This window comes from Squalius cephalus (genome assembly GCF_949319135.1).
Source record: "Squalius cephalus genome assembly, chromosome: 10".
Lineage (NCBI taxonomy): Eukaryota > Metazoa > Chordata > Actinopteri > Cypriniformes > Leuciscidae > Squalius > Squalius cephalus.
In genome coordinates, this window is record NC_137131.1 from 9298401 (window position 1) to 9411133 (window position 112733).

The window sequence follows — 112733 nt, forward strand, 5'->3', positions numbered from 1 at the left end:
TTTTCTCAAAATTCACTAAATGAACAAATTTGAAGATTAAAAGAAACTAAAATTGTTATCCATTCACAAGTGTCTCCGTAGATTTTGGAACTGACACAAGGGGGAGGTACACTTCAGTTCATCAGCAAAGTTGACCCAGTTACACTTAGCCATGTATTGGTTGGTTAAACTAGCCTACCTCTAGCGTAAAAAAAAAAAAAAACTGCATGCATTATGCGGAAGATCATTGTTTTGGTTGTGCTTCGGCTCTGCGTGACTATGCGGATGAATATGGTTACCCTACTACTCATAAAACATTCACTACTAGGCTTAAGATATACCAGTTTAGTTGGAAATGATCTCAAGCTGACAAGCTGAAGATGTTACTGTAGCTATAACGATTAATAGACACGTAAGTTACGGTACTTCCTTGAAAATAAATTCCAGCACAACGCTAAAACAACCATAATTAGTATAACCCTTCACAATAGATGCACTCTAAAAAATGCTGGGTTGTTTTAACCCAATTTTGGGTCAAATATGGACTAACCCAAACGTTGGGTTAAAAATGTAATTTAAAAATGTAACCCAACGGCTGGGTTTGTCCATTTTTAACCCAACGTTTGGGTTAGTCCATATTGTAAAGCAATATGGACTAATTGCTTTACAATATGGACTAATTGCTTTACAATATGGACTAATTGCTTTACAATAAACTCTGTTAGAGAGCTACATATCGCAATTTATCTATAAAAATAAATAAAATAATAATTAGTGTTGAGTAGCCTAATGCAATCTCCGCGTCGCTTTTAAAACATTTCAAATCCCAGTTCTCACCGTCACCGAAAAGCCAAGCCGATGTTGATTCTCGCTTCATTACAAGCTCTGTCACATTCTCTTTTTGCCTGCAGACTTTCCTTTGTTCAGCGTTTTTTTTTTTTAAATGGGAGATTTACCGTCTGTGCTCCATGTAAACATTTCTCGCTACTTGTGACAAATAACCTCTGCCACACACACACACGTCAAAGTAACCGGAGCAACTTTTCTCTACATTTGACAAGACACGCACGGGCGAGTGACGCATGTAAGCTACATCATTTCCAGCGAAACTATCCCGACAGGTCTAAAGTATAAACAAGCTTACCATAATGAATCAGGATAAGACTAAAACAAGCATTGGAAGAAGGATTGATGATGTATTGAATTTTGTTAAGAATTTTGAACAAAAAACAAAACAAAAATAGGCCTAGTGTATAGCCTACCTTCACGCAAAATAGGCTATCTCAAGTATTTACATTAGCCATAATTTATGTAAATGTACAGTATGCAGTATGCAAAGAACAAAAGACATCTCGAACTGAAAAAAATGCTTTTGTGATCATTTTTCTCCAGTTAAACAAGATAAATGTACAAAATTGCATAATTATTAAGACTTCTAAATTGACATTTTCAAATCATTGTTTTAAGCATAAATCTGATGTAATGTTTAGAGATTTTACTGAAAAATGAGAAAAAAATTATTGAGTTACTGCATTTGAGTAAGAATTTAATGATAGCATAAAACTTAATGAAAGATAATGATAGCAACATATGTGATGAACAGCTTAAAAAAAAGTTCAAAATTATTTTGCCTCTTCGATTCTTATTTGATGATTTGGAGCATTTGTTACTGTTTACCCTTATAAGAACCTACTTTTAGTGCGTGACTATCTCGAGAACAAATTAAATATTTTAATGCACAAGCTCAACAAAAGCCTCTGTTTACACACGCTAATCCCTTTTACACTTTTAAACTGAGAACAAACTAATCTCTAACATCAATTAATATGACTCTCCAATAAATTACAAATAATTAAGACTTGCTTCTATTTTGGCGGTTTGACCTTTCGGGTACAAACACTCATCAAACATAATTAGGAAAGAGGAAATGAGATATTTACTGTTTGTCAAGGCTGCCTGTCATTACACAAAACTCTGACAGGTCATAATGCGAGAAGTGTCATTCATTTAGTTGTGTTTGCCTAATGAGATGAGATGGCAGTTATAGAGCGAGACTCATGGATGAATTATGAACATTACTGCAGGAAGCTTACACTATGCTAAAATATATTTTCAGATCTAACCTTTACCTAAGCGCATTTTCATAAAATTTTTTATCTGACTGTCTGTCTGTCTGTCTATCAAATTGGAGGGAGAAATGCATCCCATCTTTGTTTGCTCACGACTGCTGTTATGTTACTATAGCAACAATACACCGGAAATACACAGAAACACAATTCAGCATTCCTTTCATTCTTTGCAAAAGAGCATTTTAATATACAAAAGAAAGGCAACATCAGTTTCCAGTTGTAAAGAGGGAAGCCTATTCTCTATTCTTCTTCAAAGCCCAGGGCTATTATTCCTGCAGTCATCCTGCACAATTCCTTTCAGGTGAAATAATTCTCTCCAAACAAAAGTCTTACAGTCTCATGTCTATCGTGTTGGTTTACAATATGTCCTTTCAGTGAGACTTTTTCCAAATTTGGCAGACATTACAAAACGAAGCTTAAAGAAAGTCTTAGCAAGGGTGTTGTTTCGCGTGGCTTTAATTGCTGTTATCATATGCCCCATTTACAATGATTAATAGTGATTTGAGACAGTCTGCCAGTTTTTTTTGCACTGTAAAGGCTGACAGCAGCAAATTGTAGATGGATGACATGAAAGATACAGCACATGAAAGAGGAACATGATGATAATCAAAAAACATGGCTCCTTTTTATTAAAATACATGGCCTATAAGTGTTGAGGAAAGATCAAATGTCTTATATACTCTACAAAGAAACCAGATACCTGTTCCATTCCAGCAAATATGTGATTACTCATGTTAGATACAGTACTGTGCAAAAGTCTTAGGCATGTTAATATTTTCAGTTTTTTCTGTTTCTTCATGTAATCACAGACCTCATCAATGATGGTGAGATCAGATCATCCTGGCTGTTGTCAGATTCCTTGTGCATACAGAAATCTCACTGCATTATTACAATTAATGGCAAAAATAATGTTTGGAAACCTAAACTGGTATTTCCTACTGACACACTACAGCAAAAGATATAAATAACTGACTTAAAACCATTTTTTTGGGGGGGGGGGGGGGGGGGGTATATTAACATGCCATAATTAACATAAGACTTTTGCACAGTACTGTATAAAAATGTGCATTTTCAAAAAATACACTTCATATGCTCTTCATAGGCCAATTTGACCGAATGCATAAGACATTAACCTAATGCATGAGTGGCAACCAATGCATTAATTTATACGGCAGCGAAGACATGCTCCCTCCAAAATTAGCAAGCCATCTCGGGGTTATACTACGTTTTTCATCTAAACCGGAGAGGATGTAGAGCGTATGCTTTCCCTTAGGCCAAGGTGGACCCACAATGCGTCTCAAAGTGCAACCTGACACCAAACTTTACATAAACAATCGACTGACTGGATGTTAAATGCATTTGAGAGTCCATTAAGAAAACGTACAAACAGATCCTGCAGGGATAAGGAAGTACTAAAGCACAGTAAAGGAAAGGAATCAAGCGCTATTAAGATATAAGATGACCAAAATAGCAGATTATCTCCTACCAAGAAAAGCTCATAATTAAAGTGTCCTTGTGTGTCTAGATCACTTACATGGGAAACTCCGTCCTAGAATAGTCTGAATGTTTAGCCCTCAGGCTGTCCAGTATTTTATAAATATATAAGCAAGTGAGGTTACAAAGCCTAATGACGGTAAACATGGTGGTCTTTGAATCCTCTCTATAGGGGCCTTTCTCTGCTGTCATCTAAAATGGAGGGTAATGGTTACTGTACACCACTCTAATGGCATGCATAAGGGTCTGCATTCTTATGCTAAAATTGCATGCTGGCCTTTCAACCTCAGGAGAGAAGCTGAGATGCTATAATAGGCTTTTAACAGCCTCTCACTATGACAACAATTAAGAAAAGAAGAAATATGAGATGATAGAACATGCATGTACTTTAAGTAAACAGGCTTTAACTTTAGATCTCACAGCAGTATGTCGCAATTGGCAATTTATTCATTTAATTATGCATGACACCATGGACACCTTGCATTGCATGTCAGCCTCCAATTTTCTTGTGTGAAACGGTAGTCTGCATTTTATGTTATGCTTGCTTTACAGAATTTAAAACACTGTGATATGTTTTTAATTGCCTTTTGTTTCCAAACCTGAAACCTATATATTACAGTAAACCTTACAAGATATTTAATCTGTTTATAGCAGCTATCTAATGCACTTTTCCCACCACAAAACAAAATTTAAGGGACTGGGAGGCTGTACTGGAGTCGATGTCAGTGCACATAAAAAAAGTTGACCTTTGAACCTTTAATCTCCATGAAAAATACAGCTTAGAGATCAAATCCGCTAATAATAATAATAATATTTTTTGCAGAACATTTTTTGGTGAAAGTACTGTACTTAAATATTTTTAATTTGAGGGTTTTTATAAAATAAACCATCATGGCAAGGAATTTTGAAGATACGGAAAACAGAAAAGTAATATATTATATGATAACATGCATGGGTTTAAAGCACTTTGAGGCTATATTTTTATAATTTACCAAAAAAAATAAAAATAATAATGCATTGAATAGTGTACAATAAAGCAAAATTGTTAACTCTCAAATCCAGGAGAGCCCTCAGGTTTTTACTCATGACCCATTTTGAAAGCAAACCTATTAATGGTGATTGTTTGCTATTCATTGCTAGAAAAAGGAAGGTTCTCTCAAAACAAAGTAGTCTGAGGAAGGAAGAGAATGTTCCAGCTTGAGGCGTTCTGTACGAAAGGTTAGAATAACTATATCATGTTCACACCAGCAGAAAAATATTCAGTGTGGTGTAATAAAACAGAATGATCCTATTATCGAAGCTAAAATGGTTCTCTTTCTCTGCCAAGAAAAATGAAAAAATGAACAAACACAGAAAAATATCTTTATTAAACCTCTACATCTTTAATGTTGAAACATTTCAATTCGACTTGTTCTTCCTTTTTAAATCTATCTATCTATCTATCTATCTATCTATCTATCTGTCTATCTATCTGTCTATCTATCTATCTATCTATCTATCTATCTATCTATCTGTCTATCTATCTGTGTACTTAAAAAACTTAATGGCTAAAACCCTAAAATTACTGTAAACCCCACGAAAACAATGTTACAGCTCATATAATACATATATTGTAACAGAAGAATGAATGCAAGCGCTTTTATAAAATTATAAGCTTCACTTTTCTACTTTTAAAACCTGGGGGAAAAAAATGGAAATTAATTTTTGTGGTAATCAACATTATTCCATAAATGCTGTCAATTGAGCCTACATTGTATTAAACTCTGAATATTCCAACAGATATTCCTGATACTTATGTAGCACATTTCCTTTAAAGCTGACCACTAGGGACTGAATGTTTTACCAGTCTATGTTCCAGCAGTGGTCTGGTTTCTGATATGTTAAGTTTAGGCAATGGTCTGAATCTAATTACGGGACGTTGCTTTAGTTTAGCGGGCGAGTGTTGTAAGCCCTTTTCAACACTACCTTGATTCGCTGCTCATTTAGGGGCCCGGTGTGGTTAGGTATTACCTTTAAATGCAACGGTGGGCCCCCCCCCCCAAGTCCCAGCCATCATTCAGTCTCACATACACACACTCGCGTGTGTGCACACACTGATGGGCCTTTGCCATTAGTCAGTCGTCACACCGCAGAATTGCAAAACGATTGAGCAGCTGTTTGGGGCTGTGGAAGAAATGCTACCATCTGGGCTTAACCTCCAGGGCATTACCACCTCTTTCCTCCCACAGAGTCCAGAATATACAAACCAATACATGTAAGCTAACATGCATGGGACAGCTTCCATCTAACAGCTAGATGTTGTTACATTTCCTGAAAAACTAAGTGGTGCTTGCCCATGCAAAACTTGCCGTTGTGAAGGCGTGAAGCCAGGGCTTTTGCTATCCAACTGCTAAGGTATTCTGATTGTTTTTGTTGTTTTTTTACTTGTTGCTATGTGGTTGCTAGGAGCAAGTTGAATTGTTCAGGTCAATGCCAACATGGAAAGGTTGCTTTACATGCCTTCATCCTTAAAAACCTAGAATAAATCTATGCAACATTAAAGAAGATACGACCCAGAATGCATTCCACGCTTAATTTGCAACAAGGAAAAATATGGTTTACGCAGACCATGTTTCATGCAATTAATTACTGTCAGCTAAAAATATGAAACCATCAATTTTCCCAAGACTATAAAGAATTCATTATAAATAAATAACTGAAATAAGAGGAGATTGAGAGAAAAGGGGCAAATGGACAAAATAAGAATTAAATGTCCAAGGGATTGAGCAACAACCTTTCATTTCCCCAATATATCTCTGTAGGCCAGCGGGACAGACATCTCTACCCCCAGTAAATGACACAATGACAGATTACTGAGAGCAAACAGATTGAGGGGGGGGAGAACAAAAGAGCATAAAATCCATACATCTATCATAATGTTTTTGCAGAGCCCTTTCACCCAAACTCATCCCAGGATGGCATGATGACAGACTGCAGACCTTCATTCTCTCCTTTCCTCCCCTTCATTTTTGCCTCTCACTCCTCCCTGATGGTGCTAGTAAAAACTAGAGAGATGGTGCCATTAATCTCCTGTCAGAGAAGATTATACTTGATTCCAAAAGGCTAAACAAGGTTAAAGACATGCTTCACTTGCTGAAAGGCCGATGTTAACAGCCAAGGCGCACAAAGAAAGTTACTTTGGTTTGTTAGCATTTATCAGTCTTGAACTGTGGGACGACACTATACTTGCTGATGAGATAAATGTGGATACTGACACTGGCTGTCTTTATGACAAAGAACCTCAGAATGAATGTGGAAATAAAGATAGTGTGCGGTTGGGAAAAGGACAGACGTGTCTGTCAACAGTAAAAATGATTTGCTCTTCACGGCATCGTATAACAAACAAATTACTGAACCATCACTGCCTATCGTTTGCACCTTGTCTGACAGTGACGTATGGAGTCAAAGTGTTTCATTAATAAACTCAGAAATGAGATGTATACATCTGAGGCAAAAAAGTAACAGAATATTCCCAATAAGAGGTTCTACATTACATGGCAAATGCAAACTGCTGTATTATTTACACCTAAATGAAGCTGACAGTTAAAGAAAATGGACCGCAAGATCAAAGCTAGGGCAATAACTGCAAATATTCTGATTTATGAGGGAGTCAGAAACTATTGCAAAGTCCTCATGGTGACTGCAATAAAACCAGCTGATGACAACTGGAAAAAGACAATAAATACGTTCAAAAGAAATAAGCTATAAGTTAGCAGAGCAGAACGCTGCTTGCCAATTGGCCAAAGACTTGATTCATTTCTTAATCACGGTTTTTGAAGCTTTTTCCAACTGTACAAGCAAATGGTTTCATGAAAGGATTTGAATTACAAGCCCCCTTTAAATCAAAGGGCAGAAGAAAAAAAAGATGTGAAATTTCAGATATGAGCACTGAAACGCATCGCTTTAATTTAGGACCAACCAAACGATAAGCCATCCTATTTTAATTTCATACGATATTTTATTTACAGATTCACATACAAATGGATATCTGAATATGAATAGCAGCATGGAGCAAAAGGTCCTCATGTATTACAAACACTTCAGCTAAAGGTTTGTTGTTATTGTTTTTTTTGTAATATCCAAGTTTTAATACTTGTTTAAAACAATCACTTCAGGAAGTTTGAAACATATTCTGTTTTGATAAATAAAATAATTTGATTTACTTTTGTTAAAAAAAATAGTCATTAAAATATGGTCATTTAAAAAAATAATGAAAATTAAAAAAAAAAAAAAGAAACATTCTGAAAACGTATTACACTGCTTAAAGGAGATCCCATTATATTTTAAAAGTACACTTTGTAACTTTTGGCCCTCGCATTTTGCGGATGAACATTGTTTTGGTTGTGTTTCGGCTCTGCGTGACTTTGCGGATGAATTCCCACTACTCATAAAACATTTGCTACTAGGCTTAAGAGATATAAGATGGAAATGATCTTTAGCTGAATAGCTTTATACCCATTAAACGACTTAAAAAATAATTCCAGCACAGCACTACAACAACCAATAATGAAATCACCCTTCACAATAGATAATGCTTTACAATAAATTATGTTAGAGAGCTCAATTTAAATATTCCATAAAATACCTTACTCACCTGTTGAGTAGCCTAATAAAGACGCCACCTCCAGGTCGCTTTCAACATTTCAAATCCATCAGTTCTGCCATCTCCAAAAAGCGAGCCAATCATGATTCTCATTTAATTACGAGCTCTGACTGTAAAAAAACAAAATAGGGCTCTGTCACATTCTCTTTTTGCAAGCAGAAGCTCCTCTGTTCAGACTTTTTTTAAAACAGGTGATTCCCCAGAGGTTAATTTAAGCTTAAATTTAAGCTAATTTAAGGTTAAATTTAAGCATGATCCATGTCAACCTCTCTAGCTCCTGCAGCTATCAGAGTAGCCGGAGCAATTTTCTCTATTTACAGATATGACAAGACACACAGCTTGTCTGAGTTCAAGATGAAATGTAGGACAAAAATAATGTTTTCGGAAATGAAGGCATCTTTTGTTTTGGTGTAAATTAATCACTTAACACTAAACTGCCAATTAGTTGTAAGCTGCTGGGAGTCCACCGACGGTTTTCATTCATTATTAATATAAAAAGCCGGTTAATATAAGATTTTAAATACAAAGGATTTTTCGAAATGTAAGTTTTAATAGTATTTTCATGCCGTGACCGTTGGGGCGGGAACAAATAACAAGCGTCAGAAGGACTGAATTGTTTCCTGCCTGGAAACAAATGCTGTGACGCCAAACCCCATGGAAGAGGAACGGCGTCATGTTTACAACAATGACGGCTTTTCAGGATCAACTAAACGTTGGAATTGTATGTATGTAAAGTTCAAGTAAAGAGTTTTACACACCGGACATTTTGTAGGGACATCGACGTTACATTTTCACACCCCTAAACATGACATGAACTGTGATTGGTTGGTTTACATGCCAGACGGCATCTGGGTGGTCCTTGGCCAATTAAAGCTGCAATGCTATGCTAACTATACACCTGCATACCTAACGTACTTCATCACTGATCAGAAGGTCGAATTCAAATTAAGTACACATAAAAGAACAGGATTGCAAATGCAGTTCTGATATTCCCATGTATTTCAAACGAGCATACTTGGATACTTAGACTAGAGTTTGTTTTTGGTAATTTTACACTATTTCTTCAGATGGAAAATTATTGCAAGTAGTTTTAACATTAAAGGTTCTAGTGATTCAATGTAGTTAGATCGTGCTGATATAATTATGATTACACATTGTGGTGGGATCATTTTCAGCTAAATAAACTTGCGGTCAACCCCTGGAACTCACAAGTGAATGTAAACATTTGCACAGTAGGCTACTTATTAAATTGAGATTTCTGTGGGTTTTTCTTTGAGTTTCCTTTAGTGTTTGAGCTGACGGATGAGGAACGGAAGAAATGAATCTGGCGCCTATCTGATGGGGAATTGACATTTTTATACTTATATATAGAAATTAAATGTAATAAACAGATCAGTTTGCACATCAAGATGGTCTATGGCAGTAATTTGAGAAAAAAATGTGCCATAATAAAAATTGAAAAAAGAACCTCCAAACACACACATCCCAAACCAACCACATTATTTAGAAATTAAGTCCTAATTCTAAACAGAATGAATTACGGCTTTAATTAAAATGCTAAAATAATTGCTTCCTCTTGTTTTGTTGGTTCAGCCCTGCACTCTGACTGTGTTGTTTATTTTCTGAGGGCCATCTCAAGGCTGGCCAGAGACCCCATGCAGCTCCCGCTCTATGTACAAGAAGAAGCTTTGGCTGGAGATAATGAGGCTCCCCGCACGCTTTCCACAGTCAGTCCTGCTGCCTCTGAGGACTCGAGCCGCACGTGCAGTGGGTACAAAACCCCAGACCCCCACATTCATCTTCACCGGCCCCTCTGTATCTCCACTCTAATGGTCTGGACTCATCTGAAGGCCAAAGGTAATTTGATGCGCTCTGCAGTAATGAGGATGGTGTTGCTGACATCTGGCCCACTAAGGTGCAAGACGACAAGCGAGGATACAATGATGGATTACAAAAATACTGAGGACTGCAAAGAGAATCTTTTCTTGTACATGCAGAAAATCTGGTAGGACTGGAACTCCCTTAAGCCATCGCAGACCTTTGGCAAATAAAAGAGGAAAGAAGGTCAAACCGTGAAGCCAACACTATGCATTGTTGTTTGACTTTGCTGACAGATGCTCAACCAAATATTTGGAACGTTTTTGTTTGACAATCAGCAGGGTTCTAATGTCAGACATGGAAAAAAGCATTCCAGGTGGAAAACTAGAAACAAACGTTTAGAAATTACTTTTTGTAATTTAAAATGTCTATTATAAAAACCGCTACGTATTTTTATGTATACAGACACTTTAATATTGTCAAAAAATGAATATCACAAAGGCCACATATATATTATCTCATACACAATTGAATGCAAATTGAAAATAGTAAGTATCTTTATATCTAAATAATATTAATATTACATTAACTTTGGCAGCCCTATATATATAAACCAATATGTTTAAGCACATTTCAATCTTATTTCACACTGTGAACTAAAGGATAATCTTAAAACTCTCACCCAGGGACACGTTTTCTAGACTTCTTTAAACCATAGACACAGAAACAGGCCAAGAAGTATGTATGGGAACAAACTCTGAGAAGATTCAATACGACAAAAGTTCTCCCCTTCAAAAGAAGCTGGCTGAAACGAACATTTGCGAGCTCTCCTTTAAAGAATGACTAATTAAAAAGCAATTTCAGATGACAACAACCATGAGGAGGAAGGAAAGCAAGCTGACCTCTGACATTTCTCTACATTATACCATGACTACAGGCAAGAGCCATTTACACATCAAAGCAGAGTCTGATAAAAAACAGAGTACTAAAATTTGCTCTGTGGAGATCTAGACGCTGTGTCCATATGTTATCCTAACACAAGTATTATCAGCTTTTATCTGTGACTGAAAAGGGAGGTGGAAGTGTAAAAGAAACCTTTTTGGGGTGCATTACTCTTTTTCCTTTTTTTATGGTCCTACGCCTGATCAATCATTCAAGCATGATTGACCAAAACAAACAGTCCACATTCCTCTCTTTCAACAAGCTCAAACTCAATGGATAGAGACTATTTGTCCACCAAGAAAAGGATCAAACACTCATTGAATGTCAGGGTAAGGGATCTTTTCATTGCAGGTTCTGCTGATGTATTTCTTGCTGCTGACTTCTGTAATACCTTTAAACATGTGCTTCAAAAGTTCATGTTGTGCACATAAATGTATTTAAATGTAAATAAGCAAGGAAATGACAAAATCCTGTTCCCGCAGAGTTCAGATGTAACCATGATCAAACACACGTATCTGTGATTATCAAGTTCTCCAAAAGATCTCAATACCTGGATCAGTTTTGTTTGATCCGGGTTGGAGCTGAACTTCGCAGGAGGTTAGATCTTCAGGAACAGGATCGGGCAGCCCTGAGTTAGATGCTTAAAACATGAAGAATCATGTTGCATAGAGGTTATTGGCTCTAATAAACTGCATGATTCAACATTTTATAACAAAGCACTAAAAGGCTTTAGAACTTTGACATTTAATCTCTGCCTTTGCATGCAATGAACTTAAGCACTGTTACTGTCAATGCATCACTTTCAAGTTTAACTCGAGGCATTCTTCTACAAAGATGAAATTCAAGACTGCATGTGTAGATTCATTCTTTCAGCATTAGACATTTCTGAGGTGCGGCTTAATGTGAAAATGAAACAGCAATGTTGACAATAGTTATGTACTGCCACCTGGAGGAGGGTGTAGGAAAAAAGGCTCTATCCTCTTTTAGTGATTCCTGACCCTTGAGACATCCACAAGGGCTAAAAAGGAGATGTATCGGTTTGTCAAAACACATAAAAACAAATCAGTATATAAAGACAACAGACTAACTGTATATTTTCAGTCACATTGAGGCAGTTTATTGACCCAAGGACAAACTACAGTAATTTTTAAGCTCTTTAATTCAAATATGTCATTTTACAAATGAAATACTAATTAAATTTACTACATAAAAAAGGGGAAAAAACATGGTACAACATCAAATTAGGAAATATTTTTTAAAAAGCCCTGAAGAATAGAGCTACAAAAATAATGATTAAACATAAGAGTACATTTGGCTGCAAGGAAATAATAATTTCATTTTACACAGGCACACATCACCATATTCACAAAATGAGGGGTCAGTCACAATAAGCTTCTCCGGGAATTTTGTATCAGTTCAGAGAGTAAAGCCTGGAATGAGCTGCCAACAGACCACACAACACTGTGTGTGTGTATATATATATATATTCACAAATTCTTTTGTGTTCATTCATTTCACTGTCAGTCTAGCTCATTGAAACGTGCAAACATGGCCTTCCGAACCGCCTGCTTGTATGTGGCATGATTCCAGACGACGGGTTCCTTTTTCTTCCGCTTTGGTAAGAAACAAGAGGGAGAGAGCAGATGAAATCAATGACCCTCTCAACTGCCATAGCTCAAAACATCCTGTAGCTGAATAGACACTCACCTCAGCGGTTTCTAAACCCAAGCCTGGTCTCTCGCTGCCTTTATGACTGTCCCTGTAACAACAACACAATGTGCCACATGTCAATATTCAGGTATGAGGGTCCATATCAATGCCAAGTTTAAATGAAATGTATTAGGATTATGAAAAATCACAAACCTTGAGGTGCCGGCCCATGTGTTTTGCGGCTTTCTTCTTTTTGCTTCAGGTGAACCGTTCGACTCTTTAATTTTCATCTGAAAGACAGGGGTTAAAAATTAGACTACTGTGAGAAAACAATGAAAAATATACTTTTTATTTTATAAGTCAATGCTGACCTGAAATTATGAAAAATCTACTAGAAACAACTAAAATGATTCAGATGTACATAACTGACAAAGGGAAAAATGATACCTCTTTTTCCTGGTTTTCTAGAGCCTCAAGTTCTCTCTTTGACCTTTTGATTTTTAGGTGAATCTCCATATTTTGCTAAAATACAGACAAAAACAATGAAGAGGTCAAAACCTCACCCACAAGTTTTTAAAACTAATATATATTTCTTCTCTATAAAATTTTAATTATCGCATTACGTCAACAGTCCTCAAAGACCATACAAGTTTTAGTCAGAGATTTGGTACCTTATGCAGGTCTGAGAGCTGCTGATGGCGGAGCAGAGCGTCTTTATTAGGGAACTGCCTCCTGCACAGAAGGCACGCCATCTTCTTCCAGTCTGTCAACCTGTCCTCCTTCTCGTCCGCCTGCGGCTGGCTCTTTGTGGGCCGTGCAGCTTCTTGCTTCTCATGTTTCTCTTCTTCCTCTTCGTCGCTGCCTGCCCCGTAGTCGGCCGCCAACATGCCGAGAGAGCCCATGGGCCTCTGCCAACACACAGAGGGAGAGGGGGGAGTTTTGCTTTGATCTACAATGACACTCACTGTAAATCTGCTTTAGTGTGGGTTATCAAATAACCTTCATCAATCAGGGTCAAGGCGATGTGTGTGCCCTTTTAGCTGTCTGGGAAAACTGAGTCTGAATCCATGAAGTTTGTTAGTGTGCATGTTAATGTGTGTTGTTGTTACTAAGACTTTGAACTCTCACCTTCGATGATTTTTCATCTTTTTGTTTTGGAGGAGCAAGAGGCTTCTTGAATAATTCATCTGCGCCAGAGACCTATATGAATAAGGGAACAGTATGGAAAAATAACAGACAAAATGTTTAAAATAAAGATTTAAACTTAGCTAAAGTTTATAAGGCGGTTATAGACCTATGACTGATGGGTAGAATCAGACACTGTTGACTGACAATTTTATTGAATTTTAAAAACACATATCTGACCTATTGCATTTCCATTCTTTATCAACGAGGATGCTAAAACATGCAGGTGAAAACAGATGAGCAAGGATTGAAGGATTAAAATGCAGTCCATTTAAATCATTTATGGGACACTGCAACACTCCAAAAGACTAAAAATACCATGTTACAATATTTTGCTGACAGATAAAAAAATAAACATGGCACATACAACCCAATCGGTTTAAGTGAAAGGCAATGATTATTTTTTCACAAGCTCTGGAAAGAGTAATGAGATGGTTTGTAGCATGTTTCTATGTGGTTGTTAGCAGGGGGCAAATTACACAATGGCCATCAGTCACTCTGCACATGCATTCTAAACACTTACTTTATGTTTCTGCTCCATCTATGTAATAAATGGACAGCCTTTAATGAATGAGGTTTTATAGCGTATTTAATTCAACTACTTAGGTAATGTCAATGGTATGACCCATTTCAGGGGTAGCCAAAATTTACAATTTAAAACCGGACAGAGCTAGACATCGAAATCACAAACAGTCTGTGCCAAAGTTATTTTATTAAAGGTTTGAGGTTTGTTTAAATTCTTAACTCCGATTGAGCCATAGCAATAGGAATATTGCCTGAGTCACCATACCTTATTTACACCATATTTTTATGGACAGGAGAAAAAAGAAAAGAAAAAAAGGGTTCTCTGACCTTCCTTTCAAAGATGGCGAAGGCAGCATCAGCAGCCTTTGAAGGCCTTTGGTCATCTCCAGACTTGAAGAGAGGTGAAGGAGCTCGTACGGTTTCTTTCTGCCTGTTCTGGATTTTCGCCCATCGCTCCATGTCTTTCATTATCTGATGATCAGATCGAAAATTACCACACAGATCTAACACAGTGTTTTTTTTCCCCATTTCTTGTAAGGGACAGAACATGTGATGCTATATAAGTGATGTTAATACCTTAAAAGCTGCTAAACTTCTGGGCTTTTCCTCCTTTTCCTTCTCTTTTTTTTCTGCACGTGGGGCAGATTCCTCATCCGCCCGCACCTCTGTCCCGGGCTCTGAAGCCACCTCTGGAACCACCTTCACCTCCTCCTCAGTGATGGGCGTGGCTATAACCTCAGCAACAGCTGCCACGGGAATACCAACTTCAGGAGGTGGCTCGTGAACATCAGTGGAAGAGCTCTGGACTGGGACGTAGGTTTTTGTGGCACTATCCCAGTACAGGTACTGCTGATTCTGAGCATTGTAGAAATACTACACAAGCAAAAATAAACATTACGTCATTGTACACTGTATTTTATTCATATTACACATTTAGGAGAATTAAAGGGCTATTTCCTGTACTTACCCTCGAGTTGGGATCATAGTACAGGGTAGTCAAGGGGTCATAGTAGAAGCCTGATGTAGCATCATAAAGGAAGGCTGACAAATCCGGAGCCTCAGATCCTGCAATAACAGGAGCACGATTATAAGATCAGATCAAAAAGGATCTTCAACTAGGGCAAGTGAATACTGTAAATATACATCTATGCACAATCTGTGTCTGTCAAGACAGATGTTTTAATAGCATTTTAAGTAGCATACATGTTCCATGCATTTGGTTTCAAACTGCCTGCTTTATTAAATAAATTCAAAACTCTAATTCAACTATGCATTTGAATAATTGCTAAAAAAAACTAAAAAATAAAAAAAAAACTGACCCAACTGGCATTATGTATTCAAATTTTTTGGAACAATATGTTTAAGAATATTGACAAGATAAAACTATAAATTAATAAAGTGTTAATAATAAATTAATAATAATAATGATAAAATATTGCATATTACAATGTAATGCTTTATTGGTACATATATAAAGAAAACTGCATATTATTTGGCTTAGAGGGTTAGTTCACCCAAGAATGAAAATTCTGTCATTAATTTCTCTCCCTCATGTTCCAAATCCATAAGAGTTTTGTTTATCGTCGGAAGACAAATGAAGATATCCATTGACAAAATTCTGCTGTCCCTCCATTGACAGCTACGCAACTACCACTTTGACGCTTCAAAAAGTTCATAAAGAGATTGTAGAACTATGAATCGAGAGGTTTAGTCCAAATTTTCTGAAGAGACACAATCGCATTATATGAACAGATTGAATTTAGGCTTTTATTCACATTCATCAACTCACACATCAGTTATTATAAACGGAAGCTCAAGCATGTTCGCTTGTCGTGCGAGAACCAATGAGGTTCATTCTCGTGTGTTACGCAGCACGCTTGAGCTTCAGCAAAAGTCAATGAGGTTTATTATCTTGTGTTACACAGCACGTTTGAGCTTACGGTTTGTTCTCGCACGTCAAGCAGGTTCAGTTAAGCTTCTGTTTATATTCACTGATCAAAGTTTATATGTGAATAAAAGCCTAAATTCAATCTGTTCATTATATAAAGTGATTGTGTCTCTTCAGAAAATTTTGACTAAACCACTTATTTCATATAGGTTAGTTTTACGATCACTTTATGAACTTTTTGAAGCTTCAAAATGGTAGTTGCCTAGCTGTCAATGGAGAGTAAAGAAATGGCACAGGTTTTATAAAGAATATCTTTATTTGTGTTCCGAAGATGAACAAAAGTCTTACGGGTTTGGAACAACATGAGGGCGAGTAATGTAGGGTGAGTAATGACAGAATTTAATTTTTTTGGTGAACTAACCCTTTAAGCCAAATAATATACTTATAGCATTATACAATTACTGTAAAAAGGCTGAATAGAAATAACATAAGATAGCTAGCCCTACCCCCAAATGTTTTAGCGCAATAAACATTATACTAAACAAAAGAGTACCAAAAAGTACCATCAAATTAATGCCATTGGAAAACAAAGCGTTTCCAAACGCTCCACAAACAGTGAACAGTGCCATACCGTAGCTGTAGCCGTCAATGTTCTCCGCAGCTCCAGGGAGAGCAGCGTCAGATAAAGCTGCAGTCTGGTGCTCAGCTGTCTGGACTGACTGCGCCATTGCTGTTGTCTCAGAATACATCACACCCTGTGCAAGCCTGAGAGTCAGTTACAGTCCAAAAACCAATCTTTCCTGGCTTAAATTGGCCACCCTGTCTCAAATATGTGTCTTTGTGCTAGTATAACAAGAAAATCACCTGTGTAAAGCTTGAACTCTGCATTGCAGCTGATGACAATGTGACATCCGCTCCCATTGGGTCACCTGCAGAAAGTCCCACAGAACACATCTAAATATACTATGCTACAATCTATCAATTTCAAAAACATAATAATGAAAAAGTAAAGACCATATACCTTGTACAGCAGGTGCAACACCCACAGTCATATGAGAAGGTGGAGGATAAAATTGCTGCTGTGACGGCTGATATTGATGATGTTGCTAGAAAAAGAAAAATTATATATGAAAACTTTAATACAAGATATTCGATGAGAAGATGGACTGTTCACACAATGTTAAAACACACTAAATGGAAGTGAACTCCGACCATCTGATATATTTAGCTGTTTTTCAGCATCTCACGCAATGGGTGCAACGTTTTTAAAATGTTGTATCAATTTAAAAAACAGTTTAGCTGTCTGTTCATTAACAACTAATGTTATGCATAAAAATGACCTACCATCATAACATCTGGAGGGAATCCCAGGAGAGAAGTGTTTGACTTATCATTGTCCCTCCTATAGCTGCAGTGAAAAGACGAGAAACCTTAAAAGGCTTCAAAGCTCAAAAAACAACAATTCATATCGAAATTCGCTTATGATTTATGAAATGTTTCCTCTAAGAACTAAAACCAGAATATCCATAAAATATTCTTTCATTACTTTCATATATTACAGCAAATATGAGACTTACTTCTGATTTTTTAAAGGCTTGGCGACCTCAGCATAAACTCTGACTCCATCAATCATGATAGGGCGGGGTTTGGTGAGCAGCTCCACCAATCGTGTCACATGCTGTATATAAAAATGAGTGGTATAGTTTCTAATGGTCCAAGCAACACCATTGAGCTTTTAAAGATATTATATTATAGTTAGCATCATAATATTGTATGAAGGAATAATATACCTCATGCGAATCCATATCAACAAAGCAGAAGCATTTGGATCCAGGTGACTTCCCTTTAACCAGACGTACATTGCGCTCATCCAGGTACGCAAATGGATCGAGTGCTTGCAAAATTGTCTCCACGGTGGTGGTGGGCAAAATGTTCTTAATAATCATTGCTATAAATAAACATAAAAACTTTAGAACAATCTGCCACCTTTTCTTATTTTTTTTCTTTTAGAAAATGTCATTCACAGTTGGCCACTTACTCTTACTCTCCTTGAAGATTGGATCTGAGTGTTGCAAGTTTTGTCGTGATGCTCTCTGATTGGTCCATTCCTCGGTCTGTTGCTCCACCTCCTGCTGTTGTAGCTGTTGGTCCACTTGCTGTTGCCATGCTTCCGGAGTCAAGTTGGAGCTTCTCTGCCACACACCTTGAGAGGCAGGATCCTGCACAGGTTCGGCATTGGTTTCCTCCTTTATATTCAGTGGCAAGACTGGATTTGGTAACAAACCGTCATCGCTGGCTGGAGCAGCTTTAGTTGGTGGTTCATGATACTGCAATCCAAATGACATTATATTTAAGGATTTCAATGGATGAGTTGCATCATAGTTAAAATCAATCCAAATCTCTACAATATAAAAACAAACCTATCACATAAAGGAAACTCACCTGTTCTTTCACATTTTTGTCAGGCTGGATATATTTGAGCAGAGCAGTCTTGTCACCAACCTTAACAGATCCCTAGAAAACAGGAATAAAGTATTTTAATGCTAATTTATTGACATCCTCCCAAAAAAACAACCCAACTTAAAAAAAGAAAGGTATTTCCAAAAATGCCCAGCAAACCCATTTGAGGCCATAAAAACAGGCAGGTCTGATCTGGGCTTTGCTTATGCCCAAGTTTGGACTAAAATTAGCTTTTATCTGCCTATTTAATACAGACACTACAATCTGAAAATTTTGAAGTATAGTAAAATCGTTTTGTGGTTATATATGGTTTGTGTACTATCACCTTAATGTGAATGCTAACTATATAGTAATGTCAAACGATATACTAGAAGCAGATCCACTGTACATTAGTCATCCGTAAACAGGACTAATAAAGAGAAAAGTGCACTTCTTGCAAGTGTGCAGACAGATAGCAGAGGAGAAACTTGCAAAAGTTGACCACTAGTACACAATTCACTTTAATAATAGGTTGGATGGCCACAGAATTTAACTTTTAAGAGAGGGTGAAAATGGCTAAAAACAGCAGTGACATTCTATATATACTAGGCCATCAACCTTGCTGTTTATAAATAGGGTTTCAAAAGACAGCCCATAAAATGGCTGGCCCATCAGGAAAAGTCCCGGTACTCCCTACTGTCGCCAGTTCATGCCTGACCAAAGAAAAATACTGTTTATGGACAATTGTTAAAAATAAAAATAAAGATATTTAAAAGGCTCTTCTGCTTTTAGGTTGAAAGATAATTCTAGGTAAGTGACTTCGGTGTTATGTGATCAGCGTTTTATCATCTTACCCACCGTCTTTGCTGGACCACTGTCCCAGTGATTCGTTGTAGTTTTTTTTTTTTTTTTTTAAGTGCATCAAGTACATAAACAAAAGTTTTTTTTTTTTTTTTTTTTAAGTTATCCTGCTAGCTGGCCAGCAGAGAAATAGTTTGTAGTTTCAGGAGAAACAAGAACCCTGAGCAACATTTTTTTTCTCAAAGGTACTTTGGCAGACAAAAACGGGGGAAATTATACGCTGATACAACCAGAGCAACTCACAGGGAATTCAAGTTTCAGCACAACTGCCAAAAAGCTTTCAACACAAACCCAAGCAAACTTTAGTTTTTGCACTCGCCTTATATTTATAGTAAGTTTCATTAGAAATGCGGAAATACTACTACACACAAGTCTAGATTTTCCAAGTCTAAAATGTCCAAACAAACATCAGCATGGATCTCTACACATCCAGATACACAACAACCATGAAGCCAGGCAAGCTGGAGTAAGCAGGAATGGAAAGAACAAGTTTGTTGTGCTGGATGAGATAAGACGCCCAAACTCAAGATGATGAAATCACAATCCAGGCAAAGAGGAATAAAATACTTTGGGCTAAAAGCAGAACCAAAGAGCACAGTTCTGGAACTCCATAACTCCGTAAGGATGAAAGATAAGTGTTGACACAGCACAAGTATAATACTGACTCTGCTGCTGTGAGCATAACAGCATAAAGTTTCACCTACAATCGTAGAACAACCTATTAATCAAAAATGTAAAATGGTGAAAACAGCAACTACCACTTTCCCTTTAAGTCAGCAAAATATGACAATCTACAAAAGGAAACTACATAGAGCATTTCAGTCAACACAGAAATCTTGAAAATCCAACGTTGAATCATTGTAATGTAAGAAAATACAGGAGGCCAAAGAGGAATGCATAATTTTGCTTCATTACCACTTCAGAATGTACCAGTGGGAGCAAGTAAAAAGTGATCATAAGACAAGTTGGACAAATGAGGGAAAAAAATATTATACGGTTGAAAACGTTGAAAGGAATATCAAGAGTTGAAGAAATGGTTGCCGCACAACTTGTTGCACATATGGAAATCCAATTCCAAACTTAGTATGCAGTGTAACTATTCATTAAACTACCTATTTCTGTGTAAAAAGTTGAAAGCAATTATTCAGCTAATACGCCTATAGCAATCATCAAAGAACATTGGATTCCTTAACACTACGCTCACTTGCTACGTCTGAAAACTAATGTTGTAAACTAAGTGGCGTGTTTTAATTGGTCATGATTAATGAGTGGGAAAGGTCTTTTCTTGAAGGTCTCCCATCTACCCCATTCCCACCCAGAGCCCAGCCACCTCCCCCTCCCCAGGCCCAAGCCTTCTTCCTGTTAGCAGACAGAGCCGTTGGATGAGGACGAGGATGGGCCACCTTGTTGGATTCCATGAAGTGGACAGCATCCTCGAGGTTTAAAAACTCCACATAGGCCGTATCGTAGCTGTAACCTGGGAACAGCATTTGAAATACAGATGGGTTTGCGTTAGTTAATGCAGGTAAATAGGAGAATTTTCAAGAGAAAATAAGCAGTGGTTCGTTTCACGAAACATGTCATAAAGCGAATTCATACAGGATGTCTTTTGCCTGTTTTGGCACATTTTATTTCATTAGAAACTTTGCTTATAATTCTTTGAAGTCAGTGACAAAGAATCAGAGCAGCCTCAACTCAGAGACACTTCAGAGCCCAAGATATACATTTATAAAATAAATAAATCAAAATAGTAGTATAATAGAAAAAAAGAGAACCAACGTGTAAAAGAGAGCTTAATCTAACACTACAGTGACTAAAACTGTAGTTGCTAGTAAATGTCTAATCACATTACACCTAAAACACATCGTAAAAGACCCACATGCAACAGCAACAAACTTGCAACAGTTTGAACAATTACAAAATTAAGTTTAATAAAGCAAAGAAGTGTATGGGATCACATGGAATATATAGGATCTTTAAAAACCTGAACTGATTTATTAGATTATGAATAAAATGATGGTGAAAAGAAACACTATTCACTAATAATTGATGTTTTAGGGATGCCATGGCTACACAATGTCATGTTAAAATCACTGCAAGTTAAAAAAAAATAAGAAAGATAATTATGTAATTAAATGCAGTAATTAAAAAACAATTCCATGACTTTTGCAGTCATTTCTGATGTCTGTATAAGAATTATTAAATAGCATTTTACAGAAATGGAAGATTCTTCTAGTTAAAAAATAATTTATAACTGTGCTAAGTTGTAAAAGTATAATGACTACAGAATTTTTTTTAATGATTTTATTATAATTATTTTATTAATTTCCAAAAATGTGTATTCTCAGCCTTATATTTTTAGGTTTTGCAGGGAACACGGAACAGCATATTGTTATATTGGATAGTCTTTTGTGGAGAAAGGAAACTATTCTGGCATATTGAAAAACCACTGAAACCCTTGGCAAACGAACCCAGAGAAGAGCATTTTGCAGCAACACTTCGTAGGGCTGGTTGGTATCATCACAAAGTAGGGATGGTTGGTATTTGCGTTTCGACAGTTATTGACTTGTTTATAAAGAGATCCGTGTTTAAGAAATTCCAAATTCCCTCCAAACGCATACCACCTTAAAGATGGAAGCTGCTCAGAGAAAATTCAACCTCCCGCACAAGAACATGTGGAAAGGGGACAACAAGAGATCCTGTAGCATGTTCGGAATTCTGATGAGCATTTCTTTAGAAAGCAAAAGCGACTCAAATGCAGAAAGTACAATCGATGTAAAAGAGACAGTGAGCGTAAGATTCGGAGAGCGAATAGCGAAATGTGGTTGCGAATCGGTCAACAATGTTTACAATGAACAAAATCTCACCTGGCACGACGTCCTTTATTTTCATGCCCTGCATTGGCACACCATCACGAACCGCGAAAGCATCCAAAATCTATTAAATAAAAATAAATAATTAGAGTAAATACAAAGAATGCTACAGTCAGATTCAAAGACAAAAAAACTTCTTTTGACAATCATTCAAGTAATTTGTCATGTTTTTTAAAAATCTATTAAGAACTATTTTTCTAAAAATAGTATTAAAATGATCACAGTCTGAATGATAAAATCTTGCTCACCTGCTGCATTGTGGCAGTTTTAGGAATTCCAGAGATGGAAATGGTTTTTGAGACTTTTTCCTGGACACCTGCACTCCTGTAATCCTGGTCCTTTGTTTTAAAATTCACAGCAGTTTAAATATTCAGATGATTCACAAGTCAATTTCTAATACTAGCGCGTCTAAATGTACATTACGTTTTAAATAATCATTTACGTAAGATGTGAAAATAATTGTTATATTATCCATTATATGTCATATGAATTACCATATGCCACAAGAATTACCCACCATGGGGGATGAAAAAAAAATAAGGCATTTTAAAGCAAAAAGAAAATCAATTACCGGTAATTTAATTTACATAGTATTTTTTTTTTTTTAAATAAAGTAAGAAAAAAATTGTAGTTGGAATAGAAAAAGATTTTCTAGCTTTCCATTAAACAAAAACAAAATCCAACCTGAGAACCAGAGTCATCTGGTCTTTGAGCTGGACCCAGTTTGGATTCCTTGACATCTTTCTCAGGTGCTTGAAGATCCCCAAGATTGTAGTCGTATTTGCGCCCTGAGCCAGTGCGGTAATCAATGTCCCTATAATCCTGATCCTGTCGCTCACCTCGATTACCCTGGTTTTCCTTTGGCCCTGACACCAAGCATTCTCTCGGTGGTCCCTGATCTGAAGCAATGTCACTGGATCCCTTAAAGGGCACATGATCACTTGCGAAATGATGCTCTTGTTTTGGCAGGTTCTTGTCTTGGAAATATGGAGGTCTACTTCCTGCTGGTGCAGTTCTGTCAGGCTTTTCGTCCCGGTCACTTGGCCAGGGTTTATCACCTTCTCTAATTGGGGCATTTAGAGGGGGATCAATTGGAAGAAGAGCTGGCTTTGGAGTTGTATCTCTGCCTGGGAAATCACTAGGAATATTTTTGTCCCAGTTTTGGAGTTTGGAGTCTCTTTCTGAACGATTAAAGCCTGTGCCGTCTTTTCCCAGAAACCCAGACTGCCTGTCTCGATCTCTGTCCTTGAACTGAGACCGCTCTCCAAGATCTACATCTTTTCCACGGGGAGAGAAAAACTTCTCTGGCATCTCTCTCGGGAAAAGTGGCGGCGTTCTGCCCATCATCGGTGGAAGAGTGTCTCGGTCTCTTATGCCGTGGCTGCGCCATTCGTCTGAGAGTGAATCACTTTCTCTTCCTCTGAAGCTCATGGGGCTGTCAATCGGCTCTGGGAATTCTCTATCCCTGAGGGTCAACTCGTCGGCTCTGATCATGGATTCTGGGCCACCACGACCCAAAGGCAAATCAGGTCTTCCTCTGATATCCATGGGAACACCATCATTGTCTCGAAACATCGGAGCAGGCTGGTCCCTAAAATCATTGGAGGATCCCATGCGATTTCTCAGATCCATATCAGATTCAAACCTTCCTCTTGGATTAAGTGGAGGAGTCACACCACGTCTTTCAAAATCCATCATTGGTCTGTCTCTGGAGGGCATGTCCATGCTGAATCCATCAATGCCACCCATTCGTGACCTCTCCCTATCTCTCATGTCCCCAATATCTCCATTTCCTCCCATAGCCACCATAGCAAGTCTCCTCCTAATGTCAATGGGGGGAAGCCCAGGCATATCCATTTGGAATCTCTCCCTCTCCCTCATATTCATGAATCCATCCTCCGGCCCCCTCATATTACCACCTTGCATGTCTCTGCCGCCCATATCCATTGGTGGCCTGGATTGACCCATAAAGCCTGGAGAATTCTGAAGGTTGTTTCTCTGATCCATTTCAAAGCGCCTTCGAAAATTCATGTCCATTTCATCTCCAGGCCTGAAAAATTCTCGGGAAGGCTCTCTACCTCGGTCATGAAGACCCATATCTCTTCCTCTCATATGGGGTGGGCAGTCGAACCGCCTCATGTCCATGGGTGACCTGTCCATATTCATGCCATCTCTACCTCTGAAGTCCGGTATTGGGCCATCTCTACCTTCAAACATGCCTCCACGAGGTTCCCCACTGCAATAAAATCAGACACATTAGTACAACCTTGCAATCTTTTACTTTTTCTATGTAAATGTAATTCATCACATTAACAATGTACATTTTCCAAAACCAGAAACTGTCCAAATAATTTGTCAGAGAGTATATCTTTATGTAGATATAGGTAGGTATACAACAGTACCTAGAGTTTTCCAATAAAACCTAATAGATGTCTTTGTGTAAGATGTTTTGCTTGAAAAATGTGCTTGAGATATAGGCCTACAATACTGTGCAAAAGTCTCAGGCCCCCATTAGACGTTGTTTTAGCAATGGTATAATGACCATATATAATTATTTCTCAGTCTCTTTATTTGAATATGACCAGAAAATACAGGAAACATGTATGCAGTATTAAAAAACTGGAAAAAATGGTTTCTATAGGTTAAAGTGGCAAGTATTTAGTGATCTCCCCTTACACTTGAGCAATAGCAGGAACCCGGCTCTCTTAAACCTAAATGGAACGGAAAAGGACAGGAAGGCCAAGAAAACGTTCAAACTATGAGTCAGAAAAGAAATCAGAGTTTCTACTTTGAGAAACTGGAAGTAGTCCAGGAGGTCACACTAAATACTTAAAGAAGCCATTTTGTTCTGAATTTTTTTTTTACATATTTCCTGTATTTTCACTTTGTATCTTAATAAAGAGACCAAAAAATAAATATGGATGTTCATTAAAACTTTGCTAAAACAACAAAGCTAGTGGTGGCCTAAGACTTTTGCACAGTTCTGTATTTCTTGAAAATAAAGGCTATTTTGGTTTGATACTTTGTCTGCTAGTTCAACACAGGGTATCTGTAGGGTTTAAGGCTTTTTAAGATTTGCACAAATAAAATGAATATTATATGATTACCACCTTAACAGTAAAAGGACTGTAAAATGATGATGTGAAAAACAACAACAGTTCAAAAACCTAAGCATTATAAAATAATAAACCTCACATTTCAGCCTTTAAATCATTTTTTTAAGAAAAGGAATTGTATATTCCTGCTTTTCTGTCCTCTCGAAATTATAATTGAGACTTTTTAATACCATTTAAGATGAGCCGTTTACGACCTAAATTTAGGGCCCACATTAATTGTGTTCTTAATGTTCAAATATGTTTTGGGTTTTTTCATAAAATGTCTCTTCCATCACATGACAAAATCTGCAAGTTTGGATTTTTTGTGTGTGTGCAATGCCCACTGACAGCAATTCATTTCAGGTACACTAAAGTTGAGCAATTTCTAACAGAAATTTTAGGTTGCATGTCCCACAGTATAACTGCACTACAATAAAGAACCAATAGGAACACAACAACTGATATAGGCTACTTTTTAATTGTTGAAACAATTGACATACTCTTGTTTGTGAGAGCATCCGATGAAGTGTAGTTGATTTAAGATCTCTTACCGAAAGGGCATTCCTCCTCGCGGTCCAGGTCTTGAACCGTTCCACATTGTGTTCCTCCTCTCCTTGAAACGTTCCCTTCAGCACGAGTTTCGCGTGCAGAACGTCGTTTCACTTGGGAAATAAATAATAGAACTGATTATTAAAGATCAATTAATTTGTCATTTAATCTATTGTCACATAACGTCCGGCCTTTAAAGCCTCATTCGAATAAATATACTTCACGGAACAAGGAAAATAAAGATATTCTGTCATAGAAGACATAACGCATTTCATTAACTATTAATCGTTCTAGAATGCTAATGGAAATGTGATATTTGCATAGCAACACGACGAGGTCTTATGAAAACCGTTTTAATGTTATTTTTCAGGATTGGGAATTTGGGATTGAGTTTCAGACTGAAAAGCAAGTAACGTTACGTTGTCAAACCCTCATGCTAACACAATAAGTCTGACTAGTGTGAGTAACGTTATCTAAAAGCGCTGAGGTCAAACTAGATGTTTGACATCGTTGTGTGAGTAAATACACACGAGCATCATGTCAAAATACTAGTTTGAGAACTCAAATATTTATTAATAAGAAGGCAGGTTATTTCTTTATTCATCTCACAAACCCGCCCTCATAAAAGAAGGCTAACGTGCTAACTTTAGCTCTCAATCAAGACATTTTCCTCATAGCACGTAGATATGGACGATTTAAACAACGTTTTTTTAATCCATCTTTATTTTACAAAAAGCTACAACTAAAAATTGAAAATGTATTCTTAAACGTCGGTAAAACCATTTTAAGACGTCTCACCTAGCTTGTTGTGTTCTTTCCGCGGGGTCCTTGGGTTTACCGACAAAAAGAGGCGGAAGAGTACATACTCCGTTTCCGGTGAATGAGGGCTTATGGGAGTTGTAGTTTAAAAAACAAAAAGAAAGATGAGTTACCCTACGAAAGGACTATGAAAGTAGTTCATTGCAAATGTAATAGATATCTGTCTGTCTGTCAAACAGTGCATTATAATTATATTATAAATATAAAATATTATACATGTAATATGGATTTTTACTACTGCCATAATACACATTCACATAATATAGCAATTGCTATCAGGTAAGGTTTTATTTGCAAAATGTTGTTTAAACTTAGCACTAGACCAGAAAGAAGAAGCACCATAGATACTTACACTGTCCAAAAACATTTATTCTGCATATCGAGTAACAAAATACAGAAGCCACAAATAAACAGTGACAAATACTTTAGGCTGAGCTGATACATGAAAATGCGAATCACATTCACACATATTTAACTGAGTTTACGATCACTTATTTTTCTGCTCTGTCTTCTATTACGAAAACTTTTCTCAGAAAATATATTTCAATGTTCACAGAGCCTGCAGTCAGTGCATCCTAAAGAGGAAAACATAAACAGGAAAAAAAATTATCTGAGGTCAAACTATTGCACATAGAGGTCAAACAAAATGTACGTCCTTACATTACCTTTTACATTACGGAGATAATACTAACAGATACAACTCAGTGAAGCTATATACAATGAGGAGTATATTTAGCAAATGCTTAAAAATAAACATGTGATTGTGATCACCATGATGTCATGCTAAAGACAGTTAAGTAAAACTAACAACATTAAACAAATAAATAGGCCAAAATGGACAGTAGCTACAGTGGGATGTGCAGTTTAAAGAATTTTTTTTTTCATCTCTCTCCACATGGACAGTAAAAATAAAGTCTGGGTTTGGCAGAATACATTAACTGGACATAATATACACAGCTATAAGATCATGTCGAGAACACAAATGACCATCAAGAGCAAATTGCTTGGCTACCTGTATGAAATATGGCAGGAACATCTTATCACCTGTATAGCAGTTTCACAGTATTACAGCAATATTCATATTGCTTCATTTGTACTGCACATTTACAGAACGTTCTGAAAACCCATAGTCCTCAATGTATAAGACTTGATGACACCAGTTGCATTCTATATAAAATGCAGTGCTCTTCAGAATACAGATATAAGGGCAGATTGAATAAAAAGAGCTACATAATTACTTATAGGATTGTACAGCGAAAGAAAAAGAAACATGATACAGCAGTACAAAAACACCAAATAATATTATATTGATATGATGATAGTACTGATAATAACATTATGATTTGTACATTGATGAAGTACAGCAGCAGTTTTAATTGCTAGTTAGCCAATCTTATGACGCAAAATATTGATATGAATTGTAATTCAGCAGCTGTGCTCTTCTGCATCAAACAGACATTTGGAGAAGGTTGATGAAGACATCAAAGTCCAACCTTTTTATATTTCATAAATATACATAAAGCATAATATACATTTTGTTTGTGTTTGAGGGCATTTTCTTCTATAATGGCTTTAAGATTAATCTCATTAGGTTGTATTTATAAAAAATAAAAAAGGAAAAACAAAAATCTAGAACATATCTTCCACTTGCAAGTTTCAAGTATGTAACAAAAAAAGCTGAAAAAATAACCACATAAACAGAACTTAACACATAAACTTAAAACTAAGAACCAAACAAATAAACTGTAATGGCAGCAAAGGTTTGGAGGAGGAATTTTTGAATTGGTTTGAATTAACAATGGCAAGTTTTGGAAATTAAATCAGTGTGTATTATTAGAGAAGTAACAAACAATATTTCTTTGATAAATCTATTTAAGAAAATACAGGCAGACTACCATGGGTCTGGGATTTACTTCGTAGATTACAGCATTTTGCACAAATGAAAATGTAAAATGGCGATCAAGCTTCTAAGCACAATTGAACTTTGCTCCACCAATAGATTTCAATATGGTGCTGCTCTATTTCTCACTATATTTCTCTTAATGAATCCAGCATTATATTCCTCCCTAGTCTCCCCACTAACGCTGCTGGGATGTCAACATCTCTCCATTGCACCGTGTTGGAGCTGATGCCTCCTGCCCCTGGGCCTCGGGGTGATCTTGGCCGACCAGGGTGCTGTGGGGAGGCACTGGTGTGGCAGCCAGGGGAACAGGGGTGGTGCTGGGGGTAACAGGTCCTCCTGAGGCTCCCAGTGCAGGACTAGAGGCTCCAGAGTCACTCTGATCTGGAGCCCTGAGTCTCTTCATCATGGTGGTCACACGAACAGCTTTCTGTATAACAATAATAATAATGATGTTTTAATATATGTTTTAACTAATAATAATAATAATATCAATTATTAATAAATTAAAATGTCTTTTTAATAAGTAAACCCATATAATTTTTCGTATATACTAGTCGTATACTACTGTTTGTAACATTATAAATGCCTTTACTGTCTCTTATATTCAATTTAATGTTTGCTGAATAAAAGCATTAATTTATTGAAAAAAATGTTTTACTGACCCCAAACTTTTGAATGGTAGTGTATCTCAACGCAACGACTAGACACAACTAGATCATCTTACCTTCCATTTAGCTTTAGCAAAGTTTTTCTCGATCTGAGCACAAACGCCATCTTTGATGTTCTTGTCTGAGGCAGCATTTCCAGATATCCTAAACAACAAACACACACAGAAATGCACAGCAGTTATTTTTTTAAACAATGCTGCAAATATTAATTATAAAAGGGTAACACTTTAAAATAAGGTTCATTAGTTAACATGAACTAAGAATGAACAATACGTCTACAGCATTTATTAATCTTAGTTTATATTAATTTCAAAATTTAATAATAAATTATTAAAATCAAAGGTTGTATTTGTTAACATTAGTTAATGCACTGTGAACTAACATGAACAAACAGCTGAATTTGTATTAACAAAGATTAATAAAAACTGTTACAAATGTATTTCTCATTGTTAGTTAATACATTAACTCAGTGGTTCCCAATCCTGGTCCTGGGGACCCACAGCTCTGCACAGTTTGTATGTCTCCCTAATTTAACACACCTGACTCAGATCATCATCTCGTTAGGAAAGAGCTCTATTAACTGAACTGGGTGTGTCAGAAAAAGGAGACATATAAAATGTGCAGAGCTGTGGGTCCCCAGGACCAGGATTGGGAACCACTGCATTAACTAATGTTAATGAATGAAGCTTATTGTAAAGTGTTACCTATAAAAGACACTGGAAAAGGCTCCTTACCACTCATGGTTGATGGCTTCCTGTGCAGTCAGTCTTTGGTCCTGGTCCACATCCATTAAACATGCAACTAGGCTTTTTGCTGCAATTCAGATGGCTAAGTTGAATTTGTGTTTTGATCACAACCCTATAGATTCATTCCAAACATACTCTACAGTGATTTGACTATTGTACCTGAATCTGAGATGTCATCCCAATAAGGCGAATCAAACTCGTATTCTCCAGACAGAATTTTCCGGAACAAGTTCTTATCGTGATTATCATATTCATCATCATCTGTCTCTTCATAAAAAGGTGGGTTTCCTGACAGTCTGTTGAAAATGATAAAATGACCAGAGTGTTAAAATTTCCTAGGGCAAGAAGATAATTAGGACTGTAGCATTACATGAGCAATTGATTGTTTAGGAGAGATTAGGGAGAGAATTAGACACAGGAAATGCAGTGCACTTACAGAGTGGCAATGGATCATCTAACACGCAATGTGACTACAGGAAATGGAATGTACATGCTGACGAACTCATGAATGACTCCAAGGACGTGTCAGGCAAGTGACTCCAAAACAGATATCTATGGGGTCTACTAATAAATAAAGATCTCATTGAAGAGCACAATGAAATTAACATGTTTGACAGTCTTACACAATGAATCAAATATAGATGATGACGCATGGACTCACAGGATGTACATGATCACCCCGATGGCCCAGCAGTCCACTGGTCTGCCATATCTCTGTCTGCCAACCACCTCTGGAGCTATAAATGATGAAAAGGTGAACTTTATTTAAAAATATAGTTTAAAGCGCATATTCTTGGACATGCAATGTAAAAAAAGTGGTGTAACCATCCAGTAAAAGTATTTAAAGGTCCCATAGTGTACACCTTTCTGGAGTTTTATTTGAGGTTTTAGGTGTCTGTAAACAAACTCATTAACCATAAGTCATTATATAGGGTGCAGTTACACATAAAAATTCTGACACTTTTCCTTACCAAGGTACTCTGGTGTGCCACATGGCTCTTTGAGGAGACCATTTTCCAGTTTGGCCAGGTGAAAGTCACTGATTACAATCTTGGAGTTCTTCAGACGGTTGTAGTAGACCAGATTTTCCAGCTGGCGAGGTGAGATATAGTAGTAAAAGCAATAAATTGTATTAAACCTCAAGAACCTCACATTGCAAAACCTTTTATAGGAATTATTAGGATTGTATTCAAAAACAAGAGATGAAAGTCATGTCAATGATAATAGAATTTTCCTTTTTGCGTAAATTAACTCTTTACGGTGTCTAGTCTGAGATTGTATTCTGGTGCAATACTATGTGGTGACCATTAGATGGAAGTGAAGCCCCAAGTCACCTTTAGGTTTCTGTGAACGATGTGGAGAGAGTGTAGGTAAGCCACAGCCTCAAGCACTTGTCGAATCACATTGCTGGTGTCACGTTCTGAGTAGTAGCCCTGGTCTAAGATCCAGTCAAACACCTCCCTTCCTGTGGCCCTGAAGTAAAGCCAAACCAAATATCCACATGTGATAGTCAAATTTGTGTTTGCAATGTATAGGATGATTACACAAAGATGTTCACTCTTTGGTTTATAGATAAAAATGATCAAGTTACAAAAAAAGCAAATGCATCTTTACTTAAAGAAACAGCTCACCTAAAAGAAAAATTGTCAGGGGATATATATATAGTGTGTGTGTGTGTGTGTGTGTGTGTGTGTGTGTGTGTGTGTGTGTGTGTGTGTGTGTGTGTGTGTGTGTGTGTGTGTGTGTGTGTGTGTGTGTGTGTGTGTGTGTGTGTGTGTGTGTGTGTGTGTGTGTGTGTGTGTGTGTGTGTGTGTGTGTGTGTGTGTGTGTGTCTTCCACAGAAGAGAGAAAGTGACAAGGGTTTGGAACAAGTATTTCTTTAAAATCTAATCACAATGGAAGCAAATTCATTCACATTCTTGTATGTTCTTTTCCCCTCTCACACACAAAAATCTCAAAGCACTTACAGCTCCAGAAAGAGGAAGTACTCTTTTCTCGTCTCAAAGACATCTACCAGCTGGAGGATGTTATGATGCTTCACCCTGCGGGGAGAGACAGAGAGAAACTGTGACACTGTGAAAGGAAGCAGGCTAGGAACTGAAAAGAAATCATGACTATCTGCAAAAATAAAATCATTTGCATGGTAAAGAGTCGACTGCATTCTGCTATTCTTTTTAAACAAATTTCAGCACTGAGCACCATCTGCAAGCACCTTTCTTCACTAAAATGTGTAACATCTAAATAACCTGCGCGGAAAACGTACATTTTCAAGATGAGGATCTCGTTTTTGGCTGCTTTCCGTACTTTTCTCCCATCTTTCTTCAGGAACTTTTTACAGGTGTACATTTTCAGTGTGTTCTTGTCCTTCGCCCTGAAGATTTCACAAAACTCCTCCCTGGTGACAATAAACAGTGCTATTGAGTCAGTCAACATTGAAAATCTGCGATTTAATCTAATTTAAACCTGGAAATAATTTGTAGTGAAGAGTGCTTGTATTTAGAAAAGCATTTTCTCAAGCATACATTTTGCACAGAAAGATTACTATAAACAGGAATAAAATAAGAGGTAGATAGATTTGTACTCACGATTTCACTACCTGTCCCAGGTCATACTTATCCGTGACCTCTGAAGGACTGTTGTAGTCCTTCTTCTCTCCCAGAGTCAAACAGCCAAATGGCATGGCTGCTCCTGCCCTGAAAAGCAAACGCAAAATCATGTTTTTTCAAAAGAATCGGATGTACATGTAGGCCTACTACTGGCATGAATGATCACAAACCATGCGGTTTATTGAGGCAATGTGGGTTATTACTTTTCAAAGCAATTTCAATTGAGCTTATTTTAGTTTGGTGCGTAATAAATTTACAGCACATTGAAGGAGCGATGCATATCTAGGGGCCAGAATGAGATTTGTGCCAGTAATAAAACACCCATAACACTCTAGCATCGTAGTGACGAGTTTTGAATGGGCAAACAACACATATATTGAATTATATTTACTATAAGATGATATTGCAATTATATAACAGCACTGAATAAGCAGCACTATGCTTTGGTGCTTTTTAAATCATACCATGATAATATAATACAATACAGTTCAAACGTGTGGTCAGAAATATTTTTTTCTTTTTTTGAAAGAAATCAATACTTTCATTCAGCAAGGACGCAATAAAAATTGTGACAGTAAAGACTTTTACAATGTTACTAAAATGTTCCATTTCAAATAAATATTGTTCTTTTGAACTTCCTATTCATCAAAGAATCCTGAAAAAAAGTCACAGTTCTCAAACATATTAAGCTGCACTTTTGAAGGATCGAAGGAATAAATTACATTTTAAAATATACTTTAAATTGTAATAATATTTCACAATATTACTGTTTTACTGTATTTTTGATCAAATAAATGCAGCCTCGGTGAGCATGAGAGACTTCTGAACGACCACAAACTTTTGAACAGTGTTGTATATACGCAACAATACAAGCAAAAACCTGAAAAGAGCCACTGTCCCAGCAATAATAATGTAGAGGTACAAATCAACACTGCTGCATCAGTCTAATCCTCCTTTATCTTACATCTTCAACATTGCCAAGAAAATTATCATCCTCTCAATGCACAATGACGTTGATGATTAGAGAATTTTTTGTCTTCTATCCACCCTTTGAGTGCACATTTTAATTGTGCATGTTTTGAAAAGCAGTTGATGTGTTGATGATGGTGTGAATTTAATAAATTATGAAGAGATGTTTTTGCTGTGAAGCCTTGCGATGCCGCTCCGCATTCATTCATTGACAATTAAAATGCACACAGTTGTTTCTTTTTTTCCTTCCATTGAGCTGCAAGTGAGCTCCGCGACCCTTTGCATTTCTCTCCGTCTGAGCCAGAACTCAAAGAGGAATAAATTCTCATTTATCTGAGAGCGAGAGAAAAGTCAGTGAGAAAGAGGGGGAGAGAGAGAGATTTGGCAGACAGCACACTCATAACCAGTAATGAGTAATGCCTACAATTTATTCCAAAAGTGACAATTTCCACTTGTGGCAGGAAGTAGCTCTGAAAAATTCTGATTCTTTGAACATGCAGTATTCATGCTTATTTATGACAGATCTGAGAGCAAGCAATAGGAAAAGACCGAAGCGGCATCAGACAGATAAAAATGACTTTAACTTAACAGTCTTAATTTAGTTGCATTTGGATACTAAATGATGAGTGATATTGGGTCCCATCAAAATAAAACATATAAATTAGGGCTGTCAAACGATTAATCGCGATTAATCGCATCCAAAATAAAAGTTTGTGTTTACATAATATATATGTGTGTATGGAGTATAATTATTTTCTATATATAAATACACACACATGCATATATATTTAAGAAAAATGTGTTATTTATATATAAAATATTTATATATAATATAAATTATTTATAATATAAATATATATACACAGTATATACATGCAAATATTTCTTAAATATATATATGCATGTGTGTGTATTTATATATAGAAAATAATTATACACCGTACACACACATATATTATGTAAAAACAAACTTTTATTTTGGATGCGATTAATCGCGATTAATCGTTTGACAGCCCTAATATAAATTGATAGAACTAAAAATTAAAATTATGTCATCATTTACTAACCCTGAAACGTGAAGGAGGGTATGTCTGCTGTCGAACACAAGAGAAGATTTTTTTTGTACATTTTTCAAAATGTCTTCTTCTGTGTTCAACATGGAAAAAAGGAAGTAATACAGGTTTGGTACAATGTGAGGGTGAATGATCATTTTTGGGTAAACAATGCCTTTAAAGGTATTCACTGCTGCAATAGCTTTTAATAAAACCTGGCAGTTTCACCTGGCAGTGAAACTTTTGAGCAAGTTATATTTTGAAGAAAAATAGCAAAGATATTTTTTCTTTCTTTTTCTGAAAAAGATGGTTGTTCTTTCTGTTGCAATTGATCTTAGAATAAAAAATGTAATTTGGCCATGACAAACATGGCTTCATTTTTTTGTGTATCACTAGAAAGCATGATAGCTTAGCATTTTCTCTTTGTGTTAGTACTTGCTTCAATGTGCACTTTTTAAAAGGTTTCCTGGGGCTTTATTCCTGCGGAAATAAACACAACAGCGTTTTACATTAAAATTAACTAGTGAACTGGTGAAACGACCAAAGAAGCTCAAATCTAAATGCATCACACGCAGAGCCCAAAAGTCCCCAACCAGTGTTAAATTCCCCTTATGCAGCACATAATGTGATACTCCGTTAGTTTAATCTTCTCTGAAGAGCCTGAATAGACTCTCAAAACTCTATGAATCTTCTAAAAATGTCACCTAACTGTTTTGAGAGCTGGGAGGACAGCTATTATCTAATGCAGTATAACATACTGAAAGAAACGACAAAAAGGCCTCACACAAACAAGCAATTACACATCAGGCTGACAGTACAATTGCACCGCTGCTCGGGTCTGACCCAACAATTTGCCAAACACCATGACAGTCCTCAATCACACTGAAGCTCCACCGGATAATGTGACAGGATTTTGTCTCTAAAGCCTTCAGGCTTTTAACATTAACAAAGAACCAAGACAAAAACCAGCACAATAGTTCGCATGCACTGCCCGCCTCTGAACTCTGCTGGGCTTGAACTTACTCTGAAACTCGCTGTTTGATGTTACAGCACAAAAACATCCTATTTTCTCTCCTCCACTCTCCCAGAATAGTCCAGAAAAGGCAGGAGAGCAGACTGAAGCGCCATTACCACCCAGCAACTGAGTATCAACCAAAAAAAGAAAAGAAAAAAAGCCATTCCTGATATCCACAGTAAAGGGGGCATTACATAAATTACAGGCTGAGAGAGAGGCTGTTTGCTTTGCCCGTCAGAGGAGCACTAAGGTCTCTAATTAATCTCCCCTTGGCCCCAATGATTGCAGGAGACACTAGTTTTGCAAGGCCAATATATGCATGGTAATGAGGGGAGAGAGGTGCTTTAAAGACAGTTCAGAAGAGATGTTTAAAAACCTAACTGGGACCGATGTATTTAGTAATGTTAACGTTTTGCATAAGCACTTAAAGTGCGAGTATCAAATATTTACATTTAAATTAATCATTTAGCAGACGCTTTTGTCCAAAGCGACCTACGAATGAAGAGAGCAATAGAAGCAGTCAAATCAACAATAGAGCAACAATATGCAAATGTTGTTACCAGTCTCAGCTAGACCAGAGCAGCACACGTTGCAAGTATTTTTTTATATAATAGATATAGAATAGTAAGTGTTAGTATTATTAAGTTAAATGTTGGCCAAAGAGATGCGTCTTTAGTACGTTCAAGGTATCGGTCCATGGAAGTGATTTTGTGCCTCTTTGGGATGGTACCACAAGGCGCCGTTCACTTGCAGAACGCAGGTTTTTGAATGAGTTAAGATATAGGGGTGCAGAGCCAGAGGTTGTTCTGTAGGCTAACATCAGTGCCTTGAATTTGATGCGAGCGGCAATTGGCAACCACTGCGATTTTATGAGAGGTGTGATGTGCGCTTTTCGGCTCATTAAAGACCAATTTGCAGCATTCTGGATCAGTTGCAGAGGTTTGACAGTTGATGCTGGAAGACCTGCTAAGAGAGCATGACAATAGTCCAGTCTGGATATAACAAGAGCTTGGACAAGGAGTTGTGTAGCATACATTAGCGTCCTAATGTTGTATAAGGGAAATCTGCAGGACTGGGCAGTTCTAGCAATGTGGTCTGTGAAGTTTAACTGATCGTCAATCACAACTCCAAGGTTCCTGGATGGAGTTATTCTGTAGAGTTGTGTGTAATCAGCATAGCAGTAACAGGAAAAATGAGAACCATGTTTCTGAATGACAGATCCTAGTGATGACATGTACAGTAGATGGAGAAGAAAAGTGGTCTAAGCACCGAGCCTTGAGGCACCCCAGTAGTTAGACGTTGCGACGTAGACACCTCACCCCTCCATAACACCCTGAAGGGCCTACCTAGGTAAGACTTCAACCATTGGAGTGCTGTTCCTGAGATGCCTTTCATCTTGAGGGTTGACAGGAGGATCTGGTGGTTAATTGTGTCAAAAGCAGCAGACAAATCCAGCAAGATGAGTACTGAGGATTTGGAAGCTGCTTTTGCCAGTCTAAGAGCCTCAATAACCGAGAGCAGGGTAGTCTCATTTGAGTGTCCACTTTTGAAACCAGACTGGTAGTTGTCCAGGAGGTTGTTCTGTGCAAGAAAGGTAGAGACTTGGTTGAACACGAGTCGTTTTCAGTCGTTTTGGTTGAGATCAAGTGTTTTAGCAATGAATGGAAGAAGGGATACCGGTCTGTCATTTTCTAGAAGTGTAGAGTGGGTTTCTTAAGCAGTGGGGTTATCCAAGTCATCTTCTCAAATATGATGCATCATACATTTAATCCTTAAAGGCATGAACGTTTCACTAATCATTATTACATATTCAGGTCTTTAGCGACCCAGATTTATATCTAACATTGTGGATGGATTTCTAAGTGCCGCACAAAACTCTCCTGATACTTTAATAACAATTGGAACTTGGAAGGTTTCAATTCAAGCAGATGCCTTTTGCAATTATCACTGTCATTGTCAGTTCATTTCCCCAGTACTTTCAGCATCTGGCTCATATTCGCAATCTCAACCATATTCTCAAAACTATCGTTTTCAACGTCTTCAAAATAAAAATTTTGATTGCTGACAGCTTCTTCACCAGATCCACCATCAAGTAACAGTAATATTTGATTGTGTACAGTACTTGCTCGGCAGTAAATCGTTGAGGCATTCAAGTTTTGCCGATGATACTTGTGTATTCTTTTGTTTTATGTCTGCAATAATTATGAGTGAAACATCATTGTGTATCATACATTGCCACCTTGAGGCATAAAGGTGAATTGCACTCATTAAGTTCAATTGTTATTGTGTAGAAAAAAATTCCCATTCACATTCCTTGGGTCGCTAGCAAAAATTTGCTTAAAATGAGAAAACAGACATTCTTTTAAAAAATGTTCTTGTTATATTGTTTGTGATGAATAGATTGATGAATGAAGGCTGATGTCTAACTTTTAAAAAATTAGGGGTAGGGTTGTGAATGACGACCAGGATCAACAAAGACCAGAGGAATCTCTCAATCATCATTGTATTGCATTGCAAGTTTTGCCCCCACTATAAAAACTACAGAGCTTTGATCATACAACTAAGCATATAACATCTTACTAAGATATATTAGTGGGAGATATAGAGTGACATCTGATATTTACATGGATGTGTACAGGTTGTCTGTTATACTGCTATAACAATCTCGTGGATTTACATTATAAGTTATCAGAATTTCACCTTATTTTTTGGCCATATAAATATCAGCAACTGCACCAAACTGCATATTTTTGCTCACTTTGGGCTTATGAATAAAAACTGAGGTGTTTTTTCCCTCCTCCAGTATGAGCTCCATATTCTCACTATATCATACAGAGCCAAAAAAGCCTCATATATGATACTTAACAAAAATACATATGCAAACTTTTCTTTATTCTATATTTTGACTCAAAAGTGTTTTACAGGGTTAAATATTACCTTTATCTAAACTGTCTTAGGCAAAACAAAAAGAGAAACAAACTGTTAATGTGTATTTAAAAATACACTGAGAAAAAAGAAAAATTGTGGGTCATCTGTGCCTCTTGTATTTTTGCATTAGGAAATAATAGACACAATATAACCCTTTAACCTTGTTTCTGATAAATTATGCAATCAAGCTTCAGTATTTGTGTGTGTGCATGTCTCTTCGACGGAAAAGCTGTCTGTGCTCTGTAAAGCTGAACATTCAGTTTGAAGCCTTGAGCATTGTTTGTCTCTCTCTCTGCAGAGCTGCCAGCCGTGTCTACATTTGCTGTCACTCAGCCTTTTTATAAGACATGCTGCAAAGCTATATAGTGTTTTAAACTGCCTATTGAGCTTAACATCAAATAAGATTTTGGAATTGTTTCAGGACCAGCATTGTTCAAAGAAATAATGATGTTTGGATTCATTTGTGTGCTGGGAGATTACCTGGACTGTTCAACTGTACTGTTTTACCAGTAAGCAGAAAGATAAAAAAACAGATGAGATCTGCCCTAGACAGCAAAGAGATTAAATGGAAAGCAAATTGAGACTTTTGTCTTCTGTGTCTCAGATATTTCTCTTGAGAAAAAAGAACGTCTCACATGCATCTACTCTAGAGATTCAAAAGAGATCTCAGCAAAGTTTTAACTGAGCTCAGATTTGCCAAGACATCAAAAGGCAGAGATTTCGCTAACACTTTACAATAAGGTTTCATTTGTTAACAATAGTTAACTACATTAGTTAATATGAACTATATGAAAAAATATTCTAAAGCATCACCGTGAGTCTTAAAGGAGAACTCCGGTCATTTTTTTGTAAATTTGGAGTGCTGTCAGTACAGAGAACAACGACAAAAATCGGTGTTTCCTACACCGTGTTATCCTCTTTTTAAAATTTGCACCCTGTTGACTTCAATAGGGCAATATTTAAACCTGCTTTTAGCCTCTTAACATCCTTGATGTGTCATTACAAGTGCACAGCCATGTGAGTGATTCCTTCAGAGTGAACGCGGGTGAATCTGACTGCAGTAGATGTGAAAGATATGAATAAAAATGATGTTATTTCAGCCAGCGCACATACCTGTATATTTACATTCTGTTTTCGGTCGAAGCCCACAGTAATCGATTGTCGAGTTCACGCGCATAGGTTTAGTACGTACGATCATGCGCCCCAACTCGACAATCGACTACTGTGGACTTCAACCGAAAACAGGATGTAAATACAGGTATGTGCGCTGGCTGAAATAACATCATTTTTATTCATATCTTTCACATCTACTGCAGTCAGATTCACCGCGTGTTGACTCTGAAGGAATCACTCACATGACCTGTGCACTTGTAATGACACATCAAGGATGTTAAGAGGCTAAAAGCAGGTTTAAAACTTGCCCCATTGAAGTCAACAGGGTGCAAATTTTAAAAAGAGGATAACACGGTGTAGGCAATACCGATTTTTGTCGTTGTTCTCTGTATTGACAGCACTCCAAATGTACAAAAAAATGAGCTCAATGTTAAAATTGACCGGAGTTCTCCTTTAAGGCCCAGATATACTAACGGCAAAGTTCTTTTTCGTTCTTCGTTTTGGGATAAAATAGACTGCGATAAACTGTTATCGAACATCTGATGCCACTCACACTGATGAGAGAGACGTTTAGATGAAAATGTAAATATGGGCTGCACGCTTTCCTCTCAATAAACAAATAAACAAACAACAAAATTGAGAAAACAGCAAGCATTTTTTAAAATAAAGCATAAGAAAAAACACCTGGTCATAGCAATGTGGATATGTTTGCACGAGCTCTGCAATTCGGCACTCAAATAAAGTCACTTCACGTTTATTTATATAGCACTTTATACAATAGATTGCTTAAAATCAAGCAGCTTTACCGTATTAAACATACGAAACAGTGTCAGTGTCTCATTTCATCAGAAGTACAACTTCATTTTCTATGAAGCAACTCTCCAGTGTGTTCATGTTTTCACTTACAGGTTAAGTCTGAGTTCAACGGACTCGTGAGGAGAAATGAACTGGAAAATCTTTCCACTGGGACCTCCACGCACAACTACCTATTACATACTCACCACAGACCAATGGTAGTATAAAGGTGTTTATCAGCCTGCAAAGTTTTGGAAAGTTCGATTTCGCAAGCTGTTTCGAACTCCCAAAACGAACTCCAAACAAAGTTAGTTTTGGCCTGATTTAGTTCGAAATGACGTCACATCAGTTCATTCTACGATTTCGCTTGAAGTATATCGGGGCCTTTAAGCTATTAAAGTGCAACATTTTAGAAATTAAAATTTCTTCTGAGCAGTTTAAATAAAAAATAGTTAACATGCACAAAATGACAAGGAACAGCAAAATACATTTAAAAACATGCAGATTTACATACTTTTTGTATAGAGAAACACGTAAATGTCTTACAAAAACCCAGTTACAATTTGTCCAGTAATTCCATTTCGTGTGTGTGTGTCTATGTTCAATTAGCAAAATGCCATTTCAGCATTTAATACTCTAAATTGGCCATCAAGCCTCCATCGGCCATAACAAGTGTGTTTTATTCTCCTCTTAGCTAAAAAACATGCTCTCTAGCAGCAATCAAACAAATGAAGAGACATAACATCAATTAGCTGTGAGTCAACAAATGGAGACAGACATTATTTATCAAAACACATTCATATGGATGAGTTTATTCTTAGAAATGGGTACTTAGTAATCTAATTGATGGTGCATCATGTTGTTTTGTCTCTCATTTGGCACAATCATAGCATTAAGCTGTGTGTTATAAATGTACTCTGGCCATGAAAGCTGAGGCTTGATTAAAAACAAGGGAACTGTCCCAAATCATATGACAAAGGGTGACTGTGCGTAATCATGGACATTATAAACACAATAATTGACTTTTCTTAGTGGAAGCTTAAAGATAATATACAGTTAAATCATAAAAAAATTAACTCAAGTCAATATTGGCAAGTAATAAGCTGGGATAATGTACAGTCATTTACATGCATGACACATTTCTATTCCCACTTGCCATATAACGCACAAAACTGTCGGGAGACTAAAAATGTATTAAAGCCTGAGACATCCAGTTTCCTTTGTTGTCATTGTTCCTGGTTCTTGATCTCTGCCCGTGTCCTGGTTTTCCCGTTCCTGCCTCACCCTCTGGATTTGTCTGTTTGTTTGGATTGCCTGCCTGTGTATGACCTTTGCCTGGATTCTGATTACGATTTTGATTTACTTTAATAGAGCAGTTCGTAACAATTACACTTCAATGACCTACAAAACTATTTCCTAAACATAAATATGTCTAGGATGTTTTACAGTTTTAAATAGCTTTAGAAATATTTTATTAAAAAAAAGTCAGACATGGGCTTTCTAATGCTTTTCTTGTGCTTTCTAAAGTCAAATTGTGAAACTGACCCTCCCACAGAGTTATGAACAAATGATGGACATTAGAAGACCTGAGGCTTACAATCTTTACGGTAATCTTTATTACCAACTGTTGTAATACAATAGATAAAGACCTCACTAATTTAAAGCAGGAGGAATGAAATTTGCATAAACCCTATATGACCTATTTCAACAGAAAAAACACTTATAAATAACATTGTGTTATTTACCACATTATAGTGTTATTCACCACATTATCTAGTGTTATTACCACTTTATACTATTTACAACAATATTCTTCACAATTATATTGTGAAATAAAATATATCCAGATTCATGATGTGCAGTAAAAACAAATGTGAGCTATTCATAATGACTCAAATGAAAAAGAATACAACTGGCATTTGCATCTGCATATATTATACATATACGTATATTAGGGCTGGACGATTGTTTTGCCACGATTTTATTCTTTTTAAATCGAGAAATTGTGGTTTTGAATAAAAATGTTTACAAGCATTACAATTACACATGTTGACAATTCAGACCACATGATGGCGCGCCTGATTAACCGCTCTTGTGTGACACTCTATGAATGTAGAAGACATCACTAATCTTAAACCTGTTCACTGAGAAATGTGTAATTGCAGTGGGCAGTGGGATGGGAAAAGTTATTAGACGTGAGTTGAACTTTTTTTTTTAACTTGAGTGCCACGTTTTTAGAATGCCGTTTCATGGGTGAGACGCTGAAAAAGATGTGAGACACGAGATTTGAGACACTGTTTAAGATTTTAAGTTTGAACAATATTTGCCTTCATATTTCATGCATATTTTGTGCAGAGATACTTAACAATTCATTTGTTTTAAATTTACACCATGTTGATCACTTCATGCACTTGGAATTTAACTTTTTTTAACCAGTAAATAAAGAGAATGTTACATATTGTAAAATTAAAAGCATCAAAATCGAAATTGGAATTTTTTGCCATATCGCCCAGCCCCAACATATATATCATTAATATAATTGTTGTTCCACAATAGATAAAAAGTATCATGAGACCTGAAGGTGGGTAAATTATGCTTAAAGTCCCCCTGTGGTGAAAATCAAGCTTTTAATGTTTATATGTCTACAGTATGTGGTGTTTTTAATATGCTTTAAGACAAACCATATGCAAATTCATGTCAACACCATTGCTGAGTATTTTATCCTTAAAACTGCAGTGAACCAAAGACAGTCTCAAAATCGCAGTTTGAAATCACTGGTGTTTCTAATGTCACAAACTACCTTGTAACCAATCACGTCAACGTGTGATCGTCAACGAGATCTCTGAGCTGGGGTGAGTGAGTGGAGGCGGGGCTAACTCATAGAACCGCGTATACTAAACGAGAGTTCCATTCAAGCTATTTTAAAGCATGAAGAAATTTTTTTCAAGGAAACATTTTTTTAAATATGTAATTTTGGTGATCAAAGATGAGTTTTAATGGATTCAATTATTGACTACAGGGGGACTTGATCTGAGGAAGGTGCGACTTTGAACTGACCAAATTTAGAAGTGTAAATCCATGTTTTCTGCCAAGTACAGTTACCTACACTAACAAGCAAAAAAAAAAAAAAATCTTAGAAGATACATTTAAAATCAATCTTCTCAGAACTGAATTCCTCCTATTTGGTCAAAAACACATCATATCTTACACATGACTCTTAAATAACGCAACACCAGATTTCTGGTGATTCTATAGATGGACACCACAGGCCTAGCGGACAGCAGGATCCTTAGGCCTCTTCAAAGGGTGAATCTTATCAAGCTGTGGTGAAACAGTAGGTGCCAGATGGCTTAGTACAGCACCAAGACACACACGCACACGAAAAAAAAAAAAAAATCTCCCTCTGATGTTACAACAAGGAGAATTCTGACACAAATAAAGGAACTCACTACACATTAACTACACATTTTATTCATATTAAAACGTACAACTGTACTTTTTGTAGTGTAAACGGTCATGGAGTGTGAGTCAAAACATTCCTGAGACTTAACAGACAACATCAAAGAGCACAATACAACCTTCAAAGAGGGCAGTGCATCTTATCTTACCTGTCTAATGCCTCCACAACGCCACAAGCTGCTGCAGTCAGAACCTTCCCTTCCCAAAAACACCCGCGAGGTCTCTCTGAGCAATGGCTAATTGGAGGGATTCTGTGCGTATTAAGAACCCTGGATTCGCTTCACACCCAGTCGGCTAATCTGTCCATTCTGTTCCTTATGTTGTTTGTTGCCTTGGTTACAGTCATACATAAATGCAGTGGTACAGTACAGTGCGGCTGCTTTAGAGTAAAGTCAGCAGCAGTTGGGCTAGTGGATTCAAGAGGGGAGCTGGTCATTTGCGCAGCACTGCACAACACAATTCTACATTTACGGACTCACGAAAATCTCTCCCTAAGGTATGCTTGGAATATGACCAAAAAGTTTAGATTTTTGTCCTTGACCAGTGGGAGATGACTTTTGAGAGTGTTCGATAAATCCCACTGTACTATTCTGCCGTGCAAATGTAATCGGTCCAACTCGACCTGCTTCGAGCATGCACAGCTCTTACTGGCCTACGTCCGTTATGTACTAAATGTTTTGTTACAACAGTTATGACCAAAATCAAGTTTCTTTGATTATGATCTGTCCTGTGACAGATGGGTTTGGATCAGCTGTGTAAATGTAAAGTCGATGTCCCCCCAATAACAGACCGGTGTGCAATAAATTCAAAAACATCATGCAAGTTTAACGCAGCAATGGTATAACAATGGTGCTGTGAACACCAACACATATTTTTCAAAATCCATAGTTTAGTTGATCTTAATAAGTGCTCATTGTCAGTTGTAAACACAATGGCTTTTTTCTTCCATAAGGAGGTTTGGTGTCACAACGGCTTTGTTTCCAGGCATACCTTTAAAGAACGCGACACACGTTTCCCGGAAATTCTGGAGAATTCAACCAATCAGATTACTACTTTGAAACTCCCAAACTGTTTCCCATTTTGTGTGCCATATACATCAGATGTTCAGGCAACAATCCGAGGGTGTGACGTCTGAGACTAAAGATAATGAAGCTATTAGTTGAAGAAATTAAATGAAGCAATGAGCAATGCAACACTTCCTCTAAATAAATCTGTAAGTGTCAGGGCAAATACTAACTAATAGTAACCAACTATAAATAAATAAAATGAAATGGTTATTCATCAAGAATCGAAAGGATCAAGAAAAATTATATATATAACTGGCAGCTGGAGTGGTTGGAAAATAAAAGGGTTTTGTTTTGTGACGTCAGTAGGAAGACAATGATGCTATTCGATTATTTTTTAACCCATAACTTCCAGAAAATATTTTTCACAGACTGCAGAAAAATGTGTTATGCCACTGCACTGAACAAAGAGTGCTGCTCAGTTAACTTCATTTCCTGCCTGTTCTGGGCATGCTTCCACCGAAAAACATTGAGGGTGGATCACTTAACAACAAGCACCCGCCTCATGATAACACCGTTTCCCAGGCAACAAAAAAGGAGGGAAAAGCAATAGCTTCTGGATTCCAACAGAATATAAAAGCAAAGATGTTGCTCTATTTTATTCTATGGCTGCTTTTCAAGTATTAGCTTGCAGTGAGAGAACCACAGCACTTCTCAAGAGAAGTCTCAAATTCTCAAGCTTTACCTTGGAAGTCTTGCATCAGACTGCTCTCTTGCGGAGTTGGAAATAGTTCTGGGAAGCAGTGATGGGTGTGTTAGCAGCAAACAATATTTCCTGAATGCTGGTAATCTAATAAAACATATCCCTCCGAGCTTTCCACATTACACCACTGGGCTTCCATATTCTCACTGCTAACCCAAACCATTGTTTTCAAAAAACTGTAACAGCTAAACCTACAGCTAACCTTAAAAAGAGTTGAATTAAAAATCAATATCAGACCCAGTTTACAAAGACAAAAACCCTCAATCTTCTCAAAAGAATGAAGACCAACACTCAATTTAAAAAAAATGAAAGATATTGTGATGAATGAAATCCTACTGAACATTTAATTAAATTGGACTTGAGCTAATGTTAAAAGTAAAATAAATAGGCTAGACTTTCCAAGAGAACCATTATCTACTGTTGCTGGAAATATTACGCAGCTGTGGTGCTTTAATATCCCATGAACTTGTGAGAAACTAATGACTCCAACAAATCCATTAACCATGTCCATAAGTCCAGATCCATTAGACCTGCATGCACTAATGCATCCCCAGATGGTAATGGAAATGTTGACTATGTGAAATGAGGGGGTGGGTGAAATATTAATTAACATCTCCATTTTAAATTCCCATTTATATTTGAGTTTGGACAGACAGTCACATCACAGTCACTCTCTGAAGCTAGCAGAGTAATTAACCAGAGAAGTGAAAGTTGTTGTATTTTATATGTAGTTTTCACATAAAATAACATGTAAATGTAAAATTGACAGACACAGTTGATTGCATCGCATATTCATGGTAAATAAAGTTATCAGTTTTGAAATCAGTGTCTTTTCTGTCAGGAGACAGGACAGATTGAGATACTCTTGGGGGCATTAATCTAGGTCATGAGGGCATGTGTCATGTGTGATGCTGATTTTTATGGGCCCCAATAAAACTCAGAAACTGTAGATTCAGTCCTATTATTTTTCCTCTGTCATTTTTTACTCCAATCTCTCTTCTCTCATTCACACACAGACACACTGATACTCATCCTCTTATTTTATACCCGTAGAAGCTGCTCCAGGGAATTTGGTGTCAACTGGAGGTTTCTATTTAGACAGAAATAAAACAGATGAGATCTCGCGATCTCAAATTTCTCGGCTATGGCAATAGTGACACTGTTTTGAGCACTGATTTTATAGATATAGTCATGTGTTGAGTAGGTGATTAAGACTAAATCAGGTTATAACAGTTCTGCTGCTTAAAGGCCCACTGAAGTGCCTTGAAACGCGCAGCTTTACGATGCGTTGACGTAATTTCCACTGAAACAGGAAGCTAAGGCGGGACATATTGAATGGCTCCTCCACCTTTTCAAACAGTCAATAGCGTTTAGTTTACCTCACAGACTGCAGTCATACTTGACAGCACCATGGAGACGAATCCGAGCGCTGATACGTTGGATTCAATAGTAACGTTAGAGGTGTGAATAAATTCTAGCCACGAGGAATAAAACTCGAGCGTTTGAGCAACCGAACACACATCTCCAACCCATATTGCTCCGTGACGTGACAACAGTAGTGATGTCCGGTTCGTGAACCGGTTCTTTTTTTGTGAACCGGTCGAACCAGTTCACCAAATCGAACTGAATCGTTCAAAAAAAGAGTCATGATCCAGTTTTCTAAAGTTACTTGTTTTCAGACATGCCTGACAATCACTCCGACTCGAAATAAACAACATCCCGGAGTATATGTAACTCCAGTAACTCTGACAGTTAACTGATGGAACTGATGAGCACGAGCAGCTGACACTGAGTATGCGTTTACTGCCGAAAGTACAGTCAGGTACAGCCACGGTCGCTTTGGCCATTGGTATTTATAGCATAGGGGGAGAGCATCTAGAGAGCATTTGATTGGACAGAAGATGTGATGAGAAGCTGAAGTCCGCGGTGACGTCATAAAAATCTGTGATCCATTTTAGCGGAAGTGAGAGACTAAGTTTTGAATGCTTTTATCTCCTAAATGCGAATTTTGTCAATGTTTTGGAACACATCAGCTTATTTATAACATTAAGGCTAACATATTCATCCTAAGAGCCAAAAAACTTAAATTTTGATTTCAGGAGACCTTTAAAGACACAGGTTTAGACACATCTGACCATCATTCACAATTAAAAATGTATTTCTATTGCATTTTCTACATATTTATTACTTTCAATGCAAGCATGCTGTAGCCAGCAGATATAGTATTTTATATGTTGTAAAATAACAGTATAAATAACAAAATTGACTGATGCATTCTGGAAAGGTATTTGGCACTATTCATATATATTTTAAATACAACCTATGCTTTTACATAAAGCCTTATGAAAAAACACTAATGTCTAAAAATGAAATAAATTGAATTAGATTAGATTTAGATTTCAACAATTATAAAGACTGCACTTGCGAAAAGTTTTAGTCAATTACATATTTTAGAGCTTAGGGTTATTAGAATAAAATTTTTATAATTCTTAATTTTGTTCATTTCAATGACTTTTCCATGCCTGGAAATCAAAATTAAAATACCGTGATACTTCCAAGTATTCCATGATTATTGGAACCTTGTAAAAAGAATCAAAAGTGCTGTATGTAATGTTTTTCGACCACTAAAGCATAAAAAAAAAACATAATATGTTTGCAGATACTTAGGAAACATTCTAAGTTCACATACTTCTTTCTAAGAAACACAATGCTACAGCCAGTTATTCTATTTTGAAATGTGTGTTCTGTTCCGTGTCAGAATGTCTGTTTTTGTTTTGGTCTGTGTGATCCCGCCCACTGCCAATTTACTCCATAGTATTTCGACACCCCGGGATGCCAGTTGGAGGAAAACACAGATTATTGTAGCCATGGAAGCTAGCAAATGAACTGGGTCTGAGATCTGGGTCTAAAGCCTCACCATCCATCTAAAAAGCTCTATGACCAGAGGCATATTAAATTGTGGATAAATCAACTCATTAACTTAACCGTGCAATGTTCAGCGTCTTCCATTGTCAACTGCGCTCGTTCCTGTTGCGTGTCCTCAAACTGGCAACCCACCTAAGCATCAAGTCTGAGGCGGAGGGGACGGAGGAAACAGCTCTCTCCAATATTTCTAATTTTGACAGCAGGACCCATTTCAACCACTAAATGTCATTATTACATAATGCACCTGTAAACAATTGCTGCATCCAAAAACACCACTAAAAAAGTATGTTCTATATAGTATTAACGTGTGTTGTAGGAATGTAATCTGGACATATTACATTCGGCATGTGGTCCTGACCTACCAGTGTCGCTTCACTGCCATTCACAAGTGTCTCCCATGGCCTCATGGGATAGTAAAGTGTAATTATGCACACTTCAGAATCTCGCCGGAAGTAGAAAGTCATCTGGGTACTTTCGACTACTCTTTTATGAGTACTGTGAATTCGGACATACTTCTTTTGTCACATACTGTTTTTCGCCCTATACTACTGTATATAGTAGGGAAGTATGCAATTTCAGATGCAGCCAATGGTTTTCTGTTTTCCACAAAATTACAAACAACATTCAAAAGTTTGGGGTTTGTAAGATTTTTTATATTTTTGAAAGAAGACTTATGCTCACCAAGGTTACATTTATTTGATTCAAAACACAGCAAAAAACAGTAATATAATATTGTGAAAAATGATTACAATTTAAAATAACTGTGTATATATTTTATATTCAATTTATGTTTCATTGTTTTATATATCAATGTATAATGTAATTTATTATTGTAATGGAAAAGCTGAATTTTCAGCAGCAAATATGCTGATTTGGTGCTCAAGAAACATTCTCATTATTAACAATTTTGAAAACATTTTTTTTAGGATGAAAAAAGTTCAAAAGAATGCCAGGTATTTGAAATTGAAATATTTAGTAACATTTTAAATGTCGTTTCAGTCACAATTTTACACACACTTGATGAATAAAAATATTTATTTATATATATACCCCAAATTTTTTGAATGGTAGTTTATGAAACGTTATGTAAAAAAAAAACAGTCAGTCAGAAATAGCCAAAACTCTGAGCACTAATATTTCTGCAACAGGAAATATATTTTGAAAAGACCTATCACATTGAAAAGACCTAATCACTGGATTATATTTAGTTTGGTTATATTTTTTGGCAACCTCCGTCTGAGACACTGATCAACAGGTTGTTGAGAAAAGATAGAAAGTTCTGGCTAAACTACTGTGGCCAGTGGTCCGCCATTATAAAAGTGTTTTGTTTTTATTCAGTTTTAGGAAAAGTGTAGTGGGGAGGGGGAGGGTGTGCTCTTGTTCATCACCTTTGGTGCAGTGCGGGTGTTGGCTGGGGGTGGAGGTGGGCCAGGTGTTATGTTATATAAAGGGATGACGGGCCCTGCTAAGAGCTCTGGAGAACAGGATGGTGTTTTGATCAGAGGTGGTGGGTGTTTTAGCCCGTGGGTTGCATTCACACACACATACTGTACAGACACAAACACGGTGTCCGGGCTGCTTTGTGCTCGTCTTCTATGTGAGCCACAGAGAGCAAGGTCAGTTATGCTATTCTAGCTATTGATGCCATAACATCCATCAAATCTAGCAGATGGACTCCTTTGAGCAGATGGATACAGATAAAATTGTCAGAAAACAACAGTGACAAAAAAACAAGAGGTGGACACACAATACAAACTTAACGAATTTCACAACAAAAACAAGATTCATACTATTTATCTCCTCTTTCATGAGTAAAAAAAAGCCAGAATGCAACAACTAAACAACTAGTGCAACAATCATTGACTGTTACATAAGAAATAATTGCCTCTCAAGCAATACTGTGACCACTAAATTACAGGTTGAGAGTGTTTAAAAGAAATATCCTAGGTTAAATACAAGTTAAGCTCCATTACCACAGGGAAAAAAAACCCTGATAAACATAAAATGTTGACAATTATGGACTCACAATTGAAGTCTATGGGGAGAAGTGCACAACAGTCCATTGTTGCACACACACACACACACACACACACACACACACACACACACACACACACACACACACACACACACACATACATATATACCAATTAGAAATGAGCTACAAAGATGAAATCATATATACATGGCCACCAAAATATAAAGGATTATATAATTTAACGTTCTTGAAGGTAGGGAAATCAAATTAAATGCCTGGTTTATTGTAATCATATTAGTGGATTTTAAATGACAGAACTAGTATCATTTGAATAAGCAAGTTAATTTAACATATGACATCTACAAAAGCTATGCATCTGCAGATTTAAAGGGTTGAAAGTTGGAACACCTTCCATTGTTTGGACAGTGGACACGCAAGCATTTTTTTTTTTACTCCAAGACAACACAAGACAAGACAAAGTAGCGTCACACACACACACACACACACACACACACACACTGTCTGTCATTAAAGTTACTAGGTTATTTATATGGTTTGCATTATAAAATGTCTCCTTTTTGTTCACATTTATGAATTAAATAAATGGGTAACACTTTAAAATAAGGTTCATCAGTTAACATTAGTTGACTACAATAGTTAACATGAACTAAGAATGAACAATACTTCTTCAGCATTTATTAATCTTAGTTCATATAAATTTCAACATTTACCAATTTGTTAATAAAATCAATATTTGCTAACATTCGTTAATGCACTGTGAACTAACATGCACAAACAATGAACAGCTGTATTTTTATTAACTAATATTAACAAAGATGAATTAATAGTGTATCAAATGTATTGCACATTTTTAGTTCATTTTAGTTAATACATTAATGAACCTTATTGTAAAGTGTTACCAATGCCATGATGATCTTATGTCTATAATGCATGAAGTAAATTTGATCACCACAATAAAGTAAAAAGTCATGTAGAGTAGTGTGCTAGGTTGTAACAGCAGTACTCTCTGTTCTTTACACTAATTTACACAATTTAAGTATATACATTTATTACCCACTTTAATCAGAGCATAAATATGGGACTTACGTTTGAGATATATAGAACAAAAACACAGATGTTGTTACAGACGCTGAAACAAAACCCTCAAAATGTCATTATGTGCAGCATTTGGCAACGTTGTGTCATGGACTGCAAAAATTTTAAAAAAGAAAAATTTCAAATCTATTAACCGCAAGAGTGTAAGCAGCATCCATACAAAATGTATATTACCTGTAAGTATTTACTTGGTTTAACAAATTACATATCACATTGTTGGCCAATACCACACAGAATTCTAAACATTCCAAAATTGCACTTTTGTCATCTAGTAAAAAGGTTCAAACTCACTTAGAGTCTAGGCTACTGCATGGTGGTGGGATCAACTTCTAATTAACATGCATTAAAGAAATCAACTGAGGATGAACTGATGAATTACAGAACTTTTTCTGTCAAGAAATAACGAACTAAAGAAAGAAACAGCAGTGTCCACTTGCGCACAACATACGCAGTGATGATTTAGGTTTGATGTAAGCATACTTTTGTGTGCGCGGAACCTCTTAAAGTTGTTGAAAGAGTTTGTGCAGTCCTCTAGTTTTAGTTACAGGTGGTGTCACAGGTGAATTTGCTTCAGAAAAGAAAAATAGTGACCCGGTTTTTTAAACGTAACTGACACAATCTACTACGAAAGCGTTGGGTAAAATCAGTAAGGGGAAACAAATATACGCATTCAGCGAGAACCACATAGGTTGAATTGATGTAACCACGAAGACTTACCGGATAATATGAGCGATTCAGAGAAATAGGTGTATGAAGGGTGGCGTTCTTGATCGCTTCCCCCAGAGAGTCTCCTGATGTTTGAGTTCCCGGTAATTAAATTTTTGGCCAATATTCCGCGTGCCACGCTCTATTCGCGCGCTCTGCTGCCAACCCAGAAACCTGCACTTAGAGCGCGCGCTCGACTGCTCTCTCTCTCTCTCTCTCTCTCTCTCTCTCTCTCTCTCTCTCTCTCTCTCAGGTAGAGGTGCAGTATAGGTTTTAGTGCTGCAGCTGAAACTGCTCTTTGCTGGTTTAACACAACTATATCTGAGGATTCAATCTTTTTATATCAAAACGTAAAGTTTTAACGTTCATTAACATACAGGCATTGATTTGTTATGAGAACACAAAACGGTAAAATAGTCGAAAACAGTTGCAGGTTAAAGGATAAGACTAAAAAGCTCCCATTAATTGGGTAATTCCTGTTATGCAGTACATTTTCATGTCCTTGTCATGTATGTCTTAATATACTGGATGAAATATTACACTTTCAAAGATTAAATTTTTTTTGTCAAAATATCTCATTTTGACCTGGTTTCACAAACAGGGCTTAGATTAAGTCAGGATTAGGCTTTAGTTAAATTAGGACATTTATATAGCTTCTATAATGCCTTAGAAAAACACATTACTGGTGTGCATCTTGAGACAGAACAAAGGCACTGAAATATTTTAAGATATAGTGCACGTTGCTTTCAGTAAAGACAGCTCAAACATGCATTTTTAGGCTGGGACAAGCTTAAGCCTCGTCTGTGAAACCGGGAGAGTTTTTTTTTTTAAAGGGCACAAATTTTATATTATTTTACTACTTTGGTTAGTCATTTATAAATAAATCTAAACTGTTTAAATCCAATCTGGGACCTACTTACCTCTTTCTCACACACATACTGTTACAGTCCTGTAAAATAAAGGCAAAACAACTTGTAAAAAAGCATTTTTCTATCCACTTCACTTACTTTCTATAGTGTAGATAAATCAAGCTATACCTATAAAGTTTAAGGGGCCTGAGTTTGACCAGAGCATCTTTCTGAAAGTATAGAAAAGCTTTCTTTAATTCAAGACAAGAATAATCATATTTAAAAAGTCAGAGTTCCAAAGGTACAGCATAACAAGAACGACCCAAGTCCAAAAAGAAACAGCTGCAAAATAGGCCTACTCTTTTTTTTTTTTTTTTCTTTTTTTTTTAACAATGCCTGTTTATTTACAGTTCAATTACAGTTATTTCTGCAAAAGGGCATGTGCTGTAGGCCTATATCTAAAATTAAGCTTTGTAACTGCATGGGTGTAATTGTGGAGTGTGTGGCATCTGTTTCTGTTCTTTTGGCTTATATGATTGTAGCTCTTCTCACACATAACTTATAAATAGTGTGTTAATCTTGCTCGGCTTTCTTATAGTTCTTAGATGTTACACCATTAAAAACAGCAAACCTTCAATCATACATGTGTTAGATGGCAAAATAATCACTAGTACCATTGTCTTTTTTTCCCCCCATAAATTTAGTGATTGGGGTATGCCGATGCTTTCATAAGTTTTAATAATGTTTAAGTAATACCAGCTCCCACAGAGTTTGTGATTAATGTCTGCATATCTCTGCTGTTTTTTCCAATTAATGTAACTGTGACATTGTCTTTAAAGTCGAATATGTAGATTTAAATGTTGTACTTTAAATCAATACTTAAATTTTATATTTTCATATTCATATTCAGACATTTTGTTTGTAAATTGCTTGTAAATATATCACTCCAGGCGTCAAAAATTGTGGATAGTGAAAATGCTTTTATTTTATATTTTTGACATCTTTGAAAGAAGTCTCTTGCGCTCACCAATACTGCGTTTATTTGATCAAAATTACAGTAAAACAGTAATAATTGTGGAAACTGTGATACATTGTTTTCAGGATTCTTTGAGAAAAATTTCAAAAGAACAGCATTTATTTGAATGTTTGAAGTTTTTAACACTGTAGAAGTCTTTACTGTCACTTTTGTGTTTAATGCTTCCTTGCTAAACAGAAGTATTTATTTATTTTAAAAAACTTTTATTAATTAAACTAATAATTTTATTCAGCAAGGATGGATTAAACTGATCACAGTTTTTACCTCATGACAATTGCTGGAAGTTTGTGACAGGTGAATGCTCAGTGTGGTAACTTATATTTATAATATTTAAAATATTTATAATGCTTTATATCTGGGTATAATTGATTATGCCAGACACAGAGCCAGTGAGAGAGTGTTTGTGAGTCAGCTGGTTCGTATAGCCTGTTGGAGGCTGGACACCTGTGCTATATTCCAACAACGTGGGTGGACTCTGATGTGGCGCACCAAAGTTGTTTCATTAGTGACGCCATCCTCACAGACGGCCTTGCGTCGGTATGTGTGTGTGGATAAGGGAGATAGAAAGACATACAGGAACATTCTTAAACTCACAAACAAAAAAATTAAATAGCTGTGTTTAATATTTAAAGATTCCAACCCACTCTTTTTAAAAAGCTTATTCTAATAAAAATAATGACTTTTAATTGCCTGTTATTTCTTCTTTTTTTTTTTTTTTTGACCTGATGTTCTGTCATTCTTTCTCTCTCGCTCTCTCGACCCAATTTGCTAATTATGACATTGGTTTAATTCAATCATCTGGACTGTCACTTAGCACAGCGCAATGGCCTAAAAAAGTGAATGTCAGCCTGGATAAATTGTAAACTTTGAATGGAAGGAAGTTCCTTAAAATGTTATAGTTTGAGGGTTTTTAGGTTATAAGCTTTGTGATTGAATAGTCAATGCAGTAAGTTTTAATCTCATTCTTACATCGCACTTCCTGTTCATGATCATATTAATACTGATTTTTCCCCCAAAACCCAATGTTATGTATGTAGTTTATCCATCCATCCATCTATCTGTCTGTCTGTCTATTTCAAAAGGTACAGTTAGTTTTTCTCAGTCGCTTTGATACATTTCTTGAATCGTCCTTAAGATTTGTAAACCAGTTGTGCATTTCTCATAAATCCTTAGTTTATCTCTCAAAACTATGTTTTTACGTTAATGAACATATCAGTGCCATCAGAATGACAAGTCCTTGTGTCATCCTCATCGTTCACAAACAAGATGCTTAGTCATGTTGTCAATATAACAGTCTCTGTCAGTATTTTCAGGTGTAAACTATGGCTATGATTTTGATGACAATGATTGAAAATGCAAAAGACTGCACTTGATCTGTATGGCATATATAAATTTCAACATTTCAAGAGACTGGACAGGATTCACAGTTACACTTTTACACTTTTACTGTTGGTCTGTCAACAAATTACAGTAAAATGTCATTGCGATTATTATTCAACCCCCGTTCAACCCAAATCAGGTTTATTTGCAAAATGTACAGACTTTCAGCTGTTTGCAATGAACAAATCAAACAAAAGTAATTGAAATAGATCAACGCAACAAATGTTTCACAAGCAAGGAAAAGGACACAGAAAGATAGCAAAGGAGTTAAATGTTCCTAGAGACACAGTTGGAAGCATATAGTTCGCAAGTTCAAAGTTAAAGGAACAGTGGGTACACTTCCTGGACGGGGCAGAAAAATACAACTGCAACCAGATTTCTGAGAAGGCAGGTTCAGAAAAACCCTCGAGTGACTGCAAAAGACCTGCAGCAAGACTTGGTGGCAACAGGCACTGAGATTTCAGCTTTCACAGTAAAGTGTGTACCAAACGCATGCGGTTTCCATGCCAGAACTCAAAGACCTACACCACTACTGACCCAAAAGCACAAGAAAAGTCAGCTCCAACTTGCTAAAAATCATATAAATAAGCCACAGAAGTTTTGGGATTCTGTTCTGTGTTGTAATGAAACAAAATGGGAACTTTTTGGCCCTATGGATGGTATGTCTGGAGGAAGAAGAATGAAGCATGTGCTGAAAAGAACCTCTGTCTACAGTTGAGCATGGTGGTGCTCGTGATGCTCTGCGGCTGCTTTGCATCCTCTGGCACTGGAAACATGCAGCATGTGGAAGGCATGATGGATTCATTGAAGTGTCAGGAAATCCTAGGAGAAAACGTCATGCCGTCAGTGAGGAAGCTGAAGCTTGGGCATCATTGGACCTTCCAACAGGACAATGATCCCAAGCATACCTCAAATTCCACCAAGGCTTGGTTGCAGAAGAAGCCCTGGAAGATTCTACAGTGGCCATCACAGTCACCTGACTTGAACCCCATCGAAAGTCTCTGGTGGGATTTGAAGAAGGCGGTTGCAGCACGCAAACCCAAGAATATTACTGAACTGGAGGCCATTGCTCATGAGGAATGGACAAAGATTCCTCAGAAACGCTGCTGTCTTGTTATACATCTCGTTTGCAGCAGGTCATAACAGCAAAAGGTGTTCTACTAAGTATTAAGATTTTATTAATTTTGAGACTGCAGAAGTCATTAAAAGTTGCATATTCAGTTGAATTTGGGGAAACCACTTGAAACATTTGTTGTGTTAAGCCATTTCAATTACTTTAGTTGATTTGTTCATTGCAAACAGCAGATAGTCTGTAAATTTTGCCTGATTTGCAATGGGGGTCGAATAATTTCAATTACAACTCTACATGTCTGTTTGTGTGTTACATTATGTCTCTATAAAGAATATTTACTGTATAATGCCAAATGCAAGTGGACTACTCTAATACAGAATTACAGAAAGTATACTGTATTACTGTATAATGAATATTGTATGATTACCTGTTCTGTCTACGAAATGCTTGAATGATTGAGGAATTCTCCCAACATTCGGCTGTACATGCCTCAGCCATTGTAAGTAGTGGTCGACCGATATATCGCCGAGGCCGATATATCGGCCGATATTTGGAATTTTTTAGATATCGGCATCGGCCGATAAATCTTTCCGTTTGGCCGATATATTTCAAAACAGTTTGTGACTGTGCATTAGCGCTTTTTTCCACTGACGCGAACAGAGCGAGCGTGAATGAACTGAATACACTCGCTCTGCTCCGCCCAGCACCGTAAAACAAGCCACTCAGAAGTGAAGCAGACATCTGACAAACACAGTAAATGACCATTCGCATTCGCTTTCTAACCTGACGCTACATTGTGTTACACACAAAAACACTCCGGCGTGCAGCAGAGTCTATTCAAACAGTACCGTGATATGTCAGATCCGCACAGATGTGATCACAGATGTGATATAAACGAATTCAAACAAAACTGAAAACATTTTACCTCACAAACAGTCAAAAATCCTGTGACTGGCTGTTCCTCAGATACGCGCGTTGTTCTCGGGTTACATTTAAACTAGACGCTGTTTTCCAACGGACTCGCGTGCACGGAAAAGCTGGGTCGCGTGCATTACAGATCAGTTGGTCGCGTGAGGTGGATGAGAGGAGAACACTATGTAATAATATTACGTTTGAAAATAAATCCTTGAAAATGTTATTCACTATCTACTGTATTTATTTATCCATGATTGGCGTAATATCGTGTGTAGTATACATTTTCATATGTTCATGTATGTCATGCAAATACATGTGACGGCTTGCAACGTTTTATAGAAACAAACAAGCAAAACTAAACACATAAATCATTATTATTTAAATATACTTGAAGTAAAACAACCTTAAAAAAAAGGTTGAACTATTTAAACTATTTTAAAGTAAATAGTGTAAATAAACTATGTGAGATTTATATTTTGTATTGTACATAAAATGTATGTAATTTCACATACTATTTTGTCATTAATTTATGAATATTGTTTAGATGGGTTCATTAATGATAAATGTTATTTGTAACCTGCAGTAAGCAGCAGTAATTAATGTGACTGAAAAAATGACTGTAAATATTAAAGCAGACAAGAAGTTGCACTAAAACTTTATTTATTGAAGTGTTACCTTACCTTTTTGTTTACATTTTAATTTCTTAGTAAATATTTTTTATTGCAAAAAGAATTTTGCATAAATAGTATGTACAATAAATGTTCATTTAGTTTCACCAATATTCCATTTAGTTTCACCAATATTCTTTGTCTCTCATTTACTGTATTCACATGTATTGTATCGGCCTCATATCGGCCAATCGGCCAGATTGCTTTCTCAATATCGGCATCGGCATCGGCCATTAAAAATCCCATATCGGTCGACCACTAATTGTAAGGTCATGATTGAGAACGTGGTCCACAATAGTGGCCCTTATTTCACCAGAAACATCTCTACAGTCTTGGCCTCTTCTATACCTCTTACACTGTTTTGACTCTGTAACCCTTCCTTCCACCATGCATCCTTATTCCTAGCTCTTCTTCTTGCCGGCTGTTGACCCTGTTTGTTTCCTTGTTGTTCTTCCATTGTCAGAATTTGTAACTCTGTGTTGTGCTCTGTTTATATGCTTGCCAAATGAAGCTTCATGAGATGCAAAAGATACAAAAAAGAAAACATAGAAATGTATAGAAAATATGCTTTTATATTACAGTTTAAGTCAACCAGTTCAACCACTTTGCATTTAATGACTAAATAACTAATGTCTAGATGTTTTGACTATTCAACAGGGAACCCGTATAATATTTTTATCAACATGACATTAGCAATTACACACACAGCAGAAAATTGCACATAATCAATTGCATGAATGTACCAAAGCATTTGCAATTTGCTCAAAAGAATTAGAAATTGATTAACTTAATTATGTACGGTTTAAAAATCAGATTTTAGATTATGTTTCAGGATCCTGAACATTTAATTCATACCAAACCAATATTTTTGTGACCTCTTTAAACAGTGCGTTCAGATTCAGAAAGAGGTGCAACAAGTTTTTTCTTCCATAAATATTTTTAGAAAAGGGTCTTGGCTAACTCTGACATCATTGAACCTATAGTTTACAAATTATTTTTGCATTATGAGTTCTTTAAAGATGATTGGTTACCTTGACAACGATCGTCTAGTCTCGTTTTCTACAAGCGTCATGACAGAGCGCAGAGGAGAGAGTGAAACGTATCAACTAACAAGCCTTGGCTTGCTGGGAACAAACAGTCTCTATCACAGTTTTGTGAATAAAAATCTTTTGGGAGGGAGATGCATTTGCAATGAAGTGGTAAAGAATTGGAGGCCTGACAGAGAGTATTTCTAGCAGAATGAGAATAGTAGAAAAGAATAAACTGATATTTCATGCTGCCACCATGCAATATTTTGCATATCTGAGTATACATCAGGAAAAAAAGTTGACTTTTTACCTAAAAATACACAGTCAAGTAGTTATTTAGCAGACAGATTAATCCAAAGTGACACTTATTTTAGCGACAGTCTTCTTGAAAAGGGCCTTCTGAAGTGCGCGTGATGAGATTCGAACTTGCAACCTTTCCAAGTAACAGATCGTAAGAATCAGATGCTTTTACGCGTGGCTTAAACCAGAACTGTAGTATGTTGCATGTGCACATATGTGTGTGTTTGTGTGGGTGGGTGTGTGTGGTACAGACGCAGAATCATGAGCTCAATCCCCTCAGAGCTTTGCCACTGTAGATGACAAACTCTCACGTTGTCATGGTTACCACAACACAGATGCCCCAGTTACGTCCAGTGCCATGAAGAGTGGCACATTCTCCATCACAGATGAAGACACGTCTTTCATAGACAATGTTCACATTAACGTTGCATAAATGTATTGTTACGTATCTGACTAGAATGGTATGTGAACAGCTTCAGATGGTCAGATATAAAATCAGACATGTTTTTCTGATAATATAACTTTATAGATGCATTTTAAGGCATGGCTCTTTGAAAGCCAATCAGAAAGGCCCGCTGAATCGCGTCCTCTTAAGTGCACATCGAGGGGAAGGAATGAATGGAGGACTTGCTCGCTGAATGAGTGAAAGCAACATATGACGGACATTGAGAGATTTTTTCGGTTTCAAGTGTGTCCTGTCTGTGAAACGCAGCTATCTCTCTGCAGACTGTAAATGTTTAATAATGTTGTTTCTTACAGAGCAATCTAGCACAAGCCTTCACACCAGACTCTCAAACCTGATCTAAAGGCCACTAAAGAGCACCATTTCATTTCTTATGAATACTAACACAACATATTTTACTTTAAATGTGTTTGAATGTAGTATCGCATATTTTGGTTTGTCTATAAGACGGTTACCTTGTGATTTGTCAGTTCCAGTTATAGTGTTGAGAGTTGGCTGGCATTATGATTCCCAGTGGTGACGGTTCACTTCTCCTCAGCACAAACTCACAATGGAGCAAATATATGTTTTCTGCACAAATTTGAAATCAATTGATACAGCAACGTGATTTTCTAAAGAATTCTGTTGGCCATCCAACATATTCAGCGTCAAAGCTAGGTTGCCATGGTGATAAGCACAGAAACCAAATCAGGGTCCTTGGAAGATGAGTGTTGTGTGTGTGTGTGTGTGTGTGTGTGTGTGTGTGTGTGTGTGTGTGTGTGTGTGTGTGTGTGTGTGTGTGTAAGCGCAGTCATGGAATATAAGTAATGGAATTAACCATTTGCTCTGCCCTGATCATCCATCAGTACTGTAGGTTTTCCAGGTTAAACTATGACTCAGGCTGCAAACTTCACATGTACTTGCGGTACAAAAAGTGTACTAGATATTGTTCATGGCGCAAATAGATAAGTGGCATTAGTAATCTGTCTTTTAATGTTCTCCTTGCACAATAAATTACAAAATCCCATTATCTGTGATTGATGATGACTTTAAGAAATGAAAGTCCTCTATTAAACAATAGGTTTTAATACATTGTGCAAGAACTAATTTGTTTCAAAGTGTTTTATTTTTGACAAGAGGCCCCATTATTAGTTTATATAACTTGAAACATTCTAAATTGTATACAGTACAGACTGTACAAGTCGTGTTTGTGCTCAATGGAAATCTCAGCTATGGGTTTAAAAGGAGTCAAGGCCGATGAACAACAAAGACAGACACCAGTGAGCAGCATGTTCTCATCAACCTTTAAAGAGATTCCAAACCTCTATGACTTCCTTTCTCTGTGGGACTCAAAAGATAATATTTGGAAGAATGTTTCGGTGACCACTGACTTCCAGTGCATGGAAAAAACATTTCTCAAAATATCTTGTTTCCATTCCTCAGAAAAAATTCATTAATAATGGTTTGGATGACACGAGGGCGAGAAAACGATGACAGAATTTTCATTTTTGGAAAAATCCTTTTTTATATACAGTAGTGAACATTTGAAGTGGATCAAAAAAGTTAATCAAAGTTGCCCTAAGACAAGAATGGGTATTGTATTCATGCATATAAATATGAGTATATTATATATATATATATATATATATATATATATATATATATATATATATATATATATATATATATATATATACACACTCACCTAAAGGATTATTAGGAACACCTGTTCAATTTCTCATTAATGCAATTATCTAATCAACCAATCACATGGCAGTTGCTTCAATGCATTTAGGGGTGTGGTCCTGGTCAAGACAATCTCCTGAACTCCAAACTGAATGTCAGAATGGGAAAGAAAGGTGATTTAAGCAATTTTGAGCGTGGCATGGTTGTTGGTGCCAGACGGGCCGGTCTGAGTATTTCACAATCTGCTCAGTTACTGGGATTTTCACGCACAACCATTTCTAGGGTTTACAAAGAATGGTGTGAAAAGGGAAAAACATCCAGTATGCGGCAGTCCTGTGGGTGAAAATGCCTTGTTGATGCTAGAGGTCAGAGGAGAATGGGCCAACTGATTCAAGCTGATAGAAGAGCAACTTTGACTGACTGACCACTCGTTACAACCGAGGTATGCAGCAAAGCATTTGTGAAGCCACAACATGCACCTTGAGGCGGATGGGCTACAACAGCAGAGGACCCCACCAGGTACCACTCATCTCCACTACAAATAGGAAAAAGAGGCTACAATTTGCACGAGCTCACCAAAATTGGGCAGTTGAAGACTGGATAAATGTTGCCTGGTCTGATGAGTCTCGATTTCTGTTGAGACATTCAGATGGTAGAGTCAGAATTTGGCGTAAACAGAATGACAACATGGATCCATCATGCCTTGTTACCACTGTGCAGGCTGGTGGTGGCGGTGTAATGGTGTGGGGGATGTTTTCTTGGCACACTTTAGGCCCCTTAGTGCCAATTGGGCATCGTTTAAATGCCACGGCCTACCTGAGCATTGTTTCTGACCATGTCCATCCCTTTATGACCACCATGTACCCATCCTCTGATGGCTACTTCCAGCAGGATAATGCACCATGTCACAAAGCTCGAATCATTTCAAATTGGTTTCTTGAACACGACAATGAGTTCACTGTACTAAAATGGCCCCCACAGTCACCAGATCTCAACCCAATAGAGCATCTTTGGGATGTGGTGGAACGGGAGCTTCGTGCCCTGGATGTGCATCCCACAAATCTCCATCAACTGCAAGATGCTATCCTATCAATATGGGCCAACATTTCTAAAGAATGCTTTCAGCACCTTGTTGAATCAATGCCACGTAGAATTAAGGCAGTTCTGAAGGCGAAAGGGGGTCAAACACAGTATTAGTATGGTGTTCCTAATAATCCTTTAGGTGAGTGTATATATATATATATATCAACCTGATCAAGATCTGATCAACCTTTTGCACTCAAATCTGTTATATCTTTAATAGTCTAAATAGTCGATAGTCTTTTCTTCACAATTGTGAAGTATATCAGAGTGAAACGACTTCTCAAAACAAGAAAAATGGAGGGTGGGACTTGATTGGATGGTTGGATCGTTGTGGTTTGCTATTGGTCAATCTCATGTGTATGACAGGTTGTCCCGCCCCTTCGCCATGAACACGTCATCAGAGAAAAGATATTGCGGCAAAAGGGAGGGGGAAGTTATTTTGATGAAACTTTAGAGGGTACCAGAATGAATAAATAAAATAAAAAGATAAATCTTTTATAATACATATACACCCCAATATTCCATAAAAAAAAAAAATTTACATTTTGATTTCATGGTGACTTTAAGCTTGATTAGTTGATTAGTCACTTCGTTGATTTTAGTGTTACTCTCAGGCACATTGGTTTTTGTTATATTTTATGATATATTCATATTAATAAAAATATACTAAAAATAAATATTATATGATGATGTTTAATGTTAAAATCTGCAAACATACTAGAGCTGTCAATCAGTTAGCCTGGTTAAAACCAGACCATTCTCAGTAGTAACGCCATAAAAGTATGTACTCTTTTTGTGAAGAAAAGGTATTTACTTTTGAATGTGTAGCAAAAAAGTAGGCAAGCTTTGGGACATACTACTTCGTCATCTTTATCGGACGGATCTGTCGAGTGCATCCTGTCACTTAAACTGCCCTGTCAATCATCGTGTCACAGTTAAAATCCTCTATTAAATCTAATTTAATTTCCTACCGTTTCGGAGAGAAATGTAATAGCACGTTCATCTGCCAGTGGGTCTTTTATGGAGACTGTCCTCATGTGTTTGCAATTTGAATATAATAATGCATTTAAAAGTTGAACGGACGTCGCTCAAATGCCTCTGGGCGCAATTGGATAGACCTAAAACCAATCAGAGCGATCGTCATTGTGTAAAGCCCGCCTCAACGTTTCTGATTGGTGCCGCGATTTCTAGGCCATGGAAATGGGCTTGAATGAGCTCTTTGCCAGACTACCTGCAGAGCAAATCTGAATTTGCCGGAAGTTGTCTGGGTTTTCCCAGGCTATCAATCAGTTTAAAATTGTAGTAGAATTAAATGCAAAATATTCTAATTGTTTAATAACATTAATTTTGCATTAATATTTGCTGAGAAAAAAACAACAAAAACATTACATTATAGACTGGCAAACTTAGCATTCTAGCTCTGTTAACTGTAACCGGGCAAACAGATTTCCCAGCAACAGTTCATGTACTTAGACAGATATCTATTATTTTAGATATGCACAGTAGCAAGAACTACAAATTGATTATTTAGAACATGCTGGGCCTTGCAATCTATTATTTGCTTTATGCTGCGTGTTTCATTTGATTGCTTGTCTCAGCATGCAGTTTATAACATCAGATATAAAAAAGACAGACAGCACAAAACAAGAAATAAAAAGATCCAATTTCAGTAAGCACAATGTTTTCATGAAATTGCTCAAAATGTAAACTGAAAGACTTTTTAAAGCACTTTCTTTACTTTTAAAAGGCAAGCATTCGGTTATTTAAACTAATAATATTTTCTTATTGAAATATTTAGAGGCAAATTGACCTTTTGTAAGATAAAATATTTTTGCATAATTGTAATTTTAGGTTTAGGATTGACCTTTGCCTTCATCTTTGCACAGCGCTCGGAAAGATCATACTGTATATCACCGCCTGCTTTTTCTCTCCCTCTTTGTCACACAAAAGAATGACTGCATGGATTCACTAAAAATAGCACTCTATATTATTTTCATCCGAAATGCACATTGGAAGCCTCCACTAAAATAATAGATGCATGTATATTATGACACACAAATCCAACCTCAAATATAATCCAAATTTATAGCCAACAGAGCATAATAAAGTGGTGCAGAAAGAGCTTAGCACAATCAAGCTGATTCTTGGGCGAATAAACAAACTAAGCACCAACAACAACATATGAAAGCATAAAAGTGACATTAAGTCATCACACACACCCTAAACAAAAGAATGAATGCACTTTTGTGGGCTGAATCAGGGGTGAAAAACACAGAGCATCTACAATGATACTGGATCCTTTGGTCTGTTATTAGGAGTTACAGATGGTAAATCAAGTTGCATTAATAATGATGATTCACATAGAGTTTTCTCAGCTGCTAGAAGCAGCCTTCCGAAGTAAGAGTAAAGGGTTTCTATGACTACCTCTGTCAAGAAGAAATAGAAAAGCACAGCTGTCTCCTAGGCTTAACTCAGGTGTATTGCATAGAACTCTGCAATATACCAGCTTTGAGCAAAAAAAAAAAAGAGCCCGGGGCACAAAAACTCTGCTGAAGAGATTTTATAGACACAGAGCAAATGGAGACAGCCAAAGACAGAAGATCTCAGAGAGATACACTGTCAAAGTCACTTTTGTCTTAGTATTTAATTCTTTTGTAAGAGCTGCAGCAATATTGAGAAGAAGGAAAAGAAAAAGGGAGGCTTCAAGGAGATTCTGTAGCATACATTTTTCTTTGTGCATCCAGGCAATAGCATTTTTGTCTATTGAAGGCCATTCAAAGGCAGCATTATAAGTTGTAAGCAACATATACATACATATACATACAGTGAGGAAAATAAGTATTTGAACACCCTGCTATTTTGAAAGTTTTCCTACTTGGAAATCATGGAGGGGTCTGAAATTGTCATCGTAGGTGCATGTCCACTGTGAGAGACATAATCTAAAAAAAAAATCCAGAAATCACAATGTATGATTTTTTAACTATTTATTTGTATGATACAGCTGCAAATAAGTATTTGAACACCTGTCTATCAGCTAGAATTCTGACCCTCAAAGACCTGTTAGTCTGCCTTTAAAATGTCCACCTCCACTCAATTTATTATCCTAAATTAGATTCACCTGTTTGAGGTCGTTAGCTGCATAAAGACACCTGTCCACCCCATACAATCAGTAAGAATCCAACTACTAACATGGCCAAGACCAAAGAGCTGTCCAAAGACACTAGAGACAAAATTGTACACCTCCACAAGGCTGGAAAGGGCTACGGGGAAATTGCCAAGCAGCTTGGTGAAAAAAGGTCCACTGTTGGAGCAATCATTAGAAAATGGAAGAAGCTAAACATGACTGTCAATCTCCCTCGGACTGGGGCTCCATGCAAGATCTCACCTCGTGGGGTCTTAATGATCCTAAGAAAGGTGAGAAATCAGCCCAGAACTACACGGGAGGAGCTGGTCAATGACCTGAAAAGAGCTGGGACCACCGTTTCCAAGGTTACTGTCGGTAATACACTAAGACGTCATGGTTTGAAATCATGCATGGCACGGAAGGTTCCCCTGCTTAAACCAGCACATGTCAAGGCCCGTCTTAAGTTTGACAATGACCATTTGGATGATCCAGAGGAGTCATGGGAGAAAGTCATGTGGTCAGATGAGACCAAAATAGAACTTTTTGGTCATAATTCCACTAAACGTGTTTGGAGGAAGAAGAATGATGAGTACCATCACAAGAACACCATCCCTACTGTGAAGCATGGGGGTGGTAGCATCATGCTTTGGGGGGGTTTTTCTGCACATGGGACAGGGCGACTGCACTGTATTAAGGAGAGGATGACCGGGGCCATGTATTGCGAGATTTTGGGGAACAACCTCCTTCCCTCAGTTAGAGCATTGAAGATGGGTCGAGGCTGGGTCTTCCAACATGACAATGACCCGAAGCACACAGCCAGGATAACCAAGGAGTGGCTCTGTAAGAAGCATATCAAGGTTCTGGCGTGGCCTAGCCAGTCTCTAGACCTAAACCCAATAGAGAATCTTTGGAAGGAGCTCAAACTCCGTGTTTCTCAGCGACAGCCCAGAAACCTGACTGATCTAGAGAAGATCTGTGTGGAGGAGTGGGCCAAAATCCCTCCTGCAGTGTGTGCAAACCTGGTGAAAAACTACAGGAAACGTTTAACCTCTGTAATTGCAAACAAAGGCTACTGTACCAAATATTAACATTGATTTTCTCAGGTGTTCAAATACTTATTTGCAGCTGTATCATACAAATAAATAGTTAAAAAAAAATACATTGTGATTTCTGGATTATTTTTTTTAGATTATGTCTCTCACAGTGGACATGCACCTACGATGACAATTTCAGACCCCTCCATGATTTCTAAGTGAGAGAACTTGCAAAATAGCAGGGTGTTCAAATACTTATTTTCCTCACTGTGTATATATATATATATATATATATATATATATATATATTATGTATTCCTTTTTTATTTAAGTCAGTAAGATTTCAAATTAAACTCAAAAGTGACAGTAAAGATATTTATAGTTTTACAAAAAAAAGTGTATTTCAAATCAATGCTGTTTTTATCATGATTCTGTGACACTGAAGTTGAGTAATGGATGCAAAAATGTCAACTTTGCCATCACAGGAATAAATTCAAATACATTGAAATAGAAAACAGTTATTTTACATTGTAAAAATATTGCACAGTATTACTGTTTTTACAGTATTTCCAATCAAATTCAGCTTTGGTGAGGATTATAGACTTCAAATTTTTTTTAAATTGTTGGGGTTTGTAATGTATATATCCATATATTAATAAAGATGGATATATACAAATGGTGACTTACCAGAGAATTAAATATAAATCAAAGGAAAAAGGTCAGAATAGAGTGCTTGACTAGAGGGTTACAGTTTCATTCATTAATAAAACCTTTTTTTTTTCTTCTTTTTTTTAAATCCAACTTACCCTGCATAACTGTGGACAATAAATGTTACAAAAAACAATGCTAAAACATCTATGGAGATGACAAGGCAAGCTGTCACACTTATGACTCCAGTTAATATTTCTCAGTGTAGCTTTATTTCTAAATAAACTTAATTTCTGTATAAAATAGGCTCCTCAAGTCTTGACTACAAAAACGCTTTTGAATATTTACAGCGTTATTGTTTAGCAAAAATACAGTTCACGTAACACATTTTACTAATACCGGGGCATGTTATCACATGGGTTAAATAAAGTATTGCATTGTCTGCCATTAAATAGCCTATAGATAGCAAAATGTAAACAAAATGAAACAATAAAACCATAGGCTACTGTTTTCTGCTTTTCCCTCTGTGACAACATCATTATTATATACATCATTATATACACAGGGAACATCACTGTTGCATAATCGATTTGTCAAAAACATTCACCTCATCAAAGCCTTTGGTGCACATTTTCGTCAGTTTCATTGGCGTATGGTTTGTTGTGTAGGTCAGCAACCTCGTAGTACATACGCTGAAAAGTGCTGAAAAAAAAAGTACATGGCTGCAGATAACAGAGTAATGTGAATATGTGCTTTTATGTATTATAGATGAAGCGAGTTGATGCATTTTTCATACCCAGGCATGTTAATTGAGCTGCACAAGCAATACGAGGAAAGTGCTGGTCGTGTCGTAACTCATTAAACTCAAAGGTCAGCATAATGTCAGTATGAATTTTCAAATAAAGTTTTAAAGGGGTCATCTCATAGCAAAGTCATAGGGCCCTATCTTGCACCCAGCGCAATTGACTTTGTACACCGACGCATGTTTCATTCCTATTTTGCACCCGCGCAAATTGGGTGTGTTTCTCCATCCCCAATGTCACTTCTCTCTCTTTTACGGCCGTGACGAGAGCGTTGCTCTCCTCGGCTGTGAACCGCTACTGGCGCGCGCCTGGCTAATCCGCCGTTATAATAGCAATACGCCAAGGAAAAAGCGCGGCTGCTCTTAAAGGGAATGTGAGATGATGCTCTGATTGGTTTATTTCACGTTACGCCCAAACCACACCTATGAATAATGAAGCTACTTCAGACCAACCCCTTTTAGATTTGCGCCGGGCGCAAGAGTCATTTATCCCGCCGGGAAAATAGCAACAGCGCGAGACCCGCCCACAAAGTTACTTGCGCTTTGCGCTTTGACACTTGCGTTTCAGATCGTTAAAGGGTAAGTTCGGTATTTTACACTTAAAGCCCTGTTTACAGATCGTTTCTGATGAAATAGAACGGTTAAGATTAAAATTTGGACACATGCTGCTGTCCCGAGAATTTTAGGTTTCTTTCGCTTTCCCCAAAACCTCTAGAATGGGTGTATAGGTGCACTGGAACAATACTTCATAAAACGCATTAAACTTTCGTTTACAAAGACCTGAAACTCACCGAGTGGTCAGGGGTGTTCACTGATGTGCTCACACAAAAATCGCTGCAAAAGATGCTTTCCAACAGGTGTTTTACCATTCGTTGTAAAACTGTGGATCTATTTTTCCAAACGTCTCACACCCGTAGATTCTTCCGTTGAGAGCTTGAATAATAAACACTCCAGCCCAGTTGGTGGCGATAATGCACCTTTGCCAATTGCAAGCAAACTGCTGGCATTTCATTGAATACACAGAAGAAGCAGAAGAAGAAGCGGCGGAGTAATACCGTACCTCACACAGCACATTCAATACAAGTCAATGGAGTTGGACAAAAACTATACGATAAAACCTGTTGGAAAGCATCTTTTGCAGCGATTTTTGTGTGAGCATATCAGTGAACACCCCTGACCACTCGGTGAGTTTCACGTCTTTGTAAACGAAAGTTTAATGCGTTTTATGAAGGATTGTTCCAGTGCACCTATACACCCATTCTGGAGGTCTTGGGGAAAGCGAAATAAACCTAAAATTCTCGGGACAGCAGCATGTGTCCAAATTTTAATCTTAACCGTTCTATTTCATCAGAAACGATCTGTAAACAGGGCTTTAAGTGTAAAATACCGAACTTGTCCTTTAAAATAGGGCCCATAGTTTTTCATGACCATTTCCCATAAAATTCAAATTAAAAGTTCATTCACCAGCAGCCATCTTGGTAAGCTATTTTCTATGTAAGTAAAAAGTATACAGGTACATCTATGTGAATAAAAATAATAATAAAAAAATTATCACAAAAAATGTTTGTCAAGCTTTGATAACATCAATAAACTCATTTTGCTCCATTAGCTCAAGATTTGAAAACAGACTTTAGAAACTTCGTGTTTTTTTATAGCACTTCAAGCTCTTTTATCTCAAAGGATCAATGGAAATTTGATTTCACATGATATGAGCCCATTAGAACAATTTGGCGTAATAAGACCTGAAGTAGTCTATATCAAATAGCTGGAGGAAATTGGTAGATAATGGCCTGAAATTGTTGGTGAAATATTTATTTAGCCCAAACAATTTTTTCCCCTAATAATACCACTAAACAAATACCCACTATGGAGAGTTTACTTAATAAAAGCAGCAAAATAACATGTTCATTTTAAACTTCCGTTAATGCATACTTCATCATCCTTAGTGTTTTCAAGTAAAAAATGCCACCAAACCACATATAAGTATGAAATATAAGCAGAAAATCATATAGATGATTAAACAAGATTATGTTCATATTCATGTCAATTCTGTATTTCCAAATATCCAGGTTTAAATTATTTCTTTTCCAAAGACATGACAGTTAATTAAGAATACATGTCCTAAAACATACATGAGCTCTCTTTGTAACATCTTCCTCTGGTGTTACTCTCAGATGTTTAAGCTCCAACAACAAAACAAACTGCCAGATATCCAGCTTTACCTATATGGCATTTAAAACAAAATAGCAAACTTATATAATTTACAACCATTTGCAAGAAATATTTCTTTGCGAATATGCTAAAGTAAAATAATTTTCTTATTTTGTTTTGATAGTAAGTGGTGAAACATTAACAAAAGACCTCGCACTTTCTTTCATAGCAGAACATTCTGTCACTCTCAATGTGATCTGCAAAGATCAAAATGGCTTACCTTAGCATTCACTCCAATGCCGCATAGCCTTGGGTCTGCAAAATGCTTTTCATGCCATGGAAACCATTTTTTCAATTAATTCCCATCCACAGACATATTCAACCCAACAGCATTCATGTGAATACCAATCTGTACCTTTATGACCTCAGTGAGACTTTACATAATATCTCTAGATGTTTTGCGACAATGCAGAGAAGCAGTGGCAGAAAGATGGAAGAATGCAGTGCAGTTCTGTTTGCTGGAAACACACAGACTCAAGGCTAACATTCAAACTGAATACAGAAAATAAGATGTCAGGTAAAGAAGCATGAATGCACAAAATCGTGTCTTTTGAGTTAATGGTAGAGCTTGGATATAGTCAAGATACATACTGAAACAGAAAGGCATTAAAATCAACAACAAAATATAATAAAATAGAAATATAACCAATATACAGTATAACATACAGTGGTGGTCAAAATTGATGACACCCCTGATAAATATGATAAAAAAATGGCTGTAAAGAATAAATCTGCATTGTTTATCCTTTTGATCTTTCCTTCAAAAAATTCGCAAAAATCTAACCTTTCATTGACGTAAAAAAATTGAAATTGGGGGGTAAATCACATTATGAAATAAATGTTATTCTCCAAAACACGCTGGCCATAATTGTTGGCACCCCTAGAATTTTTTATGAGAAAAATATCTCTGAAGTATATTCCATTAATATTTACATTTTTAAGCACACCAGGGTGACTAGGAACATGAAATTGTCCAGCTATGACTTCTTGATTCACAGGAGTTTAAATATGAGGAAACACAAAGGCCAAATTCCCTTAATCATCCATCACAATGAGTAAAACCACAGAATATAGTTCTGATGTGCAGCAAAAGATTATTGAGCTTCACAAAATAGAAAGTGGCTGTAAGAAAATAGCTAAAGAATTGAAAATCCCCATTTTGACCATCAGGGCAATAATTAAGAAGTTATAATCAACTAAAGATGTTACGAATCTGCCTGGAAGAGGACGTGTGTCTATATTGTCTTAATGCACGGTGAGGAGGAAAGTTTGAGTGGCCAAAGACTCTTCAAGGATCACAGATGGAGAATTGTAGAGATTAGTTGAGTCTTGGGGGTCAGAAAGCCTAAAAAATTTTTTTTATCAAACAACCCTTACATCCCCACATGTTGTTTGGGAGGGTTTCAAGAAAAATCCTCCTCGCTCCTCCAAAAATAAACTCCAGCATATTCAGTTGTCAGACACGACTGGATCTTCAAAAGGGACCGGATTCTGTGGTCAGATGAAACAAACAAAAAAAGGGCTTTTTGGCAGCAAACCTAGCAGATGTATTTGGTGCAAACAGGGATGAAGAGTACCCCATGCCTACGGTTAAATATACTGCTGAATCTTATATGTTGTGGGCCTATTTATTTGCTGGAGGTCCTGGACATCTTGTTCAGATACATGGTATTATGGATTCTAGCAAATACAAACAGATAAAAAATCAAAACCTGACTGTCTCTGCTAGAAATCTTATAATGGGCTGTGGTTGGATCTTCCATCAGGACAACGGTCCAAAACAAACATCAAAATCAACACAAAAATGTGTTAGGGAGCACAAAATGAAGCTTCTGCCATGAGCGTCCCAGTTCCCTGACCTGATGAGTGGGGTGAACTGAAGAGAAGAAGCACCAACATGGATCTGGGAATCTGAAGGATCTGGAGAGATTCTGTATGGAGGAATGGTCACTGATCTCTTGTCAGGTGTTCTCCAAACTCATCAGGCAATATAGAAGAAAACTCAGATCTGTTATCTTGGCAAAAGGAGGTTGCAAAAAGCATTTAATAACAGGGTGCCAACAATTATGGCCAGCATGTTTTGGAGAAAAACATTTATTTTATAATGTGATTTACCCCCACTTTCAATTCTTTTACTTCAAATAAAGGTTAGATTTTTGTGAATTTTTTGAATGAAAGATCAAAAGGATAAACAATGCAGATTTATTTTTTACAGCCATTTTTTATCATATTTATCAGGGGTGCCATCAATTTTGACCACCACTGTATATATCGCACAAACTTTTTTTTAAATTTTGTCTCTTATGCTCAGCAAGCTTGTATTTATTTGATACACATATACATACACTACCCAGCTTTAAAAGAAATTCGCTATTTGGATTTAAATAGGCAAATGTTTAAGAATCTATGGTTGAATCATTATTGCAGTGATTATTATGTGTCTAGCATGTTATATGTTTGGCAACAGTTCTTCTAACCGGAAGACACATCATAGCCATATTCCAGGATGACAATGTCAAGATTCATCAGACTCAAATTGTGAAAGAATGGTTGGAGGGAGCATGAAGAATCATTTTCACACATGAGTTGGCACCTCTGAGTCCAGACCTTAAACTCATTGAAAGTGTTTGGGATGTGCTGGAGGAGGCTTTACAGAGTGCTGGACTCTTGCATTCTCAGATCTTGACCAAAAATGGATGCAAATAATGATGGAAATAAATATTGTGATGTTATTTCCATCAAGAGGTTCATCAATTTTATTGACAATGCAAGCGTTAGAAGAACTGTTGTCAAACATATAACATGCTAGAAACATAATAATCACTGCAATAATGATCAATCATAGACTCTTAAGCATTTGCCTATTTAAATCCAAACAGTGACTTTTTTATTTATTTTGTCCGGGCAGTGTATAACAGAAAACTATTCTTTAATAAAGATATTTTTTACAGTGGCTCTGTTGTCCCTTTTTTCGAATTTATGTGTGTAGCACATTTTGGCAAAGTACAAACACACACATACATGTACAGATAAGCTTCAAAGCTGCTGAGGAAGAACACAGTGTTCAATAGAAGACAGGTTCCTGCTGTGGCTCTGACATCTGAAACATCCTCACCATCCTGAGATTCCTAAAGACTCCAGCACTCCTCTGACAAAACACAAACAATACTCTGATCTCCAGGAGGATTGAAAACGAGACACAAATAAAGCACACCTGTAGAAAGACCGTTTAAACAGCTCACTGGTAAGGTTTTATGTATATTTTCATGGAATGTTCTACAAGATTGTGACTGATAACCTAATAAGTCAGTGTAGCACTCTCAAGGTGTACATGTGGTGTTCCTATTCATCCTACCTCAGATTTTTTCAGGTTTTGGACACAGGGTTTGAAAGACCAACAACACTTGAACAATCAATGGAGGAATCATGAACAGACAAGACAAGAGACACTAAACTTCAAAATAAAAGCACACCAATTAAGGAGACATGAAACCAGACTAAGAAAACATTTTTAACCCTTTTTTTTATTAGGTCTGATTGCTTAGAATAGCAGCAATAGCACACTTCTCTTAATAGGTATCATTCATGTTGCACAAACACTATGAGACACACCAATTTTTGGGTAGAAAAATTGGTAGTGCTTTTGCAAATATTGTTCATCTCAAATCACCCATACAAATCATTGCCAGACCCTCTCATCCCTCGCTTTCAGAGAAGACAAACCACATAAACTGGATTAATGCTTAAAGAAATGTCTACGTCTGAGGGATTCTGGAGAGCCTGAAGTTCATGTAGTTCTGTCATGTGTGACTGTTCCAGAATCCCTCCACTAACAAGCTTATTGAACAGAAGCAACCCAAATCATTCAGTTCCAGCCCTTCTCGCTCTCTCTCTCCCACACTTACTTTGCTCTGCTCAAACTCTGCTCGGTCTCTAACAAAGGCTGAGTGATGGAAACAATGAGAGTTAAATACACAGTGTGTCTTTAAAGTGAGTTGAGATGAAGGACAGTTGCTGGTAGCTATGCAATCAAATTGTTTCTGGGAAGTTACAGAGGTATATAGAGTTCTAGATGTAGCCTATGTTTCAGTACCTGCATCATGTAATTTTCCTGTTGAGGAATCTGAACTGTGCTTGAAATAATGTGTTTCAGTTTGTTGGAGCATGGAATGGCATTTGCAACCCATTTTACTTTGCAACATGATGACTTGATCTTATCCATAAGAGGTTGTTGGATCTTGAGAAATAGATGTTTCATAACAGAATTGAGCCAGACATGTAAGGAGGCTGAAAGTCAAGTTTACACTGTATCTAAATGGTAATGCATATTTTAATCTATTTTTATTCGCACCTATTGTTGCTATTATTTCATCTCAAAATTTCAGCTCTAAATTACATTAATTGCGAGACTTTTGAAAGCATTACTATAACAGCAGAAGCGTAACAAAATCACTGTATGGATTGCACCAGTCACTTATTATTTCATGTTGACATTAATTCTCACTTGTGAATATAGCTTTCCAATATATGATTTAAATGGATTTTAAAGAGATCAAGGCAAGACAGAAATGACTCAGCATTTCATGACACTGGCATTTAAGTGTTGCGTTTCTTCCCAATGTGGCAACTACATGACTCACTGCAGTACACTAGAGGACAAACCTCAACACAACATGATGCTAGCGATACTAAAGTTATGTGGAAAATAACCTACAGAAGGTCTATACTGACCTCCAGTGACGAGGAAGGTGAATCCCTCCAAGTATGTTCAAAATCCTAGAATAATATATTGTCAGAACATTGTCACAGCTATTGTAGGTCATTGAGCTATTACTTTACTAAAAGCAATGTAGCTTATTAGCATCATGGTTCATATTTTTCAATAGCATGCACAACCCCAGTGCAACCATTGTCGTTAAAGAGTAAAGTGCTAAACAATTTTCTTTATTTAAATTGAGTAATCAAGTTTTCCACCATTTTAATCGCTTACAGCTATACCCAGCTAACAAAAATATGATCTAAGAACATTTTGAAAATGTTTGCATTAAATTATGTAAACATTTCATGTCTGAATGCTCTCTTAACGTTCAAAACGTAGTTTAAAAAAAAAAATGTTTTAACATTTTTGTTGGTTTTGTGAATGTTAAGGGAACATTAAATTTGATCATTCTTCAAACATTATGGGATTTTTACTTTTGAATTTTGAACGGTGTATAAAAAATGCTTGTGTGCTAACGTTTTGAGATCATTATTAATGACCAGATAACTTAGAATAAACATTCTATTAACGTTACTGGAAAAAAATTGTTTATAGCTTTGAGAGATCCTTGTCAGAACATTAGCCAAAGTTCTGAGAACGTTTTTAGCTGGATATATTCTCGAGGAATGACAAAAGAATTTTGTACAACTTTTGTAAGATTATTAAAATCTGCATTTGCAATAACTATGCAAGAACCTTAAAATGTTGTTTAAAAAAAGTAGTAGAATGAAAAAAGTAGTAGAATGAAACTGACGGAATCATATTTCAAGTAATATCATTGCTCTTATAATTTTTACAGGCAGTGTGAACATAAAATGGCTTGTTGCTAGAATCTTCCGGATAGAACCGTGTTGCACTGTAAAGTATGAGCAATAACAGATGATTCAGTTGTTATCAGGGTAATAAACAATTTCATGTGCTTTAAAAAAAGTATAAAAATACTGACAATCAACATTTTGTAACACAACAAAAGACTTGCATTCATTTAAAAAGTGCACTTGCCCAGAAATAGTTAAAATCCCAAAGACAAGACACCAATTCGGCTGTGAAACTAGTTCACAGAAGCATGACCATTACAGAGGCACACAAAGAATGTGCATTGTTTTTGCCTGGACACACATTGGGATTCTCCAAATACAGCAGATCATCTTCAGTGCATGCTCTTTGGTTCTCAAACTTCACAGGACTATATGAGCCGTTGAATCCACAGGATGAAGGCAGCTCAGACTTCATTTGGGACTAGGGTCAGGTGGAAGAAGAGTGGTCCGAGTGCACGGGTGGGGCCGGGGAGAATGAGGAGTAGGGCCGGGGCTGGTCTAGATTCACATAGGTGATCTGGAGGTTGATGTAATGGTCCCCCTCTAGGTCGGAGTGGATCTCTTGAATAGCTTGTACGAGCGTAGGGAAACCTGGTCTCTTCTCAGGCTCAGGATGCCAGCACTGCATCAGGATGGACCACCTATAATACAAAAGTAAAATACACAATTATATATATATATATAGTACATAGTATATAGCAGAGCTTTCCAGTCCTATGTGCGCTTTTTTGGAATTGCACTCTCATGCTAATTTGCCCTGTTTAGTAAATCTGGCACATAGTATATAATCAATGAGAAGTCAGTTTTGATTCCACATGAAATTCCCCCTTTAAGATGAGCAGCAGGTAAATACACGTAAAATCATACATGGAATCAAAGCAGTATTGTGGCTGTGGCAGTCGACGGCCTTGCATCAGATATGATGTAATGTCATAAGGGTCCACATCAGGATATGGACTGGCCCCTCTTGTCATCATCTCCCACATCAACACTCCATAAGACCACTAGAGGGAATAAAATGCATACATTTGTATGTATGTTATATAAAGAATGTAGCGTCATACCTGCTGAAATTGAAATCCCTCTATTTGACACATTTACATAAACATTATTATTTTTTTACCTCTATTAATCATGCGGTTTAATCTTTGGTATAAAGATTTTTCATGTTTAAACTTACCACATCTGATTTAGTGGTGAATTTCTGTGTCTGCAGACTTTCTAAAGCCATCCATTTGACTGGCAGCTTTGCTTTCTTGCTGTCCTGGATGCTGTAGTATTCCTTATCATAGACATCTCGTGCCATGCCAAAGTCAGCCACCTTCACTGTAAAGGACTCATCCAGCCTAGGAAAAGCAGTTCCATTATATTCCATAGAAATGTATTTGTCCATACTCATTGTACTTTGGTAAGACAACAAAAAAAGGCTGTTGATTACAGTTTGGAATATACATAATCTACTATACACATTATGATAATTAAGGTTGCCTGTTACTTACATGCAGTTGCGTGCAGCAAGGTCTCTGTGCACAAATTTCTTGTTTGCAAGATACTCCATTCCTTTGGCAACTTGAAGACCGAAGCCAACCAGGTCCTTCACTGTGGGATTCTGAACATGAAAGATATGTTTTTATGAGGCATTATTCAGTGTAACATTTTAGTAAGATGACCTGATTTAAAAAATATTAAAATGTTTCTGGATAAACATCCTTGTTGGTTCTGGAGCAACATTGCTATCGACAAATCATATTTTAGGGTTAAAGTTAGGCTTAAGATGGGGTTAGGGATGAGCTGGGTTTGAGTCATCAACCTATCAATTATGATGATTAAAGTAAGGGCTAAGATACAGTATGTTGTTTTTTGACACTGATTTGTAGTATAAAATTAATGTGCTTACCCTCTGTGTAGAGCGGATGAAATGCCGGAGGTCTCCATGTTTCATGTATGGCAGGACCACCAGGGGAAGTCCATCACTGGGAAGCACAATGCCCAGGAGAGACAGGACATGGGGGTGGTGGAAGGCCTTCATAAAGATTCCTTCTCTTAAAAACTGCTCCACCTCCTCCAGATCGGTGATCCCTTTAAAGAAAGAATAAGACGATATTTACGATTGTACGATTCATAATAGCTAGACATGTTAATGTTGTAATGTAAACTGTAATGTAAAATACTATAATATCACTGTTTGTCTTTTGAAAAATTAATATATGTCTTTTCATAAGCTTTAAACCTAGGCATGCATAATTTATTTGTTCAACACTGGTTATCAGTGTCACGATCACTACAATTCCCATCATCCTCCCTGGCCCTCACCTGCATGCTCTTCCTCTGTTCATTGTCAACTGTATCTTGTTAGTTTCCATGGTCACTGTCATTGAGTTAATATGCCCCAGCTGTATCTTGTTTCCCTGATCTGTTATTTGTGTATTTGAGCCCTCTATTTCTCCCTGTTCCTTCTCTTGTATCTTTTACTTTAAGCTGATGTGTGGTTATGTTTCCTGGTATCATTTCTGAATTAAAGTCTACTATTCGTTGTGCGTTTGATCTCAACCACCTCACCCGTGACAATCAGCTGATATTAAAGATTTTTGAATTTATTGATATTGGTCAATGTGAGCTATATAATGGTTGATAATGATAACTAACACTCACTTAAAGTTACTCTTTATTAAAATAAATACTCTTTATTTAAACTAATGTTTTGATAACAATGTTAAATGTAATCTTTAGAAGAAAAAAAATCTGTATATTATAATGTTGTGATGCCTGAATTCACTTTTAAAATTATAGATTATTTTTTACATTTTTTAGATTATTCAGTAGTTGGCCTTAACATTAAAAATAACTCGAATTATTTTTTTCAGCCACAATTTTAATATTGGTGCACCTTTATTTAAAAGTGTTAATTTACTTACTATTGAGTGACTTGACCGCACAGTGAATCTCTTTGTCATCACTGTCAATAAGATATCCATGATACACCGTTCCAAAATGACCTGAGAAAGATTTGGGATGAGAATGTACTATTAAATGAAGGAAAAATGGAAAATAATGTACCAAAATCAGATGGATTGCTATTGCCCTGAGAAATGTACCTTTGCCAATAATTTGGTCATACTGGATTTTGACCTTCTTGGGTGGGATCAAAACGTTCTTCACCTCCTCCAACAGATCTGGCCGCAGAGAAGACATAGAGATCATCTGAGATGGCATCAAAGGAGCTGCTGCAGAGTCCATCGTAAGACTGGATAACGTTGTGCTCAAGGCTTGGAATGGAGAAACTCCCAGACCTACAGGACACAATTTATTTTCACTGAAGAATGGATGCTATTTATAAATGTCGTCTCATTGTTTTCACAGGTTGTCTCACCTCTTCTGTAGTCACCATCAGGTGATCTGTCATAATTCTCCACCGCCGCACGAGATGAAAGCATGGATAGTCGAACATGACCAAGTGCAGCTGCCAACCAAACAGTTTTATTTTTTACATTCATATTCACCAAATTTGACATTTATTTTTCATACAGTAAAGGGCCCCTCATCCTGTTCTTGGTACCAAAAAGTTATTGAGGGCACTTACCTTTCTTTCTCTTGCGTTTCTGTGCCATGACTACGTAGGCCAGAGCTGCCCCCACAGCAACTGCAGCTATGATGCCCAGAACCATGCCCAAAATAAAATTATTCTTTGTAGTAACTACCATACCAATGTCATATTCTTTTCCATTCACAAACAACTGAGAAAAACAAAGTGGAAGAGAAGAGCATCATGAATAAAAAACAGAGCCAGCTTAAACATATCAAAGCTGAATTCAATATGTCACAGACTCTGACCTTGACTGGCGCCCCCTGGCTAGGGATTTCCATATTTTTGGGAATCCAGCAGGTGATCTCATTGTCCAGAACTGTGGCCTTGCAATCCACTCCATTAATTGTCATGATGATTTCCATGCAACCGGACACCAGTGTCAGTTTTTTGTGCTGGAATGAAAACAAGCATTTGATTAGATTATAATACATAAAAATGTAAAGAATAATAGTTCAGTTGATATTACAAATGCAAATTATGACTTAAAACCAGCATTCATTTTTACAGTTTTTAGCCATAATTTTAATTTAATAAATCATTTATTGTGTTGATTTACATGTCATGTCAGTCAATTTGAGTTATTTTGGCCAAAAAAAATATGAAGAGAATTTTTAAATATTACAAAATACATTTTAAAATACACTAAAATAGAAAACAGTTATTTTAAATGGGAATAATATTTCACAATATTACAGTTTTTACTGTATTTCTGAACAAATAAATGAAGATCTGGTTCAAAAACTAAAAAAATATATTATTATTAATAAAAAAAAAGATAAAATGTGTATAAATTACTTTATATTTAAATATAAAAAAATATATATTTTTAATATCAACATTTAACAAAAACGTGAAAACTTGGCCTGGTCAGATCCTATACTTTATAGTTAAAGGTCTGGCTATGTGAGACTATATAACCCCATATTTAATACATGCAACCATCTAGACGCACATGCAATGAGACTTTTTCCTGCCCTGGCATGAGCTTAAGCACATCTTTTTCAAACGGGATGGGTTCCCCATTAGCATGGCAGGTAAAAGTCTGAGACAGGAGTTCCTTGGCTCCATCAAAATCTACAGACAGAATTCCTGATGACTCCTCACATTCTGGGATTGTACATTCCATCTGGGTGGAATTGCTTTGACCAACACACACCTAAGGAGATACATTATCCAATAAGTAGCAACATATTCACTATTATCAAACATGGCTCTTCAAATTACAAATGAGTCCTACAGTTTGCACTGGTCTTGTGTTGTTGACTCTGTAGTTAATGACGGCCTGGGAAACAGAGTCCAGATTCTGCCCAGTGATGGTTATTTTGGATCCTCTTCATTGTAGCAACACCCCAAAAAATACATGACAAACAATTTAATGGCCTTTCACATCATTTACTGTTAAAGACCCCATTAAATGGTTAACAAAAGAAAAATGGAATGTTTTGACTCACCTTCTAAAACCACAGTTGGGCTTCACACCCGTCACCACAGGATTCTCCATGTACCTAAATGTTTTTGAGGCTGAAATAGTTGTTTCATCAATTACAACCTTCACATCTACTTCTGAAGTCTCCTCAACACTTTCAGACCTGCAAATGATAGACGTTCCATTGCTGGAGATGCTGTGGAGAAATAACAGGAGGAAAATCCTCAGAAAGCAGTAGTTAAAAATGTAGTACTCACATCCCTATTGTATTTCTAAACCATGACTTATAACTGTTAAACAGTGAATTTCATAACCTGGCACAATAACCTTTCAACAGGGCAAATTCTGTCTCCAAGGCTGACCATTCTGCTTCCACCAGCATCCAGATGTTTTCCTGACAGGGTGACCAGGGTTCCTCCAATCTTAGGTCCAAAGTTTGGATTGATATCTGTGATTTCTGGGGTCTGATGGAAGATATTAGGTATGACAGAGTTTTATCAATCTAAAACAGCAAAATCATACATAATTACTTAACATAATCAAGTGGAATAATTAAAGATTGAGAATGTTTTGGTCATTACCACAAAACGGAAGTCTTGTATGCTAGCCTTCCCAAAGATGAAGTATCCACTTTCCACTCTTTTTTCATTCACTTCCATTGTTATATCAACACTTTGCTCCAGGCCTGACACTTCACCATCAAGCCTACACACCAGCCTGAGAGATGAATGAAAAATAACATTCATCAATAGATTTCACTATCTGAAATGAAGCTGAAATAAAATAACATAAATAATAGATGAAAAAAAAACTACTAACTGAATAAAAATGTTTAAGTTGAGGTACTAAAATTAAAACTGAAATAAAAGTAAAGATAAATATGTTGTAAAACAAACTAATAAAAATGACACGTATCACAAAATATCTAAAACGTAAACCAGAAATAAATTTAAATTAAATTAATTAATTAATTGAAAACTGAAAATATAACCATAAAAGCTATTATATAAATTATATTAAATATTATAATGGTAAATAAAGCTAAAATACAATTGATAAAACACATATGTATGTATGTGTGTTAAAAAAAAAAAAATATATATATATATGTAGTCCATGTTTAATAGTGTCGGGGTCATCAATATGAGTAACATCAAAGGTTATCTGTATCCAAGAAAAGGTTGTCTGTACTGCACTGATTTTTGTTCTGTGTATCAATTTCCCTGAATTTCACTGCTTCTGTATGTGATCTGTAACATTTGTGCATTTTATGAAATGCTCACCGGTATCTGGTCTGTAATAAGTTGTAATTGATACTTATTTAAAGCTTGTGCTTGCAAAGTACTCCTGCCCAGCGCCCACAAAAGAACCCGGTTGAGCAGTAAATGTTTTATCTGTTCCTAAATGTTATACACACGTTAGTTTGACCTGAGTATTGGCTATTAAAAAAAAAAAAAAAAAGGATATGCTTTGATACACCCCTGCCACAGCTTCATGTTTCAGTAGAAAGAAAAAAAAAACTGTATTTGTCAAACCTTTTTGTGGGGAAACTAAAATATGTGTGTTACTTACTGGGAGCTACTGCTTTTCTCTGGTATAACAGTGCAGTTGTTATTTCCCACTTTAACCTGGTGAGAGGATTGAGTGATAGCAGGTCGGGAAGCTGATTGGAAGTTCCAGCCGCAGAGAGTAAGGTCACTCTTACCATTTATGGGCACTGTACTGGGGAAAAACTGAAAAGCAACAGTGCACAAAAATCAAGTTTTAGGGTTGTGCATAAAGCTCATTATAGTCACTATGTGACAATAGTACAAAAGGACTGAAATATGTTATTTGGATCAGCCCCGAACTTAATGTAAAACATGACTGTACAACATGTCTACTTAGTTTTTAATCATAAAAAAAACAATATCAGTCAAAAGTCTGGACACAGACTGAATTTGCCTTTCATGAATTTATTCTCACCAAGGCAGCATTTATTTGATTAAAAATACAGTAAAAACGGTAACATTGTGACATTTTGTAACAATTTAAAATAATGTACTCTACTTCCTGTGATGGCAAAGCTTAATTTTCAGAAGTCATTACCCCAGTCTTCAATGTCAAATGATCCTTCAGAAATCTGATTTGTCAATGTTGTAAATGGTTGTGCTGCTTAACATTTTTGTGAAAACTGTGAATAATTTTTTTTTGGATTCTTTGATGAATAGAACATTCAAAAGTAGAAATGAAATTCAACCTTGTACAGAACAGTTAAAAAAATTTTTTTTTTTAATTCGTTTTCATTTCAATTCTTTGGAGAGCAAAGGAGCAGCCTACAAATGCCCAGCATACATATTAGCAATTTACTGTACAAGATAGATTTTTTTTTTTTTTTTTACATTTTACATTATTGTATAATTTTCATACTTCCATTTGTGTTATTTCAGGTTTGATGACTTTACTATTCTAAAATGTTGTATATAGTACAAAACTAAGGTTCCTTTTCACTCGAATGACTACACAACTAAAGCTGGCATTCCATCCGGTGTGAGACAAGGGTGAGAGTCCAACAAGAACTGTGGTTGTTAACACACCCCTGCCCTGATATGACTACAATGATATTATCAGTGCACACTCACTTTATATGATGACGAATGCAAACTTAAAAGACAGTTTATTGTGAGTTTACATTTACTGGCAAATTATTGTCATTCTCCACTGGCAATGTGTTACCTGGGTGATAACAGGAGGGCAGGAAATGCTGCTCCACTGATCTTCACACTTTTGGGAACAGACTCCACCACACCAGCTACATCTCATAAACTTGGGCGCCGCTAAACAGACTGAACAGTTGAGGAAATGGGCACAGCCTGGACCTCTGGGAGACACATCTATCAGCTGTACATAGGGTGAAGAGAGACAGATTTGACATTGGATGGATGTAAACAGAAAAATGCAGATGAAAACTATGAGTCACTTTCAGTGCACTGGTATATTTTAAACATTAAACCTTCGGTTCTCTGCTGACGGCTGTTAAGCTTTTGAACTGTACAGAATAAACATGCATACCTTGTTTCCAACAACAAAGAGCAGAGACTCGGAAGAACGAATGGCAGCCATTCGTGAAACTCTCTGCATGTCTTCCACAAGAGAGTAGTTGGCAAATACTACAGGGACTGATCTGCTCAGAATGACCTGAAAAGTAAACTATTTTTTAATGTTTTTTATATGTACACATTTAACAGAATGATACTTAGTCACAGCTACACAAATATGAAACATGCATAACATTTGTCCATATAAGGGAAAAATTCATTCATAGTAACCATCCAGTATATGGAGCCAACAAAAGCCTGGCCTATGATCAGATTGGCCACTGATTAGAGGGAAAGATATGAACTTTAAACTTTTTAACAACTGTTAAGGAGAGGATTCAGAGGGGGGCAGAGCTTGTTGCAAATATTTATGGTGGCTGAGATGAAAGATTAGAGTTTGAAACCCACCTACAAAGGCTTTAAAACACATATGTTAGCTCCATATTAAAATTTAAGTAAATTTCGGTAAGATGCAAAACATTTTTCACAGTATTCGAAAAGGAATCTGTTTCTACCAAAAAATTTGTGATGCACTATTAACCTGCAAGAGCCTTCCATGATCCGTGCCGATGTGTGCCACAGTCTTGGTCTCAATGGTGGTGACCAGAATAGAAGTGAAGAGAACATTGTTCATCTTTCCATTGAAGAAGTCCACTCTGTAGAAAGGCTTTGCCACCATGGTGGGGAGAGCTTTGCAAGTCAAATCGTCTGTATTCTAGACAAAATAGAACAAAATGAATAAATATATTTTGTGACTGATTTTTTTTTTTCATGTAACATTGCTTAGCAAAAAAATCAGTAAAAAAAAAATAGAGAGTACACAGAAAATGTCAATTTAACTAAATTAAAACTGCAAAATCTACAATTACAAGAACATACACTCCATCCCCCAGGTTCAAAGATAAGGCTTAAGCCTAGTCCCAGACTAAAATGCATGTTTGAGCTGTTTTAACTGAAAGCAACGTGCACTGAGATATCTTAATATCTCATTGTGCTTGCATTGTGCTTGAGATATCTTGTTTCAAGACGCACACGTGTAATGTTTTTTTTTCTAAGGCACGTTTATGAAAGCTACTTACAGGTCCAAATTGAACTAAGGCCAAATCCTGGCTTAATCTAAGCCCTGTCTGTGAAATCAGGCCTATATGTGAAGCTCAATGTATTGTTAGAATAAACAGCTATATTTTAATTTCATTGACACTTCCATCAAATCAACATTTTTACTTATTTTCCATTTCCTGTGCCATTTTTATTATGATTTGCTTTACTGACTTCAAAAAGGGGGGCATTGTGACAGCAAAAAATGCATCCACAGCAACAGCAACCAGTGAAAAGGAAGCAGAAGCACTTGTAAACGGAAGGCTCCAGATGCCATCTGGCAGTAATAAATGATTTCCTGCCCATAAAGCTTGAACCCTTGTACCAAATTAGGATTTTGTGGAATATGTGCAGTCTGTCAATAGTAACACTCTGTCCAGTCAGGATTTAATTTGCATTGCTGAAGAAATGAACGAATTTAGGTACAGATGTTGTCATTTATACATTGCTGGGTAGTAACTACATGTAATCTGGATTAAGTAATTCGATTTTATAAATGTAGTACTTGTAATTAGATTATATTACATTTTAAAACTCATAATCATCATATTACAGTTACTTTTTTATGGATTAGGCTACATGATTACATATCATTCACATTAATCATTATCTTTTCATCAACTCATATATATTTACAGACTTTCTTGCTCCCATGGAACATAAAAGGAGGAATATTTTCCATGCTTTAAAAAAGGATGTAAAAACTTCTTGGTATCATTAAAGAGGTCCATTCAACACATGCAAGATATTACAATTCTTCTGAAGTAATATACAATTCTTCTGAAGTAATATGATAGCTGAGAGATTTTCTTTGAGAAGGTGTATAAATAAATGATCATTATCATAATTCATAATAACTTAGTATGTATGTAATGAACGTATCTAATAAATCATTTGTTACATCCACTATAACTAATGAATGGATTTAAATCTTCTGTAAAATATCATTGAATTGCATGAAATGAAAAACAAAAACAATGTATGTGAGATGTACAGGATGGAATATCCAGAAATTACTTACAATGGATGGGCACAAAATGCGCAATTTTAGAAAAACTATAACTACAGGACAGCATTATAAATATTGTTTTATTTCAGGCAATCCCCTTGTTATCTGTGTTTCTGTTGGTTAAAAACAAAATGTTGACGTCACTACTGAATGTCCTACCAGCCCACTACATACTTTCTTTGATTTATCAGCTCTGGCTCAACGCCTCGTTTGAGATCCTGAGGGAAATTCAGCACAAAACATTTGCCACAGAAAGTTCAATCCACTAGTAACGTATTGAGTAACGTATTAGTTCATGTATGAGCATGTTGCGGCTGGTATTTACAAAACAGAAAGTGACTTCATTGATTCAACAGACTTTTAATCCACACGCGATGAGAGTGTCTGATAAAGTCTGATTGTCACTGAGATCCCTGAGCAAGTGCAGCTCCACATCTGAGTTTAAACTACAATCAAATATTTGTGTGAGTCATTTCCTGAAAGTGGCCTTACTAACCATCAAATATGTTATGGTCCTCTCCTTTTAAGGTACAGGTTGTGTAATATAAACTAGACCAATTACATAAACCCTTTGACTAAACACAAGATGGGGACAAGTCTTGAGGTACAGGTAAAGCATAAAATGGCAGTAGACAAATTAAAATGACTCATTCATCTTTTTTTAGAAAGGCAAAGTAAACATTCATAATTATTGACAAATTAATGGTATGGTGATCCGAACGGTTGCTAAGGCATTACTAGATGGTTGCTAGGGTGTTATGAAGGTTGCTAGGGCATTGTGAGGCAATTGCTATGATGTTTTGGGCCTTGCCAGCCGGTTACATTGCTAAGCGAATACTAGAGTGTTCGGGAGGTTGCAAGGGCATTGCTAAGGTAATCTGGGTGGTTGCTATTGCATTGCTAGGTGGTTGTTAGGGTGTTCTGGGGATTTTTGTAGCATCGTTAGGATGTTTTGCGTGGTTGATATTGTGTTTCTGTATGGTTGCTAGGGCATACCTAAGTGGTGATCTGGGTGGTTGCTTGGGTGATGCTAAATTATTGTAAAGCAATTGCTAGTGGTTGCTAGGGCATCGAAGCAATTCTAGGGCATCGAAGCAACCTGGGGTTGCCAGGGCACTGCTAAGGTAATCTGGGTGGTTGCTATGGCATTGATATGGTGTTCTGAGGGTTGCTAGGCCATTGCAGGATGGTTGCTTGGGCATTGCAAGGCAATTGGTGTGGAGTTTGGGGGGTTGTTGGTGCAAGGGCATTGATGGGCAGTTTCTAGGGTGATCTGGGTGGTCGCTAGAGTATTGCTAGGGTGTTGTAAGGCATCTGCTAAGTAGTTCTGGGTAGTTGCAAGGACCATTGACATCCATAGTAGGAAAAAAATACCATGTAAGTCAATGGCTACCGTCAACTGTCTGGTTACCAACATTCTTCAAAATACCTTCTTTTGTAGCTTAATGTGAATTGTCAAGAAGCTGCACTGAGAATACAAACTTACCTCATGTGGGCACATTTCACAGGACTGTAAATGGCACAATCCCCGTGAGAGTTGCTCCGTCCCATTTGAACAGCAGGACTCTTCTCCCATTTCTATGGCTCTGTTCACGTCGTCTATTGGAAATGCACACAAGGCAGACTGGCTGATAGGATTCCCCTTTTGATCTGATACAGCAAACACCCCATACAGAATTGGGCTTTCCATCTTCACCCCTATGTCATCAGCCAGCTCCTTGCCTGCTGTACTGAAGTGAGCAGCTTGAACAGAGTTGTACACAACATCCCTAAAGCTCCTTCTCCGGCGCTTGGGCTCAAAGCGGCATTCCAGAATGATCTCCCTGTACATCCAAACCTCGCTGTCCCTGATCGGCAGCCGACCAAGATGGGTCTGCAACTTGGCGTTTGATTTCATTGGGCTCTCCCATTGTACAGATAGGAAATAAACATATTCTTCCGTGGAGAACGTATAGATGTAGTCAATGGTAAATGTATCCTGGAATTTGGGAAGAACCGTTAGACCCTTCACTTCGCTGTCAAAACCAGTTTCTGTGTTAAGTAGGCGGCGAATGGAAAGAGAGCGCTTGCCAAAAGTCCCGGCAACGGTGGTATTGATGGTAGCTGCTGTAAAGAAGTAAGATGAAAAACCATCTGTGACTGCACTGACCTTTGTTCCCAGAGGACTAGCAACACAGTCAGGACAATCCGAGCGCGAGTTGGCTTTTTTATCGAAAAAACATGTAAGGTTAGAAGGTTTTTGGCCTGCAGTAAGATCAATGATGTTACAGACTCCATACTGGGTGCTCCCACAGATGTACAGGATTTCAAGATAGTCCTGAGGCTCTAAAACAAGAACTTGGTTATCTGTGTCCAGTGAAGTTCCTGGTTCACTCTCAACATCACAGTGACAGGTCTGACAGTCTGGACTGCCAACTGGGCCAGTTCTTAATTCCCATAGTTTAGTGAGATTTTTGTCCAAGGCTTCAACAACATTTTGAGAGGCTACATAAACTTCATCAAAATATTCCTTAACAACTATGTTCTGTATGGATTTTGTAGTTTGGAAAAAAGAGACAGGGTAGGCAACAGAGAAGTTTGTGTTCATTTGCGGGATCGCAGGACATGTTTTTAGGGCACAGGTCAAATGTATCTGCAACCAGACACACTTTAACAAGGTCCTGGGGCTGATGAACATCTCCACAGTCCTATGTAGCCTGAGGTGAAGGGATGTCACTGCTGTTACTAACACATGATGAAGACAACCAGGACCTTTGAATTCAAAAATGACAAAAATAGATGGAAGTGAGATTAACAATCACTGTAAAATGTTTTCTCCCCATTATGTCAGAACAACATCTATTCCATCCATTTACATTATTTTGACAGTAACTTAAGACTGCTGAATGCAGCTCTCACGAAACTGATCAACATATTCAGTTGATCTGCATTTTGATTATATTGTATTGTATTGCAAAGTTCTCCTTTACTCTATTATGCATGTATGTATTAGTGCTTATTACGCTAATCTTGCTTGTTTCATTGTACATTTAATAAATAAACTTTGATTTGAGGTCTTGAAATTAAAGTGAGATGAATTTGACCACATTTTACTTTTAAAATGAATTAATCCTGTGCCTTGAATGAATAACTTGAATTCATAATTCATTAAATGAATTAAAAACAATTATTATTAGTTAATTTTTCTTTTCTTTTCTTTTTTTTCTACATTTACATGTATGCATTAGGCAGCAAAAATCCAAATGCTTGTTGCATTCAAGGTTAACATTTTATCGGTTGCACACCATCTTTCCATAGTTAAATTGTGGTCACGTGGTATAAGGAACCAGCGTTGTCAATAAATAAATAATACAGCTTGAAGGCGTTCTCATATTTGGTATTTTGGCGGAAACTGTTACTATGGTAATATTGCAAGTGAACTTGCCTATGAAGTAGACGAAAAATGGCTGTATAATTACGCAATATATAGCTTTAAGAGAAAGATTTTCTCTGTAATGTAGGCTATTGGAACGTGCGTGAACTCCCTGTAACCGAATTTCTTGCCGAGTAAAAATAATGAATATGCAACTTTACGCGCACTTTTAACAGTAGATAAACAAACATGTCAAAGCGTAACCAGCTTTGATTTTCGTTTTTAGTCACTGAGCTGTCTAAATATTTAGGCTGAGGAATATTAACTAAAATGTGGCGTGTGGCGCGGGAATGTTACAAAAAGTCTAAGCGCTGACAAAATATGATACAAATGTAGCCTATTATTGATTGTAAAAAAGTGTGTGAATTTACCTGAAGCTCACCTGTGGCCTTTTACCTCTTTCTCTGAAGTCCAATGAAGAGTGAACGTGCGCTCTCAAACGTCAAACTCCATAACAAAAACTCCACAGAATATGACAACAGTGATTGTACTTGATAAGTTGAACCTACCTGAAGAAGAAGAAAAAAACTCACAAGATTAACTGCTCTTCGACGGGACAGTTTCGACTTAGACAGAGAATACGGTCAGTCCCACAGAACACGCCTGAACACCTCATAAGGAAGTGATGTTGCGCAATTCCTCCTCAACCTAAATATCTCCCCAGGGATTGAAATCAAAATTAAGACTTGCACACCCCTTTCCTTGTCTAAACAGCATTTAAGCGAATTTAACATCTAGATGACGACTATAAGATCTGGATTTCCTTGGCTAGTAAGAGCAATAACATTTTTGAAGGAATGCAGGGAATTTAGTTCCCATGCAGGCTATAGGCTATTCTGGGGTGAGGGGGGAAACTGGTACGTCAGCATTCATTCAAATTAATGTAATGGAAATTTAAGCCAGCAATACAGTGGTTCACTTTACGTAGATGTTGTGGTGATATGATACAGGTGTTCCACACATTTAAGAAACTGTTGTGTGGGCTCGGGAGGGTGGGAGAAATTAGTAATTGTGTTTTGGGTGTATCATTTTCCGATGTTGTCACATGAGTAGCATGTAGACGGACGTAACAGATGATGTAATTATGGATTTCACATAGCCTATATTAATTACAGATGTTCTATTTACTCTTTATGTTCTTGTCTGCTAATTCTGCTGTCTAGATAAGATTACAATATATTTGAATAATTAGGCCTACTTTATTATACGAATTTATTTGTCATTATTTGTCTAAATATACAAATATTTTGTAAATCATTATTATTTTCTTATTATCGTTTATTTATTACATTATTTTAGTAGCCTAGTCAATGTTAAAAATCAGGCATGATTTCATATGATGGCATTCAATATGAATACAGAGACCAAATAAAAAAATGTGTTGAAATTATATTCTCACATTCGCATCTTGATGAGTTACATCTTGTAGTCCTCATATTTTTAAGTCCTTAGTTCGGATATATATATATATATATATATATATATATATATATATATATATATATATATATATATATATATATATATATATATATATATATATATATAAAATTTCAATTTAATTTCAATTTCTAAGTATATCCACATGGTGGCGCCAACAACCTGTATATATAAACTGTAACAACGTTTCATAAATTCAGAATGCTTTGTAAAATATCCAGATCTATTAGAACACCATTGCTTACAGTTTGACAATGAAGGCCTTAAACCAATATTCTATGAAATATGGATAAAGTCACACTCTAAATTGTTTACTCTAATATGTCAGTATTTTTTGGCACTGCAATATGTGCACACTGCAAAACTAGATGCTACTGTTAATAATTATAATTGCACGTGGTATGAGTTACATGGACATAGCAATGAAAGAGAAATTTATAATGTTAAAAAGAAATGCTGTTCTTTACAACATTTGAGAACAGCTCAGCCTGTTATTAAACAGCCCATTTTGGACAGCCAGTTAAGACACAAAGGTCATCCAGACTTCCTTTTGTCAGCTCAAACTCTTTTCAGACCGCTTTAGTGTGTGTCTGTTTGCCAGAACGGGTGGAAGTAGAGTTGTTGTTAAACGGAGTACCCAGAAAACTACATGCGTCATAGCTATTCACACTGGAGTGATTGCTATTCTCTCTGTCTGTCTCTGAATGTCCAAAGGTGCCGCTCAGGCCTCTGCTGAGGAAGAGAGTGATACAGAAAGTCTTTCCAAAACACGGGAAAGAGAAAAACGGGTTGCTAAAGAGCCCATGAAATCAAAATTAGAGTTTCGTGGCTTTTAGTTCATGCCATTGAGTTCATTTAGTCGAGTAAAAAAGTTAAGAAACATTTATTTTTGTCATTTTAGCATCCACTGTTGTCTCTCTCTATCCAATTTTATTCTAAATTTTGTAATTTCAATGCATTTAGTATATTTTTAAAATATATTAACCTTTTATGGTTTAAATTGTAATAAAAGCCATAAGAAAAGGGTACTTTTTAGCTTTTTAATGTCCCTTGTCTCTATTCAACAAGTTGTATGCAGTTTATATTTGCAAGTTTTTTTTTAATATATATACAATTTCTCAATACTTATGTAACTTTTTCAAAACTTTTCATACAGTTCACCTAACCAATTTTCAACTTGGCACAGCAGTTAATTTCACATTCAAAATGCACTAAAACTACCAAAGCACTCACATTAAGTCATTTTTCAAAAAAAAAAACACTAACAACAATTAGCATTATACAATGTTTTCTTTTGTGAAAATTCTTTACAAAACATGAAAGACACTGCAGTGTTACATGGTTCAGGTGCAAAATTATGTTTCCCCTTTTGTATAGATGGTAATGAAATTGAAAGACTAACACCTGTGTAGTTGTTCAGCTATCTAATTGTTTTGATACATTTAAATTTTTTTAGATTCAGCATATTTCAATATGGTATTATTGTAGAAATGTAGCAAATTGCATCCTTATTCATTTTTGTTGGCCTGCATGCAGGTACATAGAGTTGTGCAAAAAACTGTTTTTGGTAAAAAATGACACCCCATCAATACAGCCAGCTGGGAGCAGCCTATTTTTGCTCTTGCATGCATCATGCCATTTATTACTTTCTCTGACATTGTCAACTTTATAAAAGGCATTTCTGATGCATTTCCAGTTCCACAGACAAGCCACTAATTCAATGTGTTAACTCATCAGCTGTGAAGCATGGTGCTCTATCCGCATTTGGTCGCTTTGATTCAGTGATTTATTTCGCTGTGCTCCACTGGTGTGCAGGACAAGTTTGACGTTTTACTTCTGGCTTGCATAACTGTGGAACAGTCGCAGAAACACACAATGTTCCTCTCTCACTCTTTGAATATCAGATTTAGTGCAATTTCTTTGCATGACAAATAGTGCTGCGATTGCATTGCCAAAGCAGCTGCTGGTTAGGTGCAAACAATGCAAAATACATAAAAATAACTACAATTGTATGATAATAACATAACAATAATTATAATAATGATAAAAAGAAGAAGAACAGAATTGAAAGCACACAGCAATTAATAGGTAGAAGAATGTGATTGTTATGCAAACTGACAAATTTGGAATTATATACACTTCGTTTTATTGAATATTTGTATTTTATGCATTGAGTATTTTGTTATGCCTGCAAATTTTGTCTGCATTTATGCCCACATTTTTCTGTCTTACTTGCTTTTCATTCTCTCTCTCTCTCTCTCTCTCTCTCTCTCTCTCTCTCTCTCTCTCTCTCTCTCTCTCTCTCTCCTTACTCCCCCTCTCTTGATGTACTTGGCTGGGTCCATGAGCCTGGCAGTCACTACTAAGAAATAAATGCATGGAAGGGAGGAAGGAAGGAAGGCAGACTAATGCCAAACAGCAGAAAAATGATTGGTAAAACAATAAAATATGTAAATAATTAGGCCTACTATCATACCATTACTATTTAAACAGGCTATAATTTGCAGTACCTTTAATAATTCTATGTAAATGTATTAATTGCATAAGAAATGAGAAACAAAGCTTATACTCACAGATTTTAGGTATGCTGTTGATTCCACTGGCAAATGGCACTGTCCCATCCTTCATTAAGAACTTATTTGAAAAACCATACATCGTGACCAATTGCACAAAGCAATTCAGTGTGAAATATACCGCATTAACAGTTTGCTGTTTTTTTTAATGAACCAAAAGACCCATACTTCTTCATTTCTTAATCCTCAGTTCATTATATGACAAATTGAAATAGTATTATATATATTTTTCAAGGTATGATGCTTAAAATAATATCAGCAATTACTGTAATTGGAATTATATCTGCAGACTATTATTATACCTAGAGAGATGTTAGCAAGGAAAAATAATTCACGCCACTCTTTGAATACATGTCCATGTGTATGGCTTGAAACATTTGCAGAGACGTGTCTGATGATGGTAAGCAGCAACATGAGGTAAACCACCAGGCCAACATCACCATTTCCCTTTTTCACTTCCGTGAGTTCTTAAAGACGTCTGATACCTGAAACCCGTTTGAACTATAATAATGATGCAGTCACGTGATATGTAAGGGATAATGTATAGAGAGGCGGTTGTTATAGCGAATAACAATACATTATTCCGCTTATTACATGGCTACCTACCAAATAAATCAATAAATTGACACAAAATATTGATTTAAAAAGGAGTTTATTGATTTAAAAACGATTGTATTGCTTCCGCTAAAGAAAATAGTCCGTTCCGAGCTACGGTTGCGTCCATAGCAACGCTCTGTTTTTCATGGCAACGGTCTGTTATACTTCGCAGCGGTCTGTTATCAAGAAATAACAGACCGCATTCTACATTGGAATTCAGCCAAGCCATGTAATAAATATATGCTGTATATATATATATATATATATAAAGCAAACTTGCCCTAACCTGACATGCATAGAAAAATAACCTTGTCCTGACAACAAAGTCTCCTATTCAAAATATGCCTGTGTGGTTTTATTACAATTTTTTTTTCACAGTGTGGTTTTATTATGTTTAACGTTACCCAAGAGCTACAAAACATGACATGGAAATTTGACTTTTTAGAGAACAGTAGAGAACAGAATTCAAAAAGAATTATTATAATTTAAGAGAATTTGTGCTAGGTGTTTGAAACTAATACAAAAGAACTGTTGTATTTTGACTCTTTTGAAACCTTGTACTTTTGAAACCTTTTAGATGATAGTCCTTGCGACAACTTTCCTGTGTGACAATCAGGCCGGATTTCCTCTGTTCCTTTGCAATTGGTTTTCCTTTTCTTTAGATTAATGGAAATTTGGGTGCTTTGTCATTCTAATCGCCTTTAAATAGCCAAACCTGGTTGTCATCATCATAGAGCAAATAGACAGCAAAAAGATCAATAGTCAAATGCCCAGTATAAACCGGACCAGTTCCATATTACATTTTTTTGGGGCGTTTTTCACCCAAATGTGTAGGAAGACAAGTCAAGGGTTTGAGAACAGAATGTGAATGATCCTCCATTGTTTGATGAGCAAAAGGCTCATTGTCTTGGAGAGAGACGAAGTGAAAAATAAACTACCCACACACACACAGACTCTGTGGAATGCTTAACATCATAATTATTGGATATTCTTGTGAGATACGCTCTTGCATGACTTTACATTAGCCTGCGTCATCGCTCTTTATAAAAAACACCAAGGAACTTGCTTGTAGGGGCACATCACAGTTTGATTTGTACTGTAGGTCATGTGCTCCACACGTCTGTTCATCTGTTTGGGGAGTCAGCCACTTTTACGCAACTCATTATCTGATCATAACACAGATGTTTATCTTAAGCAGGCAATTTAATGCCCAATATGCTGTGTTTACTTTGACTTGACCCTAATGGCATGTTGCTCAAATTTTAATGTCAAATCCATTCACTCACTGGCACTTTAATTGGGAAATAATAGTCATGTTGAATTAATGGCTCTGTTTCACTATCCCCAAAATTGACTGGGTGAGATATTTATATAGGAGTGGTTGCTGATGATTCACGGTGACGCTCACCTGGGTGTTCATAAGCCTAATTTCAAATGTGCATGGGAGCCCAGGTGGAGCTTGAGGCATTTGTGGAGACTTTTCATGCCTGTAAACTGAAAGCAGAGGCATGGACATTTGGGGTTTTAGTCCACCATTGCCATATTAAAATGCAAAGCTATAGTCATTTTTTTAAACAAATCAACTGCTGCAAGGTTAATCAAAATCAAATCAAATCTCCAAACTGCTTGACCTGTGGGGATGCTGGAGTCTATCCCACCGTCTCAGCCAGAAGACTGGGGAAACACCCTTGACAGCACAAAATAAAAAAATAAAAAAATAAAAAAATTAAAGATTGAGGAAAGACAGTTAGACTAAATAAAAGATAAGAATGGTTGGCTGTTATAGGAAATATGTGTTCTTTGTATGGTATAGTTCTGTTTCCTGTGTTTTCAGTTGGTTACCTTGATTATTCATTGTTTGATTATAAGTTACACCTGTTGTTTATTTCGTTGATAAGTTTGTTCTGTGTATTTAAGCCTTATGTTTCTTTCTGTTCTTTGTCAGTTCTCCTCATGATATTACGGTTGTTCTGTTCCTGAGTTTGAGTTTTGCTTAATAAATATATTGACATTGCTGCAAATAGATTATTTCCCTCACATTTCAACCGATTGTGGTATTGGTACAATGGTATTATTCAAAGTGTCATTTTTAAATATGTCATTGTGATTATCAAAGATGAGTTTTAAGGAATAAAATTATTGACTGCAGTTCGTTATTTTAAAATCAAAAAGTTTTTGCTAATTGATGTTTATTATTATTTAGGTCTGTAATAGTTTATTTGCATACTTTAAAAATGTGAGGCTACAAAGAAGCGTGTGTGATGAACAGTTACAACCCTTTAGGAGGGTCACAGGCATCAATAGACCCCGTGCTGTCTGCTGTTCCTGGAATCAGTAATACTTAATAGCCATCACCCCCTAACCACTTACACAAACCCGCACCCGCTACCGTCTCACACACTACTCTATGCATAAGCTGTTCAGAGATTTCTTCGAAAGATAAGCCGAATGGGTAGAATGCATGCTTATGGAATGTGAAGGACCTTGTTTTGAGTGTGATCCAGACATTAACAACCTTTCAGCTGCAGGAGAAAGAGTTTGCTGAAGAAATAAAAGCCTTTCATTCAACATTCTCACTTAACAGATCTACGAAACCACTCACGCCCAATGTCCTTCCATTATCCAGATGTGTCTCGCAGAACATCTGGTTTTGTCTTTCTGTCTGGTATGTGTCTCACCCGGAACATTGTGAACACGTGCGGCGGTGTGAATGTGTGTTTGTAAAGTAGCGTTATGTAAGTCTACTCCTCCTCCCCATACTATGTCTGAAACTGCTACTGTGGCTGCTTCAGAGATCTCCATGTGATGCACACTGATTCATGGATTTCTGCAGGTGAACTGACAGGAACAAAGCGGTCGGCTCCCAGAGATGGCAAATCATCAGACCTGTAATTAATTTGGCAGATAAGCTCAATGCGGCCATTATGAAGCTAATTGTAGAGTCTTGATATGCACTCCATTTGCATCAATGCAGCCTAGATTTAAATTTGACAGATTTTGATACGCTTATTGTTCTTTTCTGAAAAGTAGGTAGTTCAATACAATTAGCATCAGGGTAATTGCAGCACTTTCACTCAGGCTTTTATCTGTTGTTTCAAAAAGAATTTGCTCCGACTGTCAAAGTCGGGCTGAGAATAAACTACACATGTTTGGTTGATTGTCTTTATGTCTCTTATTCTTTCAAAATGGCTTAAGATCAGTTTAGTCTAGTTTGAACTGGTTAAAGGTATTGGTTTATTTAAAAAATGAAACAACTGTCATCATAACGCTCTCTTATGTTTCAAAAATCTGTATTATTTTTTCTTTTAACAAGACACAAAAAAGATGTTAGGCCGAATGGTCATGTTGCTTTTTTCATACAAGATAAGTAAATGGTGACCACAAACCCAAGCTGCAAAAAATGACCAAAGCACCTTAAAAAAAAGTAATCCATGTGCACAATATTACTTCTGATAGCATAAGATAGGTCTGTGTGAGAAACAGACCAAATTTAGGACATTATTTAATGAAAAAGTACCGCTCTGATGTAGATTTGTGTGAATATGTGCATATTTCAATGAGATTTGAGCACTGCAGCCATTTACAAATAGTGTCACATTCTAGTAAACTTTTCCTTTTGTGTTCCATGCAAGAAAAAATTCAATACACGTTTAGAACAACATGAGGGTGAGTAAATGATTACATAATTTTCATTTTTGGTTAAACTATACCCTTTAATTTCCTTTTTCAATGGAAAGTTTTGTACATAATGTGGGCAGCTGTCTCGGCAAAAGTTCTGTAGACTGAGCATCCCCAAAATCCTAATCTTATCTTTTCTCTTTCATGTGTTCGGAATGACTAACCCAGTGCTTGATACCTAATTAGGAATCGCTTAGTCTGCTTTAAATGATTACAGTTTTTCTCAGTCGCTTTGGTGCATTTCTCACATCACTATTTACATTTGCACAACAGTTAGTTCAACCTCCACAACATTTAGTCATTTGTGCACATCATAGTAGCAGTTTCTCATTCCTTCCAACAAATTGCAAATGCTTTTGGACATGCATCAATTGCTTTCATACAACTCTCTGCTGTTTTATAACATTATCATTTGCTTATGTCATGTCAGTCAAAATTAACTATACTTGTAAATGATGAATAGTCATTCCATATAAAACTAATAGTCCTCATTTCATTGCTTGAGTCATTACATACAAAAATGTTGAACTAGTTGTCAAAATCTGTCATTTAAAAAATAAAACAACAACAAAAAATGCTGAAAAAGTCTCCTAAATTGAACAATTTGCAATTGAGCAAGAGATGATATTCGCTGGGATGTAGATTAAATTATGTGACCAGACAGAGAGGAACGTCTGGATGTGCATGAATGATTACAGTCCTATGTATGTTGAATGTTCAGTTCCAATACAGTATATAGGCCTACTGCAATATTGTTTACAGTTGTGCACAGCTCTACCCATAGGGGGTTTATTTTTGTTGTAAATAATGGTGTATTTTTTCTTTTGCACAATGCTGTGAACAAATTAGAATTGCAAAGAGCATATGCAGTAAAAATGTGAAACATACATATTCAGTGTCTTGTACTCAGTTACCTCATACATACAGTAATGTGTAACTTTACTGTATTTTTCAAATGGCTGTGCAAATAGTATTTAGTGCTGTATTGAGCATTTTCAGGTAGTCACTGTGTCACCAAGATCTGACTTTTATCATTGGAAAACATTTACAGAGTAAACTGTCATAATGAAAACATGACAAAGCCATTTGACTGTCTTGTTCATAAACGATGGTGTCAGGACTTTTCATTTTGATGACACTGACACATTCATTGACATAAATACTTGCTTTTGAGGAATGAGCTATCCATTTTGAGCAAGTGACACGCTTTTGCAGGTTATCAACTAGGTTTTGCAGTTTGTACTAATTGTTTTGAGAACTGCATTAACTGTTGTGCAAATGTAAATAGTGTTATGAGAAATGCACCAAAGCGACTGAGAAAAACTGTAATATGATTTGAATCATCTCCTTATATTTACATAATGTCAAAGTATTATTGACAAACCACAAGTACACTAAAGTAAGCAAAGATGTGTACTTGTTGCCTACCTACTATTTTAAAAAAAAGTGAGACAATACACATTATTACAGTATGGTAGTGACTAAATTCATAGAATTTACATTCAAAACTGAATGCAAAAAAAAATTAAGACAGACAGACAGATATAGGCTAGACAGATATACAGATAGATAGATAGATAGATAGATAGATAGATAGATAGATAGATAGATAGATAGATAGATAGATAGATAGATAGATAGATAGATAGATAGATAGATAGATAGATAGATAGATAGATAGATAGATAGATAGATAGATAGATAGATAGATAGATAGATAGATAGATAGATCATACAAACAAATGATCTGATAGTTTGTCTGTCGTGTGTGAGAACTTGCTGACTGTTGGCTCTTTATATCTATTTAACCAGTTAGTATACAGTTCTTCACTACAAAAGGGTTTTGTGGGTGTGTATAATCATGTCAGTGCATGTGTAAGTGTGTGTGCTCATTTTCCCTGTTTGTGTTGGCGGGTTAGTGTTACTGGGTTCCACTTTCAAAGAATGACCTTGTCTTTGGCCTCCTAACATGTATAATTCAGAGCTAACTGGGCCGGTGCTATTGAACCAGGTTTTATGCACTATACTAGCCAAACTGCTATTGATTAAAAGTGTTGTGTGTTGACAAAGTCATTATGCTATTTTCAAGTCAACCCACTTTGACTAACCTTTCACATAGAAAGCTCTAGTCAGTGTGTTTTACAGTTGTGATCTTATTGCCATTATTAACTATTCCTTAGGCTTAGGGATTTGAACAAACTCGTAACCTTAAGTATTAAAGGGTTAGTTCACACAAAAATGAAAATTCTGTCATTAGTTACTCACCCTCATGCCGTTCCAAACCCGTAAGACCTTTGTTCATGTTCGGAACACAAATTAAGATATTTCTGATGAAATCCGAGAGCTTTCTAACCCCATCCATAGACATCAACGCAATGACCACTTTCAAGGCCCAGAAAGGTAGTAAAGACATCGTTGAAATAGTCCATGTGACTACAGTGGTTTAACCTTTATTTTACGAAGCGACAAGAATACTTTTTGTGTGCAAAAAACAAAACAAAAATAACTATTTCGTGAGCTTAGAATTATAAGGTTCTATCTCCACTTTTGGTCGAAATTGAGTTTTTGACATAATCTGATCCATTAGGTGTTTATTAATGCCTGTGTTATTTTTGTAAAAAAATATTTTGTACTACATATATTGTACTACATTTATACTACATAACAGTTTTGTCAGCTGGGATGTAAAAACTTTGATGCTCAATATCTCAGAACTACCCTAAACGTAGATAGAACCTTATAATTCTGAGCTCACGATTTACCAATTTCTTCTCTTCCATGTCAGTCTCAGACGCCGTTCGAGTGAGCATTACGACACATGCGTGTGATGCTGGCGCAGGAGCCGGCCAATACTGAGCCGGCGTTCTGACGTAGAACACAGAAGTGATGCGCTGTGTTTACAACGTGAACAGCATCAGAGACTGACACGGAAGAGAAGAAATTGTTGAATAAAGTCGTTATTTTTGTTGATGTTTTTTTGCGTACAAAAAGTATTCTCGTCGCCTCATAAAATTAAGGTTGAGTCACATGGACTGTTTTAATGATGTCTTTACTATCTTTCTGGGCCTTGAAAGTGGAGATTACTTTGCAGTCTAGATGGGGTCATCAAAAATTGTGTTCCGAAGATGAACATCATGAGGGTGAGTAATTAATGACAAAATTTTAATTTTTGGGTAAACTAACCCTTTAAACTTTCAAATATTGAATTAAATTATATTTCTTTGAAATATTTTTTTCTTCATTAGAAGTGCATGAACCAAACATGAGATTAACATTGGGGATGCACAAAAATGATAATTCTGGCTAATATCGATAAGCTCGTTATTATTTTCATGTTATAGCCGATAATCAATACATTGCAGATATTTATTTTGTACACTTTTGTCTAAATAAATTTGAAATAAAACACTAAAAATCTGTTATTTTAATTGCTACAAGTGCATTTAGACATCATAACATTGTAAAAAATTTCCTCCAAACTCAACTTTTTTAAAGATTGGCTATACAAGTTTCAACAAAAATCTTGTGTAGTTAAATGTATACAATGAGTAAATTAACCATGTATAACTTTAAAAAAGTTGTTTAACGTTAACGTTAATGTGCAGTTAAAAAATTGGATTACTAAGATTACATTTAATTTATTCAATTATTTACTCATTAATTATCTAATTTAAAATATATATGATTTTTTTAAAATCATATAAATTATAATTAAAGATTAGCTTTAAAGATTAACTTTAAGTAAGTGTTAGATGACAACAAACGTAATCTAAAATGTAAAAATATGGGAAATGATCACACAATGAAATATAAATACAAAAATCCTAATTAAATGTTAAAATCAGCAGTGTGATAAAGTAATACAGACTCCTTCTGTATTGCATAATAGGAGAGGTTTCCCTTCTAAAGGGGAAAACCCAGATGGTGGTGGTATCTCCCTTCACACACCCTCTCCTGGTATCTAAACCCTGGCCTCAATTCTGGCTGTGACATCCAGGCAATCCAATGAGCACTCGGATGACTTCACCAAACTTGGGAGGTTGATAATGACGTCATTAACGATACCCTAGCCTAGAGTGTCATGTCAAGTTTAGATATGGCCTAGGAGCAGAGGCATTTTAGCATACATACATACATGTGTATGCTGCGAGTAAAGAGCATAGATTCGTCAAACGTTTCATTTTCAGCATGGCTCATCAGCTGTAACCCTAAACTGAAGACATCATTGCCAAGAAAACTGGCGCTGACACGGACATAGAAATACACACTCAATTAACCTCTTACATTAGTGAACTGAAAAGGACCATGATCTCTAACCTCCTACAGATCCCCTTATCATCAATCCAGATTTCCAGGGAGTTCAAGGAACATGCCACCCCCTGTTTTTGGCTCTCGTGTGGGATGTTACGCTTGAAGAAGCCATCATGGAGGTGTTGAAAGCTGACTTTCTTTGCACAGTTCATGGAAAGAGGATGTTAAATATAATTAGCTGCCTTTTCTGAATAGCTCGAATAGCAGTTATATTAGAGTTGGTATTCTGTAAAAGAAAGTCACTTATCATTAGAGGCTTAGAGTATTTCATAGGAGGTTACCTACATTTAATTGGAACATTATGATTTACTTTTTGATCGTTGGTCCCAAGCCACTTTTCTTGTACCCAATCTAGAACTGCATGTTCCACTTCAGAAAAAGCTGCGCTCATAACGGCTCCTAAAGCCTGTTGGTATCAAACCAAGGACTGTTAACGTCAGAGGCCAAGGAGCTGGATAATATCACAAAGGAAGGTTTTCACATAAATAGTTTTAAAATGTAAGTTTGTAAATGTGAAAAACAAAACATATCGGAAATATTTTCTCAGATTTTTAAATAAAATATCAAATTAAATTAAATGAATGAATAAATAAATTAAATTATATGGTTGGATTTTATTATTCACATTTAGCATTGTTTCCCCCTCTGTTGTCTGACAAAGATTATGTTCAATAAACTTAATTAAATTGAAGATAACTTTTACAACAAGAGCAGAACATGGCATAAATGTGTGTGTGTGTGTTTGTGTGTGCATGACCAAATGTCCCCACAAGGATAGTAAACTATTGTGGGGACCAGTCAGTGGTCCCCAAGAGGAAAATGGATTAATAAACATACTAAATTATGCTTATTTGAAAAAGTAAAACTGCAGAAAGTTTTCTGTGATGGGTAGTTTTAGGGCAAGGGTTAGTGTAGGGGATAGAATAAACAGTTTGTACAGTATAAAAATAATTATGTCTATGGAGAGTCCCCACACAGATACTGAATGTCCACACAAAGATACACACACACACACACACACAGTGTGTGTGTGTTGGCATCTATCTGATCTTGTGTTCTCATTGACCGATATGATTCACTCATCTCCTGTTAATGTCGGATCTTTCTGAAGCTTGAGATCTGATTACACAAACACACGTGCGCGCACAGGCACACGTACATACACTGGAACTTGCATGCAGCTGCCAGGAGTGTTAAGAGGATTGGAAACAGGTCCTGTGTTTAGCTATAGGATAAACAAGATGAAAAGAAATATGGTAGAGATGTGTGCGAGTGAACGAGAAAGAGAGAGAGCTAGTGAAAGTACAGTAATGCTCAAAAGTTTGGAATCAATTAAAGTAATATTGTAAGTTATTATTAATGTTCGAAATAAGAATAATCTTTATTATTTCAAAAACAAACAAACAAAATCATAGTGATTTCAGTATATAATTTACAGTATGAAAATATATATTTTTTTATATTTGCTAAAAAAATTACATTCAACTGCATTATCAGTGTATTTAAAGTTTTAGCATTAGATGATGCAAACGTGATATATGTAAAAATAGGGAAATTGAGCATGCACAATTAAATATCCAATACATCTATATCTCTAAAATTGGCCGATAATCGGTAGGACACTGAATATATTTCATGCACCCTCGTCAACTGACTGTAACCTAGGGGTGGGCAATATGGCAAAAATATCATATCACGATTTTTTTCAGGAAAATCAGGATTCACGATTTTATCACCATTCTTTTTTATGTTGGTTTTACTATTTTGCAAGTGACTGAGCATTACAGCCAAACTAATGTCCCTATTTTAAAAACAAAGCCTTACATGGTAACAAAATATAAAATAAAAAAGAATGGCAGACATTTAGGCCAAAGTGGCGAAGATAAAAATATTTGTCATTATTTTATAATTGACATTACAGACATTACATTAGACATTACATATACACAACATATAATATACAAATGAAATAAACAGTGCTTTATTTTTTCAGCTACAGTATGTGTATTTAACAGAAGCATTCAAGAAAGAAATGAAATGAACAAGTATAAAAATAAAACACAGACACAGTAATAATGAAACACACAAATAATGACACAGACACTGGCACCGATACGGACACACTGACACCGGCACGGACACACCGGCACTGACACAGACACTGGCACAGACACTGGCACGCGCACAGACCACCGGCACAGACACACCGGCATGGACACACCGGCATGGGCACCGGCACGGACACCGGCATGGGCACATCGGCACTGGCATCGGCACGGACACAGACATCCGGCACGGACACCGGCATGGACACACTGGCACGGGCACCGGCACAGACACCGGCACGGACATCCAGCACCAGCACGGACACTGGCACGGACACAGGCACGGACACACTGGCACGGGCACACCAGCACGGAGACACAGGCACGGACACCGGCAGAGACACTGGCACGGACACAACAGCACCGGCACGGATACACCGGCACCGGCACGGATACACCGGCACCGGCACGAACACCGGCACGGATACACCGGCACCGGCACGGAGACACAGGCACGGACACCGGCACGGATACACCGGCACCGGCACAGAGACACAGGCACGGACACCGGCAGAGACACTGGCACGGACACACCAGCACCGGCACGGACACCGGCAGAGACACTGGCACGGACACACCAGCACCGGCACGGATACACCGGCACGGACACCGGCAGAGACACTGGCACGGACACACCAGCACCGGCACTGATACACCGGCACCGGCCCGGAGACACAGGCACGGACACCGGCAGAGACACTGGCACGGACACACCAGCACCGGCACGGATACACCGGCACCGGCACGGACACAGACACCCAGCACGGACACCGGCACGGGCACCGACACAAACACCAGCATGGACACAGACACCCGGGACCGGCATGGACACCGGCACGGACACACCGGAATGGGCACCAGCACGGACACCGGCACAGACACCCGGCCCTGGCACAGACACCCAGCATGGACACACTGGCACGGGCACCGGCATGGACACACCGGGACGGGCACCGGTACGGACAGACCGGCGCGGACACCGGCACAGATGCTGGCACAGACGCCGGCACGGTCACCGGCACAGACATTGACACCGTCACAAAAAAACTGAAATTGACATTGAAATTGAAATTGACGAGACTCACCAACAGCGGTTACACAGACAAAAAGATACAATGGGAAAATGAAGGGCTATTTATACACCAAGACTAATGACTAACAAGAAACACCTGTGAACAATCAAGACGATCAACCAATAAGAATATGACAGTAACCTTGAATGAGTAGTAGTTGAGCTGCCTATGTTGTAAACAAATAACCCAAACCAATCTCGCGGGAAAACATACATATTTTTTAAGGTCGCGATTTCCTATGAAAATGTACGATTTTTAAAAAAGCATGAAGGTCCTCCCCTAAACCTAACCGCCACTGTGGCATAAGCAGATTTTTACAAAATTTCTTACGAATTAGCCACTAATTTGCCAAACTGTAAAATAGTATAAAACTGCATTGTTACAAATAGCTACTAACTGTTGAATAACCTTATGTGGCGTATCAGGAGGATCACTGTTGTTTACTCTTATAAGCCATAAAACACTCTCATAAGCCTGCACACACACATATAGAGAGACCTATGTTTTTTTCATAGATACATGCTCCACCTACGAGGCGATGAAAGGGGAGACTGAAAGACTGCTGAATGAAAAGGGAGGGAACTTTGGGGGTATCCCACTTAAGTTGAAGTGAGGTTTACTGTTTCCATGTCCCTTTCTATTTCTGCTTCCCTCCTACACATCTCCCTCCTTTATTCACTCACAAGACATAAACTCCTCTAACCTATCGCATTCTACATGGAAGATAAACACACCTGATATATCAGAATGACAGTTCATGAAATCCCATCTCAGCTACTGCTTTCCTTCAAGAATCCTAGCAATGCATGAAATCATCTCTGCCTCTGCTCTGAAAAAAATGCAATGAGATCACTGTCCTTCTGTCTATGATGTTTTTAAATATACATTGGCCCTCAAAAGTATTTGAATATTTAAACAACACTTGGAAATAATACATTTCACTGCAGAACAAAATATCAAACTAAGTGCCAAATGCAAACAGATTTTAATACAATATTTTTGTCATGACTTTTAACCAACTAATCATTTTAGTGGCTGTGTGACAGCCAGAAAGTGCCCAATGCTTTTTTGTGTCATTTTGCAGGGTTTAAATGTGTGCAAAATTATTGTTTTATCATTTAATACCAAGCTAACTTTTTTTTGGTGATATACACAACCATTTAGTTGAATATTTGCAGTGTTGGGGGTAACGCATTACAAGTAACGCAAGTTACGTAATCAGATGACTTTTTAAACTACTAAAATAATGCATTACTTTTACATTTACAACAACATCTCTCAGATACTTTTTAAAATAAGTAACACAAGTTACTTTGTTTTCCCATTTATTGACTGACACCTCTGTCCCCCAAATCATGTGTGAGGCATTTGTGTGTGCAGTTTAATCATGATGGTTATTGTAGTTCTAGACTAAATGTGAGCATGCATTTACTCAACTCACTTGCACAAAAACAGATTCAGTATTCCTCAAAATGAATAAAAACAGTGAAATGCAAATTCATATTACACAAATCTGTAATAATAAAATATAACACATATACTTTATGTATTTAATCTCACTTTATTAACCGTTCAGACGTAAATGTGCACAAAAGTAACACAAAAGTGATGTAACACACAACTTTCCATAAAAAGTAACTAAGTAATGCAATAAGTTACTTTTTTAAGGGGCAACACAATATTGTAATGCATTACTTTTAAAAGTAACTTTTCCAAACACAGAACATTTGTAATCTAATTAAAAAAAAAACCAAAACATTTTTTAAGAGTGACTAAGTGAGCAACTAATGCCTCGACTTCATTGGCCGTCAGGGAAAACAGAGAAGAACAGACAGGTGTGCTTGGAGGGGCGAGAGGGGTGGATGGCATTTGTGTTGGATGTTTGATGTGTGGGTGGTTATGTGTGGATGTGGAGGCTGGATGTCTGTGTGGGCTGTTGGATAAATCACGGGGTTTATTCCCTTTGTGTGAGCATGACTGCAGCACTGCTAAATTGCTCTGTATTTTGCATGCCCTTTCATGGGGGTTCACCATGTTTATATTTAAACAACACGGACTGGCACACTAAAGGCCATCTCTGGCACAGAGCGTAGGCAGTCTTCCCTTGTGTGTGTTATGTTATCTGTTTGTCTATCTGTAACTCTTTTCCATTGGTCGGCGACTCAATAAACCAGTCCCCCCTTATCTGTTTTGAAATCTGAGAGCAATGCAATGTTTTGCCTGGTTCTGTTATCCGTTTTGAAATGAAGAAATGCACAGTGTTGATTAATCACATGGGAAGCTCTTGTCTAGTACACTGTGTTCCCAATTGGTAATGTTTGAGAATAGACCACACTTTCAAACCTCCAGAAACACAGAGGGAGAGAATAATTATTGATAAAGGGGAAATTTGTTATTCTATTCTTGTCTTTTTTGCAATTTCTAAATGTTAATGTTTAGTGTTAAATAAATTACATCAAAACCAACACTATAATTTATGGACACGATTAACAGTACAATGCAAGACAATGCTATCCATTACGACAGAATATAATTTTGACGTAAAAATAAAACAAAAATCATCTTTACTGTAATTCACTTACAAAACAAGTCATGATACATGCAAGTAAAACAGAAATGCACTCATGGGAATTGCATCAGTAACTTATAACCAGCTCAAACATTTTTCATTCTAGCAATGTATTTGCATATTTATAAAGTGTATTCTTTACAAAAATACTTTTTTCTTTATAAAAAGAAAATGTACAGTTTTTTAGCTATACGGCATTAGATTTTTTTTAAATTTTTTTATTCTCTTCACAAAAAGAATAACAAAATATGTATTATTTTATAAAGACAAATTTAGAGCTTTTGAGCAAAAAATAGTGAAGTGATGTGAAGGCCAAGTATGGTAACCCATACTCAGAATTTGGCCTCTGCATTTAACCCATCCAAGTTAGTGCACAATAGAGCAGTGAGTGAACACACACACACACACACACACACACACACACACAGCAAACCATGGACACACACATTCACTACGGTGACCGGGGAGAAATTCGGGGGACAGGTGCCATGCTCAAGGGCACCTCAGTCATAACAGAAACACTTTAACAAATATATGAACAAGCTGAATTCATTACAAGGCAGTACATAGTGTGAGAATGTGCTGCAGTAAATTTAAGTGAGTTTTGTGCATGATATATTCAGATATCATGACATTCTGTTGTTGCTGTTTTTTGTTTGTTTGTCTGTTTTTGTTGAAGTTATGTAAGCACCTATAAGCAAAATTCTGCATGCATATGTGTGTCCATGTACAACAAAACACAGCCAAATCAGCCTCTAGAGGGTCAGCCACTCTCACCACGGTTCTCTGAGGATCACCTGTTTGGACCATCTCACACACACAACTGATAGGTCTAATTCTCTATGCTTGAGATCTCCTCTGTTCTGTCCTTCCATGAAACTGTGACTCCCTGCAGAATCCAGTCTGTCTGTTATGTCACCCTGACCTCTCCGCTCCAGTTTATCTCTCTCCTACAGTTTCTTTTCTCTGATAAACTTTGATACGGCCTTTCTTTTGCCCAGCTGTGCCTCCACCATCCTCTGTGGCCTTGCCTGTCTCCATCCATCTTGGATTTAATGTATTATCACACATACCTATTCATATACATACCTTTCCCTCTACTTTTCATTTTCATTTCACGTCCTTTTTTCTAGTTTGGTCCCTTTTTTGTCTCTTCTGGTGGGTCATTTCTTATTGGGACAATCAGGTTTGTTGCATAACTGCACAGGACAGATGAACAGGTCATGGTTTATTATTAGAATCAGACACAGTCATAAAGTAGATTATAATGGGCCACTGTTGCCATATTCAAAGTAATTTGATATTGGGAGTATGAGACATTGATGACGGACTTATAAGTGCCAGACTTTTTGTGTTGTGATTGTGTGAGGAGATGGATGGAACAGGATTTGAATGAAAAATATAAAAAGATTGCAGGGTGTTTACCAAGTTCTTACTAGATTTAGTTCTTAGCACATAGTGGCTTGTGGTAATTCTTAAAATTCTCTGTTTTCATAGCTGACATGTTGCATCATCTATCTTTATGCATGCAATGACCTAATCAAAGGTTCATAACCTCTGGTTCCTTCTTCAACCAGATTGGTTAAAAAGATGAGTTATGCAATCTCATACTTACTTAGAGTTAGGGGATTGTTCTAAACCACTATCCCTACACTTTAGTGCATAATACGCATTGTTTGTGCAACAGACCTAAAATAGTGCAGCCATTTGATCTGAGTTTTACAATTACTTTTAGAAGTAATAACAATTTTAGCATAATGGATGATAAAATGGGCAAAAAAATATCACACAGACATTGAAAGAGGGGCCTGAGTATAACTAGGAAAAATAATATCATAGCAACCACCCAGAAAACCCTAGCGACCAGACAGCAAATGCTAAGCAACACCCTGGCAACCACACAGCAATTAGCTAAAAAAAAAAATAAAAAAATAAAAATAATTCAGAACACAATAGCAACCACCCAAAACACCTATCAATCGCATTTCAATGAAATAAAAATAACTAACTCAAAAGACCATCGAATATAACATTAGAATACCTTAACTACTGCATAGCAACACCCTGGCAACCACCCACAATGCCCTAACAGTTTTTCATGGGCAAACACCAAACATATTTTCTTCAGAAAATGTAATATATATATATATATATATATATATATATATATATATATATATATATATAGCCTATATTAGGGCTGTCAAAAGATTAATCGCGATTAATCGCATCCAAAATAAAAGTTTGTGTTTACATAATATATGTGTGTGTACTGTGTATAATTATTTTGTATATATAAATACACACACATGCATGTCTATATTTAAGAAATATTTGCATATATATACTGTATATATATTTATATAGTTTATATTATATATAAATAACACATTTTTCTTAAATATATACATGCATGTGTGTGTATTTATATATACAAATTTAATTATACACAGTACACACACATCTATTATTAAAAACAAACTTTTATTTTGGATGCGATTAATCGCGATTAATCTTTTGACAGCCCTAATATATATATATATATATATATATATATATATATATATATATATATATATATATATATATATATATGTATATATATATATATATATATATATATATATATGTATATATATATATATATATATATATATGTATATATATATATATATGTATATATATATATATGTATATATATGTATATATATATATATGTATATATATGTATATATATATATATATATATATATATATATATATATATAGTGTTTTAAAACTGCATAGGTCTGTAGATTTCATATTTACAAATGTGCTGCTGAACATATAAATCTCAGTAATCAATTTATCATTGTTTTTCAAATTTGATGTATTTCCATTCTAGGAAAGTGCACAACAGTGACTACATGGAATATAATTATGGGTTTTGTTTTTGGTATTGAAATTGCGGCCCTTTTTGTCTAACCAGGCCCAGTGCATTTCACTTGCTAATACTTATGATAATTTCTTTTCAGACGTGCGCATGTAAATGACAGAAAAAAAGTGGGGCAATGTGTGATCAAAATAGCATGCAACGCTGACAGGGGCAATTGCTGCTCTAATTGCTCTAATAGCACACACACATATTATACTTCAAAGGTGTTGGTTGGATTCTAAATACATTTTTGTGTTCTATGCCCAGTGCGAATTTTGGTTTGTTTGTGTGCCCGTGTTTATGCACATCTCCTAGTGAACCTATTCACAGTTGGCAGAGTCGGATTCTGTATTTTTCCACTGTGCCCGCTACAGCCCACAGACACTCAACATTCGGTCTCAGGTGTGCCGTGCCTGCTGGGACCCAGCCAATCAGAACATCAGCACCCTGCCTCAAAACATTCACCAGCCAATCCAAACATCATCACCCTTCCACAAAACAATCAACAGCCAATCAGAACATCCACACTCTCAAACAGCCGCTGCTGTACGAGGCCTCATATCACCTTCTTGATATCCATCGGATCACTGATACCTCTCTCACACATCCACACTTTCACAAAGGGAAAGAGAGTTACTAGTATGGTTTAAATGGGTCATGAACTATTATTTTATAATGTTTCTTGGGGTGAACTTATAATGTTAGGATGATTTTTACATAAAAAATTGTCATAATTTAGAAATAAAAGGCATTTTTCCTAACCTGATTTTATCCCTCTGATTTGAATATTCTGCTTAAAGGGGTGTGTCTGCTGCGAGACTTCAGTGTAAACATCCACTGCTGTGATTGGCTAACATCTTTGCATATGAAATAAGTATTACATGTGGAACTCTCTCAAAAACTTTAAGCAAGTTTTTACAATTTCAGCTCTCAAGGTTAACTAATCGTGAAAAGTGTTGATAATCATTATATTTATATATATAGCATTATATTTAGATTGTGGCATTAAAGGTTGCAGTGATGAGCATTGTAGCCGATCACAAACATGATGAGCGCATGAATGCAGTGATCTCGTCATTAACTCGATTTCAGCATTCTAATGAATGCTCTCATCATAACTAACAGTACAAACACAAAGTAAATAAGAGATTTGTTTATTATAACAGGAGTTTTGGTGAGAGTCCAGAACTATTAAGAGCATTCTTTGATTGCTTTATAATTTAATCACAGTTTAAATAACAGATTATTTTCATCCTATGTAAGGCTGGAAGCTTACGCTGCCATTTTGAACCAATAATCGGAACAAAAGGCAGTTGAAGGATAACGTGTATAATTCAAATATTTATCTGACTCCAATATAATTAATCTGACTCCGTTA

General features: G+C 36.7%; 3 protein-coding genes across 7 annotated transcripts; all 3 read right to left on the reverse strand.

The window, feature by feature from the left end:
* Positions 1–12096: 12096 nt before the first annotated feature.
* Positions 12097–26947, reverse strand: rbm6 (RNA binding motif protein 6). Its single transcript, XM_079884711.1, has 23 exons — positions 26868–26947; positions 26072–26182; positions 23110–24661; positions 22674–22763; positions 22420–22489; positions 20956–21029; positions 18695–18766; positions 18291–18579; positions 18043–18200; positions 17830–17930; positions 17597–17660; positions 17274–17358; positions 17117–17181; positions 16884–17007; positions 15332–15429; positions 14941–15237; positions 14692–14835; positions 13783–13854; positions 13326–13562; positions 13102–13176; positions 12868–12944; positions 12712–12763; positions 12097–12617 (listed from the first exon to the last, which is right to left on the reverse strand). Exons 2-23 carry the CDS (start codon positions 26116–26118, stop codon positions 12525–12527), a joined length of 3936 nt encoding a protein of 1311 aa, XP_079740837.1. The 5' UTR covers positions 26119–26182; positions 26868–26947; the 3' UTR covers positions 12097–12524.
* A 293-nt stretch (positions 26948–27240) lies between these two features.
* On the reverse strand, positions 27241–52878 carry camkva (CaM kinase-like vesicle-associated a). 2 transcript variants are annotated; one of them, XM_079884309.1, is made up of 11 exons: positions 52646–52878; positions 32791–32898; positions 32469–32600; positions 32173–32247; positions 31540–31678; positions 31177–31297; positions 30867–30942; positions 30365–30501; positions 30194–30272; positions 29516–29603; positions 27241–29218 (listed from the first exon to the last, which is right to left on the reverse strand). In XM_079884309.1, exons 2-11 carry the CDS (start codon positions 32883–32885, stop codon positions 28967–28969), a joined length of 1194 nt encoding a protein of 397 aa, XP_079740435.1. In that variant the 5' UTR covers positions 32886–32898; positions 52646–52878; the 3' UTR covers positions 27241–28966. The 2 variants fall into 2 exon arrangements, with proteins under 2 accessions (XP_079740435.1, XP_079740436.1); XM_079884310.1 differs by lacking the exon at positions 52646–52878 and adding an exon at positions 44292–44391.
* A 22943-nt stretch (positions 52879–75821) lies between these two features.
* mst1ra (macrophage stimulating 1 receptor a) lies at positions 75822–90709 on the reverse strand. Of its 4 annotated transcripts, none has more exons than XM_079884364.1 (21): positions 90605–90709; positions 88170–89434; positions 85118–85291; positions 84551–84676; positions 84215–84379; positions 83072–83232; positions 82081–82216; positions 81827–81963; positions 81525–81695; positions 81311–81404; positions 81026–81229; positions 80319–80465; positions 80068–80221; positions 79858–79947; positions 79583–79777; positions 79403–79483; positions 78385–78566; positions 77987–78096; positions 77668–77833; positions 77355–77491; positions 75822–77128 (listed from the first exon to the last, which is right to left on the reverse strand). In XM_079884364.1, the coding sequence occupies exons 2-21, from the start codon at positions 89358–89360 to the stop codon at positions 76915–76917; spliced, it is 4035 nt and encodes a 1344-aa protein (XP_079740490.1). In that variant the 5' UTR covers positions 89361–89434; positions 90605–90709; the 3' UTR covers positions 75822–76914. The 4 variants fall into 4 exon arrangements, with proteins under 4 accessions (XP_079740490.1, XP_079740493.1, XP_079740491.1 ...); XM_079884367.1 differs by having other exon boundaries at positions 90478–90707; XM_079884365.1 differs by lacking the exon at positions 90605–90709 and adding an exon at positions 90492–90591.
* Between the last annotated feature and the right edge of the window lie 22024 nt (positions 90710–112733).

Excerpts from the sequence above, each read along its gene's own strand:
- rbm6 (XM_079884711.1), bottom strand. The coding sequence starts at position 26,118 with ATGTGGAACGGTTCAAGACCTGGACCGCGAGGAGGAATGCCCTTTCG. Across the intron at positions 13,855-14,691 it reads TCGCCATCTTTGAAAGGAAG|GTCTCTGGCGCAGATGAATT; the intron begins GTCAGAGAACCC and ends TTATTCATATAG. Across the intron at positions 13,177-13,325 it reads AGCTCTCAGACCTGCATAAG|CAAAATATGGAGATTCACCT; the intron begins GTACCAAATCTC and ends TCTGTATTTTAG.
- camkva (XM_079884309.1), bottom strand. The coding sequence starts at position 32,885 with ATGCCATTTGGCTGTTTGACTCTGGGAGAGAAGAAGGACTACAACAGT. Across the intron at positions 29,604-30,193 it reads GAAGCCATCAACCATGAGTG|GATATCTGGAAATGCTGCCT; the intron begins GTAAGGAGCCTT and ends TTTGTTGTTTAG. Across the intron at positions 29,219-29,515 it reads TTGCTAAAGCTAAATGGAAG|AAAGCTGTTCGTGTGACCAC; the intron begins GTAAGATGATCT and ends ATTGTTATACAG.
- mst1ra (XM_079884364.1), bottom strand. The coding sequence starts at position 89,360 with ATGTTCATCAGCCCCAGGACCTTGTTAAAGTGTGTCTGGTTGCAGATA. Across the intron at positions 85,292-88,169 it reads GTGAAATGTGCCCACATGAG|AATACAGACGATTTGACTTG; the intron begins GTAAGTTTGTAT and ends TATTTTGTCTAG. Across the intron at positions 77,834-77,986 it reads CTTGCTGCACGCAACTGCAT|GCTGGATGAGTCCTTTACAG; the intron begins GTAAGTAACAGG and ends TGCTTTTCCTAG.